The 144,179-nt window shown below is 43.4% G+C and overlaps 6 protein-coding genes, 2 long non-coding RNA genes, 5 other non-coding genes and 3 pseudogenes across 13 annotated transcripts; 7 read left to right on the top strand and 9 right to left on the bottom strand.

The window, feature by feature from the left end:
• The first annotated feature begins 629 nt into the window (after positions 1-629).
• Positions 630-2,685, top strand: LOC139832326 (uncharacterized; annotated as a pseudogene).
• A 32,686-nt stretch (positions 2,686-35,371) lies between these two features.
• Positions 35,372-39,088, bottom strand: LOC127308516 (uncharacterized). The gene is made up of 3 exons (XR_011746586.1): positions 38,689-39,088; positions 38,364-38,592; positions 35,372-37,372 (listed from the first exon to the last, which is right to left on the bottom strand). It is a non-coding gene; the product is annotated as an uncharacterized lncRNA (long non-coding RNA).
• Positions 39,089-41,439: 2,351 nt separating this feature from the next.
• Positions 41,440-44,397, bottom strand: LOC139830081 (uncharacterized). Its single transcript, XM_071821233.1, has 4 exons — positions 44,001-44,397; positions 43,676-43,904; positions 42,621-42,684; positions 41,440-41,654 (listed from the first exon to the last, which is right to left on the bottom strand). Exons 1-4 carry the CDS (start codon positions 44,317-44,319, stop codon positions 41,646-41,648), a joined length of 621 nt encoding a protein of 206 aa, XP_071677334.1. The 5' UTR covers positions 44,320-44,397; the 3' UTR covers positions 41,440-41,645.
• Positions 44,398-66,797: 22,400 nt separating this feature from the next.
• LOC127311013 (small nucleolar RNA snoR1) lies at positions 66,798-66,888 on the top strand. The gene has a single exon (XR_007857507.1). It is a non-coding gene; the product is annotated as a small nucleolar RNA snoR1 (small nucleolar RNA).
• A 63-nt stretch (positions 66,889-66,951) lies between these two features.
• On the top strand, positions 66,952-67,040 carry LOC127311011 (small nucleolar RNA snoR1). The gene has a single exon (XR_007857505.1). It is a non-coding gene; the product is annotated as a small nucleolar RNA snoR1 (small nucleolar RNA).
• A 159-nt stretch (positions 67,041-67,199) lies between these two features.
• On the top strand, positions 67,200-67,286 carry LOC127311012 (small nucleolar RNA snoR1). The gene has a single exon (XR_007857506.1). It is a non-coding gene; the product is annotated as a small nucleolar RNA snoR1 (small nucleolar RNA).
• Positions 67,287-67,430: 144 nt separating this feature from the next.
• Positions 67,431-67,517, top strand: LOC127311068 (small nucleolar RNA SNOR75). The gene has a single exon (XR_007857559.1). It is a non-coding gene; the product is annotated as a small nucleolar RNA SNOR75 (small nucleolar RNA).
• Positions 67,518-77,368: 9,851 nt separating this feature from the next.
• LOC127311069 (small nucleolar RNA SNOR75) lies at positions 77,369-77,455 on the top strand. The gene has a single exon (XR_007857560.1). It is a non-coding gene; the product is annotated as a small nucleolar RNA SNOR75 (small nucleolar RNA).
• Positions 77,456-82,491: 5,036 nt separating this feature from the next.
• On the bottom strand, positions 82,492-83,845 carry LOC139832073 (uncharacterized). The gene is made up of 2 exons (XM_071821503.1): positions 82,842-83,845; positions 82,492-82,644 (listed from the first exon to the last, which is right to left on the bottom strand). Exons 1-2 carry the CDS (start codon positions 83,172-83,174, stop codon positions 82,519-82,521), a joined length of 459 nt encoding a protein of 152 aa, XP_071677604.1. The 5' UTR covers positions 83,175-83,845; the 3' UTR covers positions 82,492-82,518.
• Positions 83,846-84,193: 348 nt separating this feature from the next.
• LOC127308517 (uncharacterized) lies at positions 84,194-85,215 on the bottom strand. Its single transcript, XR_011746585.1, has 2 exons — positions 85,040-85,215; positions 84,194-84,915 (listed from the first exon to the last, which is right to left on the bottom strand). It is a non-coding gene; the product is annotated as an uncharacterized lncRNA (long non-coding RNA).
• A 256-nt stretch (positions 85,216-85,471) lies between these two features.
• Positions 85,472-87,081, bottom strand: LOC139832072 (protein ALP1-like; annotated as a pseudogene).
• Positions 87,082-99,577: 12,496 nt separating this feature from the next.
• LOC127310658 (BTB/POZ and MATH domain-containing protein 1-like) lies at positions 99,578-112,969 on the bottom strand. Its single transcript, XM_071822060.1, has 3 exons — positions 112,286-112,969; positions 100,349-100,352; positions 99,578-100,167 (listed from the first exon to the last, which is right to left on the bottom strand). The coding sequence occupies exons 1-3, from the start codon at positions 112,967-112,969 to the stop codon at positions 99,578-99,580; spliced, it is 1,278 nt and encodes a 425-aa protein (XP_071678161.1).
• Positions 112,970-118,007: 5,038 nt separating this feature from the next.
• LOC127311070 (small nucleolar RNA SNOR75) lies at positions 118,008-118,100 on the top strand (annotated as a pseudogene).
• A 430-nt stretch (positions 118,101-118,530) lies between these two features.
• Positions 118,531-121,350, bottom strand: LOC127308520 (phosphopantetheine adenylyltransferase). The gene is made up of 6 exons (XM_051339362.2): positions 121,012-121,350; positions 120,717-120,788; positions 119,865-119,924; positions 119,561-119,655; positions 118,956-119,025; positions 118,531-118,850 (listed from the first exon to the last, which is right to left on the bottom strand). The coding sequence occupies exons 1-6, from the start codon at positions 121,249-121,251 to the stop codon at positions 118,689-118,691; spliced, it is 699 nt and encodes a 232-aa protein (XP_051195322.1). The 5' UTR covers positions 121,252-121,350; the 3' UTR covers positions 118,531-118,688.
• A 1,463-nt stretch (positions 121,351-122,813) lies between these two features.
• Positions 122,814-126,497, bottom strand: LOC127308518 (uncharacterized). Its single transcript, XM_051339360.2, has 4 exons — positions 125,876-126,497; positions 124,647-124,749; positions 124,192-124,406; positions 122,814-123,358 (listed from the first exon to the last, which is right to left on the bottom strand). The coding sequence occupies exons 1-4, from the start codon at positions 126,451-126,453 to the stop codon at positions 123,100-123,102; spliced, it is 1,155 nt and encodes a 384-aa protein (XP_051195320.1). The 5' UTR covers positions 126,454-126,497; the 3' UTR covers positions 122,814-123,099.
• Positions 126,498-128,868: 2,371 nt separating this feature from the next.
• Positions 128,869-133,189, bottom strand: LOC127308519 (proteasome subunit alpha type-1). The gene is made up of 2 exons (XM_051339361.2): positions 132,759-133,189; positions 128,869-129,558 (listed from the first exon to the last, which is right to left on the bottom strand). Exons 1-2 carry the CDS (start codon positions 133,107-133,109, stop codon positions 129,067-129,069), a joined length of 843 nt encoding a protein of 280 aa, XP_051195321.1. The 5' UTR covers positions 133,110-133,189; the 3' UTR covers positions 128,869-129,066.
• Between the last annotated feature and the right edge of the window lie 10,990 nt (positions 133,190-144,179).

The raw sequence follows: 144,179 nt of genomic DNA, 5'->3' as shown, positions 1-144,179 counted from the left end.
TCTAGCGCGTGCCGACGGGAAGCTCTGCCACCGCCGCCACCGCACGCTCACGCCACCGACGTCGCCACCATGTCGACGTCCGACGGTTCATCCTCCAAGGGAGAAGGTAACCATCTGTGTACTCTCGATCCCTCTCCATCTCTCTCAGTACATAGTCAAATCCTTTACAGAGATAGTAGTACCTGCATTAGATCTACCCTAGATGATCCTAGCACATTATCATTGGTATCAGAGCAGTACTAGTGTGTAGATCTCATGTTTTTCGGGTTGAAAAGAAACAGGAAAAGAAACCCCAATCCTCCCTCTGACCAAAGTAAAGTGCAACCGGCCGAGGCCCATCTCGCCGGCAAAGTTCGCGCCGCCGCAAGGCCGCGCCGCCCCTCTCGATCTCGATGCGCATCGGCAAGCCGAGGCATCGGGAAGAAGGGCTACTCCCACTTGCTATGCAGGCCGGGGGCAAAGAAAAGTGAAAGAAAACCTACCGTGCTTACCGTGCTGTCGTTCACGGTCGCCGGCAAAGAAAAGGGAACCCCTCTGCGCCTTTTGATGGTGGTGCGCTCACCCTAGGGTGCACGTGCCGCCGGCAAAGGGGACAGGGAGGCTCTGCTGCTGCTGTAACTCCACTCGCCATGGCCGTCGGTTTTTGGTGGTGGAAGCAGCAAGGTACAAAGAAAAGGAGAGGCAGGGAGCTTGTCCCCGGCCATCTACTGCGGGCTCAAGGGAGCGCCGCCAGAGAGGATGGTCGAGGGAGCCACGCCATGCGGTGGCCAGCGGGAACGCTCAGCCGTCGCCGGCAAGCAGCCAAGCCGCGCGCGCGGGCGGGAGGTGAGCCTCCGCGCCGCCGCCGGAGTCTACAGAGAGTGGACAGAGAGAGGCCTCGGGGGAAAATGACCCTAGGGTTAGGGTTTGAGCGGTTGGACGCGGTTTTATACCGAGCGAAACAGTAGGCCAGCCGTCGGATCGATCCGATGGCCAGGAGCGTGCCGCGAAGCCTCTCCGCGTGGGCTCCGTGGCCGGGCCGCGTCGGCGCCGTGGGCGGGCCGCGTGGGCTCCGGCGGCCAGGCCGCGGGCAGGGCCGGCAGGCCGCGTTGGCAGGCCCAGAGTGGGCGACGCTGGCCGCATAGCGTGGGCACCGCGTAGGCTGCGCGTCGCACGCCGCGTGGGCCGCGGGCCGCGCTGTAAAGTAACAGTCAGTTTTTACAGTTTTGCACAGTTTTATTAATTACAGAGGCATATTTAGGCAGTTTTGGGACATTTTTTGGCTAAAATTTTGTCTAGTTTTTTTCTGAATAAATAGGACCAACGAAATATTTTTTCAGAAATAAAAAAGTAAAGGAAATGCCTCTGAAAAGTTCAAAGTTTAAAGTTTAAATTCACAATTTCCGCTGCAAATAGTAAAAAGAAGTATTTTTAAATGCAAAATGAAAAGTAGTTATTGTGACAATTATGGTTCTGTTATTTTTTGACCAACATTATTAATGACATGACCATGTTTTGTTGCAATGATATGTGCATTTATCTCTATTTCTGTCCAACGGTGATATAGTTTTATTTGCATTAACAGTTGCATGTTTTAATTCGGACCAACGTTGGATTATAATTTGCAATTGTAATGTTCTCACTTCTTTGTGGTTTTCAGGAGGGTTCTACTTGATGAGATGCATCAAGGATGTTCCCACCCTTAGAGGGGATAACTACACAGAATGGATTAAGAAGGTGGAACTCGCTTTCGTCTGTGCTGAGGTGGACTGGGTGGTTACCACACCGCAGCCCATCAAGCCTGCTGACCCTGTCAGAGCTGACACGGATACTGATGATGAATGGGCTAAAAAGAAAAGGGACCATGCTCCTGTGGAGATGTCCTACACCGTGGATAACATAAAGTGGCAGACTGCCAACAAAAAGTGCATTGCATTTATAAAGAATACAATTGAGAACGCCATCGTGGGCTCAATTACAGAGTGTACTTCTGCTAGGGAGTACTTACAAAAGATAAAGAACCAGTTCACTGGTTCTTCAAATACATATACAACCCAGCTGTTAAAGCAGCTGGTGACAGAAAAGTACAGTGGAGGTGCACATGGCATCAGGGAGCACATCCTCAGGATGAGCTACATGGCAGCAAAGCTGAAGCCCATGGATGCTGACCTGGAGCTGAAGCCTGCACTTCTGGTTCACTTGGTGATGGCTTCATTGCCACAATAGTTTGACAACTTTGTTGTCAATTACAACATGAACCCTGAGAAATGGGATGTTGAAAAGACCATTGCCATGTGTGTGCAAGAGGAGGACAGACTCAAGGCACAGAATGGAGGTACCATCAATTGTGAAGGACAATAAGAAAAGGCCCTTCACACCAAGCAACAATGGTTCTCCTTCAAAGCAATATGGTAAAGCCCCAATGCAGCATCAGCAGAAGTTCCAGCACATGCCATTGCCAGTGAACAAAGATCAGTGTCTTCACTGTCAGAAGACTGGGCACTACAAGAAAGACTGCCCTGCTTTTCTGAAAGAACTAATGGTAAAGAAAGGTAACAATTTAGTTTCCTTTGTAAATGAATCCCTGTATACACAGTTTTCGAAATCTACTTGGTGGATTGATTCAGGTGCAACTGTTCATGTTGCAAATTCTTTACAGGGATTCCATTCGATGAGGACTACGAAAAGAGGCGAAGGATGCGTTGAAGTCGCGAATGGAATTCAAGCAGAAGTTGAAGCTGTTGGCGACGTCCTCTTGGAGCTAGCTGATGGCTTGACTATTCTGCTTAGAGATGTCTTATTTGTTCCTTCCATACATAGAAATTTAATAAGTGTATCGCGCTTAGATAAAGACAGTTATCAATGTTATTTTGGACATGGCAAATGTGCCATATGGTGTAATAATTCTTATGTTGGGGTTGCTATACTCCATGATGAGCTTTATTTATTGTCCTTGCGTGAAAAAGTATTGTCTGTGTGTAAAGTGAATGAACAAATACCCTCGTCGGAAAAAGAAGGAAAGAAAAGAAAAAGAACTGATGAATCATCGAAATTATGGCACTGTCGCCTAGGCCATATTTCGAGGGGGAGAATAGAAAGACTCGTTAAAAATGATATTCTTCCTCCATTAGAATTCTCAGACATAGAACAGTGCATCGATTGCATTAAAGGAAAATTTGTAAAGCAAATTAAAAAGGGTGCAAATCGAAGCACATCAACACTAGAAATAATTCACACCGATATATGTGGACCATTTCCTGTGAAAAGTGTGGATGGCTATGATTCGTTCATAACATTCACGGATGATTACTCCCGATATGGTTATATTTATCCAATAAAAGAAAGAACAGAAGCGTTGGATAAATTCAAAATATTCAAAGCTGAAGTTGAAAATCAGCATGATAAAAGAATAAAGATAGTCAGGTCTGATCGTGGAGGGGAGTACTACGGTCGACATACTCCATATGGCCAAGTCCCTGGACCTTTTGCAAGGTTCCTACAGGAGACTGGAATAGTCGCCCAGTACTCGATGCCGGGTGAACCTCAGCAGAATGGGGTAGCTGAAAGGCGCAACTGTACCCTTATGGATATGGTATGCAGTATGATGAGCTATTCCACCCTACCATTGGGATTGTGGATTGAGGCGTTAAAAACCGCTATTCACATTCTAAACAGAGTACCAAGCAAATCGGTGCCCAAAACACCGTATGAGCTATGGACAGGGAGAGTGCCTTCTCTAAACCACCTGAAAGTGTGGGGGAGCCCTGCTGAGGCCAAAGTATTCAATCCAAATATCGCAAAGTTAGATACCAAAACAGTCAGCTGTCATTTTATTGGCTATCCTGAAAAGTCAAAAGGTTATCGTTTCTACTGTCCAGAGAAATACACAAAGTTTGTGGAAACGAGTGATGACCCACTGACATGCGTACAGCACGCGACCGTTGGGAACCCCAAGTGGAAGGTGTGATGCGTACAGCAGTAAGTTTCCCTCAGTTAGAAACCAAGGTTTATCGAACCAGTAGGAGTCAAGAAGCACGTTGAAGGTTGATGGCGGCGAGATGTAGTGCGGCGCAACACCAGGGATTCCGGCGCCAACGTGGAACCTGCACAACACAAACCAAGTACTTTGCCCCAACGAAATAGCGAGGTTGTCAATCTCACCGGCTTGCTGTAACAAAGGATTAGATGTATAGTGTGGATGATGATTGTTTGCAGAAAACAGTAGAACAGTATTGCAGTTGATTGTATTTCAGTAAAGAGAATTGGACCGGGGTCCACAGTTCACTAGAGGTGTCTCACCCATAAGATAAACAGCATGTTGGGTGAACAAATTACAGTTGGGCAATTGACAAATAAAGAGGGCATGACCATGCACATACATATTATGATGAGTATAGTGAGATTTAATTGGGCATTACGACAAAGTACATAGACCGCTATCCAGCATGCATCTATGCCTAAAAAGTCCACCTTCAGGTTATCATCCGAACCCCCTCCAGTATTAAGTTGCTAACAACAGACAATTGCATTAAGTATTGCGCGTAATGTAATCAGCAACTACATCCTCGAACATAGCACCAATGTTTTATCCCTAGTGGCAACAGCACATCCATAATCTTAGAGATTTCTGTCACTTCCCCAGATTCACGGAGACATGAACCCACTATCGAGCATAAATACTCCCTCTTGGAGTTAATAGCAAAAACTTGGCCAGAGCCTCTACTAATAACGGAGAGCATGCAAGATCATAAACAACACATAGATATAAATTTGATAATCAACATAACAAGTATTCTCTATTCATCGGATCCCAACAAACACAACATATAGAATTACAGATAGATGATCTTGATCATGTTCGGCAGCTCACAAGACCCGACAATTAAGCATAATGGGGAGAAGACAACCATCTAGCTACTGCTATGGACCCATAGTCCAGGGGTAGACTACTCACTCATCACTCCGGAGGCGACCTGATCTCATCCAATCCCTACCATCTCATCCAATCCCTACCATCCCCTTCGGCCTACAGCGGGGGAATTACTCACTCATGGATGGGGGAAACATGGCTGGTTGATGAAGAGGCGTCGGTGGTGATGATGGCGATGATCTCCTCCAATTCCCCGTCCCGGCGGAGTGCCAGAACGGAGACTTCTGGCTCCCGAGATGGAGTTTCGCGATGTGGCGGCGTTCTGGAGGGTTTCTCGCGACTTCGACTTCTCTCCGTGCGTTTTTAGGTCGAAGGCAATAAGTAGTCCGAAGGAGGGCGTCGGGGGCCGACCGAGGCCGCCACACACTAGGGCCGCGCGGGCCCCTCCTGGGCCGCGCCGGCCTAGTGTGTGGGGCCCTCGGGCCCCCACCTGGCTTGCCCTTCTGGCTCCGCCAATATTCTGGGAAAATAGGACCTTCTGCATAAATTCCGAGGATTTTCCTGAAAGTTGGATTTCTGCACAAAAACGAGACACCAGAACAGTTCTGCTGAAAACAGCGTTAGTCCGTGTTAGTTGCATCCAAAATACACAAATTAGAGGCAAAACAATAGCAAAAGTGTTCGGGAAAGTAGATACGTTTTGGACGTATCAACTCCCCCCAAGCTTAGCTTATTGCTTGTCCTCAAGCAATTCAGTTAACAACTGAGCGATAAAAGAACTTTCACGAACACATTTGTTCATATGATGTATATATTCTCATAATATGGCTAACACTTAGGCAGTTCATAATGAGATGCATACAAATAATATCATCTAATAGCTATGTCAATCATGGAGAGGTACCAACAATTAATAATAAGCATCATGAATCATGTCTATAAGCAGGATTGCAATGTTCATAAGAGAGTATGATAAAGTGGTATCTCGCTTGCCCATGTTTGATCAGCAAAACATAAATGCTCAGGCACCTCTGAAGTTCATAGAAAGACTAGAAGTAGTGATTGTCAAAGATAAAAGCATCAAAGTTATACCACAATCAATCATATTTTGAGACAAGCATATTATACTAAGAATGATAGTTGTGCTCTCAAGATAGTGCTCAAAGAAAGAATGGAGACACAACACAAAAGTAAAAGATTAACCCTTCGCAGAGGGAAGCAGGGATTAACATGCGCTATAGCTTTTCATTTCTAAAACAGGAGTAAAATTATTTTGAGAGGTGTTTGTTGTTGTCAACGAATGGTAATGGGTACACCAACTACCTCGCCAACCGGACTTCCAAGAGCGGCTCCCATGAATTATTTTTATGTTTAGGTGGCACTCCTTCCAACCTTTCTTTCACAAACCATGGCTAACCGAATCCTCATACCCTGAAGGAGTGCCTTTTTATTTTAGTTTTATTATGATGACACTCCCCCCAACCTTTGCTTACACAAGCCATGGCTAACCGAATCCTTCGGGTGCCGTCCAACAATCACATACCATGGAGGAGTGTCTATTTAGGTTAATTAATTTGGGACTGGGAATCCCATTGCCAGCTCTTTTTGCAAAATTATCGGATAAGCGGATGTGCCACTAGTCCATAATGAAAGTCCGTCAAGAGTAAATGACAAGGTTGAAAGTTAAACACCACATACTTCCTCATGAGCTATGAAACATTAACACAAATTGAGAAGCATTTTGAAGGTTTTAAAGGTAGCGCATGAGAATTTACTCGGAATGGTTTGAAATGCCATGCATAGGTATTTATGGTGGACACTTTGGAACAACTTGGTTTTCAGGTGTTTGGAAGCACGAGCAGCGTTCCCGCTCAGTACAAGTGAAGGCTAGCAATAGACTGGGGAGCGACAAATCAAGAGAGCAGTAACTGTCATAATCATGCTTGCGGCAAAATAAATTAACGGAGGCATAAAAGTGATACAAGAACTCTGAAGCAATGTAAATCATCGAGGCTTAATTGACTTTTATTCAGTCATATGCATGCGTGAGCATGTTCCAAGTCGATATAAATGAATAATTCAGAGGAGGATACCACAATGCCATACCTACTTATGAATAAAACAATGCAAGCAAACATCCATGACATGCTACTCATATTAATAAATTGGAGCTAAACATGAGAGATCATGAACTACTAGACTTTCTCAAATGACATATACCTCACATGAACCAACTAAGCATGCTCACATGGATGAGTATATGTACAAAAATGAAAACAAATAGAGTTCATACCAGCCTCTCACCACAATCCAATTGTCGTAGATCGTCATTATTGCCTTTCACTTGTGTAGCTTGGATAATATGAAATGAAAACCACGCTCCAGCCACCGAAGACCATTGAACTCATGATGAACTTTACAAACGAAAGAAGAACAGCAAATATTTTTGGTGTTTTCGAATTGGAAACAAGAACAAGAGGGAACAAGCAAATAAAGCAAAATCTTTTTGGATTTTCTTATAGAAAACCAACGATAGCAAATAAAGCAAAATAAATGCAAGAAACCAAAACAAACAAATGGTGAAAAGAAACAACAGAAATATTTTTGGTCTTTTTGTGTTTTAGGAAAGAAGCAAAGCGAAAACTAGAAAATGGAAACTAGAAAACTCACATAAACACAAAGCAGCAGAAATTCGTCAAACTTGACAGCAGTACAGTACTCGATTTTTAAGAAATTTTTCCACTGCTCAAATCGAAAAGTGTTCAACTAATGAAAGTTAGATAACAACCTGAGGAACATGCACAAAAATTGGCTTCGCAAAATACCGTTCTGGCTATTTTTGAGAAATTTTTCGGTAACAGTCCAGAATCTATTTTCAGGCAGCACTTCCCCAAATATCATCTCCCTCTCATTAGAAAACCACTCAAACAAACTAAACAAGTATATACAAGTATCCAGCAACCATAATATGCAAAGAATGAGTGATGCCGGTATACCTCCCCCCAAGCTTAGGCTTTTGGCCTAAGTGGAGTTCAATCCCATCGTGCCCATGAAGTAGCATCTCCGTAGTACGACAAAGATGGATCATATTCCGGGTATGTGCTAGAAGAAGCACCCGGATACGTGACGGTGTAGTCGTAGGAGGGCTCGGCGTCCTCGGAGTCATGCTGCTGGTGGAAGTCTTGTATCTTCATCTTTTCCTCCACCTCCTCCTTAGAGCGCGACCATGGTTCAAATCTGGCCGGGGCAAAGGAATTTCCTTCTCATCCCCGTCAGCAAACAACATTCTATAGACCAAATTATCTGGAGTGGAATCAGCGGTAACAAAATGATGGCTCTTCATAGCAGCAATATCAAGCCTCCTAGGAGTTAATGGCACATCATTAGAATCAAGAGGAAGTCTTAAATGTGCTAAAATGCGCGATGCAATGGTTCCTCCAAAAATAGGCCCCCTGTTAGACAAGCGGCGAGCAATAAGAGAACCTAGATGATAAGGTGTCCCTCCAGTAAGTGCAGCAATTAAGAAAGCAAGATGGTAGCTAGAAATATTGCTAGTGTTCTCCCTACCAAGAATGCTAGTAGCAATGTAATAGGCAAAATACTTAATGGCGGGGAGTTGGATGTTTCTTATCTTGCCACGCTGAATGGTGCGACAATCATCATTGGCGATCCCTCGATAGAGCTCCAATAAGACCCGGGGGTTGTCCTCAATCCTCCTTGATGTACCTACAGGGGCAATATCCAATGCAACACAAAATTCTTCCAATTCCATAGTAATAGGATTACCATAAATCTTGAATGCAACTGTCGGCCCATAGTGCTTGTTGTGGAACTTGAAGCTCTCGACGAAGATTTTGGTGAGCATGTAGTATTGCTCCCTTTCATCTCCCACGTAGGCGGCTAAACCCGCCCTGTTGACGAGGGTGAAGAAATCATCCAACAACCCTGCATTACTCAGAAAATCATAACATGGGAAAGATGAAGCATTAGGAGCCCCATTGTCTTCTTCGGGCGCGAAGCTTGGCGCGATGACATCCTCATTGTAGGATCGCCTGAATCGGGTGGCGGTCCTAGAGGGCCTTCCGGTGCTGGTTGTGTCTCTCTGAAACACTTCTCCAAAGTTGAAATTATCCATCTTCCTTCTCTGAAATTTTTCAACAAACGATATAAAATTTGATTTGGTGACATATAATCAAGGGGAACTACTATAGGAACTTGCTAGAGTACTAATCATGCATCAAAACTAGTTTATACAACTTATAACAAGCATGCAAGCTCACTAAACATGTTACCTACTACAGCAAAATATTCAAGATATACTCAACCAAACAAAATTCTACTTGGATAATCGGAGGAGTCACATACCGGAGAGCAAATGTGCCAAATTTCAGACAGAAATCTGGGCTGAGCAAAGAGATCAAAAAATCCTGAGCTCTTGAGCAAAAACGCGAGTGAGAGAAAGCTGGTGTCGATTTTTTCGGGAGAGAGAAGAGTCTGGGAGGAAGAGATGCTAAAGTGGGGCAAAGGGGGACCCACACGCCAGGGTGGCGCGCCCCCCTTGCTGGCCGCGCCAGCCTGTGGGGTGCCACCCTGGGGTGCCCCACTGATCATCCCCAGGTGCTCCCGGGTGCATTTTCGAAAAATAGGACCAACGGTATAATTTTTGTGAATTTTTGAAAACTTTGAAAAATGCACATTTCTGGGTATTAAGTTTATTATTACTGGCCAGGAAAAATTTTGAAATCTCTAATTAACTAAGGAACTTTGCAAATCAAAAGTGCTACAGCAATTAAGACAAGTGGAAGAAGAAAGAGATGTTGTTTACCTCCTCTATGCATATAAAAAGTATTTGTTAATAAGGTTGATCAAGTCTTGCCACCAAATAAATTTTACATAGGATATGAAGAAATAAACCTCAAATCAATCATGTTACCTTGAATTGTATTGATATGGATCCAATCATAAGATTTTGATAACCTTCTTTAGGCTCATATATAGGACAATCGATAGTTCCAATTTTGATAGTTCTCACATTAGAAATAGTATTAACTCCACATACTTTATCAATCCTCTTGGGGAAATAGACGGTATGCTCCTTATCATCAACATTGAAAGTAACCTTTCTTTTATTGCAATCAATAACAGCCCCTGCGGTGTTAAGAAAAGGTCTCCCAAGAATGATAGACATATTATCATCTTCAGGCATTTCCAACACAACAAAATCAGTTAATATCAAGCAGTTATTAGTAACTTGAACAGGAACATCCTCACATATACCAACAGGAATGGCAGTAGATTTATCAGCCATTTGTAAAGATATATCAGTAGGTATCAACTTGTCTAAGTAAAGTCTCTTATAAAGAGAAAAAGGCATAACACTAACACCGGCTCCCAAGTCACATAGAGCAGTTTTAACATAATTATTCTTAATAAAACAAGGAATAGTAGGTATACCTGGGTCGCCCAACTTCTTTGGAACTTTCCCATTGAAAGAGTAATTAGCAAGCATAGTGGAAATCTCCTCATTGGGGATTTTTCTTTTGTTAGTAACAATATCTTTCATATACTTTGAATAAGGAGGCAATTTAATAGCATCAGTCAAAGGGATTTGCAAGAATAAAGGTTTCATCCAATCACAAAATTTATTATAGTGTTCTTCTTCCTTTGATTTTAGTTTCTTAGCAGGAAAAGGCATCTGCTTTTGTACCCAAGGTTCTCTTTCATTACCATATTTCTTAGCAATAAAATCTTCTTTAGTATACTTTTTATTTTTAGCATGCTTTTCAGGTTCATATTCAACCTCTTCTTTATCAGAAGCATCATTCTTATCATTATCATTATCATTATCATGTTCATTTCCACTTTCAGTTTCAGCATCGGAAATAGAAATACTATTAGGATCATTAACAGGTTCAGAGGATTCTACAACATTTTTATGTTTCTTCTTCTTCTTTTTCTTAGAAGGAGCACTAGGTTCAATTCGTTGAGAATCTTGTTCAATTCTTTTGGGGTGCCCTTCAGGATATAGAGGATCCTGGGTAGAGACACCACCTCTAGTTGTTACTTCATAAGCATGTTTCTCTTTAGAATTATTTTTTAGCAAGTCACTTTGCACTTTAGTGAGTTGATCAATTTGAGTTTGAACCATTTGAAAATGTTTAACAAGCATCTTAACATCATTGGAGGCTCTCTCCACAATATCATGCTGTTGACCACCAAAACCCACTGGCGAGTAGCGACGGGCAACACGTAGAGCCGGGAGGCTCCCAGGACTGCTGGTGGGCCCTGGTCCCTCGGGCGACGGCCCGCAATGCTCCGGTGCGCACGTCCGATGCTGGTGCAAGGGCGTGCCACCTGACCTATACCTGGTCAGGAGGTGATGGATTGCTTCGACTAGTTTCCTGCATGGCATACACGTAAACATTAAATACGAGCCTCGATCGGCTCTCAGGTTGTCCCGTGAATCGGCTCAAGGAGCCGATCCACCCATGATTCGTATGAGATCTACGATAACATGGTGGTCCTGCTTGATCAATATTAAGTAAAAACGATCTACGACGATTTAGGGTTTTCACCACATAACCGGAACATCCTACACGTAATTGAGCCTGGCAGACACGAAAGATGATAATAAACCAACCCTAGACAAGGCCTAAAAACCAACGTGGAGTTGATTCCCGGAACATCCTCTCTAGGATTAGCAAACTATACCTTACGTGCTACTGGACCATTCAACCCATTTGCAAGGCCTAACTATGTAGATATCAAACTAATCCTTGAAGAACAAGGAGCAATCATAACGGATCGAATCTACTAAACGAAGACTAAGCAGGGTGCCACCCTTGCACCTAAGATAGGTACAAGGGCGGCTAGATATCCAAGAGTAGCATGACTAATCGAATACATCAAGAAAGTACCGATGCTAACCCTAACATATCCATGATAACGGTGTTGCTCGCCATCAAAAAGGCTTCAGTACGAGCAACACATAAACAACGAATAAACAAGATACTGCCTAGATCGCAAGATGCGATCTAGGCAGCATTGCGCTTACTCGGAAGAAACCCTCGAAACAAGGGGTGGCGATGCGCCTAGATTGGTTTGTTGTGAACGTGATCGTCCTCCTTTCTCAATAACCCTAGATACATATTTATAGTCCGTAGACTTTCTAACTTGGGAATAAATCTAACCGTGTACGAGCTAAACTCTATCTTTTCATCCTAACCGACACGTATCCTACTATAATTTACAGATACACGGGCAATTTGGCCCAAACTCTTTATACAAGGTCGATTCATGAATAATTTCCATGCATATTCTCTAAGCCCATCTCAATCACGGCCCACTTCTGATTTGGTTAAAATCTGGTGATAACACATGCCCCCCTGGTTTTGGTAATGATAATTCCAAAACCACTATGCTTTTTCTTCGTCGGGTCATGTCGTGGCAGAGCAGAACCGTCACAGTATCCTTCATCATGATGCCTTGCCTTCTCAACTTCTCTGCAAGATTTGACAGTTTTTTTGGCATCACTTCCTCGGAAACCGTTGTGGCATTAAATCTCCACTATATCCCCTTTATTTAACCGCGCCGAACAGTTCGCCTCTTCATCCCCTTGCTCTGTTCTAGCCATCGGCACAAAAACCCTCTTCCTTTGTAACAATGTCTTCCTCTTCCTCCTCCTCCGCCTCGTCGGGTCTCTCCTTCCAATCCTCCTCTTCCAGCGAGCCGATACCAGAGCAGGACCTAATGGCGCAATACGAGAAGGAGGCTCCTGAACACTGGGACGACGAAGAGTGGGACTTCACCGTCAGGGTGAACGATGACCTACCCCTGGCCGCCGTCGGGTCAGACGACGACCTGTCCCTGACCGACGGGGAGGCGGACCTCCGGTTCCTCGTCGACGGGGAATTGGAGGGAGAGAGCGAGGACGACCTCTACTCCTGGGCGAGCTTTACCTCCTACGACGAGGAGGAGGAAGAGGAGGAGGACGACTCCTCCTCCGACGAGTACCCGCCGGCAAAGCGCTTCAGCGCTTGGTCGGAGGACGATGACGACGATGATGATGAGGATGAAGAAGCCCCGGCCGAGGGCTGGGGCAGCAGCGACGAGGAGTTCACCGGAAGCAGCACCGACGGCAGTTACGACGCCGACGACGAGGCCAGCGACGGCCCTTAGAATAGGAACTACTAGTATAGGACTAGTAGTAGTTTTTGAGCAATCGGCTCTTCTTTTGTTCTTCCTTCCTTGAGCAATCGGCTCTTCATTGTAAAAGACCCCTTTCATTAATGAAGAAGTGTTTCCAATTAATCTTGCCGATAGTCAAAGTCGGTCAACTCCCAAAGAGCCGATGGCATCGCATCGGCCTTTACCATAAAACGCGAGTAAGGCCAAATTAGTTATCTCTTCAAACGGTAACCTGCAACCTTCGTCTGAGAGAGTAAACTCAGATCCCCAAATCGCGGCTCGAACAGATCCAACTCACGGCCACACGAATCTCAGATCTCGACCGCGCCAAACCAACTCCACAGCGCATCCAATGGCGGAATCATCCAACGCCAATGCTATGGTCTCCGGTCTGAAGGTAATCCTTACCCGCTCCTCGCCATCCGAGTAAATGTTAGGATTAACAGCAAACACCTGAATTAATGTCCTATTTCGTTATTAATTTTAGGTTTCAGACATCCTGCTGTCGCACCCTTCTCTCCCAAATTCTCTGTGTCTTGGCCCCCGTTCTTCCGAGAGTCCCGCTCATTTAATTTCATGCGAGGCCAATAGAATTCCCTTCGTAAACCAGAATTTAGATCTGACTTCTTGGGCCGACTTCCTACGAGCCTGGCCTAATCCTCCTGAGGGTTGGGTGGCATGGTACAGTAGAGTGTCCAAAATTCACCATGCCACATGGGAAACTATAGGGATAGCCGATGCTTTGTCATTATCATTGTCTCCCCTTGAGAAGCACGAAAACCTTCTGAAAACCATCGGCTACTTCTGGTCTGATGCACTGAATTGCTTCATGTTTGGCCATGGTCCCATGACACCAACTCTGCTGGACGTGGCCATGATCACAGGTCTAGACATTGCATCCCGAAGCCCCTCTGCTTTTATGCTGCCAAAGGTTCCTTTCACCCTCTCCTCCAAAACAGAGTGTACCAGCTGGGGTGCCTACCTTAGGCGTTACATGAAAACCAAAGGGCCTGTGACAGAGAAAGAACACACAGCCTTCCTGAACTTCTGGTTGGAACACTTCATATTCTGTGGCCCTTCACTCGCCCCAACCAAGAATTACCTTTCCCTGGCCTATGAACTTGCCAAAGGTACTCAGCTTGGCATCGGCAAACTATTCCTTGGAGAGGTCTATCGATCCCTCCAACTAATGTCTGTCAAACTGTTTTCCCAAAAGACAGTTAAAACAGGAGGCCCCTGGTGGTTTATTCAGCTATGGGCTCAACTGTACTTCCGAAACCAGATCCCAAACTCCCCACCTCTGGCCACTTGCACCTTCCCAGATGCTAATGAGAAGCAGATCCGATGCACTAGCTACGGCCAAGCTCTATATAGCCTTCCAGGCAGCAGGCTGATCCCTAAGGAAGCATCAGAGTGGTTCAGAATTTTCTTCCAAGGCCTGGACAGTCCCCTGTTCTTTCCTTACACTGAATCTGAAAACTTTGAGAATCCAGTTTCCTTTAGGCTGGACAGTTTTGCCGATGACCCCAGCACTCGCCACTTGTACTCCATCATGATCCGTCCTTGCTTCCTCCCAGTTGGCATGAGTACCTCAAACAGGATCATCAAACCTGGTTATGAATCTTATCAGCCGGTGGTAGTGGCCCGGCAGTTTGGTCTCGGGCAAGTGTCTCCACACTTCTTCCTTCACCACTTGACAGAAAGCAGAGCTGAGCTGCCTGATGTCCTCAATGGCCAGAGGTGTTATTCCTTCTTTGATGCTCTAGCCATTCCAATCCCTCACAACCTTCGTTTCACCACCACTACCGATGGTTTTGAGACTTGGTGGTCAATGTGGAAGACCCATGCCTTCAGGAGAGCTCTAGGACCGTTGCTGAAGCAACTTGATGCTGAATACGACATTCCTGCAGAACAGGTACCACTACTCAAAAATTTCTTGCAATGGCTCACAATGATTGTTTGTAACCTGGCTCTATTTCCTTGCAGCAACAAGATGGTCCAGAACCTGTGCAGGCTGACGGCTCCTCCTTCAAATTCCTTCCACCAGCTCCAGTGGTTCTCTTCTGCAAGAGCTCACCACCCCTGAAGAAGGTTATGATGCAGAGCCAGCCGATTTCACCGAAATCGGCTCCCAAGAGCAAAGCATCCTCGGGGCCAGCTGCCCCCTGAGCCTCAATCTAGGCGAGGAAAGCAGTGAGGAAAGTAGCTACCAGGAAGACCTTGAAGCGCCAAACCCCTACTCCCGCTCAAGAAAGCTTGCACGTAAGCTGATCTATGCCTTGGCTAATTTCATCTGTCCTTCTAGGCTTCTGCAACATGCTTGTATTTCTTTTACAGACCTCCACCGAGGAGAACTCCAGCGAGGAAACATAGTCCAGCCGAAGGGACTCGAGCTCAGGCAACTCTGGGAGAACCACTACACAGAGCCAGACAGACTTGCCAACGTCGGCTTCCAAGAAAAGGTCAGCTCCCGAACCTGCTGCTTTCCAAGCTCCGATCAGAGTAGGGCTACGCACGAAGAGTCGATGCGTCAAGAGGGCTCGCAAAGAACCGCGAGCTTCTTCACCAAGCCAGGAGGTTTCAAATGTAATTACTCCCCTGGTTCATATTTCATACTATCCCATCGCTACTCGGATCGGCTAACCATTTCCTTTGTAGACTGATGACACCTCTAGCGGGGACGTCGAAGAGATACTGATGCCATCCGCCACGCTGGATCTAGCAACTTCAAAGAGTGCGGCTGACAAGGTGGCCAACCTAGCCAAGCCCACAGAAAAGCCGATCACCACAACATCGGCTGTCCCTCCGGTCTTAGGAGAGGTACCCTCCATTCCCTTGGCTCTACCCTTTTCTTTTGCTGCATACTGACGCTGTTCTTGTTTGTCTTGTCAGGGTTATGACCTCTCAAGCTTGCTGACGTTCGACCCTGAATGCATGGAACCAACTACTTCCAGGGCAGGTGAAGAGCCAAGACCTAGCACAACCCATGGTCAACTCCAGCGTCTCAAGGCTTTGCTCTCCTCCTCAATTGAGACATTGGTTGAAAACCCCGAGGAAGTAAAGGGCATTCTTGAAGACATTCAGCCCCATCTCCCGGTGACACTGCAGGTGAAACTTTGGCCAGTTGTGACCCTGTCAGCCTTCAGGTCAAGGGTGCAGTTGGCTCGTCAGAGAATTGACCTTCGCCACGCCCAGCTACCGTTGAAAGCCGATATTGCAGACAAGTGTCAACGGCTTAATGAGAAAAAGGCTGCCTTGGACGCCAAAACTGACACCTCTGTCAGCAGTGCCGAACTCGAGACCCTACGTAAGGAGCTGGAGAACCTTGAAGAGAGGGTCAGGGTGACCAAGCAGCTTATCCAAGATAAGGAAGCTCTTATTGCCCGCTCTCAAGAGGAAGCAAAAGGCCTCACAGCTGAACTGAAGACTGATCTGGCTGAAATACGTGCCCTGAACAGTCAGCTGGTGACGGGCAAGGACGAGGATGACACGGCTGAGATCGCCGAGGTGGATCGTATCCGTGCTGACGCCCTCCATGCCCTCAACGTATTCCTTCAGTAGAGCCTCTCTGTGTAAACTGATAAATGCTTCATTGAACTTGTACCTCTAGAGTCGATGGCTATGCATCGGCTTTTTTATTCTAAAGTCGATGTCTGTGCATCGGCTGTACTTGTATACTGTTGTCTTGCATATTTTCTCAAGTCGATGTTTGTACATCGGCTGTGATTTGTATGTACATTTTTTTTATTTTTTTTACTGGCCGATTTTTTATGCATCGGCCCCTATATTTCACTGTTCATGGGTTAGGTGCCCCCCGAGCCGAATCTTTCAAGTAATTGAAGATATCGGCTCTCCAGTCATCCTGTCTGTATGGCTTGATGAACCCGGCATCCAACACTTCCTTGATTTCTTCCAGAATTTCGGCCTTTGGCTGACGTGCTCGTTGCTGGACCGGCCGAAATTCTTCCTTGAGAGGGAGCCGATGCTCAATGATGCTCCTGTCTAACCCAGGCATCTCTGTGTAATCCCATGCAAAGCAATCTGGGTATTCTTTTAACAGAGCTATCTTCTGGCTCCTGAGATGTGGATCTAGCTTTTTGCTGATAAAAGTTGGTCGTGGCTTATCCCCAGGACCAATATCACCCTCTTCTAGCTCATCAGCCGATGTAAACCCATACCCTAGCTTTCCGTCGCCTGCTAGATCGATGCTAAACACAGGCAAAACGTATGGCGAGGATAGTATGGGCCGATTGCTGGAATCGGCCCCCATTTTTTATTGCATTGCTCAATGAAGGTTTACATCTTGCTCATGCTTTACTACGACTACGTGGCATGCTTGAGACGAGATCATCCCTTTTTATTTTTTGGGGCCGATCGCAGGGATCGGCCTTGCCACGTATGTCCATTGCTTTTGCTCTGGCTATGCTGTCAGGCCGGCGGATAAGACCAGCATCACCCCGTTTTTTGTCACTTCGATGCACTCACAGCCGTCCAAACTGATTCCGGAGAGTGGCTCTTGGTCTTCCGCTTCCCAAATGTTCATGCCAGCCATTGAGATTTCGGCTGAATCATCTGCATGGATGACCTCCACTTCATCTCCATCCCACTGTATCAAGCATTGGTGCATCGTGGATGGAATGCAGCAGTTAGCGTGGATCCAATCTCTCCCTAGCAGGACAGCGTAGGTGCCTTTGCTGTCGGCGATGAAGAATGACGTAGGGATGGTGTTTCGGCCTACAGTTAAATCCACGTTCAGAACGCCTTGCGCCTCTGATGCTTGGCCGTTAAGTCGTTCAATGTGACGTTGATTTTGATCAGATCTGCGCTAGAGTGTCCCAAGCGACGTAGCATGGAGTATGGCATTATATTGACTGCCGCTCCCGTGTCGACCAGCATCTTATTGACAGGCTGCCCGTTGATATAACCTCTCAAGTACAGGGCCTTCAGATGCCTGTAGCTCCTTTCTCGTGGCTTCTCAAAGATAACTGGCCGTGGGCCGCAGTCGAGCTGTGCTATAGGTGCCTCTTCTGCTCCTGGAGCACAAAACTCCGACGGAAGAATGAACACCATGTTTGTGCCAGCCGATGTCTTATCATCGGCTTTCTTTTGTTTGGGGCGCCACTCTTTCTTCTGTGGATGACCCTCCTCGTCCAGAGTTTGCTGAATTTTCGCGGCCAGATCAGGCCGCGCTTTCCTTAACGCGTGTAGGTATCGTCTCTCGGCTTCCTCTACGCTACGTAGTCGCTGAACCCTACGCTTTTGAGAATGACTGAGTCCATCAGGGCACCACCTTGGCCGGTGGTATCTATCTTCTTCTTCTTCATCTTCATCTTCTAACTCCTCGAGATCTTCCACCCGAGAGGACTCAGCTTGCTTGTTCCGAGACGGGAGAGGCCCTAGACGCTTGAACGCTGACACGTCTCATGTGTCCCTCTTTTTCTGTCTACACTCTGGGCAGTTGCCGATTGTAGGCAATCGGCTCATCCCTGAATCCCAGCAATGCTTGAAGAAAGGACAATCCCAGTGTCTGTCCACGTCGTCCTGCTCTCTTGACTTTTCCTTGGCACGGCGCTCATATCTTTCGTCGTCTCGATCATACCGACGATATTTCCTGTTATCCACACTAGACCGACGATCTCTTTCATCGTCGCCGTTGTATCGCCGGTGTTGGTCGTACTGACGCTCATATTTGTTGAGGAGGTGCTCGGAGAGAGGTCGCTGGTATCGCACATTCCTCACTTGTTCCTCCGTGATGTAGCGCTTGTCATCGCGTCGGGGCCGGTCGCGTGGGACGGCCTCCTCTTTTTCTTTGTCACGATGGTGACTGCTCTCGCCTTTGTCCTTACCAGGGTGGTACACAGGTCCTACCATGTTGATGCTGAACGAGAAACCTGGCTGGCACCTCCCGGGGTAAGTGCACTCCACCATGTTAACGGCAGGGAAAGGGTGCGTGTCAACTTCGTACTGGTTGAAAATTAGACGGCCTTGTTCTATCACCATTTGGATCTGCTGACGCCACACTCTGCAGTCGCTGGTGGTATGGGTAAACGAGTTATGCCACTTGCAGTATGGCCTTCCGTTCATCTCTTGCACCGTAGGGATTTTATGGCTTTCGGGTAACTTGCGGTGACCCAGCATACCACTGCATGTTGTAGTATACAAGTCGTTGATATGATCTTTGCGAAGGGACTTCTTCACAATTTGCCATATCCCTCAGAGTGGTACAACAGAAACATTGCAGGTCATAACACTCCATACTTTATTACAATCATTGTCTTAACAAGTTGGTATTCTCACAGGTCCTATGAGAACACCCTAAGATACTACTTAAGTACGATTACAACTCATAACAAATATAAAGAGCTCAACAACTTATTTAGGTAAGTTCTACGTTGCTCGGCTCTATGATGCTAGGATATGTCACTCCTCCTCCACCTCCGTGTCATCTGGTCCGTAGACTATCCCATAGTCTACGCCTTCCACTCCGCCGGTAAGATCAGGTTCTTCGTAGACCAGCTCGTAACTTCCTTCTGGTGCTCCATCGTTGATGGCCTCCACTTCCGGATCACAGTCTAGCAAGGGTGTCGAAAGAAAGTGAGTACAGGGGTACTCAGCAAGTTCTAAAAGAATAAAAAGGTGTTTGATGCACTAGCTACGACCATTGATCAGGAAATCGCAGGTCAATGCATGTTTTGAAATCATTTCTTCAAAAGGTTGCTTTTATTATGAAAACTATGCCCGTCAGTCTTCACAGGTTGACTAGAACTTCGTGGAGTTCCTTTCCTGCTGCGTTCGCAGTTCCCTTCCTGGAACAAGGAGTGACAGCCACAATTTGATACACTCTGCAGAGGTGCGTTACTTTTCCCACAAGAGATCTCACCCTTTTTGCCATCCGCAGGGACTTGCCCCCGTTCACACTTCCTTTGGTGTGAGGCCAGGTATAAAGATCTAAGCCCACACCGCCTTCTCCGCGACTGCAAACCCACCCTTTTGTCCAACCGTACACCTCCAGTAGACTTCCCCCGATAATACGGCTTTACTCATGGTGTACTCCGGACAATCCTTCATAGATCGTAGAGCCATCATCACTAATGGATGGGGATTTAAAAGGCTATCCCAACCTACGGCAGTGCCTCCAACACCCCGCCGGCTCTACCAATCCGTTGGCGTGCAGAAGGGAAAAGATACGACTGGCTTCCCCAGAGCCATTATAGATCTCATGGTCAACGTGATTTGTACGGCGCTAGAATCACTGGACGGCATTGGTAATTAATCCTAGGGTGATATAACCCATTGCAATGGAACCTCCACCATATCAACACATACCATGGTTCCATTGCTAGCCACATAGTCATATTCATAGTTGGAAAGTAACATTTCATTTGCGATGCAGGAATGATAAGTATATAGCTTTGCATTAAACTAGTAGAAAATACTCAAGTTGACATGAGCAAGGGTGAACTTGCCTGTGTACTGCGAGATAGTGCAGTTCAATGCAGTTGATGGAACCTGGACCTCGGGTTCTGTAAGAAGCATCATTGTCCGGTAAGGATAATGTTATAAAATCCAAATAATGCAATCATGGATGTATTATTTTATGTTGCATCCCTTTACCCCGCTGAGTCATATCAATTTAGGGTTGCGTTTAAGATTTATGTCTTTGACAGTAATTTACAATTGATTTAAAAGTATAAACCATTTTTAATTCACACAAAGTACAACAATTCAAAGTAAAACTATTTACTTGTTGATTCCCTTAATCATTCCAAAAATAATTGAAAATTATAGAGTTACCTCTATAGTTTTTGGAATAAAAAGGAGTATAGTATTTTTCTGGGGAAAATACCCTTTTTCAAAAGAAATGACTTGGAATAATAGAATCTCATTTTGAAATGTTTGAAAATAAGTATTTGAACTTATTTGAGATCTTTCCTTGAATTTTAAATACAAGTAAATAATAATTTTAAATTCCAAGTTATTATTTGAATTCTTAAAATTCATAATTTTGAATTTGTTTCATAAATTCCATTTCATATTTTATTCTTGTTAAGATTTATTTTTCATTCATTAATCCAATTTTTAATGGATTTTTTAGAGTTGTATTTGATTTATTAAAATTTGGTAAAGTTCTGGCCTTTTATTAAATGTTAAAAGACCAAAATACCCCCTGGACCCATATTGGGCCCAGCCCATTTACCTTAACCCAGGGACAGCCCAATAAGGCTAATCCCTTTTGGGTTTGGTGGCGCCGAACGGCCCACCTCTCTCACTCACTCGGCCCTCTCTCGCTTTTCGTCTCTAACCCTAGCTTCTCTCTCGCGACGCCCTGGCGATGGCGTCGCCGCCATGGCCGCCGCCTCGCTCCGGCCATCGCCGAGCTTCCCCGTCGTAGCCACCTACCGATTCGGAACCACCGCGTGCAGATCTATCGATCTGTCCGCGTGGTTTTCCCCTTCTCTTCCTCTCCTGGCGAATCGCCTCCGATCTGGATCTCGGGAAGAATTGCCTCGACGAACTCCGGCGAGCGCTCGTCCTCGCCGACGATGGGTGCGCTCCTGGGGTTGACCTGGCGCGGGTGCTGCTCGCAGTACTCGTGTCATCTCCTCAGGTGCTCGCTACGGTGGTGTTGGTTCGTGTCTGGGTTCGCCGGCGTAATGTCGGCGCCTACCCTGGACTTGCAGCTGTTAGGGCCGCGCGAGCACTGCCTCGCCATGCCCTATCTTCTGCTTCCAGGCGCAAGTAAGTGTTGCATCTCCTCCTTCTCTTCTGTGCGCCTCCCCTTGTTACTGTTCTTCTTCCTCCTCATGCTCTGTTGCTCTCAAGTGATCCTGTGATCACGCAGAGCCATGCTATTGCTGTGCAATTTGCCTGTGCTTCTGTTTACTGCAAGCTCATGGCCTAATTACCAGTTACTGGTACTGGCACATGTCGATTTGCTTGCTATTCATGCTGTGCTTGCTTGTCTGCTGCTCCTAGCATGCTCTATACTTGCCATGCTCTACTGTACTTTGCTCAAAAGCTTGCTATGCCATGCTATGCTTGGTTATGTCTTGCTTGTGCTTACTGGCATATCATGCTTGCTTGTCTAGGTGTGCTTGTGATGCATCAGTGACACTTGTGTGTGTGCCAGTGGTGTCTGTGATCTGCTTCAGTGCTATCTATGCAAGCCAATGATCCATTGGATCATTCCTTGCTTGTTGGCTAACTTCCCTGTGTAGCTTGGCTTGCTATAATTGATCCATTTGATCAATTCAATGTCAGTGATGGCTTACTGATTAAGACGGTGGCTACGTGATTCACTTTCCTTGTGATCTTGATGCTCAAGCATCACTATGTCGTTGTTCATTCAAGCTCTTTGGACTTGCTCGATGGTTGCAGTGCGATGATTAAATTGTGTTGCTTAATAGTATGCTATCACGCTGCTTAGCATGGATCTGTGATAAATTCATGCTTGTATTAATTAAATTATGATGAACTGCTTATGCAGTAATGATTTAAATGACTTGCTTGCAAATGATTTGGCTATTCATGAGTGTTTAGCAAGCAATTGAATCTGAATCCATTCCTGGATAATGATGTGCTATGTTTGGCTTCCTTTTAATTGATGCTAAGTGTGATGTGACCTCAGTAGCTTTGATACTGATTGGTTGCTCACCTATTTAGTTGGATCTTGTGGCTACTCAACCTTTGCTTGCATATTTGGGAATCATACTTAATATGAATGCCAATATGTTTGCCTGATGAAAATCTAGGGTTACTGATGGTTCATAGCTTAGGATTTACTGTGTAGTCTTAGCTGCTAATCCTTGCAATTCATCTACTGGTGCTATCTGTGCATGTGATCTGGCTATGGTGTGCATCTGTGCATGTGTGCTAGTTTCAGTGTCCACGATCTCTACCTAGATGCTTTCAATTGTTAGTAGCTTTTGGTGGCAAGAATCCTTGGTGAAAACCAAGTGATGATCTACCCATATGAGCATCTGCTCATCCCACGCTTATTTCATGCATATGTGATGGATCAGATCCATTGGATCTGTCCAGGTATTTGGTATACCTTGTTCCAGCTCCTAGTGTGAAATATTTGGTTGATGCAGACTTGGGGTTTCTGTTGTGCACAGCCCTTTACCTCCAGTGTCTGGTTGATCTTCTCAGGTCACCATGATTACTGGTGGCTAAGTTGGTTGTGTTGGTTTCTGTTCTTGAGTATGAACTGGATGAACTGTTGCTTGTTCTTGCTTCACCCTTACCTGGTGATTTGCAAATGTGGTCGACTGTCATGGTTCTAGGGTTTGTGTGCTATTTATATGGCCTCTACTTCTTCCCTGGCCATGACACACAAGCTCATTTGCTTTATGACTCACCCCTTGCATTGCCTTGCTGTTGCTTGCCTAGCAACAGCCTTCATATGGTGAAACTTGAGCCCCGTGGCTTGCTCTGCTGGTCTGCCTATGTTTATCTGGTGCTGTCCAGGATTTTGGACAAGCACAAGTGTGCTGTGACAGTTTCACTGTCCAAACTGAACTTTGTGTTATTTTGCTAACTGTCCAAACTGAACCTTGTGTTAACACTTATATTCTGGCTAGTTCTTGTTCTCTGTTTTGTTTTGCAGGTTTGAATGATGCTATGGCAAGAAGATCATCCTCAAGCCACTTAGTTTAGGTTTAGTTTAGAATTAAACTTGTAATTTTCCTTTTTTCCTTTATATTGATAATTATGTCTCAATTCTTGTATCAAGAATATTGTAAAGACCTTGTATATGTGTTGTATATGAATAAAGCTCAAGTTTTGGGTTATGAGCTTTGTATTATGTAATGTTTAAATTCTTGGTTAAATATTGTATTTGATATTCACTTTGAATTTCAAAGTGATTTGAATTTATATCTTGTGTTTGAATTTTAAATTCATTGTTATATTGTGTGATGTTTATCTTTAATTGTTTAACACTTAGCAAATGCAATCATTCCCCAAAGTAACAAGTTACAAAAGATATCATGTCGAAATTTTCCTAACTCACATTGCCTAACCCTAAGTGCAAAATGAGAGAGAACCTCGATCCCTCTTAGGTTTAGTTGCAATAAGGCGCGAAAATTTCCCCCGTTTTGCGATGAAATGCACATCCCATTTCTAAATCTACCCTTCGTTGTTCCTATGTTCAGGGTTATTACAGCCTCTCCCCCTTAACAGAAACTTCGTCCCGAAGTTAAGATTGGTACCTGAACATCTCGGGGTACGACTTCCTCAATTCTTCTTCCGTCTCCCAAGTTGCTTCTCGCTCAGGATGATGTTGCCATTGAACTTTGCAGTATTTGATTGCTCTGTTTCTTAATTTCTTCCATTGTACTTCTAAGATCTTTTCCGGTCTTTCCACATAAGTTAGGTCAGATTGCAATTCTATTTCTTCATATGTAATGGGATCATCTGGTGCCTTCAAACACTTTCTGAGTTGTGAAACATGAAACACATTATGAACTTGACTTAGTTGTGCCGGTAACTCCAACTCAAAAGCTGTTCCTCGATTCTGACTGAGTATCTTAAATGGTCCAATATATCGAGGACTTAACTTTCCTTTCACTCCGAACCTCTTAAGTCCTTTCATTGGGCTAACCTTTAAATAAACCATGTCTCCCACTTTCGGTTCCCAATCTCTTCTCTTTAAGTCGGCGTAACTCTTCTGAAGACTCTGAGCTATTTTGAGTCTATCCCGGATCACCTCGATGACTTCTTGTCTCTCATTGATGTAGTCCGGTGTAAACTCCTTGTTTTCTCCGGTTTCAAACCAACAAATTGGTGATCGACACTTTCTTCCGTACAATGCTTCGTACGGTGCCATCTGGATGCTACTCTGATAACTGTTGTTATATGAGAACTCCGCTAAAGGTAAATGGTCCTCCCATGAGCCTCCAAAGTTCAGAGCACAAGCTCTAAGCATGTCTTCAAGTATCTGATTGGTTCTTTCGGTTTGTCCTCCGGTTTGTGGATGATATCTTTGTCTTGAAATACAACTTGGATCCCAAAGCTTCTTGTAGTCGTTTCCAGAATGCTGATGTGAAAATTGAACCTCTATCTGAAACTATCTTCTTTGGTACTCCATGCTTACTCACAATCTCTTTCACATATATATCCACAAGCTTTTCTGCAGTATCCTTTGTGTTTACGGCTATGAAATGAGCACTCTTGGTAAGTCTGTCCACTATTACCCAAATCATATCCTTCTTCTTACTAGTCATTGGTAAACCAGTAACAAAATCCATTCCGATTTCATCCCATTTCCATTTCGGTATCTCTAGTGGTTTGAGTAATCCCGCAGGACTTTGATGTTCTGCCTTCACTCGTTGACATGTATGACATTCCGAGACATATTGTGCTATTTCTCTTTTCATGTTGTTCCACCAGAACATCTCCTTCAAATCCATATACATCTTAGTACTTCCCAGATGTATTGAATAAGGGGTTTCATGTGCTTCCTTTAATATGATTGACTTCACTTCTGGATCATCTGGTACACAGATTCTTTTCTGGAAGTATAATGAATCAAAATCCCCTAGATGAAATTCCGATGTTCTTCCTTCTCCAATCCTCTTGATTTCCTCTTGGATGAACAAATCATCCGCTTGCTTTCGGATAATCTCATACTTCAAATCTGAATACATCTCATCCATAATCCTCATGGTTGCTATACTTCCCTTATCATCACCTTGAATAAATAAAATCTGAGCCTCCTCTAGCTCTTTCCGAAGTTCCTTTGGAATCTCCCATTCCGTAGGTTGATTCTCGGTACTCTTCCTACTTAGGGCATCTGCTACTACATTAGCTTTGCCTGGTGTATAGTTGATCTTAAGGTCGTAATCCTTAATCAACTCTAACCATCTCTTCTGCCTCATGTTTAATTCCTTCTGGGTGAAGAAATATTTCAAACTTTTGTGATCGGTGTATAACTCACACTTGGATCCATATAGAAATTGTCTCCAACTCTTCAGAGCATACACAACTGCCGCTAACTCTAGATCATGTACTGGGTAGTTGTGTTCATGTGGTTTCAACTGCCTTGATCCATAAGCTATTACCTTCCGATCTTGCATAAGAACACATCCAAGTCCATTCTTGGAAGCATCACAATACACCGTGTAATCCTTTCCTGGTTCAGGAATTGCTAACACCGGTGCTGTGGTTAACTTATCTTTGAGTGTTTGGAAGCTGGCTTCACACTCATCTGTCCACACAAATGGAGTATTTTTCTTGAGTAACTTGGTCATTGGTCCTGCAATCTTCGAAAATCCCTCTATGAATCTCCGATAATAGCCTGCCATACCAAGAAATCCTCGTATCTCCTTAGCATTTTTAGGTGATTTCCATTCCAATACGGACTGAACCTTGCTTGGATTCACCGCTATGCCTTCTTTGGTTATGACATGTCCAAGAAATTCAACACTATCTAACCAAAATTTGCACTTGCTAAACTTCGCATATAGCTGATGTTCCCTCAAAGTTTGCAGAACTATCTTCAAATGCTTGGCATGTTCTTCTTTATCTTTGGAATAGATTAGAATATCATCTATGAACACTATCACAAACTTGTCCAAGTACTTCATGAATATCTTGTTCATCAAATTCATGAAAATTGCTGGTGCATTTGTTAGTCCAAATGGTACAACCAAGTATTCATGGTGTCCATACCTTGATACGAATGCTGTTTTTGGTACATCCTCCTTCTTGATCTTGATTTGATGGTATCCTGACCTTAAATCTATCTTCGAGAAGACTCCTGCTCCTTGAACTTGATCAAAAAGGTCTTGGATTCTAGGTAAAGGATACTTGTTCTTGATAGTTACATTGTTCAAATTTCTGTAATCTCCACACATTCTCTTTCCTCCATCTCTTTTATCCACAAAAATCACTGGTGTACCCCATGGTGACACACTTTTTTGAATGAATCCCTTCTGTTCTAACTCATCAATCTGAGCTTTCAGTTCCACTAATTCCTTTGGCCCCATCTTATATGGTGGTTGTGCTATTGGTGCTGTGCCTGGAATCAGATCGATTGTGAATTCTATCTCTCTATCGGGTGGCATTCCCGGTAGTTTTTTAGGAAATACATCCTTAAACTCATTCACTACAGGAATATCTTCAATATTTACCTCCTTCAGACTATTGAGTTCCAATCCAATCTCCAACTCACTGTACTTATCTCCTTGGAACACTATTCGGGCTCTGATGGAGTTGCGAAGTGATACTGTTTTGTCTCCACAGTTAATCACCGCTCCATTTTCTGTCAACCAATCCATACCTAGGATGACTGATATGTCCTTCATGGGTATGATGAATAGGTCCGCGAAATACACACAGTCACATATGGTTAGGACTTGTGCTTCTTTCACGTGGGTTACTAAGATCGTCCCCCCCGCGGATAGAACAGTTATAGGGGTTTCTAACTTAGAACATCTAAGCCCGAATCTTTCCACAAACTCCAATGCAAGAAATGATGTGGTTGCTCCAGTATCAAATAATACTTTGCCAGGATGAGTAAGAATGCTTAGCGTACCTAAGACTGTTTGATCCGACTCTTCCGCTTGTTCCAAAGATGTGCAATTCAGCTTTCCATAAGGCTTTCCCCTCTTGTTGTTGTAGTTGTAGTTGCGGTTGTTGTTGTTGTTGTTGTTGCGGTTGTTGTTGTTGTTGTTGTTGTTGTTGTTTCCACCTCGTCCTCCAGAGCTCTGTCCGCTCCAAGACGCCTTGTTTGGACACTCCGGCTTGATGTGTCCTTCCTTCCCACAACCATAACAAATGATTCTGGGTTTCTGACAATCCTTCTGCAAATGACCCTTTAGGCCACAATTGTTGCAGATGATTTGGCTGATTGGATTCTGATTCTGACCTCCCCGGTTGTATTGATTACCAGTAGTAGGTCTGTATCGGGGTTTGAAACTCCGATCAGGTGTTGGTTTACTGATTGGGTACTTCCTTGGCTCTATACGAGCCCTCTTCCTTCTGTCCTCCTGGACTTGCCTATAATCATCCTCGAAAGTGATTGCCGAGTCAATCAGTTCCTGGAATTCGGCAGTCCGTGCCAACCTCAGTTGCATCTTCATGTATGGATTCATGCCTTTCATGAACCGCTTCTTCCTCTTCTCCTCTGTATCTACATCCTCAGGTGCATACCTGGATAACCTGTTGAAATCCCGAACATACTGCATGATGGGTGCAGTATTCTGTCTTAGTTCTTCAAACTCCCTCTTCTTCAGCTCCACCACGCTGTCCGGAACATGAGCATCCCGAAACTTCTTCTTGAACTCCTCCCAGGTGAATACCTTATCTGGAGGGTGTACTGCTACAAGGTTCTCCCAACATGACGCTGCTGGTCCTGACAACAGATAAGTGGTATATCTGATCTTCTCCTCATCGTTGCAACCAACGGTCTTCAGCTTCCGTTCCGTGTCCATAAGCCAATCTTCAGCGTCCATTGGTTCTGGAGCTGATGTAAATGATAGTGGTCTTGCATTTTGGAAGTCCGATAGTGTTACTCCCTTGCCTTCATTACCCCTATCATTGATGACGTGGGTAAAGAAATCTTGCATGTTCTTGCTCTGGCTTTCCTGGTAACGCCTTCTATCTTCCTCCATTGACCTCATATACTGTTGGAAGTCTGGGTGCATCATTGGGTGTGGTGGTGGTGGTGGTGCGTTCTCTGCTCTAGCTGCTGCATCTGCCTCCTCTTTCTCTCTTGCTTCCCGCTCTCTGCGAGCCTCTTCGGTTTCTACTAACGCCATTTCCCCCTAGTCCTGTAACAAAGAGCGATTACTCATAATTACACCATGCAAATGCTTTCTGAGCTCAACTCAATGCCCAGAACTAGTCACACAATGAAATCAAGAAGCAAATACAAAACAAACATTTATTATGCATATACTTTGTATAATACATAACACACTCACAAACTTATATTACATGTGGTACATATAAACCACTTATTTGGCTCAAAGCCCAAGCCAACGGGAATTTTAAATACGCTCTATTACAATACCACCTAGATTACTTTATTCTTCCTCGGAGCTCTACTCCTCGTCATCATAGCTCGCCTCCGCGTACATCCCTGGGGTCCATCCGGTACAGCGGTTTGTCCTCCGAACACCGTCCGGAATGAAGGTTCTTCCCGTAGGTATGTAGTCTGAATCGGATGAAGTGCCGAGACAGAGATCTATCATGCCAAAGTAACTAGATAAAGACTCATATATATCCCCAGTGGGATACATCTCATCTTCTCCTGTCATCCATGGAGGATTCCTATTCACTTGACCCCTCATCTTCTTCTTCTTCTTCTTTTTCTTGGTTCCAGAACTCTCACCTATGACGTACTGGGATGTTTTGGGCAACCCCATCTCCAAATCTAAAGAAATGGAGTTGGTGTCTTTCTCTTCGTGCCCAAAGCTTTGGTTAATATTCTGGTTAACCGCGCCTCCTTCATCCTCTGACTCTGTAGCGACCTCACCTTTTAAGGTGCAGATCTCTGTGCATATCTGTGCTAGTCCCTGGATCAATCGCTAGCACACACAGTACAAGATGTAATACCAAGAAACAAAGGTCTTTATTACATCGTATGATCCAAAATTTACATAAAGGAATACAAATTGCATAGCACAAGGCTAGCATATCATCAGAGTTTCACAACGAACAAACATAGACAGCATGGAGTCCTTCGTCTTCATGTGCCACAGGTGAGCATGTTGAGGATAGACTCGTAACCCTAAACTTCGTAACTCACTTGTCTTTCAAAACATCTGCAACATGAAAAGTTACAGCCACGAATGGTCAATACTTTGAATGTATTGGCAAGATGACACTATAGTGGACTCAAATGGCAACCTAACACTTAAGTGTACATTTCGCTGGTAGAGCTCAGGCATAATTTGCATAAAGCCAGTTTTCTCCTATCATTTGTCAAATCATTTTCTTCCTTTCTATTTAGGTGGTACCATTTGTTTAGAACTGAAGAGATTGAGAGAATCAAGTGTCATTCATTGATCAAAGAGATGGGGTATATATACCCATTGTACAGACGCATATAGCGTAAGATTTACAAGCGCCTGTTCGACTTAGCGTTTGGCCAACGCAGTTATTCTAACTGCTAATAGTTAGCCTAATAAGAAAGCTAACTTACTACTTAGCCTAGATGTAAAGCTAACTATTCCTAACACTCCCCCTTGGACAACGCTATCCTATGTTGATTTCATCATGTTGAAATTCTTCATATATACTTGAGTGCTAGAAAGTCCATGTATGATCTTGACAGTTCTTGATCTTGATATCTTTAGAATCTCTCCTCCAAAAACCCTGTGGGAAAAATATGAGGAGAGTAGTATTTGATATGTTGTTAAAACTCCTTTAAACCCTATGGGAAAAATAAGGAGAAAATGATACAACATATAAAGATTATTATCTCCATGATAACTCATATGAGAAAAACCTTGATAAGGAAAAATCTCATTAGTGAGTTTAGAGATCAATAATATGCCTTATATACTTCCCTTAAAAACCCCAATGGGAAAAATAGGAGGTACGCCATATATCTTGTGTAAATAGTGCAAAGAGTGCAATATGATGTGCCACTGAAAACTCTTTTAAAACCCATTGGGAAAAATGTAAGGAGAAAGCGATGTGGCATATCTAAACACTTGTATTTATAACGTCTTATTAAAAACCTTTTATGAGAAATCATTAGGAAAAACTCATTAAGGAAAAAAAGAGTACAATATATATGATCTGATGATCATCAATGGGTTATAAGTTGGGAGTTTACTCCCCCTGGAATGTGCAAATATTAAAGTTGTCAAATACCAACTCCACGTGAAGTCGATAAAGACACTATGAAGAAATCTGTTAGATTTTCATGAGATATATTCACAAATTGTTTATCCCTACTTAGGAAAATATTATTTAATGAGAAAATTTCTTTGCAATATTGCTCTGTATATAACCCGTATGCATTTAAGCAATACAAGTGGTATTATCTAGATAGATAATGGTAGGTGATTCTGTTGAATCTTAACCACATTATCTTGAACGTGGTCAATCATTATATGAAGCCATTAGAGTCTATTTTGTAGACTTACTTTAGAAGGCTCCTTCTAGTTGAATTCATTCTATGGTATGGCTTATTTTGGGATCGGGTAATTATAGCCAATGTAGATTACACATTGGTCAAATCTTGATGTTCCTAAGGGAATTAGTCAAGATCGTTTGTGCCTCACTTTAAAGAAGTTGACAACAAAACATTCTTATTCAGGATGTAGTTTGTACTGAGATATGGAACAAGAGGTTCGATATCACTTCGTCACTACTACAATGTATGAATGAATTTGTATCCCTGTTAGGGATAGTGTGACCATATGTATCTGTGATTTGATTTATCCATATTTAATTTCTCCAAATTTTATGGACAATGTACAGACTGATAGATATGTATTCCGAAGGAATATACTCAAGTTATAAACTTGGTTAATACTTGGTTCAATCCAAATCTCCGTCTTGATATGATTGCAAGTACCTTTCATGTATATTATAAACTCCGATGATAAAAGCATCGATATATACAAAGGTCATGTAGAATCCAATTAGGGATTTTGTTTATGACTACATATAAGCAATCATCATTGTACGAGTAATCCTTTATAAGAAGGAGCTCTTATAGTCAATTGTACCACACAATTTGTGTTTGACTATTTTCAGTCATAGAGTGACTTTTGTATTATTACACATATGTTGCGATTTAATTTTGGATTTGGATTTACAAGTCTTAAGGACTTTAATATAGATATCCAAATTGAGTGACCCATATGATTATGTAATCACTACATCCATCAGCTACATGGATAGTTTATTTATAACTGCCATTAATATTAGTATCGAAACGCAATTCCACTTATACCAATAGGGTATGTTACATCATATATAATTGATGTTGGGTCTCTGCGTGAATCCTTGTGCTACAAGCCTCACCTTTTCACCACCTCATTGTTTTTCTTTTTGTTGTTAACAAAAAGTCGTTTGTCTTCCAGAGGGAAGGTGCTTATGAGGAGTAGGTATTTCGATGTAAATACCTCTCTTATTGAGCGAGTGCTATTCTTATTCAATTGCCTCCTTCTAGTTGAACCAATATATGAGTGCATTAGGCACTCTGCCATGGACTTTGGTTCAGGGCCCTAAAGGTTTTAGCAATTTTAAGAATAAATATATTTGTCGACAAAATGTAGTCTTTGTTGTATGATTCTGTTGAATCAATAATATTTGTGGAAATATGGTTAAATATTTGAACTCCTCATGATTTCCCATAACAATGGAGTCAAGGTGTTTCGATGTCCCAACACTTAAAATTATGTGCACATTTGTGCTGGGTTTGGATGATGAGCATCCACTATGTGTTATTCAACTTGAGGTTGAACTACATTTACTTGTTGAGGATATAATTTCCTCTGTTCCGCGGAAGCATGTGAGAATTTATATCTCATGTGGCCAATTTTCTCCCCCTTTTGCTCTCATTTTGGAGGAAAGTGGTTACATTAGGTACCTTCACTCTTTTGGCACATTGGTTGCATGCATAATATGATTTTGTGGCATTTTTGTCACGAGTAAATGTATGTGGCAGATTTGCAATGTGTTGCAAATTTATGACTGAACTTATCGTTCAGATTTTCAAGTACGTGAATATAAGGACTGAAAGTCTATGAAATTTATTATTTATTTATCGGCATTCTTTGTGGTACTAATCTCCCCCTAATGCCGAAAAATATTCTTATTGCAAATGCAATCAGCGTACGGGCTATCAATAACTCCCTTGTTAGGGTTTTAAGGTATTTGACGGATATTAGAAAATTATACCTTAGTTATTTATCACATAGATCCCAAATTGATGTGAGGGCCCATGATGTACGCTGGGGTGGTGATATCAGTATATAACCAAATTATCGCAGATGGGAAATACTTGTTTGATTTTCATGTACTTACTGCAAGGGAAAGCAGTATTATAAGCAACTGTTGTGATCTAGATTAGATCTACGGCGTGTAATACCGTATGTGTCCAACAAGATGTTGGCATGTTAAAAATCTGTCAAAGTGGTCACTGGTTAGTTTGATTCTTTTGATAAAGAATTTAGATACATAGTTCTGTGTATGTACAAGAGGTACTTAGTAAAATCACAAATGCTTGTGAAAATGACAGTTGTATTAGTTTATCCAATATGTTATGATATTTTGCTCTTAATTTGATAATTTGAGCAATTAGTTTAGTAAAAGCATGGGTTTGTGGAGATTAGAGATCCACATAAGACCATCAACTAGATGTGTCTATGAATACCATGGAATAATTGTATGACCCAGATAGTTGTTGAATAGTCCACATGTATCTTCTTGAATAAGTTCAAGAAACTTTAGCGGAGTGTGAGAGACTTATAAAGAAAATTTTCATGACACATTAGGTGCTCATAAAATCTGATGATAGATTTTTGCAACTTTTTAGTTGTGACCAACAAAATTTTCACTATTTTGTTTTTTTTTTCCGCATTATTCCAATAATGGGTGACCAAGGCGATTATGAAAAATCGCATATGGTAGTGTAAATATGGGCTTATGGGGATAGGTATGATACTAAACAAGGTCTTCAAAATGTCTTGGGAATTTCGTTCCACAAGAAAACTATTGTTGCAAAGGAGTGTATCTCCAACCGGATTAGACCTATGTTTTCTTCATGATGAAGATTATAAGTACAATCCGGAACAAGATTATAGTACGGTGTTTCTTGAAGTGAGCTTCAAAATTACCCGTTTAACTTGTAGATGATCAACTTGTGGAATAACCCAACCAAAAGGCTTGGGAATTGGGATTTCATATGTACAATGATTCATACAATAACATCTTTGATAAACTTAAGGGTTATCTTATCCCTTTAATATATCCATTATGTTTATGCTTGTCATTTTACCTCCAGTTTACATTGATTTCTCGTGGTTCTTTTCAAGACCATTGAGATTAATAGTACTATGAGTACCATTTGAATTTCAGGTAGTGGTATATATCACCCGTAGGGTGTATCTAATTATTCTTTATGAGAAGACATCATATGTCCTGAAATTGAAAGGATAATGCTTTTTTTTTGCATTACCATCAAAAAAGGATGTAAAGTGCATGAAGGGTTTTTAATCAGATCTACATTAAAATTGTCAGCTGACAAAATATCAACTTGCAGTTTATTTTATAGACAAGATAATTAAAAAAATCACAATGGGATAGAATCCTCAAAAGTGGATGAGGAACTATTCACAGTGTAACATATATCTTCATGATGAAGATTTAGAGGGAAATGGATATTTATCCTTCTCTCATCTAGTGTGTTGATGGAAATTCCAGCCATATCCGAGAGATGATCATGCAACTCATTTACTGTGATAGTAAACTGAAATTGATGAAAAATGCTCTGAATGAGCATGGTCAAGGTGATTTCTTAATGACCATAGTTAGAATTTAATGTTGATACATCAAATGATACTTATATCAATGATTTGAACTTCATTCCCAAAGTGATGGGTGATGTTACATTTTGTCACCAAAACATATATATATATACTTTTGACATTGTTTATTCGTGGTGAATATGGTTGTCACCACATGATGTAGAAATTTTAGTAGTTTATGAGAAATTTCTATTTATCATGGATTTTCTTGATAGACATTGCATCCATGTACAATGATAGATTCCACATCTTACCAACATAATAGAAGCATGCAATAATCATGCATCAAATTTTTTTTTTACTATGGTAGTAAAATTTATTTTGGTAAACACAAATATTCTCTAGAGGAATTATTTGAATATTAAGCTGATGCTTTTATGCCATATATGTGTGTGTTGATCTCAAATAGTAAGTTAACACATTGTAGATTTTCTCCATATTTATGGAGTACATCTCTCATTAAAATTGGTGGATAATAAAATATTAAATTTGAGGTAGTCACATATTTTATTGGCAATTGTATCTCATATTTTCAATGAGAATTTCACAAGAAAATTTGATTTAAATTGCAAAATATAATTGTTATATCAAATTGCATGTTATACAAAATGCTAGAGGCAAATGTATACAACACTATATATTTCAGGAATATGCGAAATTTGAGTAAAATATTCTTGCCCACTATGTGAAAGTTTGAGAACTTGACGTGGTACTTTTACATGATGTAAAATCGTACAGAATTAAAATTATTTCATGCAATTTAGCAAGACCATACGGTCTAGCACGTATAGTAGTTGTAATTAAAGCTAAAGGCTTAAATGTAAACAACAATAACCAGTTGGTTGAAAACAATATTGTAAATATGCAAAGTCTCATGAACATGATATCTAATTTGTAACATACTACAAAAACTAGAGAGTTAAATTATAAATATCAGTTCAGCCTGGGGTGTGAACCAGAAACTATAGAGACATTTGCATAAATTACTAAATCTGACAGAGGGAATGAAAACAGCCAAGAGATAAGGTTTGACAATTTCTCTCCCGTGTACTTATTGGGGAAAATTTTGCTTGGCCATCTTCTAGAACCCATCGTCCCCAAATCGCAAGGGATAAGAAATCCCCAATTTTTCTCCCGTGTGGATACGGCAGGGATGAGCAGAGCGCCGGCCGTTAGCCGTCGGTTGTCGGGGAGGTTCTCCGCCTCCACCAGTACTCGCGCTGCGGATGCGGACCGCCAAGAGCGGCAGCGACATGCTAGGAGGAGCAGCGACGGGCGTGGACCTTCGCGCCATTTGGGAGTCGGCTCTGGGGGCGCCGCGGCGCGTCAGAGGACGCTGCTGCGAGTGCCGGCAGTGGCCCATCGTCGTTCCCACGCGTCAGAGGACGCTGCTGCGAGTGTCGGCAGTGGTCCATCGTCGTTCCCGCGCGCCGGAGGAGGCTGCTGCGAGTGCCGGCTGTGGCCATCGTCGTTCCCGCACGTCGGAGGACGCTGCTGCGAGTGCCGGCCGTGGCCATCGTCGCCACCGCCGTTCGCGAAACGAGGCTGCGTCTGTTGGTTCTCCGTGCTGCAGGGAGCAGGCACGCCATCGGCCGTCGGGCTGTGGCCGCGTCGGGACCGACGGCTTCCGCCGGGAGCAGCCGGAAAGCGCAATAACGGTCGATGCCGTGGTGGAAGGTGAGGTCGCTCGAACGCCGACGTCAAAGGGTGTCCTTCCATGATTCTTAACTCTCTTTCTGCGATGTGGCCTTGTTGCTCTTGGCAGAGTCCAAGTGCTGATAACGTGTTTAGAACTGAAGAGATTCAGAGAATCAAGTGTCATTCATTGATCAAAGAGATGGGGTATATATACCCATTGTACAGACGCATATAGCGTAAGATTTACAAGCGCCTGTTCGACTTAGCGTTTGGCCAACGCAGTTATTCTAACTGCTAATAGTTAGCCTAATAAGAAAGCTAACTTACTACTTAGCCTAGATGTAAAGCTAACTATTCCTAACACCATTGATAGAAATCAATGAACCTGGAATACCACCGATGGAAACCAGTGAATTCCTCCTACCCTTGTTCACCCATCAAAATTTTAATTTAAGAAGTTGGGGTGAGGAGACTTTCGAACATGTGCCTTGTCAGTTCGCTCAAATTGTCCGTAACCGGGGACGCGGCTAAGTACTTAGATTTAACACTCTGCAGAGGTTGTACAATTTACCCACATGACCTAGCCTGTTCTTCTTCCATGATGCACATTTTGCTCAAATGGACAGATGTCGACTAGGACGAGATTTTTCTGAAGTGATCCCCCAGACCATCCTCTACGGACCCGTACCGACCTACATTCCCCTACATCATCTGTCACGTAGGGCCCGGGTTCTCACAACATACTCCGTCAAGCCAGAGCCCATATAGCATGTGGTTGTACGGTAAGCTAATGAGCAAGGTTGTCTACAATCTCTTTATTCCTGGGTGACTTTCCGCAAATGTGTACTCACACCAGGGTATCGCCGTTGACAGGGCCCCCCTGATGCAGCCACCCGCTCCAAAGCTCCACCATTCACCCAGGTAGTTCATTAAACTTAGTTGTTTTTCTTTAACCACTAGCAAAACATTTTCATAGCATAGCTAAGCATCAACTAAATTTAATGGCGACAAAATATGGTCAGGTGGAAGTAGCTATCTACTGGGATTACAAAAGCAAAGCATATCCCTAGACTTACTACAAAAATCACTACGGTGCATGAATAAAATCTAGGACATTTGTGAGGGTGTGTCACTTGCCTTTTTGGTAGTCGAAGATCGTTCCCCTTTTCTCTCAAACAAAACACGTGGCTCTCCGCAGAAACTATAAGATAAAAAATAGCACAACATAAACACATAATTCATAACAACATAATACAATCAAGACAATCAATTTGGAAAAACGCTCTATGGTACTAAGGTGTGGCATGAGGTTTGGCTTGCAAGATATGGTTTGATAGATTAGAAGGGTCATGTAGGTCATGTACTTTGAAAGAAGAAGATTATCCAAGTCAAATGCTTAGGAGGAAAAGATTGACAAGGCATATGATCAAGGGTTGTTTGCTACACCGGAATGAATAATTGGAATGATCCATGTGACAGAATCATATGAGTCTCATATGGCGTAAAGCAACATACCATTATGGAGAGTGTGACAACACTCACCAATGGCACAAGGAGAAAGATTAGATAGGAACTAGTGATATGAAAATTTACTCAAATAACTCAATTTCTATTTGAATAATATGGATTAGGATAATATGTTGTGGAGAGATGTGATCATGGAACATGGTGAATGTGTCTAATTGATTTGTATAGTGGAAGAACTATATTGCGACCATAGAAATACCGCGAAAACAAAGCGTGCAAATTCGACATGCAAAATGTCTAGAATGATCTAGGCATTTTACTGATTCCAACGGTATAAAGTTTGTCGAAAATCGACATGTAGAACTTAGGATATGAATTTTTACAATTCGCGGTTAAAATTCTAATGGTGTTCGAAAGGTTGTCCGAGGAAGTTTCTCGGATGGAAAAACTATCTACATGAGTGTTGTAGAGAATTTAATCATGATCTCAGCGTCAGAGAAATCATCTAAAACGAAGCTATAGATCGGAAGATACCAAATTTTGAAGTTTAATAACAGGAGGTAGCTAGCACAGCCAGGCTTATCGATCGGTTGGTTCTGGTTCCTATGCGTGTGAAGAAAAAGGAGAATAGGTCGTGTGGCAACTATAATTGGCTGATCGGTTCAGTATTGATCTAATCATGGTCACCTGTTACAGATCGAATAGCGTGGCTGTTAGTGCCATACCAGCGGTAGAAGGCGACCGTGCTAGGAAGACGATTATGGCAGACTCGGTCGTGGTGTTTCTCAGCGCTCCGGTGGTCTTGCGCAACTGGGAAGAAGTCGAAGGAGTGCAGCTCGAGGCGGGCAAGACGAGGGAGCGGATGACGTGCGGCAGGCGACGGCAGTCTCGGGGGCGTCCTTGGCGCTCTCCAGATGATCGTGACGTTCGTCCCTGAACACGGCGACGGCATGGCTTCGGCGGCAACGCAGAATCAAAATAGCGCAAAATCATGTCTTAGGGGTAGACGAAGGTAAGAGGAGTTCACGAAAACAATGGAATAGAGCTTACCGGTCGGATGAATTCCGATGACGTCGTGGCCAACAGCGACAACATCATGCCCGACCATGTCCTGGAGGTAGCCCTCGACGAGGAACGTCTTCTGGTGCAAGGATTTGACGAGATGATCACCGAGAGCGCCTTAACCTAGCGATGAACTCGAGTTTGTGGCTGATGTTGGCATGGTCGGTGCGTGTTGTACAGGGCATCTCAGTACGAACTTTCTGAAGCGAAGTGGTGGAGGAGGATAAGGGGCACACAGAGGACATCTCGGTTTGTGTTGGTATGAGTTGTGGGGGCAGATCGGGAGAGGTATGCCACAGATTGGCATTCGGTGCACCTGGGCCGTTTGGGAGTTTAAGGCAATAAAGTGGGGAAATAATTGCCTGAATGGAACGCTCGTCTAAATAGGAGTAACTTTCGTATTGAACTCGAGAAGAAACGGTCGCTAGAATTGATGAGGGGAGGAAGGGAAGTATACTGCCATGGAGACGTTACACGTTTTTTTTTTTTTTTTGAGCTTAAGACGTTACACGTTCTGTACGTGAACGAGAGGAGAGGAGGAAGACGAGCGCTCCCTCACAGCTGGGTGGTTCGGCCACATGGGCCAAAAAGAAGATGCGGCCCAAGGAAAATAGAAGGAAGAAAAAAAAGGATGTTACTGTGGGCTGATTCACGTGGGCTGCTTCATTTTTTTCTTTTGATTTTCTTTTTCTGATTTCTTTCATAAATTTTGTTTAGGTCTCCAAATGATTTCAAATTTGTTTCTAAATTTTCTTTTTTGTAAAATTCAAAATAGTATTTTAGGACAAAAGGGGTCTACTTAATACTCATTTGTAGAAAATAAAATAATAATTAAGAAAAATAATGCATGCATGCACATTAGCCTTTATGGCTACTTAGGCATTATTTTGCAAATAGAGTTTTCTTGGTTTTTGTTTTCTCAAAAACAAATCCATTAAAGATTTGAAGATCTTGAAAGATGTGTTTGATTTTGAAAATAATTTGAAACCAAAAGTTTTTGAAAACACCATTTTGGAAAATACTTGTAAATAACTTTAAAAGTTTTAAATCTTTGTGAATTTTCAATCAAGTTCAAACAATCAAGGATTAAATTTATTTTTATTTTACATTCCGAAATTTATAAAATTTCGGGATGTGACAGACTACCACCCTTAAAAGGAATCTCGTCCCCGAGATTCGGGAAAGGCTAGAAAGAAAGATGTATTTGGATTTATGTCTAGCTGGGCTACCGCCCTTAAAAGAAAATTTTGTTGGTAGCCTTGGACTCGGGTTGGTACTTAGCTCAACTAGGAAGTAACTTGGCATTGGGTCATCTTTTGGAACATCTATGGCTTCTGACTTTATATTCAATAAGGGTTGTTTATTCACAAATAGTGAACAACATATCTCTTCAAGGTGGCTTGATCGAGTAGGTTTCCTCATAGTTGGGCTTCTAATCCATATGGATTGGTGGTTGAACTACTTTTGATAATGAGAGGTCACTTTGGGTCAAACGGAAGACCAACGTGAGAGTACTTCTTGACATTCCCCATCTTTTGCTTGTTGGTGTCTTCGGCAACCTTGCACCACTCTTCAACTAGTGGCGGATCTTCAAACTCACCGTAGTCCTACGTTTGGTACCACTTGCCTACTATAAGGGTATAATATCTACTCACCCTATGGATCTGGCTTCTCAGCGACACCTCTCTTATAGGTATGTCTCTCTAGATTTACCATTCCTCATAACAAGAGAAAACAATATGAGTAGTCGTCATGGGGGCCAATTCCATGCCGCACCCAATCATTACCTTGTTTTCAGTTTGGTATATCTCGTATTCTAACTCTTGGTCAATCTCACAAGTTTTTGGCAAAATTTTCATGGAAACTTGAATCAATGTTTCAATCTCCATTATTGAACTGTTTTGAAAATATTCCTATCGATCCTTATCTATGGTTTTGTGTATCTCACACTCTTCATTTCTTCATCTTGATAAGGAACGTCAAGATTGGTTTTGCTAAGGTTGTATTCATGGCGAGTTGCCGAGAAAACATTTTCTGGGTTGGTATAGATGAGAATAGATAGAAAGGTTCTAAAGAAGTTTCCTACCCAAACATGGCAGATCAAGCAATTCAGCAAACAACAATCATCTAACAAGCATCAAGAAATACTAATTCAAACACAATCAATCTAGTATGGTCATACCACAATTTGGTATGATCAATGTGTTATTACTATATCGTTGGTCCGATGAAATATAACTAATGGTGGTCTGGTCTATTTCTGTTTTGGATGTTTTAAGTTTCTATTCTACTCCTTCGGTGTATCTTCGTGTGTTGTGAATTCTGCATCGAAGTCTTTCTTCATGTTCTTCATTGGTCTTCTTTGCAAAACATTGATTCTTACGGAGTCGGAGAATATCATCTGAAGCATCAATCTCTCACTTCAGTCACAGGGTCATCTTCTCTACTTCCTTGATGGTTTTCATGAGGTAGGTCATCTAAAGCAAAAGAGAATCTTTTGAAGATGGAGTAGATGAGAATACAAGAGGTTCAAAAAGCAAACATCATTTAAAAAAAACTAAAGTAGATAGGTTTTCATTCTAAGGTCTTCCTATTTCTAATCCAAACCTAGGGTCACGAACCTACGGTCAACACAATGCTCTGATACCATCTGTAGCGACCTCACCTTTTAAGGTGCAGATCTCTGTGCATATCTGTGCTAGTCCCTGGATCAATCGCTAGCACACACAGTACAAGATGTAATACCAAGAAACAAAGGTCTTTATTACATCGTATGATCCAAAATTTACATAAAGGAATACAAATTGCATAGCACAAGGCTAGCATATCATCAGAGTTTCACAACGAACAAACATAGACAGCATGGAGTCCTTCGTCTTCATGTGCCACAGGCGAGCATGTTGAGGATAGACTCGTAACCCTAAACTTCGTAACTCACTCGTCTTTCAAAACATCTGCAACATGAAAAGTTACAGCCACGAATGGTCAATACTTTGAATGTATTGGCAAGATGACACTATAGTGGACTCAAATGGCAACCTAACACTTAAGTGTACATTTGGCTGGTAGAGCTCAGGCATAATTTGCATAAAGCCAGTTTTCTCCTATCATTTGTCAAATCATTTTCTTCCTTTCTATTTAGGTGGTACCATTGATAGAAATCAATGAACCTGGAATACCACCGATGGAAACCAGTGAATTCCTCCTACCCTTGTTCACCCATCAAAATTTTAATTTAAGAAGTTGGGGTGAGGAGACTTTCGAACATGTGCCTTGTCAGTTCGCTCAAATTGTCCGTAACTGGGGACGCGGCTAAGTACTTAGATTTAACACTCTGCAGAGGTTGTACAATTTACCCACCTGACCTAGCCTGTTCTTCTTCCATGATGCACATTTTGCTCAAATGGACAGATGTCGACTAGGACGAGATTTTTACAAGTGATCCCCGGACCATCCTCTACGGACCCGTACCGACCTACATTCCCCTACATCATCTGTCACGTAGGGCCCGGGTTCTCACAACATACTCCGTCAAGCCAGAGCCCATATAGCATGTGGTTGTACGGTAAGCTAATGAGCAAGGTTGTCTACAATCTCTTTATTCCTGGGTGACTTTCCGCAAATGTGTACTCACACCAGGGTATCGCCGTTGACAGGGCCCCCCTGATGCAGCCACCCGCTCCAAAGCTCCACCATTCACCCAGGTAGTTCATTAAACTTAGTTGTTTTTCTTTAACCACTAGCAAAACATTTTCATAGCATAGCTAAGCATCAACTAAATTTAATGGCGACAAAATATGGTCAGGTGGAAGTAGCTATCTACTGGGATTACAAAAGCAAAGCATATCCCTAGACTTACTACAAAAATCACTACGGTGCATGAATAAAATCTAGGACATTTGTGAGGGTGTGTCACTTGCCTTTTTGGTAGTCGAAGATCGTTCCCCTTTTCTCTCAAACAAAACACGTGGCTCTCCGCAGAAACTATAAGATAAAAAATAGCACAACATAAACACATAATTCATAACAACATAATACAATCAAGACAATCAATTTGGAAAAACGCTCTATGGTACTAAGGTGTGGCATGAGGTTTGGCTTGCAAGATATGGTTTGATAGATTAGAAGGGTCATGTAGGTCATGTACTTTGAAAGAAGAAGATTATCCAAGTCAAATGCTTAGGAGGAAAAGATTGACAAGGCATATGATCAAGGGTTGTTTGCTACACCGGAATGAATAATTGGAATGATCCATGTGACAGAATCATATGAGTCTCATATGGCGTAAAGCAACATACCATTATGGAGAGTGTGACAACACTCACCAATGGCACAAGGAGAAAGATTAGATAGGAACTAGTGATATGAAAATTTACTCAAATAACTCAATTTCTATTTGAATAATATGGATTAGGATAATATGTTGTGGAGAGATGTGATCATGGAACATGGTGAATGTGTCTAATTGATTTGTATAGTGGAAGAACTATATTGCGACCATAGAAATACCGCGAAAACAAAGCGTGCAAATTCGACATGCAAAATGTCTAGAATGATCTAGGCATTTTACTGATTCCAACGGTATAAAGTTTGTCGAAAATCGACATGTAGAACTTAGGATATGAATTTTTACAATTCACGGTTAAAATTCTAATGGTGTTCGAAAGGTTGTCCGAGGAAGTTTCTCGGATGGAAAAACTATCTACATGAGTGTTGTAGAGAATTTAATCACGATCTCAGCGTCAGAGAAATCATCTAAAACGAAGCTATAGATCGGAAGATACCAAATTTTGAAGTTTAATAACAGGAGGTAGCTAGCACAGCCAGGCTTATCGATCGGTTGGTTCTGGTTCCTATGCGTGTGAAGAAAAAGGAGAATAGGTCGTGTGGCAACTATAATTGGCTGATCGGTTCAGTATTGATCTAATCATGGTCACCTGTTACAGATCGAATAGCGTGGCTGTTAGTGCCATACCAGCGGTAGAAGGCGACCGTGCTAGGAAGACGATTATGGCAGACTCGGTCGTGGTGTTTCTCAGCGCTCCGGTGGTCTTGCGCAACTGGGAAGAAGTCGAAGGAGTGCAGCTCGAGGCGGGCAAGACGAGGGAGCGGATGACGTGCGGCAGGCGACGGCAGTCTCGGGGGCGTCCTTGGCGCTCTCCAGATGATCGTGACGTTCGTCCCTGAACACGGCGACGGCATGGCTTCGGCGGCAACGCAGAATCAAAATAGCGCAAAATCATGTCTTAGGGGTAGACGAAGGTAAGAGGAGTTCACGAAAACAATGGAATAGAGCTTACCGGTCGGATGAATTCCGATGACGTCGTGGCCAACAGCGACAACATCATGCCCGACCATGTCCTGGAGGTAGCCCTCGACGAGGAACGTCTTCTGGTGCAAGGATTTGACGAGATGATCACCGAGAGCGCCGTAACCTAGCGATGAACTCGAGTTTGTGGCTGATGTTGGCATGGTCGGTGCGTGTTGTACAGGGCATCTCAGTACGAACTTTCTGAAGCGAAGTGGTGGAGGAGGATAAGGGGCACACAGAGGACATCTCGGTTTGTGTTGGTATGAGTTGTGGGGGCAGATCGGGAGAGGTATGCCACAGATTGGCATTCGGTGCACCTGGGCCGTTTGGGAGTTTAAGGCAATAAAGTGGGGAAATAATTGCCTGAATGGAACGCTCGTCTAAATAGGAGTAACTTTCGTATTGAACTCGAGAAGAAACGGTCGCTAGAATTGATGAGGGGAGGAAGGGAAGTATACTGCCATGGAGACGTTACACGTTTTTTTTTTTTTTTTTTGAGCTTAAGACGTTACACGTTCTGTACGTGAACGAGAGGAGAGGAGGAAGACGAGCGCTCCCTCACAGCTGGGTGGTTCGGCCACATGGGCCAAAAGAAGATGCGGCCCAAGGAAAATAGAAGGAAGAAAAAAAAGGATGTTACTGTGGGCTGATTCACGTGGGCTGCTTCAGTTTTTCTTTTGATTTTCTTTTTCTGATTTCTTTCATAAATTTTGTTTAGGTCTCCAAATGATTTCAAATTTGTTTCTAAATTTTCTTTTTTGTAAAATTCAAAATAGTATTTTAGGACAAAAGGGGTCTACTTAATACTCATTTGTAGAAAATAAAATAATAATTAAGAAAAATAATGCATGCATGCACATTAGCCTTTATGGCTACTTAGGCATTATTTTGCAAATAGAGTTTTCTTGGTTTTTGTTTTCTCAAAAACAAATCCATTAAAGATTTGAAGATCTTGAAAGATGTGTTTGATTTTGAAAATAATTTGAAACCAAAAGTCTTTGAAAACACCATTTTGGAAAATACTTGTAAATAACTTTAAAAGTTTTAAATCTTTGTGAATTTTCAATCAAGTTCAAACAATCAAGGATTAAATTTATTTTTATTTTACATTCCGAAATTTATAAAATTTCGGGATGTGACAGACTCACAAGTGATGGGTTCTCCTTCATCTCCAAATGGTTCCCCGAAACGCCAACCAGTCGAATTCTCGATTGGTGACTCCGAGCAGTTTAGGTTCCTGGAATCATCTCTCCCATATCCAGACTCATATGATGCTGACACATGTGGATAGTGTGGAACAAAGTTGGGTGTAAGTGGATCTTTATGGGATAACTGGTCACTCAAATCTACATAGCTGTCTAGGCTAAAGAAAGGTGTAGTATGTTGTGGTTGTGCCCTCAAATCACGCATCCGAGTTTGGACTTTATCAGGGTCCGTGAACTCAGCTAGCATGTGGTCAATCTCAGCTCTCATCTTCATGTGTAAAAGGTACATCGTGGTCAATAAAGACTTACAGCTATCCATGTGATGTGCTGCAGCTTCAGGACTTCTGTGTGCTAACACCAAATGATTCAGAGTGGGATCCTCATCTTCCTCGGCATGAGGTATATGAGAAACTCTGAACATAGCAGTTCTACTGACTTGTGCTGCCTTATCTCAAGGATTGCCTTGAATAGGCCCATGTGGTAGGCTGTGGTGATAGTTTTGGCTTCTCCGTATGGCATTATACGACTCATCAGCAGTTTTTCCGGTAGTTGGACCGATACTCTGCACTTGGCTAGGATTTCCCCATCATAGTAGGTATACTTGATAACAGGTATCCGTGGATCACAATGAAGTTCCTTCAGCATCCCACACAGGAGAGCTGTTATTGGTCCATCATAATCACCGAGCCATCCCTCAACCTTCCTCAAAGTCCTCTTAGGAAAAGTGTTCGCCATTATGGCTGTATACAAAAGCAGAATATTAGTAGTGATAATGCATCATAATAGCTATAATAAAGAATTATCGCACTAAAATATATGGTTTTGCTATTCTCAAGTGAATAATCACCATATTTCTAGAGAATCCTTTACTATTTCTACTAGACTCCTACAGGTTTCTTCCCTATACTAGGTTTTTCCAACCTAAGGTCGCAACATTTGCTCTGATACCAACTGCGGTGACCCAGCATACCACTGCATGTTGTAGTATACAAGTCGTTGATATGATCTTTGCGAAGGGACTTCTTCACAATTTGCCATATCCCTCAGAGTGGTACAACAGAAACATTGCAGGTCATAACACTCCATACTTTATTACAATCATTGTCTTAACAAGTTGGTATTCTCACAGGTCCTATGAGAACACCCTAAGATACTACTTAAGTACGATTACAACTCATAACAAATATAAAGAGCTCAACAACTTATTTAGGTAAGTTCTACGTTGCTCGGCTCTATGATGCTAGGATATGTCACTACTCCTCCACCTTCGTGTCATCTGATCCGTAGACTATCCCATTGTCTACGCCTTCCACTCCGCCGATAAGATCAGGTTCTTCGTAGACCAGCTCGTAACTTCCTTCTGGTGCTCCATCGTTGATGGCCTCCACTTCCGGATCACAGTCTAGCAAGGGTGTCGAAAGAAAGTGAGTACAGGGGTACTCAAAGAAGTTCTAAAAGAATAAAAAGGTGTTTGATGCACTAGCTACGACCATTGATCAGAAATCGCAGGTCAATGCATGTTTTGAAATCATTTCTTCAAAAGGTTGCTTTTATTATGAAAACTATGCCCGTCGGTCTTCACAAAGTTGACTAGAACTTCGTGGAGTTCCTTTCTCGCTGCGTTCGCATTCCCTTCCCGGAACAAGGAGTGACAGCCACAATTTGATACACTCTGCAGAGGTGCGTTACTTTTCCCACAAGAGATCTCACCCTTTTTGCCATCCGCAGGGACTTGCCCCCGTTCACACTTCCTTTGGTGTGAGGCCAGGTATAAAGATCTAAGCCCACACCGCCTTCTCCGCGACTGCAAACCCACCCTTTTGTCCAACCGTACACCTCCAGTAGACTTCCCCCGATAATACGGCTTTACTCATGGTGTACTCCGGACAATCCTTCATAGATCGTAGAGCCATCATCACTAATGGATGGGGATTTAAAAGGCTATCCCAACCTACGGCAGTGCCTCCAACACCCCGCCGGCTCTACCAATCCGTTGGCGTGCAGAAGGGAAAAGATACGACCGCTTCCCAGAGCCATTATAGATCTCATGGTCAACGCGATTTGTACGGCGCTAGAATCACTGGACGGCATTGGTAATTAATCCTAGGGTGATATAACCCATTGCAATGGAACCTCCACCATATCAACACATACCATGGTTCCATTGCCAGCCACATAGTCATATTCATAGTTGGAAAGTAACATTTCATTTGCGATGCAGGAATGATAAGTATATAGCTTTGCATTAAAGTAGTAGAAAATACTCAAGTTGACATGAGCAAGGGTGAACTTGCCTGTGGACTGCGAGATAGTGCAGTTCAATGCAGTTGATGGAACCTGGACCTCGGGTTCTCAGAAGAAGCATCATTGTCCCAGTAAGGACAATGTTATAAAATCCAAATAATGCAATCATGGATGTATTATTTTATGTTGTATCCCTTTACCCCGCCGAGTCATATCAATTTAGGGTTGCGTTTAAGATTTATGTCTTTGATGTAATTTACAATTGATTTAAAAGTATAAACCATTTTTAATTCACACAAAGTACAACAATTCAAAGTAAAACTATTTACTTGTTGATTCCCTTAATCATTCCAAAAATAATTGAAAATCATAGAGTTACCTCTATAGTTTTTGGAATAAAAAGGAGTATAGTATTTTTCTGGGAAAAATACCCTTTTTTCAAAAGAAATGACTTGGAATAATAGAATCTCATTTTGAAATGTTTGAAAATAAGTATTTGAACTTATTTGAGATCTTTCCTTGAATTTTAAATACAAGTAAATAATAATTTTAAATTTCAAGTTATTATTTGAATTCTTAAATTCATAATTTTGAATTTGTTTCATAAATTCCATTTCATATTTTATTCTTGTTTAGATTTATTTTTCATTCATTAATCCAATTTTTAATGGATTTTTTAGAGTTGTATTTGATTTATTAAAATTTGGTAAAGTTCTGGCCTTTTATTAAATGTTAAAAGACCAAAATACCCCCTGGACCCATATTGGGCCCAGCCCATTTACCTAAACCCAGGGACAGCCCAATAAGGCTAATCCCTTTTGGGTTTGGTGGCGCCGAACGGCCCACCTCTCTCACTCACTCGGCCCTCTCTCGCTTTTCGTCTCTAACCCTAGCTTCTCTCTCGCGACGCCCTGGCGATGGCGTCGCCGCCATGGCCGCCGCCTCGCTCCGGCCATCGCCGAGCTTCCCCGCCGTAGCCACCTACCGATTCGGAACCGCCGCGTGCAGATCTATCGATCTGTCCGCGTGGTTTTCCCCTTCTCTTCCTCTCCTGGCGAATCGCCTCCGATCTGGATCTCGGGAAGAATTGCCTCGACGAACTCCGGCGAGCGCTCGTCCTCGCCGACGATGGGTGCGCTCCTGGGGTTGACCTGGCGCGGGTGCTGCTCACAGTACTCGTGCCGTCGCCTCAGGTGCTCGCTACGGTGGTGTTGGTTCGTGTCTGGGTTCGCCGGCGTAACGTCGGCGCCTACCCTGGACTTGCAGCTGTTAGGGCCGCGCGAGCACCGCCTCGCCATGCCCTAGCTTCGCCTGTGCGCAAGTAAGTGTTGCATCTCCTCCTTCTCTTCTGTGCGCCTCCCCTTGTTACTGTTCTTCTTCCTCCTCATGCTCTGTTGCTCTCTGGTGATCCTGTGATCACGCAGAGCCATGCTATTGCTGTGCAATTTGCCTGTGCTTCTGTTTACTGCAAGCTCATGGCCTAATTACCAGTTACTGGTACTGGCACATGTCGATTTGCTTGCTATTCATGCTGTGCTTGCTTCTCTGCTGCTCCTAGCATGCTCTATACTTGCCATGCTCTACTGTACTTTGCTCAAAAGCTTGCTATGCCATGCTATGCTTGGTTATGTCTTGCTTGTGCTTACTGGCATATCATGCTTGCTTGTCTAGGTGTGCTTGTGATGCATCAGTGACACTTGTGTGTGTGCCAGTGGTGTCTGGGATCTGCTTCAGTGCTATCTATGCAAGCCAATGATCCATTGGATCATTCCTTGCTTGTTGGCTAACTTCCCTGTGTAGCTTGGCTTGCTATAATTGATCCATTTGATCAATTCAATGTCAGTGATGGATTACTGATTAATACTGTGGCTAAGTGATTCAATTTCCTTGTGATGCTGATGCTCAAGCATCACTATGCTGTTGTTCATTCAAGCTACTGGACTTGCTCCAGTGGTTCTGGTGCAGTGATTAAATTGTGTTGCTTAATAGTATGCTACTGTCAGTGCTTAGCATGGATCTGTGATAAATTCATGCTTGTATTAATTAAATTATGATGAACTGCTTATGCAGTAATGATTTAAATGACTTGCTTGCAAATGATTTGGCTATTCATGAGTGTTTAGCAAGCAATTGAATCTGAATCCATTCCTGGATAATGATGTGCTATGTTTGGCTTCCTTTTAATTGATGCTAAGTGTGATGTGACCTCAGTAGCTTTGCTACTGATTGGTTGCTCACCTATTTAGTTGGATCTTGTGGCTACTCAACCTTTGCTTGCATATTTGGGAATCATACTTAATATGAATGCCAATATGTTTGCCTGATGAAAATCTAGGGTTACTGATGGTTCATAGCTTAGGATTTACTGTGTAGTCTTAGCTGCTAATCCTTGCAATTCATCTACTGGTGCTATCTGTGCATGTGATCTGGCTATGGTGTGCATCTGTGCATGTGTGCTAGTTTCAGTGTACAAGATCTGTACCTAGATGCTTTCTATTTTTAGTAGCTTTTGGTGGCGGTAATCCTTGGTGAAAACCAAGTGATGATCTACCCATATGAGCATCTCGCTCATCCCATGCTTATTTCATGCATATGTGATGGATCAGATCCATTGGATCCGTCTGTATTTGGTATACCTTGTTCCGGCTCCTAGTGTGAAATATTTGGTTGATGCAGACTTGGGGTTTTACGTTGTACAGCCCTTTACCTCCGATGTCCGGTTGATCTTCTCGTGTCACCATGATTACCGGTGGCTAAGTTGGTTGTGTTGGTTTCTCGTTCTTGAGTATGAACCGGATGAATCGTTGCTTGTTCTTGCTTCACCCTTACCTGGTGATTTGCAAATGTGGTCGACTGTCATGGTTCTAGGGTTTGTGTGCTATTTATATGGCCTCTACTTCTTCCCTGGCCATGACACACAAGCTCATTTGCTTTATGACTCACCCCTTGCATTGCCTTGCTGTTGCTTGCCTAGCAACAGCCTTCATATGGTGAAACTTGAGCCCCTGTGGCTTGCTCAGTGCTGGTCTGCCTATGTTTATCTGGTGCTGTCCAGGATTTTGGACAAGCACAAGTGTCTGTGGATGCTTTCACTGTCCAAACTGAACTTTGTGTTATTTTGCTAACTGTCCAAACTGAACCTTGTGTTAACACTTATATTCTGGCCAGTTCTTGTTCTCTGTTTTGTTTTGCAGGTTTGAATGATGCTATGGCAAGAAGATCATCCTCAAGCCACTTAGTTTAGGTTTAGTTTAGAATTAAACTTGTAATTTTCCTTTTTCCTTTATATTGATAATTATGTCTCAATTCTTGTATCAAGAATATTGTAAAGACCTTGTATATGTGTTGTATATCAATAAAGCTCAAGTTTTGGGTTATGAGCTTTGTATTATGTAATGTTTAAATTCTTGGTTAAATATTGTATTTGATATTCACTTTGAATTTCAAAGTGATTTGAATTTATATCTTGTGTTTGAATTTTAAATTCATTGTTATATTGTGTGATGTTTATCTTTAATTGTTTAACACTTATCAAATGCAATCATTCCCCAAAGTAACAAGTTACAAAAGAGATCATGTCGAAATTTCCCTAACTCACATTGCCTAACCCTAAGTGCAAAATGAGAGAGAACCTCGATCCCTCTTAGGTTTAGTTGCAATAAGGCGCGAAAATTTCCCCCGTTTTGCGATGAAATGCACATCCCATTTCTAACTCTACCCTTCGTTGTTCCTATGTTCTGGGTTATTACATAACTTCAGCTGCTTCTCCTTGAGTAAGAGGTCGAAAATCTGCTCAGCTTTGCTTACGTCGAAGTCAAACCCTTTTGCAGGACCTTGTGGTTTAACCAATTTGCAGGACACGGGGTTTGCCCCCCGAGTCCATTCAGCCACGGCTACCTCCTGATCTCCTGCAGAGTCTTCATCTTCTTCTGTCTCAACCAGGACTACCGAGCGCTTGAACTTGTCCTGGTACAACTCTGGGTGGCGCTATTCATATAATGATAGCTTCTGAACCATATGCGCCAGTGAAGTGTACTCTGCCTAGGAAGCCATATCCTTGATCGGCGACGCGAGACCCACCACTGCCAGATCGACCGCTTCTTTTTCATTCATACGAGCCGAATAGCATCGGTTCCTGACGGTCCTGAAGCGCTGAATGTATTCCGATACCGTTTCTCCGCGCTTCTGTCGTACTTGTGCCAGATCGGCAATGCCAGCCTCGGAAGCTTCTGAGTGATATTGCATGTGGAACTGCTCTTCCATCTGCTTCCAAGTCCGGATTGAATCTGGTGGCAACGAGGTGTACCACCCGAAAGCAGATCCTGTGAGAGATTGCGCGAAAAACCTCACACGTAATGGGTCTGATGCTGAGATCATGCCCAACTGCGCCAAATATCGGCTCACATGCTCAACTGAACTAGAGCCTTCTGATCCACTAAACTTGGAGAATTCAGGGAGCCGATATTTGGGTGGTAGTGGGATCAAATCATACTCGTTGGGGTACGGCTTGGAATAGCTGATTGCCCTCCTCTTAGGCACCATGCCGAACTGGTCCCTTAAGATTGCACTGATCTGATCCACGGTACTAGCTGCAAGAGTTGAGCTTTGATGATTCATTGGAGTGGCATATTTAGCTAGCCACGCCTGCTTCTCGGGATCCGATCCAGAAACCCCTCCTGCGGTCCCAGAAATCCCTCCTACTGCAACCTGGTTCGTGCGTGCCCAGTTATTGCAGTCTGGCACATATGTGCACATGTATCGGTGTGGGATCTCCTTAGGCGGTTCATACAAGAACTGGTAATCACTAGGATCGCCACCGATCTTGTAGACGACGTATGCCGGTGAACTCGGCAGTTCTGGTGCTGCTAGCGCGAATGGCAGCTGTGGTCTAGTCTGGAACGGTATCTCTCCTTGGTGAGTCCCTAGAGTAGATCCTGACGGAGAGTACTGATGCTTCATGATTTCCTGGACCACGCGAAGCGCGACACGCTCCAAAGCGTTCACCAGGCTCTCAGAATGGCGGTGTAGCGAATGAGCTACCATGTGATTAATCTCCTGACGTAGAGACCTGATGCGTTCTTCTGAAGGAGTAGACAGATCCACTCCATCGAGAGCGCCTTCAGCTGAGAACCCTTTCCACCTGATGCCGTGTGAGCGGGTCCTCTGGAAAGAGCCGATGAGGTCGGCTTCGAAGAGAGCTTTGATCTCGTCATACTTCTTCTTGTACTCCTCAATCAGATCTTCGTACGTGACTGGATCTTCCGCCATCTCTCATGCGGATGTTGATGCAGTTGATGTAGAAGACTGTCCCACCGGGCGTGCCAGAATGTGTTGACCACCAAAACCCACCAGCGAGTAGCGACGGGCAACACGTAGAGCCGGGAGGCTCCCAGGACTGCTGGTGGGCCCTGGTCCCTCGGGCGACGGCCCGCAATGCTCCGGCACGCATGTCCGATGCTGGTGCAAGGGCGTGCCACCTGACCTATACCTGGTCAGGAAGGTGATGGATTGCTTCGACTAGTTTCCTGCATGGCATACACGTAAACATTAAATACGAGCCTCGATCGGCTCTCAGGTTGTCCCGTGAATCGGCTCAAGGAGCCGATCCACCCATGATTCGTATGAGATCTACGATAACATGGTGGTCCTGCTTGATCAATATTAAGTTAAAACGATCTACGACAATTTAGGGTTTTCACCACATAACCGGAACATCCTACACGTAATTGAGCCTGGCAGACACGAAAGATGATAATAAACCAACCCTAGACAAGGCCTAAAAACCAACGTGGAGTTGATTCCCGGAACATCCTCTCTAGGATTAGCAAACTATACCTTACGTGCTACTGGACCATTCAACCCATTTGCAAGGCCTAACTCTGTAGATATCAAACTAATCCTTGAAGAACAAGGAGCAATCATAACGGATCGAATCTACTAAACAAAGACTAAGCAGGGTGCCACCCTTGCACCTAAGATAGGTACAAGGGCGGCTAGATATCCAAGAGTAGCATGACTAATCGAATACATCAAGAAAGTACCGATGCTAACCCTAACATATCCATGATAACGGTGTTGCTCGCCATCAAAAAGGCTTCAGTACGAGCAACACATAAACAACGAATAAACAAGATACTGCCTAGATCGCAAGATGCGATCTAGGCAGCATTGCGCTTACCCGGAAGAAACCCTCGAAACAAGGGGTGGCGATGCGCCTAGATTGGTTTGTTGTGAACGTGATCGTCCTCCTTTCTCAATAACCCTAGATACATATTTATAGTCCGTAGACTTTCTAACTTGGGAATAAATCTAACCGTGTACGAGCTAAACTCTATCTTTTCATCCTAACCGACACGTATCCTACTATAATTTACAGATACACGAGCAATTTGGCCCAAACTCTTTATACAAGGCCGATTCATGAATAATATCCATGCATATTCTCTAAGCCCATCTCAATCACGGCCCACTTCTGATTTGGTTAAAATCTGGTGATAACACATGCAAATTGCTAATAGCTTGAGAATTTTCCATTAGATGATTCTCTACTCTCATATTAAAATTTTCTTACTTAATAATATAATTATCAAACTCATCTAAGCATTGCGCAGGAGGTTTCGAATATGGAATATCTTCCCTAGTAAAGCGTTGAAGGGAGTTTACCTCAATCATGGATGAAGGGGGAATTATCTCACATATATCTTCTATGGGAGGTAGATTCTTCACATCTTCGGATTTAATACCTTTCTCCTTGAGAGACTTCTTAGCTTCCCTCATATCTTCATCATTCAATTCAATTAAACCCCTCTTCTTCAATATTGGCGTTGGAATTGGTTCAGGTGTATTCCAATCATCATGATTCCGGCTTATTTTAGCTAATAATTCTTCAGCTTCGTCTGGAGTTCTTTTCCTGAAAACACAACCAGCACAACTATCCAAATATGCTCTAGACTCAATGGTTAGTCCACTATAAAATATATCAAGTAGATCATTTTTTTCTAAATCATGTCCAGGTCGAGCTCTGATAAGAGAACAAAATCTTGCCCAAGCCTCAGGCAATTTCTCTTCATCTCCCTGGTCAAATCTATAAATTTTCTGTAAAGAAATATGTTGAGCACTAGCAGGAAAGTACTTTCGAAAGAAAACATCACGCAGCTCAGTTGGACTTTTAATAGAACCAGGAGGCAAATTATTATACCAAGTTTTAGCATCATCCTTTAATGAGAAAGGAAAAATTTTAGCGACAAAGTAAGTACGCATCTTGACATCATCAGAAAAGAAGCTACTCATAGAAGAAAGTTCAATCATGTGTTCTACAGCACTTTCTTTTTCAATACCACAAAAGGGTGTTTTCTCTACAATAGCTATATGAGATAGATCAAGAGAAAAATCATAATCTTTATCCTTAATGCATATAGGAGATGTGGCAAATTCAGGATCAGGAGATAGCTTATGTCTAACAGTATATTGTGCGAGAAACTTTTTAATTTTTCTTGCATCAGCAGTAGCATTGCATCTATTAATAAAATCATCGTTAAGCTCCACATAATCCTCATCAGGATCATCACTAGAATAATCAAGTTCAGGTGAATTAACAGGTGTAGTAGCATTTTCATTAGGAGTTTCAGCATTTTCAATTTATCTAGACCTAGCAATTGTAGCATCTAGAAAGGATCCCAATGAACCACTATCATCAAGCACAGCAGAAACATTATCAATATTATGAGAATTTTCAGATTCAACAGAAGTACCAGCAAATGAAGCTTGCGGCGGTGAAACAAGTTGACTTATCACAGATGGTGAATCAAGTGTAGCAGAGGTACTCAGAGTTGTACCTTTTCTTGTAGTGGATGGTAATATGGCGACTTTAGGATCGCGAGTTTTACCCATGATGGAGAATTTGCAGCGAACAATATCAATCCAAGTGAACTTCCAAATAAAGCTATGCTCCCCGGCAACGGCGCCAGAAAACAGTCTTGATGACCCACAAGTATAGGGGATCGCAGCAGTCTTCGGGTAGTAAAACCCAATTTATTGATTCGACACAAGGGAAGACAAAGAATACTTGAAAGCCTTAACAGCGGAGTTGTCAATTCAGCTGCACTGAAACAGACTTGCTCGCAAGAGTTTATCGAGTAATAGTTTTATAGCAAAGAATAGTGAAATAACAGCAGCAGAGTAACAGAGATAGCAGTAGTGATTATAGTAAACAGCAGGATTAAAATACTGTAGGCACGGGGACGGATAACGGGCGTTGCATGGATGAGAGAAACTCATGTAACAATCATAGCAGGGCATTTGCAGATAATAATAAAACGGTGTCCAAGTACAAAGCAATCAATACGCATGTGTTCCATATATAGTCGTACGTGCTCGCAATGAGAAACTTGCTCAACATCTTTTGTCCTACCAGCCGGTGGCAGCCGGGCCTCAAGGGAATCTACTGGATATTAAGGTACTCCTTTTAATAGAGCACCGGAGCAAAGCATTAACACTCCGTGAACACATGTGATCCTCACATCACTACCATCCCCTCCGGTTGTCCCGATTTTTGTCACTTCGGGGCCATTGGTTCCGGACAGCGACATGTGTATACAACTTGCAGGTAAGATCATAAAACAATGAATATCATGATGAAACAATAACATGTTCAGATCTGAGATCATGGCACTCGGGCCCTAGTGACAAGCATTAAGCATAGCAAGTTGCAACAATATCATCAAAGTACCAATTACGGACACTAGGCACTATGCCCTAACAATCTTATGCTATTACATGACCAATCTCATCCAATCCCTACCATCCCCTTCGGCCTACAGCGGGGGAATTACTCACTCATGGATGGGGGAAACATGGCTGGTTGATGAAGAGGCGTCGGTGGTGATGATGGCGATGATCTCCTCCAATTCCCCGTCCCGGCGGAGTGCCAGAACGGAGACTTCTGGCTCCCGAGACGGAGTTTCGCGATGTGGCGGCGTTCTGGAGGGTTTCTCGCGACTTCGACTTCTCTCCGTGCGTTTTTAGGTCGAAGGCAATAAGTAGTCCGAAGGAGGGTGTCGGGGGCCGACCGAGGCCGCCACACACTAGGGCCGCGCAGGCCCCTCCTGGGCCGCGCCGGCCTAGTGTGTGGGGCCCTCGGGCCCCCACCTGGCTTGCCCTTCTGGCTCCGCCAATATTCTGGAAAAATAGGACCTTCTGCATAAATTCTGAGGATTTTCCTGAAAGTTGGATTTCTGCACAAAAACGAGACACCAGAACAGTTCTGCTGAAAACAGCGTTAGTCCGTGTTAGTTGCATCCAAAATACACAAATTAGAGGCAAAACAATAGCAAAAGTGTTCGGGAAAGTAGATACGTTTTGGACGTATCAACGAGACATGCTGTCTTCTTAGAAGACGAAATGATGAGGGGGAGCATGGTAGCTCGGAAAATTGATCTTGAGTAGAAGAGGGTGCATGCACCTAATCCGATGACTCAGGAGCCATTTTTTGCGCTACCATGTGCACCTGTACCGACGATCCATGCGATTGTGGTGCAAGCGCCTGTTGTGACTTCACCCATGACAACGATGAGTGAAAATTCGGAACCTGTCCGTCAGGAGCCGAATGAACCATTTGTTGAGCATGAAAGGGAGCAACAACAGCCACCTCCAGAAGCTGAGCCACAAGTTGAGGAACAGAATGCTCAAGAGAATGTGCCCCCTAGAAGGTCTACAAGAGCTAGAAAATCAGCCATTTCGACTGATTACAAAGTTTACAACACAGAAAGAGTTCATATATATGGAAGGTGATCCCACTTCATATGAAGAAGCCATGAGAAGCCCAGATTCATCAAAGTGGGTGGAGGCCATGGAAGACGAAATGAGATCGATGAGTGCCAACCATGTTTGGGACTTAGAGAATATTCCTAAAGGAGCCAAAACAGTAGGCTGCAAATGGGTCTACAAAATAAAATATGACTCCAATGGGAATGTTGAAAAGTATAAAGCACGACTTGTGGCAAAAGGATTTACACAGAGAGAAGGGATAGATTACAATGAGACATTTTCTCCGGTCTCATGTAAGGATTCCTTCAGAATCATCATAGCACTAGTTGCACATTTTGATTTAGAGTTGCATCAAATGGATGTAAAGACGACATTTCTAAACGGGGATTTAGAAGAAAATGTCTACATGAAACAACCCAAGGGTTTTATCATGGAAGGCAAGGAAGAAATGGGATGCCGCCTAAAGAAATCCATTTATGGATTAAAGCAAGCCTCCAGATAGTGGTATCTAAAGTTCAATGAGACAATTAAGAGATTTGGATTTAAAGAAAATATTGAGGACAATTGCGTTTATGCAAAGTTTAAAAGTGGGAAATATATTTTCCTAATCTTGTATGTGGATGATATTCTGCTTGCCAGCAGTGATGTTAGTCTACTGCAAGAGACAAAGAAGTTCTTGTCCTCAAATTTTGATATGAAAGATCTTGGTGAAGCGTCATATGTTTTGGGCATAGAAATTCACCGAGATAGAAACAATGGAGTATTAGGACTATCGCAAAAGGCTTATTTAGAAAAGATTCTAAGTAAGTATAATATGCGTAAGTGCAGTGTCACACCTGCCCCTATAGTCAAGGGCGATAGTTTTGGGAAACACCAAAGTCCCCAATCAATACGAGCTCGATCAAATGAAAGCGGTTCCATATGCTTCGGCCATTGGAAGCCTACAGTATGCACAAGTGTGCACTCGCCCTGACTTAGCATTTATCACCGGAGTACTCGGTAGATATCAAGAAAATCCAGGTTTTGAACACTGGAAAATGGTAAAGAAGGCATTGCGTTATGTGAAAGGCACAAAGAGTTACATGCTAACATACAGAAGATCTGATTCCCTAGAAATAAGAGGGTATTCAGATGCAGATTTTGCGGGGGATAAAGATGATAGAAAATCCACATCTGGATATGTATTCACCCTCGCAGGGGGAGCTATTTCGTGGAGAAGCTCCAAACAGACGATAGTTGCATCATCCACGGTGTATGCAGAATTTATAGCATGTTATGAAGCCACGGGGCAGGCATTATGGTTAAAGAAATTTATACCCGACTTGAAAGTGGTAGATTATATTGACAAACCACTAAAGATGTACTGCGACAATGAGCCTGCAGTATTTTATGCTCACAACAACAAGTCGAGTAATGCTACGAAACCGATTGAGGTTAAGTATTATGTTGTGAAACACAAGGTCCAGGATCAAACAATAAGTCTCGAGCATATAAGGACAAAAGATATGCTTGCGGATCCGCTAACGAAAGGCTTACCACCCAGCGTGTTCAAGGAGCACATAGCCGGCATGGGTTTAAAGGAAAGTCTTACCTATCCTGGATCATAAGAGGCCCAAAAGTAAAAGAATTTGTTTCAAAATAGAGAAGTGCATTGTGGCTGTCTGATTCTATCGGCAATAGAGTTGTGACGATGAAACATGCCCTATGTACTGATCACAAATGAAATGAATAAAATGAAAGTATAAAGTTAAAAGAAAAGTTGAGATCAAGGGGGAGAATGTTAGGATGATCTCCTCGCGTCCGAGCCCAACGGCTCGAACTCGGACCCTTGACCTCGTCCGCGCCCTGATCGGGGGCGCCCAACCGCATCTGGTTGGTGGGCCCCTGTCGCCTGTGCTATATATACAGTGGTGGGGGCGGTGGCACATGTTACGAGGTTCGACCGACGCGCTGCTCGCCCCACCGATATCCCTATCGATCTAGGGTTCTAGCGCGTGCCGACGGGAAGCTCTGCCACCGCCGCCACCGCACGCTCACGCCACCGACGTCGCCACCATGTCGACGTCCGACGGTTCATCCTCCAAGGGAGAAGGTAACCATCTGTGTACTCTCGATCCCTCTCCATCTCTCTCAGTACATAGTCAAATCCTTTACAGAGATAGTAGTACCCGCATTAGATCTACCCTAGATGATCCTAGCACATTATCAGACAGAACCTGTTAAAAAAACAAAAGATAAAAAAAGGAGTAGCTAGTTAGCTACACCCTACAAGAAGCACCATCAGATACTGATTAGAGGTGACACTAAGCCTCCTTATAAAACCACTGGACATCGATGCACCACACCTACCAAGCCGTCACTGAGAGAACCACCTGCCATCTTGCTCCGGTTCGTGGAGCACCGATCCTGCCAGGGGACAGTGAGGATAATCCGCGCGTAATTTATGTGATATTTTCAGTATTTTTCAATACCCATAAATAATGTTTGTTGGGATGACACCATATCCAAAATCCCAAAGGAGAAAAGAAGGGAAGCAAGTGGGGCAATCATGTACTTGATCTAGGGAGTTCGGAAGGAACGGAACTGGAGGGTGTTCCAAAACACACCCTTGCAACATGATGTTGTTGCCGCTGGTGCGGGAGGAGATCACGCATCGGGCCTATGCCCACACACATGACCTAGTAGACGGCTAGTCTTTTTCTCTTTTTGTTTTCCGGTGTTCTTGTCAACCGGGTCTGTCATGGGTAAGAACTGAGGCGACGTCTTGTACATAAACATGTTTCTTTCTATCTATTCGAATGGCTGGTCGACTACTTTTCCCTCAAAAAAAAAAAAAACCCAGCACGAACCAACCCAACTCTAAAATAGGAGGAAAAATCAGTTAGGCAAGCAAACTTTTAAAATTCACCTCAATGTCTAATTCCACCTGATACTAGTTCACCGTCATGTGTAAAAGATACTTATATATTTTCAATGTCAAAGCCCATATTGTGTACTACCGTGTATCCTTGTCATGGCATGCTCACTCCTTTATCATTCGAACATCATTACACGTTATCCATGCATAATTTATGTCTGACTAAGGAAAATTGTGTCTTCTGTTGAAGTTTTCATAATTTATGCTCCGGTTCAAAGTTATTGATTTGACCGTTTGAGTCGAAGGTTGTAGACTTGTATTTTTTCCCCTTGCAGTTGCAAAGAAGACGCAGATGTGTACACATATATACGCATTACGCAATCACGTCACTAAGTCAGATGTCGTAGTTTGAAGTGAATCAGTGGATCACGGATAATATCTCAACGCGCCCAGCTATGTGTAAATGTGAGCACCCCGCCTTTTTTTGCTCAACTTGGAAGTTGTCGAGCAGGTGCGAGAGATGAATAATCCCACAGCAGTAAAAATGAAGTTGGACCAACATTGTTAAAATATAGTAAATCTGAACTTTCTTGGTCGGAACCAGCTATGTATGAATGGATCATTCAAGGTCAAATGCGTTGAGTCTGAGGAGATTTTCTCAGGTTGCACGAGGGGAATTCAGAGGGAGCTGACACGGCTACCAGACGTCGTATCTCTGTAACTGTGTTGAGAAGAAGCTTCGATGGATTAGGTTCACATACACGCCTACCCTTTTTCTAGAGGTGTACGCGTGCCGGCGTGTTCTTTCCGTTGGCGTACACGAGCCAAATTCAACTTCGTTCTCAACGTGTGCTGCTTCTTTCTAAAACGGTCTTGAGGAGGACGGAAAGACCGTATGTTTACGCCGTCATTTGATCGAGCCTTTTCTTCTGGAATATATGATGACCGAGACCGGAAGTAGCTTCGATTCTCTTCCAAGCAAACACGCCCCTCTACCTCAAAGTTAACATTTCAACGTATCGCTTGCAGCCAACGGTGCACCTACTAAGAGCATCCCCACTCGTTGGCGCTCCCCACGTTCAAATCCGGCGAAATTTTCGTCCGGATTGGAGAAAGATTTGGCCTGGGGAGCGCCGAAGTTCCAGTCTTCCCCCCGGCAGAAAACCCCCAACCTCGACCATTTGACATATTTTAAACAAATTTAACATAAAATTTAACAAGTTCGGCGACCAAGAGTACGAAAATTGCTGAAACAAATTCGGCGATAATCAGTACAATGTTTAACAAGTGCTGAAACAAATGAAGCACACAATTTCACAATTTTCAAACAAATTAAGACAGACTAGTTGGCGTCGGCGTTGGCGTTGCCTCGGAGCCTCCATATGTGCTCCACCAGATCATCTTGCAGCAGCTGATGAAATGTAGAGTCTCGAATCTCCTAGCGCATAGCAATGAATGCGGCCCATGATGAAGGCACCTGGTGATTAGGCTGTGCAAGAGGACCCTCTCTCTCATATGGTGCTTCTTGCTCAGCCAGAGGAATTGGATGCTTTCGCTCATTTTCAATAACCATATTGTGTAGGCACACACAGCAGTTCATCACCTCCCACATCTGATCTTTGGACCAAGTCATAGCGGGGAACCGGACGACAGCAAATCTCTGCTGGAGGACACCAAATGCACGCTCGACGTCTTTTCGGCAAGCTTCTTGTTTCTTGACAAACTCGCAAAGTTTGGGGTGCTAGGGTTCGAGATAGTCTTTACAAATGTTGCCCACTTTGGATAGATACCGTCTGCAAGGTAGTATCCTTTGTTGTAGTGCCGACCATTGATCACATAGTCCACCGGGGGAGCATGACCCTCAACAAGCTTGGAAAAGACCGGGGAGCAGTTTAGGACGTTGATGTCATTGTTGGATCCAGGCATACCAAAGAAAGAGTGCCAAATCCAGAGATCATGGGTAGCCACTGCTTCAAGTATCACAGTGCAGCTTTTTTTGTGACCCTTGTACATTCTCTGCCACGCAAACGGACAGTTCTTCCATTGCCAATGCATGCAGTCAATGCTTCCAAGCATCTCTGGAAAACCCCTAGCTTCATTTGTTGTAAGGATCCTCTGAGTGTCTTCGACAGTGGGTGATCTCAAGTAATAGTCCCCGAACACTGCTATGACGGCCCTGCAGAACCGGTAGAAACAATCAAGGGCGGTGGACTCCGCCATCCGAAGATAGTCATCTGCACTATCACCGGGAGCTCCATACGCCAGCATCCTCATAGCCACTGTGCACTTCTGCAGTGACGAAAATCCAACCAAACTAGTGCAATCCGCCTTGCATCAGAAGTAGGGATCAAAGTCTCGGATGACATACACAATTTGCAGAAATAGCTTTCTGCTCATCCTGAAACGACGCCGGAAAACACTCTGACCGTGCAATGGATTGTCGGCGAAGTAGTCGGCGTACAACATGCAGTAGCCCTCCATTCGCTGTCTCGGCTTGCACTTCCGGCGACCTGGTGCCGACCCACCACGTCGACCAGTTGCCAGTCCGGCGTACATGCTTGCCAAGCAACCGAGGATCATCATGTGCTCGTCGTCTTGGGCGGCTGCTGCCATCTCTTCTTGCATAAGCTCGACGAACATCTGCTCCTCCTCTTCGTCCGAGTCCATGGCCGGCGAGGCAAATGGACGAACACCTAACGGGCGTGGTCGAGGCAACCCGAGCCGCGAGCGACGAGGAGCAGGCCAAAGTCGGAAAACAGGCCGGCGGAAGAGCAGCCAGATAGGCCGTCATCGAAAGACGACGGAATATACGCAGGTGAGGAAGGAGGGACGGCGGAATCTGGGCAACAAGCCGGCGGGGTGGTGCCGGCGGCGAGAGAGATACGAGGGGTGGGGGAGATTTTGAGCGAGGTGGCGGTGGGGTTCGTCTGTCGAGTCACCGACAGATCGGGCCCTTCCCCGCTTTTCACTCGTCCGGAGTCCCTGATAGGTCCCCGGGGGGCCGGGGATGGCGTGGGCTCGCCGGATGGATGAAGGGCCAAATCCGGACGAAAACGAGAAACCGGGGGCGCGACTAGGCCGAATTTCGCCGTCCGAATGGAAAAAACGTCGCTCGGGGGGCCTCGTCGGGGGGACGAGTGGAGATGCTCTAAGCTCGACTGAAGTTGACAAAAGCACAACAAGATTACAACATCAGAGAGGTCCGCACACACAAACGAAAGAGAGCTCAATCTCAATGATTTCTAATACTGTACATACGAGTTGCGCTATAGTTGTATTGCAATTACGCGGTAAGTTAAGTGTTGGAGTCAAACTTTTTTTTTTTTGAAAGGGAGGCACGTTTCAGCCTCTGCATTGATCGATGTATGCGATCTTTGTCACCTTATTATAAAAAACATGTTTACAATAGATTACATCAGTTTGCGAAAAAAAAACATAATAGATTACATCATGAATATATACAAAATAGAGAAAACATGAAATGACTCTACACTAACATATTATAGTAAGAATGAAACGTCAACTGCGTTGACTATATATATCCCGTGAATCCTTCTCTAGCCGGTTGCACCGAGTAACCAAACCCTTGCGCTTCTTTGTTAATCGTAAGAAGGATCACAAACGGATCCAATGTGTAACCAACAGAACTACCTGCATAAAACATGTTGATTTGCATTGTTAAAGATATAATGATTTCTAATATTTCATATGGCCCAAAGTAAAGCACAGTCACAAACTTGGATTTGCACTTTACATTTTTTCCAACCCCCGCTAGCCAGTTCTCAAACAGATTTATTATATTAATGAACGGGATAATATTAAATGCTAGATGAACAATTCATCAGCTAAAGGACATTCAATGAACATGTGTTGTATTGACTCATGATCACAAAAACAAAGCACCTTTTACTTCCATACAGATTTTGTTTAGCTAGATTATCTTCTGTAAGCAAAAAAATTTGCCGTAAAAACAACGTAAAAATTCTTATCTTAAGTGGTACTTTCATTTCCAAATATATTTACAAAAGATACAATGATTCGACCATAAAAGTACAGGATGGTGTTAACTTTCAACGAAAAACATCCATCTGTGTGGACAAACAAATATGCATCAAACTAGAGCATAAGTGGATCCCTATTACCCACAAGCATATGCCTAAAACCTATGTTCTCGAAGGCACCTGAGACATAACATTAGAAACAAAAAGTGGTTTTATGTGGACTATGTTATATAAAGATGAATATTGTTGGGAAAGAGCCATGTCTCCTAGCCACGTATATTCCAAAAAGACCAGTGTTCTCACCACTGCCTAAGATGAAAACACCTCTTTAGAAAAACTCTTCTTTAATTTTCATAATACCTTTTCAAAAGGGGGAGCCCGAAGACTTCACCTCCACTTGAAACAAGGATTTAGAATAAAGATATTTATTATGCCATTTATGCATTTACTCATGTCAGGCCCCTTGTTCCGTCAAGAGTTTATTAAGTCAATTTCTCAATAAACACTTCTTTTTTATATCTAAAACTTCCACTCCAAGTTCCTTTGGTTCTTTGGTCTACAAATGATGTTCCATGGAGTTAGTTTATACTTTCTCTTATGTCCACCACTTTAACAAAAAAAACGCGATCTAAAATAATATAGTTTTTCCTTACCTTTTCAGGTAATTTAAAGAAAGATAGCATATAACATATATAGGCACCGTGCTTAGCGAAAACAAGTTATAGGTTAGACACAAGATTGAGTTTTCGGGGACGGTCTGGCGCCTGTAGCAGGGTGCTACACCGACATGACGTTTTTTTATATCTGATGTGTGCTTACATCTCGATGGGCTTGTCGTTGATGATACTATGGTAGTACTTGGGGAGGAGCGCCGATTAAGCATGCCACACATGAGGGTTAGCCCCCCCCCCCCCCCCCCCCCCCGCCGCTCGTTGTCTTAAGTGCGATGAGTTGAACCTATCTATTATCTATCACAGTAGGAGAACAACATGAATTGTAGATCTAAAAATACTCACGGTAACAAATTCAATCATAAAATAAGATAAATCTTGGACAAGCAAAATGTTATAATCCACCTCAATGTGAAATGCCACCTAATGTTTCACTATCATGTCAAAGAAAGTCGATGTCAAAGTCCATTGAGTGCTTTGTATCTTCTTATCATGACCTAGTCACTTTTCTATCATTCCCATACATGTCAGGTTCTATGTGTGAGTTTACCGACTAAGGAGAATGTCTTATTTTATCCATGGTTTCCATATGAATGGTATGAAGTCTGGGTTTAAGTTGAAAGTTGTGGTCTTTTCTTCTGTTTGCAATTACAACGAGTATACACCTATATGATCACATCTTTAATGGGTCTTTGTAGCAGTTGACATGGTCCGGGGATAAGTTGGTGAACATACATTTATATTGGATGCATCGACCTATGTCCAATTGTGATCACATTGTTTTGAGCTCAAAACAATACGAAAAGTTGTCGAAACAAATGCTAGTGTTGATTTTATTTATTCTTCAATGTTATCTGTTTGGAGATATTAATATTGGTCATCGCTGAGAAACGAACAAAGAATGAAGAATGAATCACCGTTGAATTGAAAACAAACAAGGAAATATTAACAGGAGGAAGGGCTGAAAATCGTCCGCTGCTCTGAGTTCAAAGTTTTTTTTTTTGAGAATTCTGAGTCTAACGCACGGGAACTGCTATACGCCGACCTGGTCGGCGCGTGCGGGGTGCCGCACACCTCCAGCGACCAGGTCGGGTGGTTTGGGCCACGGCCCATTAGCTCAGGTTCGATTTTTTTTCTTTTTTTTCTTCTTCTATTTCTTCTGTTTTTTTTCTGTTATTAATATTTTTCTTTTTCAAAATCTATTTTTTTTATGAAATTAGTTTTCAAGATTTTTTAAAAATATGAACATTTTTAAGTTCAACAGTTTTAAAATTTGAACGATTTAATATTTTGAATATTTTTTAAAAATTAATTTTTTAAAAATTTGAACATTTTTCACGTTTGAACGGTTTTTAAATTTGAACATTTTTCATGTTTGAAAAATTTTCAAGTTTGAACGATTTTTAAATTTGAACGGTTTTTAAATTTGAACATTTTTCACGTTTGAACGATTTTAAATTTGAACGGTTTTCAGATTTTGAACGATTTTCTACATTTGAACATTTTTTAAATTTAATTTTTTTAAAATATTTCTTTTTTCGAATCTGAAAAATAAAAGTAAAAAAAGGAAACAGAAAAAACGAAAACAAAAAGTAGAAAACAGAAAAAAAAAGAAACAAAAAAAAAAGAAAAATTGCAAAAAAAGGCAGCCCGCACCTAACTGAGCCGGGCCGTACCGCGTGTGGGGGTGTGCAGCGCGCGGTACGCGCCGATCTGATCGGTGTATAGGGTTTGACTAACGCACACGCGCATCTTTGTGGATTATGCCCAAACTCACGATAACAATCATGCCGGGCTTTTTGCAGGCCCATGAGGCCAAAGGCCCGTTTAAATCTTGACCCATCTCCTACTCGTCTATATAACTCGACCAGGCGCATTGCCGTCAAATCAGCACCTTGCTAGGGTTTAGAACCAACGCCGCCGCCCGTCAGCCCCTGCCCAGGGACGCGCTAATGGCGCCGCCTTCTACGTTTTGTGTCTTCTTGCTAGGTTGTCGCTGATTTTTCTGTCCTCGTCGTCTTGATCTTGTTGCCGTGTTGATTGTGCCGTGATGATTGCTTACTTCTGACACCTCTTGTACGAGAGGCGCCTCGATGCGCTTCGCTGAGCAGATTGCAGCTATAATGTCTGAGCACAATCACACGCTAATTTTCTTTATCTATGTATTTGCAAGAACTTCTGTGCTTGTTAGATCTGTTGCCGTGATGAGCACCGCTTACTTCTGACACCTCTTGTATGAGAAGGGACTCGTCCCTTCCATGAGCAGATCAAGCAACCCTCTGAGCTCCAGCTCTTCTTGCTGTTAATGTTCCTATGTTGTTAAATTTGTGATGTCTTCCCTGACATAATGGGTAACCCAACATGGTCTCTGCTTTTATGCTTGGATTGATCCCCTTTTAAAAAGTGAATTGGTGTTTGTATTGAAATCTGGTTTGAATAATTAGCAGCTATGATGATCATCGCTTCTTCTGACACCTCTTGTACGAGAAGTGTGCGCACTTCGTTGAGCAGAGTATAGCAAACGTCTGAGCTGCGCCTTATCGTTGCCTATTTCCCCAATCTACATTTGTTACATAGGGCTCCAGCTTGCAGCTTTCATTTGGTAACCTATTACATTCGTCATGAAGTTCATTGCTCATAATTTGGTCTTGTTTTGCGTCTTACCTTCGTTCGTGTTCTCTGTGATGATGAAAACAGATGACGAGTCTGATGTAATCCATTCTATTACACCATGTGGACAAACGAGGCATTTGTCTGAGAGAACGCTGACTGTTTAGTCTTTACATTGCTAGTTTTTCACGGCAGTTTGAATTTAATTTTGTGTTTTTGGCTTAACGAGTAAAGAAATGTTTTTTCAGAAACGAGTAAAAAAACTGTTGTATACCCATACATATTTCAATACCCAGCCAATCTCGATTGCAAAAGGGCAAATCTTATAGCATGTTGTATGATAAGTTGGAAAATCCTTGTCAGCTACAGGAAATGTGAAACATCTAGTCCATTTACTTGCAGCAGTGCATGTCTGCTAATTCTGTTATGCTGTACTTATGGCTAGATTTTAGAATTTTGTAGTAATTCTTCCGATAGTGTAAGCTTTGTAGCAAGTTTACAGGAGTCAAAGCAGAGTTCTTCTGTTATATTTGTATGTAAATTGAATATATATAATGCATCTTCTGCAATATATTTATTCTGCAGATTAACTTGAGATGTTTATCAGGGCATTTGGCTATGTCCTGCAGTTCAACTGAGAAGTTTTTCCTGTAATCTTTCTGTAGTTTATACGCAACCATTGTTACACGAGTCTGGGAGCAGTGCCAGCACTTTGCTGTGCTTTGTATGTTGTATGTAAAAGTTGACTGTATAGCAAACAAAGTTTTGAAATTAATATATTCCCTTTATTGAAAAAATAGCACACAATTTGCAATACATTGTTCTTCAGCTTAGAACTGCTGTTTGTTGTTGCTCCTGCTGATTCAGCTTTTGCTCCTCCAGTTCCGTCAACTCAATGGCTATACACCACTTGAAGATCCACTTGGTGATTATTCAGACACAAATGCAACCGGTGAAAACAACTACCCTTCCAACTACACTCGTCGTATAAACTGTCCACGGGGCAACCCTAAGAATCTCAAATATTCACTTTGAGCATAATTTCCGTGAAGCAAATTCTCTGGCTCACGAAATTGCTAGGAATGCCCGGAATATTGATCAGCAAGGTGTGGCTTGAGGAGCCAATTGATTTTATTTTACCGTTTTTAGTTAAAGATGTAACTTTGGTTTTGAATGAATAAAGAGAGGTTTTACTGTAAAAAAAAACTAAGAAGCAGCAAAGTACCAAGATGAGTGTCAATGATGAAATCACAGCTACGATGATATCACTTTGGGACACTTGTTGCCACGGCTCCTCCTCATATATCGTGGCAGCGACTAGAGAATATCCCATTGACATCTTATCAAAGAATTATCTTTGGTGAGGAATATCCCATTGACACCTTATCAAAGAATTATCTTTGGTGAGCATTTATCTTCTAAGGAGAATGAAACTTAGCTAGCTGGTTGTGCAATGCAAGTGGTGGTACTTTGCATGCGTGGTTCTTCAAGTTCTTAGGGCATCTCCAGCGGCGCGACGCATTTCGGACGTCCAAACGGACGCGTCGTGTCTGTTTGCGTCGGGCGAAATGGTCGAAAGTGTCCGGGTGTCCGTTTGCGTCGGGGGTGGCTCCAGCGGCACGACCCATAATTTTTTTTTCATTCATACGCCATAATTTACATGATAATAAAAAGGACATAAAAAAGCCAGAAATGGGTTGGGTGCTAAAATAGGCGCTGTCTACTGGTCGTCGTCGCTGACGAGGTCAATCAGCTGCGGCGTCGGCCATGAAAGCGCGTACGCCGGCGGTGGAGGAGGTACCGCCGCACGGGCAGGAGGCTGTGGCCAGGGATCCCACGCTGGAGCAGCAGGCGGAGCGCGGACGTTGGAACGCGTCAGCGTGGCCGGAGGAGTCGCCGGCCTCCCCTGCGCGAGCGCCGACTCGCGTGAGCCGGGATTGCGAGCCCGTCCCACAAAGCGAGCTCGTTGAGCTCGTCCTGCTCGCTGTTGGCGAGTGCCATGGCAATGGCCCCCTCCTCCGAAATGTCCGGCGGCTGGTTCTCCGGATCCCACGCCGGTCCGCCGTCGTCGTGGTCGTACTGCGGCATGGTCACGTCGCCGTCCTCGTCCTCGTCGCCGTCCTCGTCCGCGTCCTCGTGGTCGTTCTCTTCTTCTTCGGCGGCGATCTCGCGCTCGAAGTAGTCTACGTCGGCGAGGTAGGCAGCGCGGCGCCGCGCATCGAACTCCCACGCCCCGAAGGAAATCCAGTTGTAGGAGTTTAGCGCGTACGCCGGATCCTCCCGCAGATCCGGCGGCAACACCGCGCGGCGGCGCCGCACCTCGTCGCACCGCTCTCGACCCGAGCGCGGCACGGGGGGACCGGCACGCGCCGGGAGTTCAGGTACCAGCCCCCTCCCGGCAAGTTCGCGTCCGGCCATGGTACCGGCCGGTTTTCCTCCCATAGCTGCCAAGCGAGGTCAACGCGGACGTACCGGCCGACCCGTGCTTTCTTGCCGGAACGCGAGCCGCTAGTCTCCTGGTCGTTCTTCGTCTTCCGGAACGGCCAGCATTTCTTCCCCATGGCGTCAGTGTGGTGGCTACTGTGGGATTTTGCCAATGGTTTTGGTCGGGGAAAGGGGCGCCGGCAGCATCCCTTTAAGGCTCCGACGCCATCTCGCCTTCAATGGCCTGCCAGTGCAACGTCTACTAGCTGCGCACGCTCGCGGAAGCCGAGGCACGCCATTAACGCGGCCCCTGCAAAGGCTGCAGCGCGCCGCCCAGAAGTAATACCGCGGAAGACGAAGCAGTTGTGCCGCTGCCAGGCGGGCCCGGTGGGGAAGCGAGCGGACACTTTGCGCGTCCGCCGAGACGCAAACCTGGCGCATATTTGGGCCAGGTTTGCGTCTCCGCGGACAGCCCGGTCATTTTGCGTCGCCCCGCTGGAACATGCCCCATACGCATTTCCGGTCACGGCGGACGAAAACGGTCGCTCAACGACCGTTTGCGTCGCGCCGCTGGAGATGCCCTTATGAGAGAAGGAAGGCTTAGAGCATTTCCAGAGTGCTCCAAAGCGTCTCCTATCCTTCGTGCCGCGTTTGGCGGACGTCGTTCCCAGCTACGTCCCCAAACATGCCCTCAAAATTTTAAAATATTGTATTTTTATTTTAATAGATAGAAGAAATTTGTAGCTACGGTGAGAACCAACCTGAGGTTGGGTGGTTAGGAGGGTGGTTGTACCCTCAGCCCACCAGAGTTCAAATCCCAGATTTGACATCTGTGTGTCTCATTAAGGCGGAATATTCATTCAGTGGGAGGCGACGTTCCCGTCGACAGCGAGGCGCCTGTGGTGACTTCGTCAATTTCAAGATCCAATCCGCCGACTCAGTCTTTCGGAGGTGCTCATAGGGGTAGGGTGTGCGTGTGTGCGTTCATAGGGGTGAGTGTATGCGCGTGTATGTGAGCGTCTACGGTTGTACTGTGTTTCTCAAAAAAAAAATTTGTAGCTACGGTGTAGATAACGCTGTACTAATTCAAAGCGTTGCAACATAAACAAATTACATATAATTTTTTTGAAAACACATAAACAAATTACATATACAAATTACATATACAAATTTTGAATTTTTTTAACTACTTCTTTGATGGCCCGCCTCGTCGTCCTCACGGTGGCGCTTCCTGCTCGTCACCTCTTCCGAAGAGGCGGTGTCATTCGACGCGTCGAAGAAACTTGTGTCCTTCTCGTCGTCGACGGTGCTCGCCGGCTACGCCTTCGCCTTCGCCCGGGCCGCAGCCGCCTCCTCAGCCTCTTCCTCCTCCTCCTCGGCCTCCCATTCCTCCTCGCTGTCCGGCGGCGGGGAACCATCGCTGCTAGGCGTTTGTAACACCCCAAATTTCAAAACAAAGTGAAAATGAATTTCCTTTTTCCAAAAATGAGAACCAACAAAAACTTTTCTTAAATAGAGTGCTATGCATAGTGCTCATACCTATTACTTGTGTTTTTGCCATGATGAGTGTTATTATGCTTATGTGATAAACCCTAAAATCCTAAAGTGATCAAGTGAAGATCACAAACCAAATGAAATTAAAAGAGAAAGAAATCAAATAAGAAAAAACCCTAAACCCTAACCTTCTCAAAAATCATTTGGATCTATTTTGAGAAACCTAAATTAAAGAAAAAAGCCATATGTGGGCCTATAGCCTTAATATGTAAATCTTGAACCCTACCTTTTCTTACTTTGCTAAATAATGGTGAACCATTGCAAAAACTTACTAAACCCTAAACCTCATCCCTCTTGTCATCACTCTTTGAAAAATAAAATAAAAAGAAAAGATCTTATTCAAGAAAAAGGCATATGCAAGCCTATGACTACTGTTTGAAATGATGAGCCTTGCTTTGTCTACCTTGAGTAGATGAATTGAAATACCTCAACCCACTCAACAAAGCACCTACCAATCAATTCAAGTGAGAATCAAAATAAAATCCAACATATGCATATAGGCATATGTGGCACTTAGCCAAATTATCAAATCTTGACCTAGCCATTTCCATTGCCTCAAAATGGTTTTAACCTTTCACCTAACTCAATCTAATACCAAATAAACCTCACTCTTGTCAAAATGAAGCAAAGAAAAATAAAAGAATAAAAGTTGGAAATTCACAAAACCCTCACATATGGCTTATGCCATTTTTATAAATTTTGACCCTAGGCCAATATGGTCTTCACCATTAGTTGAACAATGTTACTAAACACTTATTACAACTTTTGGAATCAAAGAAACACAAATCAAATGAATTTCAAACTCAAATTTGGCTCACATATGATAATTGTCAAATCTGCCATTTTTAGTCTGATCACTACTTTGAGCCCTTGCAATTCAAAATTTTCAAACTAAACTCTCTCAACTCTTTGAACCTCATCCAAGACAACATCAAGGTGAACACTTTTTGTAAAGATCACCATGCCAAATTCCTTTTAGATCAAATACTATGCTCATCCAAAGTTGCAACATTTTATTAAGTGGAACAATCTCCCCTTAGTCATTTTTGCAAATCTTTGAATTAAACTTTTCCACCACCACACCTCAACTCCTCTGGTCATTTCTAACTCAACCAAACACACATTTTTCAAATTGGGCAACCTTGTGAATTCACTCAAAAATTGGACAAATTGGCAATTTTCAAACATGACACTATTTGACACTATTTCAAATAGTGTCCTATCTAACCCTAATCTACCCCAAACTACCCTACTTGGTTCCCCTGTCCCCTCTCTCCCTACACCAGCACAACCACCCTAGGAAACCAACCCTAGCGTGCATGTGCATGGCCATGCCGGCCATGTTCTTCCTCCTCTTCTCCCTCTCTTCCTCAGCTCTGGCCCCCTTGTCAAATGAGACCACCTCGACCTACTGCAACCCCCTATGCCCACCATGGCCGGAGAGGAACCTCACACGCGTCAGGCAACGCGCGCCCAGAGCGGCCCAGGCAATGCCGATCACGGCGTGGGCACGCCCCAGAGCACGCCACGGGCAGCTCAGAGCACCACCTGCCGCCGTCAACCCAGGCCCCCTCTCGCTCTCTCCCTTCACCAAATCGCTCCACTGGACGACCAGCGCCCGCCAGACATGCTCCATGCCCCGCGCAAGCACCCTTGCCGATGACCAGCTCGCCGATATTCCGCGTCCGTGCCGCCAGACCCTGACATCGCGCTCGCTCACCAGGTCGTCCCCCACCTAGCTAGCACACGCCCTAGCATCGCCTAGATGCCGTCTACCTAGCGCGCATGTCGCCTTGCCCCTTCGAGCCCCAGAGCGGCCGCTCCATGCTCGAGCTCGCCGCACCTCCGCGGACCTCCTCGCCTCCATAAATAGAGCACCCCCTGAGCCGAATTCCACACACTCCTCGCTTCCCCTCTTCCTCCTGAGCATCCTCCACTCCTCCCCCATCCACATTGGCCGCCGGAGCAAGCCAATTCGTCGCCGGAGCCCCGCCAGAACACCTGCACGCCGCCGTCGATTGCGACCACCCCAGACGCTCCCAGGACCACCACTGGAACCGCCGTCATCGACAACCTCGAACACCGTCGACGCCCTGCCTCGCCGACCGCCGGAGACCTCGCTAGCATCAAACCCTCGCCGCCAGTATCTCCCCTCTCGTCGACGTAGACGACGCATGTGAGCCGTCGATCCTTGTTCTAATCGTGTGTCTGAGAGTGATCGGTACCGTTTCGGGTTTTATGACCCGCTGACAGGCGTGCCCCACTTGTCAAGCGGCCTGCCGCGCGAGATGCGCTGTTGGGCCAGCCCAACTCCCTCTCGCCCGTTTCGGCCCGTTATTTTTCCCGCGCAGCCCATTTATTTCAAATCTAAAATTCTGTTTTAAATTCAAATAGCTCACAGATGCTTTGTTTAAATTTAAATAGTTTCAAATCTACTGCACCAAATTCAACAAATTTTATATTGTTGGAAAGCTTATGAAATTATCTAACCAACCCCACTGGTCCCACTTCAAAATCTTGTGTAGAATTAATGTGACAAAAATAACAAGTCAGGGACTTTTGCACATTCAAATAAATCTTAAAAATCAACCAATTTGAATGTTGAAGTAAATCCAATTGCTATAATTCACATTTCACTTACACTAATTGTTTATGCAAAAATATGGTATGGTTACCTTGAGTGATCATGGCCCAAATTTAAATAAAGGACTATATGGCTATTTTAGTTAAGTGATATTGTCCAAAACTATTATGCAAATCATATGAAGTGTTTCACCTCATTTAAATCTTGTCCCAAGTACTTTCATATGAAGTTTGAACCCCTGGTCAAATACTCTCACATGAAATACTTGGAGATTTTAAATCATAAAAGGCATTATTAAATGGTATGAGGTATTCTACCTCATTTAAATCATTTTCTCAAATAATGATGATGAATGGTTGACTTAGGTCAACATGATTTCATGTATGATTGTTTGAGGAAGTTAAATCTTAAGAAGATTAATTGAGAGGAAATTATTCCTCAAAAACTAAATGGAAACTATCATTTACATATGTAATGAGAGGAAATTATTTCTCTAACCCTAAGTAAGAAAATCATAGATTAATTCTTGGTAGCAATGCTAAGTGATGATGCTAGATCATTTGGAGTGAGCCATTAAGGCTAATTAAGGCTACTTAAGTATTGTCTGGTGATGGTATCCTCGTATTCGTGTATAGACGCTAGTACCGGAGAATACCAGGAAGAGGAAGGCTTCTACCCAGAAGAAGAAGAGAACTTTGATCACCTCAACAACCAAGGCAAGCTAACACCAATGCAAGCTAGACTATTGCAAGTTAAAATGTTGCAAGCTAATATTCTTGCAAAGTGCAAAGCCCTTTGGGACAAGGCACCATGAGTCTTATCTTTTCTTACATAAGCCTATCCCAAGTTTATACATTACAAGCTTTTACTTGTTTTCTCAAGAGTTTGTTTTTATAGTTAACTTTGGTCAAAGTAAGGAAGTTTACTAGAGTAGTAAAGTTAGTCTCAATCAAGCAAAGCAAGGTAGCACCCCTCATGATTTAGAGCTAGTGCTAATGAAATAAAACTTGACTACTCTAGATGGAAACAATGTGACTTGAACTGAATTTGAAACCTTGGAATGATGAAGCATTCCATTGAATGATTTTTGAAGGTGAATATGACCAAGAGAAGATGGTGATTTTTGATAAAAATGATATTGGTTTGAATGCGATACCTTTCCAATAGTAAGTACCCCCACAATACATGATTATGGGTAGAGCTTAACTGGAAGTTTATGCATCTTAGTATGGGTTCCCTCTGAACACACATCATAGGGGTTATGCTTGAGGCTGCCTCTGTTGTTGAGAAAAGATGTGAATTGAGGTGAATTGTACGGCCAAGCCCTGTGCAGTTCCCAGGTTGACAGTTGGTCTTCACTGGGAGGCCAAGCTCATGGGGAGAGGTGCTCATACTAGGATTTGTAAGTGAAAGGTTATGATTGATGATCCGCGTACTGTGTTACGATGATTCGGGGTAATCCCGACAGATGAAATCAAATGTTGTGGCACAATTGTGCAACCTCTGCAGAGTGTAAACCTATTCGAATAGCCGCGTCCACGGTTACGGACGGTTGGAAAGGCCATACAGTTTCCGATGTCATATTTTTGAAAAATGATGTTGAAAGAAGATGGTGAAATGAATGGTGGTGAATTGAATTGAAATCACCACTTGAATGGTGGGAATGACACTAATGTTCCCACTTGAGTTAGTTAGCACTTGAATAAGTCTTTTCTCAAAAACTTGTGAACTAAAATTGGCTTTATGCAAAATAAACTAGAGCTTAGCACCCCCCTTACTAGAATTATTAGTACTTACATTAGTATTAATTTGTGAGTACTTTAAAGTACTCACGGCTGTGTCCCTGACTATTCAAATGGCCAGACTATGAAGAAGAGCAGCAGTACCAGGAGGACGGACAGCAAGACGCCTACGACAACTAGGGAATCTTCTGACGTCAGACGTTGGCCTGTGGACTAGAAAGCCTTGTATCTTACGCTTCCGCTATGAACTTGTGTTTGTTCATTGATCAATAGATCAACTATTCGTGTAATATGGATGATGTGATTCCAATTGTAAGACGACTATGGTATGTAATGAATGATGACTATGATATTCAACTGTTATGTCTCGCAACAACAATATTCCTGGGATTGCGATGTATGGCATAATAGGTATCTGGACTTAAAAATCCGGGTGTTGACAGCGTTGCAACTTTGTTCCACCAAGGGCGCCATCCCGACGGCTTACCCTCGCTGTCGGTTTATGATGGCAACTGAGAGAGGTCACTCATTGTGAGAGAGGAGAGGAGAGATGAATGGCGCCAGCCGGTTGTAGATCGGAAAGCGCATACGTAGGGATCTTATTGAGCGCGGATGAATGGCGGCGCAAATATCGAAGAGAGCGGCGATTGCTCTTCCGCGGAGTTCGCGCTCCATTTCGGCGGTTCGCGCGTCGACCGATGTGGTTGCCACTGCGACGGTTCACCTTCCTGGCAACTGCACCGTCGCTAGGTAGGCGGCGGTTGAGCGTCCGTTCGTGAGTCGCTGACGCGTCAGGCCCGCGTCTCCTGCCCTCGCATTTCGTTGTGTCTGGTGTGCCCGAAGCGTCCACTACGTTGCGGGGATAGGCTCGGGGCACCGGACACCGTATGGACCACGCCAGACGGAAAGAGTCTTTGGGACACGCGGCTGGGAACGAAATTTTATCTAGCGCGCCACAAATCACTTGGGGGCCGCTTTGTAGGACGCGGCTGGAGATGCTCTTAAATCTGTGAACACTACAAGTTTGTTGCAACCTCGTTTTGTCTTTGTGTGGTACTCACATAACGACTAGAACTTGTTTAGTTAGAATGCTACTTTTGTTGCTTATCAATGTTTGCTGAATAGAGCTTGATAACTGAATGCTCTAAGTTCTGTAATGAAATTTGAACTACTGATAATCTGTTTAGCATATTTTTGGTTCAACTATTATCTGTAATGGCTGTGTAACTCATTTATTTGTCAAACTTTTGGCGACAGTCCAGACGTTTGTGGCAGCAAACCAAACAACTGCTACTGTTTTTTTTTTTTTTTGCCAAACTTTGGTCACCAATCAAATGGAGTAATTTTGCCACAAAATATGGCTTGCCACAAGTGTGGCTACTACCAAACTTTGGCCGGGAACCAAATAGTCCCTTGATCTTTCTGAATGCTGTAGAGATGATCTTGTTTCCTATAGGTTTCTCTGCCACTAGCTCCACCATTTCAACCTACAAGGAATGAGAATAAAACAATTAATGGTCTTCCATCGCTCCTCTGATGGTACTTTGTGAGCTAAAGAAAGTAAATAGTTAGTGATCTCGCAAGCAAACCTTCAGTTGTGCTAGTCCTCTCTCTACCCTCTTCCAGCATGCCCTCCTGGTAGTGTCTCCTTGCAGCTCTCAAGAATTGATCTTGTTTTGCTGTCTTCCCTTCCTTCACGTTCTCTGTTATGATGAAAACGGATGATGAGTCTGATGTAATCCATTCTATTACACCATGTGGACAAAGGAGACATTTGTCTGAGAGAACAGGTATTGTTAAGTTTGTTTTCCGCAGCAGTTTCAAGTTTAATATTGTGTTGTTGGCATAACAATTAAATAAAAAAAATTGTATGCTACATTTCATGACATCTTATAGCATGTTGAATGATAAACTTGGAAAATCCTTCTCAGCAACAGGAAATGTGAAACATTTAGTAATATTTACTTGCAGAAGTGCATGTTAACTATACTATAATACTTGTGGCTAGATTTGAGAATTTTGTAATTCGTACCATATTCACAGGACTCGAAACAGAGCTCCGATCATCTATTGTAAGCTTGTATGTAAATTAAAATATATGATGCATCTTCTGCAACATATTCTGCAGTTTAACTTGAGATTCACATCAGGGGTTTGGCTAACGTACTGCAGGTCAACCGAGAAATTTTTCTGTAATCCTTCTGTAGTTTATATTTGGCAAAAAATGTTACAGGAGTCTCGGAGCATTTTACTCTTTGCTGTGCTTTGTATATACTTGTATGTAAAGTAGACTGTATAGCACACAATTTGCAATACATTGTTCTTCAGCTTAAGACTGTTTTGCAGCTCTCAAAAAATAAGAATTTTTTGCACTCCAACTGAAACGTTTGTTGCTCCTGCTGATTCTGCTTTTGCTCCTCCAGTTCCTTGCCAGCTTCCATCTTTCTGAATGCTGTAGAGCTGATCTTGTTTTCTGTAGATTTCTCTGGCTCTAGTTCCACCACTTCAATCTAAGGAATGAAATAAAAACAGTTGATAATCTTCCTACACTCCAGCGTGTACTTTTGTGAACTAAAGAAAATAAATAGTCAGTGATCTAGCAAGCAAACCTTCAGTTGTGTGAGTCCTCTCTCTGCCCTTTTCCTGTTGACAGCATGCCCTCCTATCAACGGCTCCTTGCTACGGCTCCTTGCTGCCCTCAAGAATTGAATGGAGCGGAGAGGCTAGAAATTAGGTCTATAAGAAATTATGGAGAATCAGTAGAGCTTTGACTAGAGAAGCATTAGTTTTGCTAGGTGCGAAGCTTTTTTTCGATAAATGCTGCTTTATTATTTAAAAATTTAAGCATTACACCCAGCATCTGCATAACTAAGATGCACACAACCGTTTAAGTATCAATATCCTTTAACATGGTACTCATAGAAGAAAAAACAAAAAAGAAACGGATACGGCTAAGCTTCGTTGGCCTCAATACGCCTATCATGCAGTCACCCATATTGGGAAATAAACTTCTTGGCCGTATTCTTCAACCGTGTAGACAACTCCGTAAAGAGGTCACGATCCTCCACACGTTGGAGCGGCGACCATGAATGGAGGAAAGCCGTAGCGCGCTAAACAACCTGCAAAAGAGACGAATTTTTATCATTAAAAACCTTGTCATTTCTACATAGCCAAAGCGACCAAACGACAACAATCGCTCCCACCCTGATAAGCGTTTTATACCTAGACTCGACCCAATTTAGCCAATTGCCAAAAATATTTGCAATGTTGCGATGTGGATATAAGGTAGAACCTATCTGAATGATTGACCATATAGACCTTGCAAGACCTTCCAACCCGACAGCTGAAGAAAAGGTGTTTTATTGTCTATTGTTCATGACAGAAAACACATGTCGTACAACCATGCCAGTTGCGTTTGGCAAGGTCATCTTTCGTTAGAATAACGCCCCGACGAAGATACCATACAAAGACCTTTATTTTAAGAGGTATCTTCATCTTTCAAATGGATTTATTGCTGACCGAGAATTTACCATTATTGGTAAGACTCCAACGAAAGTCATCGACTCCCTGAACCAGCTAGATTGAAGCTAACCTCTGTAGCAATTCAGTCCATGAAGCTAGTCTGGGACCAATAAGATCACGTCTGAACGACATAGAGGGTGGAGAAGTTTCCATCACCTTCTGCAAGGTATTGCCCTTATGCCAAACAATATTGTACAAAGCCGGATATTTTTCTCGAATAGTAGTTGTACCCAACCATCTATCCTCCAAGAATCTTATCTCAGGCCCATTCCTAATGGAGAAGGAACCAAATGGGAAAAAGCGCTTCTTAATTAGTAGCCATACTGCCAACCCAAAAGTGTGAATCTCCTGGTTTCAAAAGAACCTAAGATAAAGATTTTGATCCCACATACTTTTTTTCCGCAATAGTTGCTGCAATCGGCCATCCTCAGTTAACAACCTGGCCAATCATTTTCCTAACAAGGCCATGTTTTTAACTTCAATATCATTAACTCCTAGTCTACCTTAATCTTTTGGACGGCAAACAACACTCCATTTCGTTAACCGATATTTTTTCTTCTCATTATCCCCTTGCCAGAAGAATCTTGATCGGAAATAATTTAATCCATGCAAGACTCCTTTGGGCAACTAGAAGAAAGATATCATGTACAATACCATATTTGTAAGGACTGAATTTATGAGAACTAATCTTCCCCCGAGGGATAATAATTTTCCTTTCCAACTACTCAGACGTTTTTGGAGTCTTTCCTCAATAATTTTCCATTCAGTTTTTAATGACTCTTAAAATAGTTGACTAATGAATTCCAAAGGATTTAGGTCGCGTGCTTAATTACCTGCTAACCCTAGAAAGCTGATCATTTGCATCAGCATGTCTTTCTTTTGCCAAAACGCAGGGCCTCGGTTTGCTGCGTGGACTGTCTATGCATTTCCTACAGAGTGTAATGGAACCCAGCTCAGCTCCGCCGAGCAACGTTAGTCTTCGATAATGAATCAGAATGCCTAGATAGCTAATTGGAAAACTCCCAAGCGCACATCAGAATAACTCGGCATACAGGCTAGCATCGTCTTTGACTTCACCGAAACAGAACAATTCACTTTTATGAAAATTAATCTTAAGACCTGACAATTTCTCGAACGCTAAGAGAATTAACTTCAGATTTCTTGCTTTGTCCAAGTCATGGTCCATAAATAGAATTGTTTCATCGGCGTATTGAAGGATAGATAAGCCCCCATCAACCAAATGAGGAACTATCCCTTCAATCTAGTCATCAACTTTAGCCCGCTCAATTATAATACCAAGCATATCCGCCACAATGTTGAACAACATTGGGGATAATGGATCGCCTTGCCTCAAACCTTTTTTGTTTGGAAATATATACCAATGTAATCATTGACCTTTATGGCAACACTTTCTCCAAAAACAAAGTTATTAATTGGAGCGTACCACTCTTCAGAAAAAACCTTTCACCATGAGTGTTTGTTGAAGAAACGACTACTTAACCTTATCGTAGGCTTTTTCAAAGTCGATTTTGAGTATTACCCCATTCAAATTTTGCGGTGCATCTCATGAATTGTTTCATGAAAAGTGACAATGCCATCTAGGATGTATCTACCTCGCATGAAAGCAGTCTAGGATGGAAGCACCACATGATCGGCCACCGAATTTAGTCTAATAGTCGCCACTTTGGTAAAAAAATATAAAGCAAACATTAAGAAGACAAATTGGTATGTATTGTCCGATCCGTTCCGCATCTACCACTTTTGGTAAAAGAATGTTTTCACCAAAATTAATATGGAACAGCTCAAGTTGCTCCTTATGGATTTGACTAAACAGTTCCAATAAATCTTCTTTAATTATGTTCCAGAAGGTATGATAAAACTCAATTGCAAAATCATCCGGGCCTGGTGCCTTATTCTGTTCCATTTGGAAAAACGATTTCCTTATCTCTTCCTCTGAATAAGGAGAGGTCAGAATCACGTTTTCTTCTGAAGACGCTTGATGTATATCATCAATCCTGGACTCGTCCGTAGATATATCAGATTCCTCAGGAGCGCCAAACAGACATTTATAATACGATGTAATATAGGACTTGAGCTGCTCATGACCTTCAATCAAGCCCTTTTCCGGACTAGAGAGTGAATGAGTTTCTTTCTGTGCCTACTATTGATCACACTATGAAATTATCTCGTATCGAATCTCCTTCCAACATGAATTGGATCTTAGATCTTTGGTACCACTTGAGTTCCTACTCCTGTAGTAGACCAGCTAACGTTGCATTGTATTTACTTTTAAGTTCAATCTCATGCATTGTCAATGGTCGTACATCGGCGAGTGCCTCTAGACCATCTATTTTTGATGATAGGCTGAGTTTCTCCCTTTTGAGTTGCCCAGTCATGTGCTTAGACCACCCCTCAAGATATCTGCGCGTAGCGCGTAGCCTATTATTCCATCTTTGGATTGGGGTGTTCCCAACAACCGGTGTGTCCCATATAAATTTAATCATATCCGTGAAACCCTCTCTTTGTAACCATCTAAGTTCAAATTTGAACGGACGTCTACGCTGTGAAGAAGGTGTCCCGGTTGTAAGTAAAATAGGAGCATGATCCGACAAAACTTCTATGTGAGACAGGACTCGTACCGAGCCTAGAGGAAACTTAAGTTCCCAATCTAAGTCCATCAGTACCCGGTCAAGTTTCTCGTAAGTAGGCTCTGGGAGACTATTAGCCCAAGTAAATTATCTCCCAACCATTGGAACCTCCCTTAAATCCAAGTTATCAATGACAATATTGAATAAGAAAGTCTAATGGGTATCGAACATGCCCCTGCTCTTCTCCTCAGGGTATCTTAGCAAATTTAACCCCCCCCCCCCCCAATAATGATAGGGTGCGGATTGCTTTTGCTAGATTAACCATCTCACGAAGGAAAGCAAGTTTAGCAGCAACCTAGGCAGCCCCGTAGACAGAAACCAAACTTGATATGAAGTTATCAGATTTATTCCAGATGTTAAGGTGTGAAGCTTATCTATGTGCTAAACAAGCTAGTATTGATAGAAGGAGATGCCTGTGGATTTACTATAACCTAGGTTTTCTCGCTTCTTCGGAGATGCTGATACTCTTCGATGATGCCTATGCAAAATAGTAAGCTCTAAATTTGCCAAAAAAAAAAAAAACACTTGTGCATTAGTTTGTTCGGGTCCATTTAAAAAAAAAGTTATTTTGCGCGGGAGTAATAAATACTTTGAGTCTGGAATAGAGAGAAGCCTGCCTAACCTGAGGATGATTGCCTCAAAAGCTTTGTTAGGAATTAATTAATCATGTAATTAATTAGTTAAATCTTTGCTTGTAACCACATGTGGGAAACCCCCACGATGTGGAACCGACGCGTCGTTCCTGGAGCGTCGCCTCCAGGAACCGCCTTCCGAACCATCGCCTCGTTTGGCGACGACTGTTCCCCCTGTATATAAGTGCTAAATCATCAATGAAAAGACTCACTTGATTCATTCTATTCGTTGTCTCTCTCGATTACTCTCGATTACTTACAACACGTTATCAGCACGCTCTACATCTGAGCGATTCGAGATCGAGAAGAACAGGAGGAGAAGAACAGGGGAAAAGGTAAGAATCGGAACCATGCCTCGAGTTCCGATGTACCTGCTTCTTCGCCTCCTTCGCGCCGACGGCCGTGGTCGTCGCTTCGTCGCTCGCCACTGCCGCCATGGTGTGGGAGGAATCCGGCGCTTCCAGCGCCATGTGCGCGACGACCTCCGCCGCTTCCGGCGTGGAGGTTGGAACCGCCAGGACTTCCGTCGCCATCACCGGAACGGCGCGGGGCTCTCGAACCAGCCGGTGCTGCCGCCGGCGCCCCTCCAGCCCGTCGTGCCCGACTGGCTTCTCGCCGGTCCGGCTGCACCAAGCCTTGACGCCGACGAGAACATCGACCGGGCGCTGGCTGCTCCGCTGCCGCCGTTCTGGTGCCCGGTGCATGGCTGGGTAGTATGCCCCCTGCACCAGTACGACTTCGCCATCCACGACGCACCGCTGCAGCCTCCGACCCGAGCGGTTGTTGAAGCAGAAGCCGGCGCGCCGCTCACGAGGTCGCCGACGGTGGCACGCGCACCGGACGCGCCCCTCGTGCAGGTTCGCGACGGCGACGCGCTCGCCTTCGTCTCCGCACCAACCGGGGCCTCCGTCTTCGCCTTCGGCTCCGTCGTGAACGGCTCCTCCAACCACGCGGTTGTCGATGTCGACGCCGTCGCGCCGCGCCTGCCGTCCCCGACGCCGGCCACGCCACCTCCTTCACCGTGCGCAGGCGCTCGACGCCGGCTTCTGGCTCTCGGCCTCCCGCTGGCCAGCCCGTCGGCGGACTCGCCCACTTGCAGCCGCGCCCACAGCGCCGGCACCTGGAGCCCGGCCGCGCTCGGGCTCGCAGATGGCGCCTCCAACGACGTCGCCCCGGGGACCCTGCTCCCTGGAAGATCCTCCAACGAGGAAGAGGGCGGTGGGAGCACCCTTCGGCCAGCCTCGTGCTCTCCGCTCCGTTCGGTCGAGGCTGTGGGGAATTGGGGATTGAGTTGGGGATTTCTTTTCCTGGTCTCTCCCTTATCCTTTTGCTTTGACCGATGTACTGTAGTCTGGAGAGTGCATACGGCTGAGAGTCTGAGACACTGAGGGTGTGTTTGGTAGACTGACTCACCTTGCCAGCCATATCTCTCCTCATACAAGCTCACCTTAGCTTAGCTGAGCAGAGATATTGATACTGTGTTTGGTAGCCTGTGTCTGTTCAACCAAGCTGAGGTGACATGTTGTTTGGTAGAGTGTGGCTATGTAACTAGGCTGAGCTGAGATTTGTTTGTTTGGTAGACTGTGTCTGATTATGTCTCCATCTTGACAAACGCCATGACAATTTATGAAACATTTCAGCAAAGACATCAAATTTATGAAACATTTAAGTAGAATATTTGAAAAACAACATCATAAATAATATTTGAACACATATTGCAAGATTTAAAATACGTCGATGTTCCAAAATAACTTTATATCACCAAGTCTGCATGCATACATGCTACCTACTGATCCATATTGCATAAAATAGATATCCATAAGTTATAATTACCATTACAGCATAGATAGTTTTTCTAGTCGCATGAACATCAAGTCAAACAAGATCGGGATTTTTGGCTATGATACGCTTGAACGCAGCTTGACGAACTTCAGCTTCCATCTTGACGAAATTAAGACCTTGACCCTTATGCTCCGTCAAATAATCCAGAACAGCCAACTTTTGATCCATATCACAACCAGTAAGGTCCATAACAGCCTGATACAGATCTGGATGTGTTTCGGTATGGCATGTGTTATTGATAGCCACAGCCACATGACGCAATGCATCAGACATGTTGTTTACCTGAATTTTATCTTCCTCACACAAAACAGAGGTCCTCTTCCTCTTCTTATTTGAGCTAGAAGGTGGTGAAGGAGTAGTTGTCCCAACGCCTTGAACACCAGATTGAAAGTTGGCTTGACCTCCCACAAAACCTTCACCACTTGTGTCTTGGCCCTCCAAATCGATAGTATTCTCTGGACACTCTACCTCGACGGGTTTCCCCAAAGGCTCATTTGACCCCATTGCAAACTTTCCTGTTGCTAGCTTATCGGCAAAGCAAGCTTCCATATAATCGAAGTTGACAAGTGGTGTGTTCAGAAATTCAGCATCCTTAGGAGTGTCCTACTGAACATGTTTCCAACACATTTCAGCAACAATGTACAACAACAGAACTATGATATTTCAGCCATGTGTAATAAGCAACTATGATATTTCAGCCATGTGTAATAAGCTACAGAGGTAATACCTGAGTGTGGCCCAAATAATGTTGCTCGTCTAGAAGAATCATTTTTTTATCATCATCCCAAAGTGCTCCGCTTAATACTCTCAACTTTTCAATTCGTTGATACCTTATCTTCCACTTGCGTAGATGATTGGTCACTTGGGTGGTAGTCACTTCGTAACCGACAAGTTGAGTCAAAGCTTTTGCAGCTTGAGTAATATGTATCTCTTTGAATCCTTTGTCTGTCTTCACACCTTTAGCCGCTATGCCGGCTAGACATCGCATCATGCATGCTGACATAGGAGGGGTCCAAGTCATCACCTTCACGGTCTTCTTGGCTTTAGCACCAACATCCGGAACTTCCTCCACAGATTCAGCCATCTACACCAAACAAATTACATCATTATATAGCAATTTTCAGCAAAAATAACATATTCCAGCAACATAAACACATATTCCAGCAACATAATAACATATTCCAGCAGTAAATATGATATTCCAGCAACATAATAACATATTCCAGCAACATAATGGCATATTCCAGCAGTAAATATGACATTCCAGCAACAAAATAACATATTCCAGCAACATAAACACATATTCCAGCAACAAAATAACATATTCCAGCAACATAAACACATATTCCAGCAACAAAATAACATATTCCAGCAACAAAATGCAATTATTACATCAAGTCACAACACGATACATCAAGTGACAACACGATACATCAAGTCAAATCTGTGCTGCCCCCCTATTCGCCCACATCGCTTGTGCAAATTCGTCTCTCTTTTGTTTCCAAGTAGCGTCATTGTGCTCCACATTCTCCTCCTCATCGTCTTCCTCCGGTTCCCATGTTTCCTCTGGTGGGAAATATTCATCCTCTCCAAATTGAAGTACCCAATTATGGAGAATGGCACAAGCTATCACTACTTTGACTTGGGTCTTGTAAGGATGGAATGGCTTATTGTAAACAAATTTCCAACGATTCTTGTACGCAGCAAAAGCCCTCTCAATTGTTATCCTTAGAGAAGAGTGTCTTAAGTTGAACAACTCTTTATAATTTTCTGGATTATTCCCTCCACCATACTCCTTCAAGTGGTACCTTGTTTTACGGTACGGTGGAAGGAAACCCGGTTTCACACCATACCCAGCATCAACGAGGTAGAATTTTCCTATTAAATTGCAACTATCAGCTACAACAAGAACTAGTGATAAAAATATTACTAATAGGTTGAAATTATTACCTGGAGGAAGAGACAACCCATCATCCCTCTCCACAGCATCCGCAAGTACAAGGGCATCATGGGCTGATCCCTCCCAACCAGCAAGCACATAGGTAAACTTTAAATCAAAGTCTACCGCAGCCATAACATTTTGTGTAGTGCCTTCTTTTCTACCCCTAAATGCGGCTGAGATATTTTTGGGACTCTAGCAAGCACATGTGTCCCATCAATTGCTCCAATACAGTCCTAATTTGTAAATACAAGTATTTGTTATCCATGAGTCTTTTCAAAATAACAAGATTTACATTTTTGAAGTGACAAAACAGTTTACCTTGAAGTAAGGATTGAAGCGGTTGTTTTCTTGAATTTTAGGGTGGATTTGAGTGGAGGGAGGACGGATCATCTCATCTCGCAACTCTCCAACAGCATATAGCACCGCCTTAAAATACCTACTAATAACTTCAATAGATCTTCTGAAAGTTGGCTGTAGAGCTCTAAACCTTGTGTTGTGCCCAACTACTAGGAGAAACATGGCTACTTGTTCCTCGATAGAAGTATGGATACTATCTTTCAATAATGACCTCTCTCTAAACAAGGTGCACAAGCGAAAAACGGAGTTCTTTTCATCCTTAGCTGATTTAAACAATTTGTGTCACTCGAATGATAGATATATCTCAGATTTGATTCCCTAGCTATATCCATGTCAATCCTACGGCCTATGGATATCATCGGTGTTTTCCTAGCTCTCCTTGAGATAAAAACCATGTATGCACCCATTACCGCTGCAAGACCGGCTGCCTTGACAATCAATTGGCGTTGCTTTCTTGCCAAATCATCCATCTAAACAATACAAACAATAATTTCTTCCTTCATACATGCACATGGAATAACATGCACTGCCCACAGCAACAAAAAATACACACATACAACATGCAAATAAAGGCATAGGATGTGGTCATACCTCGGATGCAGGCTGTTGCCGGTGGTGGGCGATGTGGATGAACTAGGGTTTGGAGAAGCTAGGCGCACGTGCTGGAGAGAGGTCGGCGTCGGCAGTCGTCGGTCGTCGGTGAAGGCCGCCTCGCGAGGTAGAGGGAGGAGCCGCGCTCAGCCTGTACCGACCAGGGAGCTCCCGACCTCCATGGGGGCGATTGGGATTTGGTGGTGCCGGGCGGCCTGGACGGGAAGCGGGGGAGCTGCAGGGTGGAGGGCGGCCGGCTGCGGGTGAGAGGGAGCGGGAGCCTGGCCGGAGAAGAGGAGCGGCGGGCCGGCGGGAAGATGGGCGACGAAGATGGCGATGCGGAGGACCGCTTCCGTGACGAGGGAGTGGAAGCGGGGGAGCTGCAGGGTGGAGGGCGGCCGGCTGCGGGTGAGAGGGAGCGGGGAGCCTGGCCGGAGAAGAGGAGCGGCGGGCCGGCGGGAAGATGGGCGACGAAGATGGCGATGCGGAGGAGCGCTTGCGTGACGAGGGAGTGGGGGCGACGGGGCGACGGGGTTGCGGGTCGAGGCGGATGCGATGCGGAGGAGCGATGGGTGGGGATTCGTTCGGGATGGGTGGGGATATTTTCTGGGATGAGTTCGGCCGAGCCCGGGTGTGAAGCTGGATTTTCCCTTCCCAACTCGGCCTGGCTCACAGCCCGTATTTGCATGAGGTGGGCATAGCCCAGAGGCCTCACCCGACCTGCCAAACACCCAAAATTCGGCTGGGTTGTGAAAATCTGGGTTCACCCGGCCTAACAAACACACCCTGAGTACTGACCATGTGCATGCTGCCCTTGGGGAACTAGTAGACTTGTTTAGTGTTTGCTGTTTATTTCAGTACACTACTCGTACTTATTTGTTTATTGCTGTAGCAGTGCACTAGTCTAGCATTTTAACAGATTAGTCATCCAGCAGTAGTTCCAGCAGTATTTTTATATTACAGTATTTAAATTTTAGTACTGTAAATCTGTAGAGTACTTTGTATTCCAGATGTGTGTGATGTAATATACTTCCATGTTTATCACATGTTGAGATTAATTACATCCATTGCAATTGAGATTTTAAATTTCTTGCAAAATAAGAAATCAATTCATCGTATTAATTGAGATTTTGTCTTAATACGAGCACGAATTGATATGCAAAATTTGAAGTGATTTCCTCAAATTGATGTTTTGGGATCACAAGGTGGTGTATAGATCTACTGCATTGCAGATTATCTACCACTACTAATTAAGCCTACATTTTGTCATGATTGACATTTTGATTGCTTAAAGTGCTCTCCCATACATTTTATTAAGTTATGACATAAGGTACTAGAAATATGAGTATCTACTGATTTTATCAGATTATACTCTCTAGTGCTGTGAGATGGACCCTGAAATTTTCTTTGGGGAGTATCTACAACGTGTCATACTTAACAATTTGAAGTTCACACTAATGGTTTCAAGCCCACGGCTTGAAATATCATTAATTTTGCATAGTTCATTCCAACATCACCATGATGGATTTCAATATTCTCTGGTGCGGTGTTGCAATAGAACATAAGTATTGTTGTCAGTTATATTGCATCAACACTTTAATATAATAGAGATTGTATACTATATATTCAAATAAGGTTTTCTCACTGAAAATTCTTCATTTTTTTATATATAGTTCTCTACGGGAACAATCCGATGGAAGAGGAATTATGCCTTGTGGACAGTGCTACCACAAACTCCATACTGAGGGAGTTGAAATATTTCCAAACTCTGAAAAAGATGAATGGTGATATTTTGACAATCGCTGGACGCGATACGGTAATTGTTGGCACTGGACGTGCCATATTTACCCTCCCAAACGGTACACAAGTGATACTTGAGGATGCCTTGTTGTATCCCGATTCTTCACGTACCTTAATCAGTTATCGAGATATTCGTAAGAATGGATTTCACATCGAAACCCATGAAGACAACAAAGAGGAGTATCTACTCTTCACAAAAGATTACGGATATGGCAAGCAAGTACTTGAAAAAATTCCTTCACTGTCGTCCGGATTGTACTATACGTACATCAAGCCCGTAGAACATGTTGCTTACAAGGTAATTTTCCAGAATGTTGACGCATTTCAAACCTGGCATGATCGCCTAGGCCATCCCGGTATCGGGATGATGAGGAAGATTACTAGCAATTCCATTGGTCATAATTTGCATGAGTCAAAATTCCCTCAGTCATCCGACTTTGTGTGCACATCATGCGCCACAGGGAAGCTAATTTTGAGGCCTTCGCATCTCAAGATACAAGCTGAACCACTTCAATTCCTTGAACGTATTCAAGGAGACATTTGTGGTCCCATCCAACCATTATCTGGACCATTTCGGTATTTCATGGTTTTGATTGACGCATCTACACGATGGTCACATGTGTGCCTTCTGTCCACGCGAAACCATGCATTTGCCAAGATAATGAGGGAAGTAATTAAGTTACAGGCCTATTATCCAGAAAGTCGAATTAAATCAATTCGCATGGACAATGCTGCAGAATTCTCCTCACGTGCTTTCAATGACTATTGCATGGCCCTGGGGATTGAAGTTCAGCACTCTGTTCCATACGTCCACACTCAAAATGGTTTGGCTGAATCCCTTATTAAGAGGATCAAACTCATTGCTAGACCTTTGTTAATGAATTGCAGCTTGCCAACCTCGTGTTGGGGTCACGCAGTTTTACACGCTGCTGACTTAATACAATTGCGACCATCGCATATCACATGCATTTCCCTCTGCAATTGGTACGTGGAAATCCACCTAGCATTTCCCATCTGCGTAAGTTCGGATGTGCTTCATACATCCCGATCTCACCACCTCAGCGGACATCCATGGGCCCACATAGGAAACTGGGGATCTATGTGGGGTACAAATCGCCGTCGATTATTAAGTACCTGGAACCTCTTACTGGGGATCTATTCACAGCCCGTCACGCTGACTGCATATTTGACGAGGAACACTTTCCGGCATTAGGGGGAGATTTCAAGTACCAGAAAGAAAGCCCGGAAATTGATTGGAATGCTATCGCCATTTCAGCCTCTGATCCACGTACCCAAGAGACTGAACTACAAGTTCGGAAAATCATAAATTTGCAACATCTTGCAAATAATCTGCCAGATTCATTTACTGATTTAAAAGGTGTCACAAAATCCTTGAATCCGGCCAGAAATGCGCCCGAAAGAGTGGAGGTACCAACTAAAACCACTCAACTACCCGTTCCCAAAAAGAGGGGGAGTAGTACGGCCTCTGATCAGGATCCTGCTTCTCGCAAGCAGCAAAGGAGAGTGAGGAGAAACTCCTCAAAGTTAGTAGATGCAAGTCAACTCAACGTTGACAAACACCTTATGGGTAGTATACACCCAGTGGAAGGGCAACCTCCACAACCCAGCTCCAGCTTGCACACACTGGCTGGGACTTCGGAACACCTAGACTCACGCGTATTGGGAAATCACGAAGAGTTATCAACGGTGCACGAGATATCCATCAACTATATCGATTCTGGAGAATCATTTAACCGTAAGTCTACGATTGTCGACACTTATTTTTCTGCTACAATTGCAAATACCCTTCTTAATGATCATGATCCAAGGACTATCGTTGAGTGTGAAAAACGCTCCGACTGGCCTCAATGGAAGGATGCAATACAAGCAGAATTAGCCTCGCTTAATAAAAGGAAGGTATTCACAGAAGCAATACCGACACCTCCCAGTGTTTTCCCTGTGGGATTCAAATGGGTTTTCCTCCGGAAACGGAATGAGAACAATGAGGTGGTGAGATACAAGGCAAGGCTCGTAGCACAGGGTTTCACGCAGAGACCCGGCATTGATTTCAATGAGACATATTCTCCAGTTATGAGTGGTATCACTTTCCGATATCTAATATCTTTGGCAGTGCAAAATCGTCTATCTATGCAGTTGATGGATGTCGTGACTGCATATCTTTATGGGTCACTAGATTCGGACATATACATGAAGGTTCCTGACGGAATCTCTGTCCCGAATGCAAGCGCAAAACGCAACATGTATTGTGTAAAACTGAACAAGTCTCTATACGGCTTGAAACAGTCGGGACGGATGTGGTACAACCGACTTAGTGAGTTCCTTCTTCGCAAGGGTTACTCCAATAGTGATGATTGCCCATGTGTCTTCATCAAGAAGTCCTCTTCAGGATTTTGCATCATTTCAGTGTACGTCGATGATCTCAACATCATTGGCAACACACAAGATATTGATGAAGCACGCAATCATCTAAAGACAGAATTTGAGATGAAGGATTTGGGTCAAACCAAATTTTGCTTGGGTCTTCAACTCGAGCACCTTCCCTCAGGAATAATGGTACACCAAGCTGCCTATATCCAGAAAATATTGGAGAAATTCAATATGGACAAATCCTATCCATCTAAAACTCCCATGGTGGTTCGATCTCTAGACGTAGAGAAAGATCCGTTCAGGCCGAGGGATGATGGAGAAGAGATGTTGGGACCCGAGGTTCCATATCTCAGTGCCATTGGAGCGCTTATGTATCTTGCAAATTGTACGAGACCTGACCTCGCATTTGCAGTGAATCTACTTGCTAGACACAGCGCAGCTCCTACCAAACGCCATTGGTCGGGAGTAAAGAATGTCTTTAGATATCTCCAAGGCACAAAGGATCTTGGCCTATTCTTTCAGTTTCAGAGAAATCTGGACACCAATATGATTGGATACACAGATGCTGGCTATTTATCTGATCCCCATAATGCCAGATCACAAACCGGCTTTGTGTTCCTACATGGTGGAACTGCAATATCATGGAAGTCTTCGAAACAGACTCTAGTTGCAACATCCACCAATCATTCTGAAATAATCGTATTATATGAGGCATCACGCGAATGTGTGTGGCTTCGCAGGATGATAAACCACATACAACAATCATGTGGGATTGGTTCTATCGAATCACCTACCATTATCTACGAAGATAATGCAGCTTGTGTTGCACAGATGCAAACAGGATACGTCAAGAGCAATATCACTAAGCATATTGCCCCTAAGTTGTTTTATCCCCATGAACTCCAAAAGAGTGGGGAAATAAACATCTTGCAAGTCAAATCATGCGATAACCTCGCTGATCTATTCACAAAGTCTCTACCAACTTCAACATTCCAGAAATATATTCATGGAATTGGTATGCGACGACTCCGAGATTTGCAAGATTCTGGGGGAGTATCTTCCTGAACTACTCCTGTTCAAAGCATCATATTATACTCTTTTTCCCTTAGTGAGTTTACTTTACAGGTTCTCATAAAGGTTTTTAATGAGGGTTTTTGGAGGACTCCTCACATTTTTCCCACTGGGTTTTTGGAGGAGACTATTTCAAGATGATGAACACTTGCAAGGACAAGCATAGATTAGGGGGAGTGTTAGGAATTAATTAATCATGTAATTAATTAGTTAAATCTTTGCTTGTAACCACATGTGGGAAACCCCCACGATGTGGAACCGACGCGTCGTCGCCTCCAGGAACCGCCTTCCGAACCATCGCCTCGTTTGGCGACGACTGTTCCCCCTGTATATAAGTGCTCAATCATCAATGAAAAGACTCACTTGATTCATTCTATTCGTTGTCTCTCTCGATTACTCTCGATTACTTACAACAAGCTTCATATACAATGGAGGGGCCATAAGGTTCTATGATTGGCTCGCCGTTGTAAATCGAGATACATGTTAAGAACCTCGAGATCAGGCTTGATGGACTGTAAATCGAATCTCAGTTCAGGCCTACTGGCTGAAAATGGTTACGAAGTTGTTTAGGTGGATCCGGAGATATTTGATGACGACTAAAGTATTTTTGTTGACCTACATAAAAAGACAAAATTGCTTCACACACGACAAGTTACATCCGATACAACACCTCCATTGCAAAAGCACAACACTAACTAATTCGTGCGCCCCTTGCCCAGTCCAACAAGGGCCATCTCTGAATTTCATCCGCAGCCAATTTAACTGACACTCAGGACATTTCTAATAGTCCGACGGAAACGGATGCATAATGATCGTTTGTGGTTGGGCGATTAAAATATGCGCCTGCATCCCACTCCAGCGGCCCTACGTGTAGCGATCGGGTTGTCCGCCGAGACACAAACACGGTTCAAATTTGCGTCTCGGATGCGTATGGCCGGACGCTGCTCGGTCGCGCCGTGTGACCGCTGGCTTCTCCTACGGACCCGCCTGGTAATGACCTAATTCGATGCTTGTTTCGAATGCATTGCTTCGGCGGTCTTCGCTTCCGCGTTTGTGCCACAGTCTTCGCCATCAATAGCATCGCCTCGGCCTGTCGGGCGGCGGCTGGCCTGCCACCACCAATGGTGCGCGCGTCCGGCCTTTAAAAGGCGACCAACATCGTCCTTGCCATCGCCCACACCACCGCCACCTCCACTCCCTCAATCGCCATCGCACACCAACGCATCACCATGGGGAAGAAGAAGAACACCTTTGAGGTGTTCGACAGCGGCATGAAGAAGGAGGTGCGGCCGAACAGGGTACCGCTCAGCGTCGACATGGTGCGGCTAATGCACGGCAATCGGTTGCCCTTCGGCAAGCGGACAACTGGCGGGATGTGCACTTGCCGGCGAGGAGATCAACAGGAGGTGCCGCAACCGCTTCCGCCGTGCCTCGGTATGCCACCAACATAATGCCGGCAAGCCTCCCAGAGAATGAGGCCCTCGAACGGGCGCTGCAGAACTCGGCCTCGCACCCGCCGCTGCATCCACCTTCGTCGTTCAATTCGTGGGCTGCTCCACCTCCACCATCGGCAGCACCGGCGTATGCTCCACCGGCTGCCAACTGATTGTGGGCAATCCTGAAATTCGTCGTGATCCACAACGAGGAGGAGGAGTAGACTAGGGTAGTGACGCTACATGGACCTTTTAGTTTTTTATTTTCATTTATTCCCTATGTAAATTATTTTTTTCTCAATAAAAAAATCATTAGAAAGAATTGCGCTGGATCAGTGGGGACACCTCCAACCGCGCGATCAAATTCGAGCATTTATTCACTTGTTTGGTGAAGTCTCAATTAGAAATTAACTGCTCAACCAGATGTAGCAACTTTGGTTGTTAGGAATTTTTGAATAATTTGGGGGCACAAAGAGATATGCCTCTTTGATACCTCTCATGCTGAGGCCTCCACGGCGATCGGTCTTCACTGTCTACCATGAGGGAGCTGAATAACGATGCTCGATGACCTACTTTGGTAGCATTGAGGGTAGGGAGACGACGACGGCATACTTTGTCAACGCGGGGTAAGCTAATCGACTAATTGATCTCTCTCTAAGAATTCTGGTATTACTCAAAGTAAAGAAGTAAAACAAATAATCGTAATTCACATAAGTAATAATTTTATGATTTCGATTTATGTTATTTCAAACTAGTGTAAGCCACGAGGATTGAATTAGAATCGTGGAACTGATGAAACGGAAAGGTCAATCCAATTGCCAGGTTGTTCCAACTGCGGTCGACTTCTACGAAAAAATTGACTGACATGTCTGATATTTGAAAAGAATCTACCACTAGTACAACCCTAAATGAAAGATATTAGATAACAGGAGTTAACTATTTGTATTTTTTTTTATTCTCAGGGAGACATCCTCCCCGGTTTCATTCATGCAAATGAAACCAATGTTTTCAAGTTACAGAGAAAGTAAAAGGCACCCAAAACGCCACTGCTTACAACCAAAGCAGGAAACAAGTTTGAAACACACAGACATCACCTCCCTCCAGGAGCAGCCGAACCAACTTACAGCTCAGCGCAGACAAAAGCACAACCACAAAAACTAACCACCATTTCTAACACCACAGCAAAAGCTCAGCAACATCAAGGAGAAACTACCACATCCTACACCAACATCACTGCATGTCTTGGCGTTTTCACAGCACCACATGCACCGAAGCTTCTTCCTCCGGATGCTCCTTCAGGTATTCCAGCGAGGCTCTCCCTCCATGTGATAGCTTGGAAGCAGGAGCCCAGGAAGCAATCCAGTCGAAGGAAGAACACTTCAGTTTTGTGCAAGCCTCAGTGGAGCCTTGATTTTGCTCACCAAGTGATCCATGAGCAGATCCACTTCCTTCCACACCTGATCCTTGAAAGGAACCTTCCAATTCCTTAGGTAAGACAGGATCACACTCCACACCTGCTTTAAATTCAACCAAGTAAATCTATTGAACACTAAGCTATTCCTAGAATTCCAAATCCCTCAAAGAATAGCAGAGGAAATGAAATTAAATTGCAGAAATTTCTTATTGCAAAGCCATTTACTAGCAATATCTAAGTATTCTTTTACTTCATATCTAAAGACCTCCTCAACCAGACCCCAGATTTGTTTTGCAACAATACAATCAAAAAAGAGATGATGAACACTTTCAAACTCTTTACAGAAAGAGCATTCCATAGGTTTTGGAATACCTCTCTTTCTCAGATTATCCCTAGTCATGATTTTATTTTGTGACAACAACCAAAGGAAAATCTGGATTCTTGGAGGGATTTTTAGTTCCCAAACAGCAGGTAAGTAGATTGGAGTCACTCCCCTAAAATTAACTATAGCATACATAGATTTTGAAGAGTAGACCCCATTAGTTTCATAGGACCATATCAATTGATCCTCATCCTCACTAAGCACTATAGTCTCAGCAATGGCTAGCAATTCTTGCCATTGGGACATCATGTCATCAGAAAAAGTCCTCCTAAAATCACATCTCAAATTTGCACCATCTCATACATCACTAACAGTTTTAGTTTGTTGATTACACACAAAATAAATGTCCCAAAATTGAGTAGCTAGGTTAGAATTACCAAACCAAATGTCTTCCCAAAACCTAACACTCCTACCATTCCCTATTTTCCACTTATATCCAAACCTAACAGCTTCTGCAGCCCCCATTACCCCTTTCCAGAAGGTAGAAGGATGAGCATCATGGCAACAGAGGATGTTTGGATCTCTAGTATTATATTTACTATCAACAATTTTCCTCCACAAAGTTCCTTCCCCTTGTATATACCTCTTAATCCAAGACCCTAGGAGGCATAGGTTTAGATCCTGCAAATTTGGAATACCCATGCCACCAAACTCTTTTCTCATACACACAGAGGACCAATTTGCTAGATGAATTTTATTATTTCCCTCCTCATCATTCCACATACAATTAGCCAATTGTGTATTTATCAGTTTTAGAGCCCATTTAGGGAATTTGAAGAAAGAGAGCAAATAAATGGGAATGCTAGCTAAAACTGACCTAACTAGTTCCCTTTTGGCTGCAGAGGACAAAAGTTTTCCCCTCCAACCTGCTAGTCTACTCAGGAGAGAATCAACTAAGGGTTGTAGATCCTCCCTTTTTAGTTTGTCATAATGCAAAGGAATCCCTAAGTACTTAATTGGGAAAGATCCCAAAACACACCCAAAAGTTTCCAGGAAAGTATTGCATTCTTCTATCTCAACATTGATAGGAATCAGCGCACTCTTATGATAATTGATATGCATCCCGGAGATTTGTTCAAAGCAAGTTAAAATCCACTTCAGATTAGTTGCAATTCTATTGCTCTTTTCTAAGAAAAGTAGAGTATCATCAGCATATTGAAGGCACACAACTCCTCCAGGAACAAATTTAGGGAAAGCCCTCTAACCAGCCCCTCATTGCCCCCTTTGAGGAGCATTTTTGAGAAGACATCCACTACAAAATTAAAAAGACCAGGAGACAAGGGGTCCCCTTGCCTTAAACCTTTGCCAGTAAGGAAAAAATCACTCTCAACCTCATTAATTTTCACACCCACTGATCCACCAGTAGTTAACTGTTTAATCAGCCTAATCCAGAAAGGACTAAAACCTCTAAGATGCAAGACCTCATAAAGGAAATCTAAGTTAACCCTATCATAGACTTTTTCATAGTCAATTTTAAAAACAAACCCCTCTTTTTTCCTCCTATGCACCTCATGCACAATTTCATGTGCAGTGACAACACTCTCTAAAATATATCTACCTTTAATAAAAGCATATTGATTATGGGAGATCAGCCTTCCTATTATCTTAGCCAACCTATTTTTCAAGACTTTACAGAAAATCTTAAAGCTACAGTTCAGTAAAATTATAGGTCTAAACTTCTTCATAGTGCTAGCATCATTTTCTTTTGGTATCAAAGTAATCATAGCAAAATTTAGCCTAAAAATATCTAGATTATCTTCAAACCAAGCATCAAAGAGGTTCATCAGATCTTGAGCAATAATATCCCAATACTTCTGATAAAAGAAGAAAGATAAGCCATCAGGCCCAGGTGCACCATCATCATAAGAGCCAAAAACAGCCTCTTTTACCTCTTCTAAAGTAAAACGACTCCCTAACATATCATTTTCTTCTACAGTCACTTTTTTCTTCAGGAAGGAAAAAATTATCTAGGAGCCTAATGTCAGGTCTCTCTTCAGCACCAAATATATCCTTATAATACTTTTTAGCAATCTCTAACATATCTTTTGATTCAGTAACAGGACCATCAGGACCATCTAACACAGGAATCATTTTCTTCCTTCTTCTTTGATTAGCTAAAGCATGAAAATAAGCAGTATTCCTATCCCCCTCACACACATCTTTATCTCTAGAACGTTGTTTAGCTTTTATTTCCTCAATGAGCCAAAAGGAACTTAGCTCTTCAAGGATTTGTTTAAATCTTTCAGCCTCCTCATCTAAAAGTTCTTGAGTTTCAGCTTTAATATATAACCTATCATATTCCTCCATAAGGTATTTCTTTTTCTTCCTAATCTCAGCATCTATGTTTGCACTCCACCCTTTAGCAGAGCTCCTAAAAGATCTTACTTTGGCTTGCCAAATATCAAGAGGATTGTTACTATAAACCTGGATGGACCAAGCTTTAATAACCACTTCTTGAAAATCTACTCTAGTACTCCACCATTTCTCAAATTTAAAGCTACTTTTCTTAGGAACTACAGTTTCTCCAGAATCCCAGATTATGGGAGTATGATCACTGCCTAATCTAGGTAGAGCTCTTGCATTCCCTAAAGGAAACAGAGCCTCAAAACCAGTATTACAAAAAATCCTATCAATTCTGCTCATAATTCTATTACTCTAGTTATTACTCCATGTAAATGATCTACCAGCCAGACCAATTTCCACTAGAGCCCACAAATCTATCCATGCATTGCATTTATCAGCCCATTTAAAATCTATAACTCCATTGCTTTTATCACACTGGGATCTGACCAGATTGAAGTCACCTCCAATCATAGCAGGTCCATCCCAACTCAAAAAAAGCTCATGTAACTCTGAAATAAAAGCATCTTTACCCTCCTCATAAGGAGAACCATACACTGTGGTAAGTCTAATAACCACACCAAAACTTTTGACCCTAACAACTGTGCTAACAGAAAAAGCTTTAATGTCCCAAGAAATGACCTCAAAGATATCACTATTTACTCCAACTAGGATCCCACCAGCTGAACCAACTGCAGGCCTAAAGTTCCACTCAAAATTCCTATTCCCTAGAATGGTTTTCAGGAAAGACCTAGAGAATTTCTCTTTCTTTGTCTCCTGAAAGCCAATGTAATCAACTTTTAAAGGAATGACAGTATCCTCTAAACACTTCTTCCTACCAGGAGCAGTAATCCCTCTAATATTAAAAAAGGAAATTAACATTGCACTCTCTTCTTAGGGTGCTTGTCCCGTGATTTCCTAATAGCCTCTATCCATTTCTCACCCTCATCCTCATAATCATCTACACCCTGCCTATTATAAGTAACATGAGTTGTCATACACACTTTCTTACTAGAAGCTAAAGGAGATCCATGAGTACTATTCTCCCTAGGGATCTCAAGATCTACTGCCACACTCATATTAGGAACCACATTGCTCACATGACACCTAGACTGAGCAACATGATTTTCCTATTTTTCACTACTAACACTAACAGCAGATATATCAACACCTACATTTCTAGCCAAAGACTCAAGATAATCAACATCTAAAGACTGAAAAGCATTAGAATGCATTATACCTTTCATCTTCTTGTTTGGCTCCTCCAGGTTGTTCTTCTTCTTGTACTCAATAGCCTTCTTCATCACATTCATAGATCTGTCCACCCTGGAGCTCTGTCTTGTAGCCTGAACAGGACCCCATGCCTTTTTATTCCTTGTTTTCCTTTGTTGATCAGTGTCCACCACTCCTTCTTTGTCAGTCTTCTCAAAGCTAGGAAGAATGTCTTCTGGTATAGTAAGCTCCAGATCACCGTCACTCACCTCCATATTGTCCAGATCAATCCCATGTTTGCAAGCCAGACTCTCTTGATCCTCCAATAGAAAGTTCTAAATTTCTTCACTCACATCCTCACCAAACCTGCTAGGACCACTTCTCCAGATGAATCTGCCCTCCTCATCTACATCTCCATTCTTGAGAAGCAAATCATAAACCTCTTCACCACTAACATACTCCTTAACCTCTCCACCATCAGTAACAAGCCTTCTCCCTACAGATCCAGAGCTAGTTGCACCAGGGGTCACCACCACAGAGCTTGCAGAAGCATTCCCTGCTGCACTGCCTCTGTCAGTATCCATCCCATCCTGCCTTTCAAAGCTATCACCCGCCGTTATCTCTTTCAAATTAGCAGGAGTTTTGATGAACTCAAGGCAGACCTCCTTCAATCCACAACAGTTGTACCGCTCAGCTAGAGTAAACATATCCCTCGCCGAGCTCACGTCGATGTGTTCACACAATTTTTCTTCACATAGTACTTTCAGCCTTTGAAGATCGTATCTGTCCGCTGATGCAAGCAAATGTTGTAGCCACAGTGCTTCCTGACCTTCCCCTTCCTCTACTATGTCATTCTCCATTTCGGGTAGTGAATTGGTGTAAATAAAGCTTATCAAGCCCTTAAACACTATTGCTTCCATGTCTTCTACGTGGATGACACTTTTTTTCCACACGATCCACCACGGGGATCGAATTTTCATTACCATAGAGATAACGAAAATACATCAGTGTTTCCAGCAAAGAAAGAAAAAGCAAGGGGGGGAATCGCCGCCTAATGCTAACGTTTTGAGGAGTTTTAGATTATAGATACGGAACAACCACAACACCAACCTCCAGCGCACAACAAAGGAGGTTAAAAAACAGCAGGCTAAGCAACAAAAGCTCTCGGAGCAGCAGAGTCCTTTTTCCCATCTTTTGTAACTTCTATCTTTTTTGCAGCAACAGAAGCTTGATTCATCAGGAGATATCCCCATCAATAGAATCTTCAGGTTTCTTGTCTTCCAGGCACGGTAGATCACGTCCAGCATTCCCAAAGGACGAAGTTTCAGCACCAGCTGCAGCTAAGCGCATGAGACCATCAGCTCCAGCGCGGATGTTAGCTGAGTCAGTTTCACCGTGAAGACCTGCCCAATAATTCATAAAGACAACAGCATAGCTGATCAGATCAAAAGGAGAGCTAATGAGTTTTTTCTCAAAACATGCTATGTTTCTGAGCTTCCAAATAGCCCAACAAACAGCTGCCAACCCAGCAATCTGGGTGTTGCGGCTTGCAGGAATAAAATGGGGAAACCATCGGAAAAAATTGTGAAAATCTCCCAGGGCAAGTGGGAGAATTAATCACAGTTGCAACAGCACTCCAAACGAATTTAGCAGCCACACAACCAAAGAATAAGTGGCTGATAGTCTCCCGATCATTACAGAATCGGCAGAGGACATTCCCAGACCAATTGCGCTTAATCAAATTTTCCTTAGTAGCAATGGCATTATGCCATATTAACCAAAGCCAAACTTTAATCTTGAGGGGAAGTTTTCTTTTCCACAAGTGTTTAAAGGATCTGTCCACCCCATTCCTGCATAAATGCTTATAAACTAACTCTACAGTGAATAATCCATTTTGGACCATTTTCACCGTGGGATATCTTTTTCTTGGGTCAGTCTCACTTGGTTCATCAACTGGAGTATCCCAGCTTCTTGGATAATAAGATCAGGTGTTAACCACCTCCTGTAAGAAAATCTCCACCGCATAGCAGCTGCCTCAGCAACAGTAATCTTTTGGTCATTGCAGATATCAAAAAGGACAGGAAACATATCTTTCAGAGGACTAATGCTACACCAAGAATCACCCCAGAAACTAGTAAGGGTCCCACTCCCAATTTTCATCCTTCTCCCACAAAGATAAATATCTCTGACTTGCATCATGTCAGCCCATAAGGGGGAGTCTCCAGGTCTATGTCTTGAATAGTAGATCCCTTTATCTGTGAGGTATTTTTTCTTCATGAAATCTTGCCAAGGACCAGTGTCATGTTCCAGTTTCCACCACCACTTACACATCAAACTAATATTAAATTTGAGCAGGTCCTTAACACCTAGACCACCTTTCTGTTTTGGTTTACAGATCCATTTCCATTTGACAAAGTGGTACTTCCTTTTATCAGCACTACCAGCCCAAAAGAAGGATCTGATAGGTTTATCCATTTGCTCAATATTTGTTTTACGCAACAGCCTCAGGGACATCTGGTACACAGCTGTGCTGGAGAGACAAGCATCAATTTTGACCAATCTTCCACCAATGGACATGGAGTTTCCTATCCAACCACTCATCTTCTTCTTTGTTTTTTGATGTCTACGCACGCTTCTATTCCTGTAGACAGTGTTGGGCCTCCAAGAGCAGAGGTTTGTAGAACAGTAGCAAGTTTCCCTTAAGTGAATCACCCAAGGTTTATCGAACTCAGGGAGGTAGAGGTCAAAGATATCCCTCTCAAGCAACCCTGCAATTATGATACAAGAAGTCTCTTGTGTCCCCAACACACCTAATACACTTGTCATATGTATAGGTGCACTAGTTCGGCGAAGAGATAGTAAGATGCAAGTGATATGGATGAATATGAGTGGTAATAACAATCTGAAATAAATATAGCAGCAAATAAACGTGCAGTAGAACAGTAAATAAACGGTGATTCGATATTTGGAAGCAAGGCCTAGGGATCCTACTTTCACTAGTGGACACTCTCAACAATGATCACATAATAAAACTACTCTACACTCTCTTGTTGGATAACAAACACCATTCATTGTGTAGGGCTATAAAAGCACACCTCAAGGCGGAGTAAACAAGCTCCACAACATCCGGAGTTCATATTTAAGTAACCTCTAGAGTGCATAATAGACTGTTGCAATTTAGACCGAGTACTAACATAACATACACACTGTCAACAATAGCTATGAAAGGGGGAATAGATCGCATCAATACTATCATAGTAATAGTTAACTTCATAATCTACAAGAGATTACAATCATAACCTACGCCAAGTACTACATGATGCACACACTGTCAACATTACATCATGGAGGAGGAATAGACTACTTTAATAACATCACTAGAGTAGCACATAGATTAATAGTGATACAAAGCTCATGATCACATAAAGATCACATGGGAGAGAGATGAACCACATAGCTACCGGTAGAGCCCTCAGCCTCGGGGGAGAACTACTCCCTCCTCATCATAGGAGACAACAACGACGATGAAGATGGCGGTGGTGTCGATGGAGATGACTCCGGGGGCAATTCCCTGTCCCGGCGGCATGCCGAAACGGAGACTTCTGTCCCCCGAAACGGAGTTTCGCGATGGCGGCGGCACCCCTGGAGTCTTTCTGGAGTTCCGTCAATTGGTATCGCGTTTTTATGTCACGAGGGGTTAAATAGGCGAAGAGGCGGAGTCGGAAGGGCGCCAGGGCTCCCTCACCACATGGCGGCGCGGCCAGGGTGGGACCCGCGCCCCCCTATGGTGTGGGTCCCCCTTGGCCCTCCTCCGGCTCTCCTTCGGTGTTCTGGAACTTTCCAGGGAAAATAAGGCCTTGGGCTTTCGTTTCGTCGAATTCCGAGAATGTTGCCTGAACAGCCTTTCTGGAACCAAAAACAACAGAAAACAGGAACTGGCACTGTGGCATCTTGTTAATAGGTTAGTTCCGGAAAATGCATCAAAATGATATAAAGTATGAATAAAACATGTAGGTATTGTCATAAAACTAGCATGGAACATAAGAAATTATAGATACGTTTGAGACGTATCAAGCATCCCCAAGCTTAGTTCCTACTCGCTCTCGAGTAGGTAAACGATAAAAAGGATAATTTCTGAAGTGACATGCTATCATAATCTTGATCAATACTATTGTAAAGCATATGAGGTGAATGAAGTGATTCGAAGCAATGGTAAAGACAATGATTAAACAACTGAATCATATAGTAAAGACTTTTCATGAATAGTACTTTCAAGACAAGCATCAATAAGACTTGCATAGGAGTTAACTCATAAAGCAATAGATTCTTAGTAGAAAGTTTTGAAGCAACACAAAGGAAGATATAAGTTCCAGCAGTTGCTTTCAACTTCAACATGTTTATCTCATGGATAATTGTCAACACAAAGTAATATGATGAATACAAATAAGCAAGTATGTAGGAATCAATGCACACAGTTGACACAAGTGTTTGCTTCTAAGATAGAAAGAAGTAGGTAAACTGACTCAACATAAAGTAAAAGAAAGGCCCTTCGCAGAGGGAAGCATGGATTGCTATTTTTGTGCTAGAGCTTTTATTTTGAAAACATAGAAACAATTTTGTCAACGGTAGTAATAATTCATATGTGTTATGCATAAGACATCCTATAAGTTGCAAGCCTCATGCATAGAATACCAATAGTGCTTGCACCTTGTCCTAATTAGCTTGGATTTACATGGATTATCATTGCATAACATATGTTTCAACCAAGTGTCACAAAGGGGTACATCTATGCCGCCTGTACAAAGGTCCAAGGAGATAAATCGCTTTTGATTTCTCGTTTTTGATACATCTCAACTTAGGACATCCATACCGGGACAACATAGAAAACAGATAATGGACTCCTCTTTAATGCATAAGCATTCAACAACAGATAATATTCTCATAAGAGATTGAGGATTGATGTCCAAACTGAAACTTCCACCATGATTCATGGCTTTAGTTAGTGGCCCAATGTTCTTCTCTAACAATATGCATACTCAAACCATTTGATCATGATAAATCACCCTTACTTCAGACAAGACGAACATGCATAGCAACTCACATGATATTCAACAAAGGTGTAATAGTTGATGGCGTCCCCAGAAACATGGTTACCGCTCAACAAGCAACTTATAAGAAATAAGATACATAAGCGATATATTCTTTACCACAATAGTTTTAAAGCTATTTTCCCATGAGCTATATATTGCAAAGACAAAGGAATGAAATTTTAAATGTAGCACTCAAGCAATTTACTTTGGAATGGCAGAGAAATACCATGTAGTAGGTAGGTATGGTGGACACAATTGGCATAGTTTTTGGCTCAAGGATTTGGATGCACGAGAAGTATTCCCTCTCAATACAAGGCTTTGGGCTAGCAAGGTTGTTTGAAGCAAACACAAGTATGAACCGGTACAGCAAAACTTACATAAGAACATATTGCAAGCATTATAAGACTCTACAGTGTCTTCCTTGTTGTTCAAACACCTCACCATAAAATATCTAGACTTTAGAGAGACCAATCATGCAAACCAAACTTCAACAAGCTCTACAGTAGTTCTTCATTAATAGGTGCAAAGTACATGATGCAAGAGCTTAAACATGATCTATTTAAGCACAACAATTGCCAAGTATCAAATTATTCAAGACAATATACCAATTACCACATGAAGCATTTTCTGTTTCCAACCAAATAACAATGAACGAAGCAGTTTCACCCTTCGCCATGAACATTAAAAGTAAAGCTAAGAACACCAGTGTTCATATGAACGAGCGGAGCGTGTCTCTCTCCCACATAAGCATGAATTTATTCAGAGAATGAAAATAACAAAACGAAAATAAAAGCACACAGACGCTCCAAGTAAAGTACATAAGATGTGATGGAATAAAAATATAGTTTCACTAGAGGTGACCTGATAAGTTGTCGATGAAGAAGGGGATGCCTTGGGCATCCCCAAGCTTAGATGCTTGAGTCTTCTTGAAATATGCAGGGATGAACCACAGGGGCATCGCCAAAGCTAGACTTTTCACTCTTCTTGATCATATTGTATCATCCTCCTCTCTTGGCCCTTGAAAACTTCCTCCACACCAAACTCAAAACAAACTCATTAGAGGGTTAGTGCATAATCGAAAATTCACATATTCAGAGGTGACATAATCATTCTTAACACTTCTGGACATTGCACAAAGCTACTGAAAGTTAATGGAACAAAGAAATCCATCCAACATAGCAAAAGAGGCAATGCGAAATAAAAGGCAGAATCTGTCAAAACAGAATAGTCCGTAAAGACGAATTTTTTAGAGGCACTTAACTTGCTCAGATGAAAATGCTCAAATTTAATGAAAGTTGCGTACATATCTGAGGATCACTCACGTAAATTGGCAGATTTTTCTGAGTTACCTACAGAGAGGCCTACTCAAATTCGTGACAGCAAGAAATCTGTTTCTGCGCAGTAATCCAAATCTAGTATCAACCTTACTATCAAAGACTTTACTTGGCAGAACAATGCAATAAAATAAATATAAGGAGAGGTTGCTACAGTAGTAACAACTTCCAAGACACAACAAAATAGTAGCAAAATAAAAACATGGGTTATCTCCCAAGAAGTGCTTTCTTTATAGCCATTAAGATGGGCTCGGTAATTTTAATGATGCTCTCTCAAGAAATAAGAGTTGAAGCAAAAGAGACCATCAAAAGCAAATAAGAAACACTTTTAAGTCTAACCCATTTCCTATGAAAAGGAATCTTGTAAATAAACAAGTCATGTAAGCATAATGCAACAAGCATAGAAAGGCAACACAAGCGCAACTTCAAGATTCTCAACATAAAGAGGGGAAACTTAATATTATTAAGATGTATATAACCATGTTTCCCTCTCTCATAATAACTTTCAGTAGCATCATTGATGAAATCCACAATATAACCATCACTTAAAACATTCTTATCATGGTTCATATGCATAAAAGTATCATTAATTTTGGCATAAGAAGAACTCTTCTCATTAATAGTAATTGGAGCAGGATCATTATCAAGAATTTGAACATGGTAAACAAGTTGCATACTAAGGGAATTTTTTTTGGCAATCCCATCATAACTATGACAAGTTTCATAAGGATAATTATAACCTATGTCATAGCATTCTTTATAATAATTATCAAAGATTGGAGGCATAGTGTCATCATAAGAAATAGAATAGTTATCTTCCACAGTGTGTTCATCTGTAATCATACCATCATTGTTACTAGAAGGAGATGTATCAAACATATAATCATCAGTAGCAAAAGGATTTTCAAACACCTCATCCCCAAGCTTAGAGCTTTCTATATCATTATGGGAAGAAGCATGTATAGTACTAATACTATGGCAATTATTAACATCATCATTTTCAGAATTAGTTTCCTAGAGATTTTCAATATCAAAAGTAGTGTGCTCTTCTAAATCATGATCACTAATGTAGGTAAAGAGCATAGGAAGATCATTGTACTCAGATTCATTATCATAATAATCATTAGGAGCAACATACTTACGGTTACCTATCGTTATCTCATACACGCGGGGATATGCCGTTACCTCTTTCTTTTTATTTCCCCTCTTCTTCTTCTTCGTTCCCTTCTTCTTCTTCTTCTTCTTCTTCTTCTTCTTCTTCTTCTTTTCCTTCTCCTCGTTCCCTTCTTTAGAAGGAAGAGGCTTGAAGGGAGGCTTCTCCACATAACCTGATTTATTTCCAGAAACAATAGAAGAAACTTGGGAGGGTTCCTCCTTTTCATTAATAAGTTTAAAACACACAACGGTCCTATCATATTTTGGCAAAGTGTCATCTTCTAAAATATTTTGTATGTAAGTATTTGTATGGCAATTATCAATGCAATAAGAAAGACACCCATGCAGGACACTATTAATATCAAGATCACTCATATCTAACAAAGAAAATTTTCTTGATAACTCTTCACACCCCAAAAATAAAGTAAGTTCATCATGCTGATTAGGAAGGATTTCATCATCACAATACAAATTTGCATCACTCATGGGGTTCAAATTATCATTGGAGGAGCATTGAAAATTAAAATGACCCACTCTATGGCAAAGTTCACAAATAAAAGGATAGAGGGCACAAACTTTTTCACCAAGATCATCTAGAGCCCTAAACCCCTTTCTAGTTTTTTCATTCCTATGATGGATACAATATTCATCTTCGATTTGATTAATTCCACAAGGTCTATGCATTCCACAAAAATTAACATGCTTATAAGAAATAGTATTTTCAGAAGTTTGGGCATGTTTATTGCAATCATTAACAACAATTTCATTTTCCATGCAAGTGTCTTTGAAAGGTTCATGATACACGTACCAATTTTCTTTAGGAACATTAATATGAGAAGCAAAGGTTCTATAGCAATCGACCATAATTTGAGGATCAAGACCATATTTAGCACTAAGCTCTTGAAAATCAACAGTTTCAATGAAAGACTTAATGCATTCATATTCATAGTTTATACCTGTGTCTTTACCTTTGTCGTTCTCCCAATCTTCAGCGTTCTCCTGAATCCGATCAAGAAGGTCCCTTTTAAACTCTTCTTTCTTGCGCGTGAATGATCCAGAACAAGTAGTATCCAGCAAGGTTTTATCTTGAAAGGAAAGTCTTGCATAGAAATTATCAATGATGGTATTACCAGGAAGCTCATGAATGGGGCATTTGAGCATTAAAGACTTCAATCTCCCCCATGCTTGGGCAATACTCTCTCCATCATGAGACCAGAAATTATATATGCGGTTTCGGTCTTTGTGAATTTCACTTGGAGGATAGAATTTAGAATAAAATAGAGGCATAATATCCTCCCAATCAAGAGAAAGCTTATTCTTCAGCAATTTATACCAATGCGCCGCTTTACCGGACAGCGACATAGTGAATAGTTTCTTCCTCACTTCATCCATAGAGATACCTGCACACTTGAATAACCCGCATAATTCATGCAAAAAACAGTAAATGATCTCCAGGATGGACAGTTCCATCCCCTTCATAGCGGTTATCCATAACACGTTCAATAATTTTCATGGGTATCTTGAAAGGAATACTTTCAGTAGGTGGATTTAAAATATCACAAGCATCATTAGAGTCATCGCATATGGGAGATAAAGTATTATCAGAGCAAATTTTCTCCCCTAAAGATGGGAAGCTAAAAAGATCATAAAAACTAGCTTCCCCAAGCTTAGACTTCTCCATAGCATTAGCAGTAATTGCGTTCATACTAATAACATTGCTACTAGCATGCAAATAAGGTTCCATAGGTTTTTTAATTTTCGCATCACACAATTCATGTCTTATTTCAGGAAATAGATTAAAAAGCTCACTGTTGTTCTCCATTATGCCTAACTAGTGAAATAAAAACAAGAAACAAAAAGATGCAATTGCAGGATCTAAAGAAAATAACTTCGAGCACTCACACACCGGCAACAGTGCTAGGAAATAGCTTAGTAGTCTGAGGATGTGAATACCTTTTACCTTACCTCCCCGGCAACGGCGTCAGAAAATAGCTTGATGTCTACGCACGCTTCTATTCCTGTAGACAGTGTTGGGCCTCCAAGAGCAGAGGTTTGTAGAACAGTAGCAAGTTTCCCTTAAGTGAATCACCCAAGGTTTATCAAACTCAGGGAGGTAGAGGTCAAAGATATCTCTCTCAAGCAACCCTGCAATTACGATACAAGAAGTCTCTTGTGTCCCCAACACACCTAATACATTTGTCAGATGTATAGGTGCACTAGTTCGGCGAAGAGATAGTAAGATGCAAGTGATATGGATGAATATGAGTGATAATAACAATCTGAAATAAATATGGCAGCAAATAAACATGCAGTAGAACAGTAAATAAATGGTGATTCGATATTTGGAAGCAAGGCCTAGGGATCCTACTTTCACTAGTGGACACTCTCAACAATGATCACATAATAAAACTACTCTACACTCTCTTGTTGGATAACAAACACCATGTGTAGGGCTATAAAAGCACACCTCAAGCCGGAGTAAACAAGCTCCACAACATCCGGAGTTCATATTTAAGTAACCTCTAGAGTGCATAATAGACCGTTGCAATTTAGACCGAGTACTAACATAGCATACACACTGTCAACAATAGCTATGAAAGGGGAAATAGATCGCATCAATACTATCATAGTAATAGTTAACTTCATAATCTACAAGAGATTACAATCATAACCTACGCTAAGTACTATATGATGCACACACTGTCAACATTACATCATGGAGGAGGAATAGACTACTTTAATAACATCACTAGAGTAGCACATAGATTAATAGTGATACAAAGCTCATGATCACATAAAGATCACATGGGAGAGAGAGAGATGAACCACATAGCTACCGGTAGAGCCCTCAGCCTCGGGGGAGAACTACTCCCTCCTCATCATAGGAGATAGCAACGACGATGAAGATGGCGGTGGTGTCGATGGAGATGACTCCGGGGGCAATTCCCCGTCCCGGCGGCGTGCCGGAATAGAGACTTCTATCCCCCGAAACGGAGTTTTGCGATGGCGGCGGCGCCCCTGGAGTCTTTCTGGAGTTTCGTCAATTAGTATCGCGTTTTTAGGTCACGAGGGGTTAAATAGGCGAAGAGGCGGAGTCGGAAGGGCGCGAGGGCTCCCTCACCACATGGCGGTGCGGCCAGGGTGGGACCCGCGCCCCCCTATGGTGTGGGTCCCCCTTGGCCCTCCTCCGGCTCTCCTTCGGTGTTCTGGAACTTTCCGGGGAAAATAAGGCCTTGGGCTTTCGTTTCGTCGAATTCCGAGAATGTTGCCTGAACAGCCTTTCTGGAACCAAAAACAACAGAAAACAGGAACTGGCACTGTGGCATCTTGTTAATAGGTTAGTTCCGGAAAATGCATCAAAACGATATAAAGTATGAATAAAACATGTAGGTATTGTCATAAAACTAGCATGGAACATAAGAAATTATAGATACGTTTGAGACGTATCATTTTTTTCACCCAGGAAGCCCATCTATGAAACAGTGGTTCTCCTAGCGCAAACAGGGGTCCCTAGATATTTGATGGGCCAACTACCTCTCTGGCAATTGAACAGGTCAGCAAAATAATTCTGTTTGGTATCATCATCAAGAATCATCAGCACCTCACTTTTCTCAAAACTGATTTTCAAACCAGACATGGATTCAAAGATATACAACAGTAACTTCAAATTGACAGCCTGCTGAGCATCATCTTAAATTAACAAAATGGTATCATCAGCATATTGAAGTACAGCAACACCATGTTGGACCATGTTATCAGCCAGCCCTTTGATTGATCCATTCCTTTGAGCCAAATGTATCATTTTTGCTAGGCTGTTTGCTGTCATGTTAAAAAGGAAGGGGGCAAAGGGATCACCTTGCCTCACACCCTTATGGCTGGTAAAATATGGGCCACTTTGTCATTGACTTTGACACTAAGGGTCCCACCAGTAACCACTCCTCTAATCCAGGTTAACCAACTGTCACTGAAGCCTTTTTGCCTGCACCAATCAAACAGAAAGCCCCAATTCACCTTGTCATATGCCTTTTCAAAATCAATCTTCAGGATCACTCCTTGTTGTTTCCTGAATTTACAATCTCTCAAAATTTCCTGAAGTAACATCACTCCATCAGTGATGTATCTGCCTTTGATGAAAGCAGTCTGGCAAGGAAGCAAAAGCTTGTTCATCACAGGGTTTGTTCTGACAGTCAAAGCTTTAGTTACAATCTTAAAAAAGACTTGTAACAAACAAATGGGTCTAAATTTCTAAATGATGTCAGCATCATCAGACTTTGGGACTAAGGTAATGATTCCATAATTAATTCTGTCAAGGATGATTCTGTGTTCATGTAAATCATCAAAGACCTGCATAATATCAAACTTGATAATATCCCAACAGTGCTGATAGAATTCAATGGGAAAACCATCAGGCCCTGCTGCTTTATTTTTCTCCATGTGATCCACAACTTCCTTGATTTCTTCTAAGGAAAATCTTCTGTCCATATCCACAATGTCAAAATTATTGAGTTTTTCATCCTCTAACCAAATATCATCCCTTAATCTAATCCCTGTATCATCAATAGGACCAAATAAATCTTTGTAGAAGGAGGTAGCATGCTCAAACAGAGCAGCATCACCATGAATGATAGAATCACCTTTTTTCAATGAGAAAATAGTTCTTTTTCTCCTGCAACCATTGGAGGCTCTATGAAAGAAAGCAGAATTGCTATCTCCCTGTAGCAGCCAGTTTTCTCTAGATCTCTGTCTCCAAAAGGATTCTTCATTATCAAGGATTTTCAGCATTTCCTGTTGTAGCATGATTTTCCTTTTTCTTTGAGTTGGGGACAAAGGACCAGTTTCTTCCAATCCCTCAAGATCTTTCAATTCTGAGCTGATAGTTCTTTTCTTCTTAATGTCAGCACCCCGCCCCTTCAGGGCCATTTTAACATTTTTCAGTTTCTTCTGCAGTCTTTCCAGGCTATTAGAAGCAAACACTTGTTGAGACCAACATCTCCTGATTCTGTCTAAGAAATTCTCCTCACCGAGCCATCTTTTTTCAAATCTAAATTCCCTGCTCTTCTCCCTAATTTCCAAGGTGTCCAAAATCAGAGGATTATGATCAGAGACCTCTCTCACAAGTTTGTGGACAGTTACCAGAGGGAATAAATCTTCCCAGGAACTACTCATGATGAATCTGTCCAACTTCTCCAAGGTGGGATCATCATGATTATTGGACCAAGTATATTGTCCACCAGCCATGTGAATTTCTCTCAAAGCACAAGTATTAATGATAGCATAAAAAATGTCAGACCATTTGTTAAGAGCCATAGGTTTATTTTTTTTCTGTGGTAAACCTAAGCAGATTAAAGTCTCCCCCTACCAAAAGTGGTAGAGTTTGATCACTGCAAACATTGCCCAGCTCCACAAGGAACTCTTCCTTATCACCACTCTGAGCAGCTCCATAAACAATAACCAGCCCCCCTACGTGGATGACACTTGCTATCGTGCCCTCCTTCATGGGGCCAAATAGGTCTGCCTTGAAGACTGCGGACCGAGATGCAAGGACGCACCTGTGGGCAGCAAACATGTCATCACCAACCTTGAATGTCACGTCGGTTCCCTCCTTAGACTGCAGGAGATTGCTGATTTGTTGTTGCAGACAAAAAGCCGGTACCTTGATGAAGAGGTCCATGGTGGTGACAACGGCGAGGTCACATCGGACGGTGAAACAATCGTTCTTTAGATGCTTTGATTTTTCAAGGGCTTTGCTTTTCATAAAATTCTTGAAACCCCAAGTTGGATGACTGCTCGAAAAGTTGTTTGGCTGGCCTGCACGAATATATGTCGAATTTTGTTTCTCAAGTTGGTCGAAGAAACTAAATTCGTGCTGCACCTTCAAGGCCTCTGCAACATTTTCATCAACAAGGCGGAGATAGAGAGATACAGAGTTGGCACACTCTATGATACCATTAGGATAGCAGTCGATACACCAATGGTGACCTCCGACCATGAAAGTGAGAGATTGGATTCTCTTTCTATTAGGTGTAGTGGCTTTGGAATGCAAGTAGCGGTTAACCACGAGCAGGTGGTACCCACTGGCCGTGGAGACATTGATGGCATGTCCCACAACCTCACCGTCGCCAATGATAGATACGCCGGCGAACGCCATTGCAGATGAGGGTGAATTCGTGAGTACTGCCGCTCGTCTACCTCGATGCTGCTTTCAAGTTGGGGAAACTCGATTGCTGAAGTTCACCAGCGCGATCAGAATTTGGCTCAGATTTTTTGTTTCTTATTTTCTCCCCTCTATAGTTAATACACATCCCTCTGTGTATATATAGTCGCACGAACTGCAGGCAATCCCTCAACCCAATCGCACTCTAACTTGAAGACGAGACGGACAAGAACTACTACTTTTTTTGAAAAGGGAAAAACCCGGCTTCTGCATCGTGGTGATGCACACGGACTTTTATTGAGAAAACAGTAATCTTTGTTCACTACTTATTACATCTCAAGGATCGCGTAAAGTCGATACAAGAATCAACCAGCGAAAAAAGGAGAACAGCATGAATCGACTAAGCATCCTCTAGTCGACTAATATGCTGCCAGCCAGCCCGGCATAAGATATCCTGAGCGACCATCTGGAGCCGTGTGCATCCAGAAGCCATGACATCCCGCTGCTCTGGTGGTGATAGGAGAGCCCAAAGTTGGATCCAATGCACCATGGAAAAGATAACCTGTAAAAAATTGAAATTTTTCTTGTTGTTAAAGATTATGTCATTGCGGCATCTCCATATTGACCAACATAAGGCTGTTACACCAATGTGAATTAAAGCCTTGGATTGTTTGTCAACTCCATTTAACCAATTTCCAAACATATTTGTAATGGTTGGCGGAGGGAGATTATGAGTAAAATTAACAGTTCTCCAAATTAATTTAGCAAAAGGGCATGTTAAGAATAAGTGTTCTACCGTCTCTTGCTCTCCACAAAAAACACATTTAGTACACCCAATCCATTGTCTCTTTGCTAAATTATCTTTTGTCAAAAGCACCTTATTACTCACAGAAACCACATAAAAATTTTGATTTTTAGGGGGATTTTCATTTTCCAAAGATATTTCCGCAAGTATGGTGTATGATCATTCATAAGATCCTCATACATAGATTTGACTGTAAACAACCCACCAGTTGTTAGTTTCCACATAAAACAGGCTGGTTCATCATTTAAATTTACCATCATTAATGTTTGGCATAAGTGTAACCATGATGTCCACTTATTTCCAGATAGCACCCGTCTGAAGCCAATGTTCAGTGGTGTTTGTGCTAATACATGAGCCACTAACACATTTTTATGGTTCACGATATTATATAAGGATGGGTATTGAGTAGCTAAAGAGGATTCTCCTAACCAAATATCTTCCCAAAATCTTGTCGTTGCACCGTTTCCAATTTTAAAATATCCTTTTTGAAAAAATCATCTTTTACCCGCATGAGTCCCTTCCAAAAGGGGGAATCAGTCGGTTTTGCCTGCACCTCAGCAAGGGTTTTTGACTTAGGTATTTATTCTGTAGCAACTCTTGCCACACTCCTTCCTCATTTAGTATTTTAAAGAGCCACTTACTCAATAAACATCTATTTTTGAGCTCAAGAACCTCAATACCTAAACCTCCTTGATCTTTTGGTCGGCAAATTATGTTCCATTTTGAGAGTCTATATTTTCTCTTAGCTTCATCTGATTGCCAGAAGAATCTAGACCTATAAAAATCCAGACGCTTCCTGACCCCAACGGGTATTTCCAGGAACGATAACATGAACATTGGAAGACTTGTTAAAACAGAATTGATAAGTACTAATCTATCACCATACGATAGCAATTTGCCTTTCCAGCATCCCAATTTACCTTCAAACTGGGTCTCCACTGGATACCAATCTGAATTTTTAAGCTTCCTAAAATGAATAGGAATTCCTAAATATTTAAAAACGTAGTTCCCCTATATCACATCCAAAAATTTGTTTGTAGTGTTGCTCTTCCTCCTTAGCCTTTTCGAAACAGAATAACTCACTCTTATGAAAATTAATCTTGAGGCCCGATAATTCTTCAAACGAACATAAGATTAGTTTCATGTTTACCGCCTTTTGCAAGTCATGTTCTAAAAACAAAATTGTATCATCAGCATATTGTAGGATAGAGAGTCCTCCCTCGACAAGATGAGGAATAAGACCACCCACTTGACCATCCTCCTTTGCTCTTTCGATTAGAATAGCAAGCATGTCTCCTATAATATTAAACAACATTGGAGATAATGGGTCACCCTGTCTGACCCCTTTTTTTGTTTGAAAATAACGACCAATGTCGTCATTCACTTTAACACCAACACTTCCTCCTTGCATAAAAGATTCAATTAACTTACACCATCCACTAGCAAAACCTTTCATTCGCATGGACTGTTGCAAGAAAGACCACTTGACCTTGTCATATGCCTTCTCAAAATCAATTTTCAAAAGAACACCATCCATTTTCTTATTATGTAATTCATGGATTGTTTCATGCAAAATCACCACCCCCTCTAGAATGTTACGACCCGGCATAAATGTCGACTGAGTAGGTTTTATCACTTTTGGGGCAATCCCCGTAATGCGATTCGTCGCTACCTTTGTGAAAATTTTGAAGCAAACATTTAGAAGACAAATAGGCCTATATTGTTGAATCTGGGATGCGTCCTGTATTTTTGGAAGTAAAGTGATAACACCAAAATTCAGTTTGTACAGGGCAAATCCCCTGAAACGAGCTGATCAAATAGTGCCATAATATCACCTTTAATTACTCCCCAGAACATTTGATAAAACTCGGCCGGAAAACCATCCGGCCCAGGAGCTTTATTGTGTACCATCTCTGAAATTGCATCACATACCTCCTTCTCAGTGAAAGGGGATGTTAGGATCACATTTTCCTCAGCAGATAATTGTGGAATATCATGCACAAAATCCTCCCTCAAGGATACATTAGTCGATTCCGGAGGTCCGAATAATCTTTTGTAGAACTCAGTAATATATAATTTTAGGTTTTTCTGACCAACAATGGTTCCTTCTTGTTGCTCCAATTGAAAAAAATTCTTTTTCCTATGCTTTCCATTAGCAATTAGGTGAAAATATCTAGTATTGTTCCCCCCTTCTTGAATATGTTTTACTTTAGCTCTTTGGGCCCATTTTGTTTCCTCATCTCTTCGTAATTTCCTAATACTATCATTAGCCTTGTTAAGAGCCTCTCGTTCAACAACATTAAGAGGTTGATTTTCAGCTTTTAAATCTAGACTATCAATTATAGAGAGCAACCTCTCTTTTTCCTTTTTATATTTTCCGCTCAAGTTTTTTCCCACCCTTTCAAGAATCGCCTAATATGACGCAATTTATTTAGCCATCTATCCATTGGAGAAGTTCCAGTCATTACCGAGTTCCATTCTTTCTCGATCATCTCATAGAAACCTTCTTGTCGTAACCAATACAACTCAAAGGAAAATTGAGCCTGATTTCCCAAATGTGCCTTCACACCCGAGTTAATAAGGATCGGAGTATGATCAGATTCAGCTCTAGATAGGGCTCTAACAGTAACCAAGGGAAACTTTTGTTCCCAAGAAGTACTCGCAAGAACTCTATCTAGTTTCTCATATGTAGGCGTATCTCTACGATTAGCCCAAGTGAATTGTCTCCCCGAGAGATCAATCTCTCTCAAATTGAAATGCTCAATGATAGCATTAAAAACAAAGGGCCAGCGGGCATTGAAATTATCATTATTTTTTTCCTCTTTTTTCCTAATAATATTGAAATCCCCCCTACCAACATAGGGAGTGGTTCATGGTCACATGTTCGAACCAATTCAGCCAGAAAATCCGACTTGTGCATCTCTTGGGCAGCCCCATGGACAGGCACAAAAATCCATTCGAAACCATCATTCTTACATTTAATATGCAATTTGACACAATAGTCACCATTGCTCACTTTCAGCACCTGCAGTGTATCTGAATTTACACCCACTAGTATACCTCCAGATCGACCATGGGGTGGTAAACAGAACCAATTAAAATTAAATCCAGCGGCTAACTGGTTTAAAAAGGGTATAGAGAAATTGGATCGCCCTGTCTCCAATAAGGCAATGAAATCCAATTTGTGTTCTCGAATAGCCTCTTTAACAAATAAGTGTTTAGCTGTGTCTTTAAAACCCTCACTATTCCAATTTAAGCCTTTTAAATTTTGCATTATGAGTATTGTTTTTTGATAATTGTCCTTGTACTCTTGCGGACATTGGAGAGATCATAAACCTTCCTTCTCCTCTGATTCTTTTCTTTTTTAATCGGTACTGTCTGTTTGAAGTGATCTACCAAGTTTTTTTTTTTTTTTTTTTTTTTTTTGCGACCAAGTGATCTACCAAGTTTGCATGAGTATCTTCATCATCTAGAAGATCCTCACACAAATTGGATGCTCTTGAAACAATGAGGGAGGTGGAACCTTCATTTGAAATTTCATCAGCATTTTTTTGCATTATTAGTAAAGTTCGTTCACACGCGCGAACACAAACAACTACTACTATTATATGCAAACTAACCAGCCGTCCACGATACGGAGTATGATTGTAGGAAACAAAGCTGCGTCTGCTTTGGTCTCCCTCTGTTCTAGAGAGCTGTAACTGGGGTTATCACTTATCAAGTTAATATACTTTCACCGGGATGAACAAATGACATTCTTTTTTTGGATTGAGATGCGTCGAGCTCCAGCGTGGTTACCTAATTTGAATGGGCCAAGCCTCTCAAAAACGTGTGCGAAATCCGGTAGTACATTCTAATGTGCACCAACTCAAATTTTCCTCGTGTAAATAATCGAATGGACAATCATGGTTGGTGATCGGCACCGAAACAATAGAAGTGTCTGCTACCTCCTGCTAGAACAGTCCGCCCAAGCAGCAAAAGAGTATAAGGCGAAGTAAAAAAGAATAATATTTGTCAGGCGGGGTCTACCGAAGTCTCAGCCCAGCCCAAACCCAAACTGCGTTTGCCTCTAGTTGCCTCGCAGGAGAAGATTCATAGCTACCTAGAATCGTACGAGTATTGTACATAACTCGTCGTGTGTATAGCAGGACTCATAAAAAAATCTAAGCAGGATCTGTTTATTGCTCACGATTTGATCTTGTTTTGGGTCGATCCCTTCGTTCGCGTTCTCTGTGATGATGAAAACATATGACGAGATTGATGTAATCCATTCTATTACACCATGTCCATGTGGGCAAACAAGGCATTTGTCTGAGAGAACAGTGTTTGTTTAGCATTTACCTTGCTAGTTTTTCGCAGCAGTTTGAAGTTTATTTTTTTCTTCTCATACCGAGCAAAAAAAATGGTGTATGCTCTTTCATGACCCGTACATAGTTCTCAATACCCACCCAATCTCGATTGCAAAAGGGACAAATATTATGCATGTTGAATGATAAATCCAAAAACCCCTTTCAGCGATAGGAAATGTGAAAACATTTGTCCTGTTTACTTGCAGCAGTGCATGTTAACTAATTCTGAAATACTTGTGGCTTGATTTGAGAATTTTGTAATTCTTCTGTAGTTTAAGCTTTGTAGCAAATTTACAGGAGTGGAAGCAGAGCTCTTCTGTTATACGTGTATGCTTGTATGCAAATTAAAATATATAATGCATCTTCTCCAGTGTAGAATGCATCTTCTGTTAAACGTCTCCTGCAGTTCAACTTAGATTTTTTTTCTGTAATACTTCTGTAGTTTATACTTGGAAACAAGTGTTACATGAGTCTCGGAGCAGTTCCCTTTTTCTGTGCTTTTTTATATACTTGTATGTAAAGCAGACTGTATAGCACACAACTTGCAATACGTTGTTCTTCAGCTTAAGACTGTTTTGCACTCCAACTGAACCGTTTGTTGTTGCTCCTGCTGATTCAGCTTTTGCTCCTCCAGTTCCTTGTCAGCTTCCATCTTTCTGAATGCTGTAGAGCTGATCTTGTTTCCTGTTGATGTTTCTGGCACTAGTTCCACCACTTCAATCTACAAGGAATGAAAAAAAAACAGTTAACGATCTACCTACACTCCTCAAGTAGATACATTTTTTGAACTAAAGAAAATAAATAGTTAGTGATCTCGCAAGCAAACCTTCAGTTGTGTGAGTCCTCTCTCTGCCCTCTTCCTGTTGACAGCATGCCCTCCTGGCAGTGTCTCCTTGCTGCCCTCAAAAAGTGCAGGCAAATAACATTAGAATCTCTGCGGAGAGAGGCTATAAACAGGTGATCATAGAGACTCTCGATTTTTCTGTGAACCTATGTAGTGCGAATGATGATAACTGCTCAGAAATTAGGACTTATTTGCCTAGAAATTAGGGAGATCAGTAGAGCTTTGACTAGTGTTAGCATTGCTTTTGCTGGACGTGAAGCAAACATGGCTGCCCATCCCATCTATGTGCTAACAAGCTAGCATTGATAGGAGGAGATGCCTTTGGGGTGATCCTAATTCGTTAATCAATAAAGCTCTACGAATTTGTAAAAAAAATTACACTTATAGTAATAAGGAAAACAGTATAATCGATCACATAACTGGAAAATGCAATCACAAGCATTTTTCCGTGTCTAGCAGGACTCTAGCCAGTCCTTGAAATTACATTTGCAAAAGCGCATTACTCTGTTCGAGTTTTTTTTTACTCTGCTAGGTTCCATTTAAAAAAATAATACTTTGAGCCTGAAATAAAGAGAAGCCTGCCTAACCTGACGAGGATTGCCTCCAAAGCTTCATCAACAATGGAGGGGCCATAAGGGTCGATGATTGGCTCGACATGAACCTCGAGATCAGGCTTGATGGACTGTAAATGTAGATACATGTCAAGAATCTTTTTTTTAGGACAAGGCAATCGATATAGTTTATAAGGACATGTCAAGAATCTCAATCCGGGCCCACTAGCTGAAAATTGTCGCAAAGTTGTTGACTTGGACCAGGAGATATTTCATGGAAACTAATGTATTTTGTTGATCTACATATATAAAAGCTTTGCAGGATCTGTTGGGAGTATACCTTGATATAACCCTTGACATTTTCCATTCGCATCTCGATTGGTTGTATAAGGTAGGCATACTGCAACACAAGCCACCAGAAAAACAAAGATGCCCTTCAGATAATTTGATTAGGTCAAAGTGTAGATGCCAAAGCTACATTGCCATGGCCATAGCCAGCTCACACTTTTGACATGTTTTGAAGAGAACCTGTGCAGTTCAACCAATAATTGATGCTTTGAAGGTGGATGCAATTCAACTAATAATTCATTAATTAAACCCTGCACAGAGCATGTCCCCTGTCAGGTCAGGTGCCCATGGTGTTTTGAACCCTCTGTCTACATTCATTGAACTTGTGTAGTTGCGTGGTTGTATTCATACATATAGGAAAAAGATTGCTTGCTAACGATACTGCACACCTACTTACCAATATCCATGACAATGACGTGTCTAGAATACGATACTTACATGGGTCTTCCTAGCATTCGTTCTATATCGATTATCAGTTACACAGAAGCCACTATCAGGACCATCGTTTTTCTTTCCATTCTTCTAACAAGAGAGCATTCGTCTCGGTATGGGTTTTGTTAATAAAACATGGGGTACGAGTTACAATATAGTAGATGTCTAGCAGCATCGCTAGTAATTGCATGCGAGTTGAGACGTCCCGTGTCTCAAACTTAATTCAAAATCGATGCCGCAGCGGTAACGCGTTGGTACATGGTACTGTCTAATGTTTATTGTCAGAGCAGAAAGTGTTTGCAAAATTGATTGGTCCGGACGTATCAGGAGGAGGACAAAGGAGGCGATCGGCGGGTTAAACATTGTAATTAGAGCATTAGGTGACAAGATAGGAGGAAGGTGTTTGACGAACCTTTTTCTTGGCAAGCATCGGGCCGTCGCAGACGCCGATCACGATCCGCTCCCTCGCCAGCTCCGCCGCCGCCTGCCGTCACGCACATGACGCCCAGTTTAGTTTTGGTGGATCGGAGTTACTTAGTTCACGGGATGACAGTGACTTGTTTTGTCCCATCCCTCCCAGAAAATTTCAGGATGAGGAAGAGGAATCATTTGAAAACCAGCGGGCGGCTGATCTCGGACGAACCGAATCAGCCCCGATGCTGAATCACGAGCGGCGGCGCGATCGACGAGAGGAGAGGACAACGGACCTGGAGGAAGAGGTGGTGGCCGCGGTGCAGCCGGTCGAAGGTGCCGCCGATGACGACGGCCGCGTAATTACCAGACGGCTGCGGCGGTGGCGTCGCGGCGGAGCCGGAACCATCGCCGTCGCTCTGGGCTGAGCCCGGCACGGCTTGGCCCGCTGGGGCGGCCGCGTCCACGGGGGAGATGGCGACGGCGGCTTCTTCGGCTCCTCCTTTGGATGCTTGCTCCGCAATCATGGCCACCATGGCGGTAGCGACGCGCGTGGAGTAGCGTTGAATGGAAGGGGAGAGAGCCGGAGAGGGGAGTTGGTTCGCGTGTGCCGGTGTGCGGCGTGGGAGGGAGCAGCGCCGCTTTTTATATGTCGTTTGACTCAACTGGCTGACTGACCACCACCACCAATTCTGGGTGGGTGGGTGCTAGTGCTGCAGCATTCGAATTTTATTTTTCAAAATTCTCCAATATACTTATTTCTCTACCAACACGACTAACTCCCGCTGGATCTAGAACTAAGTTTTCCAATTTATTATACAAGTGTAACTTTTTTTTTTTTTGAGGAAGGATCCGACGCATATATTAGGAAGCTCCACACACTTTACAAGCAGGTCCAAAAGAGAAAAGAAAAATACAAAGAGGACCACGAAAAGTGCAAAAAGCACCCCAAGCCACCAGAAGAAACGCAATCGGATCCACGCCGAACCCCAAGCTCCTAGACCACGCCGGAGTTGCCGTACCGCCTGCCGCCGGGAAGGAAGCGCCTCCACGCCTTGTAGAAGACCGCTGAGCCGTCCGCCGCCGCGCGACGGAAACCGAAACCGATGAACGAACACGGCCACAACGCTTGCTCCCCGCTTCCACCGAACAACCAGCCAACTCGCCGTCGCCCAGGCCAGCCACCACCAGCACCCAACCAGCTCCAGACGCCCACTCCCCTCGCCACCACGGCCGTGAGCAGTAGACGCAGAGAAGACCAAAGACGAGCACCAGCACCAAAAACGGATCGAGCACCACCATCTCCTCCTCCCCTCGCCACCATGGCCGGCCGGAGAAGCAAGGACAGCAGAACTCACCCGACAAAGAACCTTCACGACCTCCCCGGCACGAAGGCCAGAACGGGGAACGGAGGGAAGGACCACGCCCAACTCGCGGACGCCATCGCCGCCGTCTTCGATGTCGCCGGGGGCACTCACACCTAGATAAACCTATGTACACGCACGACCGATTACCAGAGCTCCCCCCCACCTCCCGGTGCCAAAACGGCGACCCGGAGGCGGAGGGGAGCGGCGGAATCGCCGGCGAGACCTGGACCTCCCGAGTCGCCTTTTCCTCCGCCTCTCTCTACTGTAGCAGGGGAGGGGAGGGGAGCGGCGGAATCATTATACAAGTGTAACTGTCGAAACAGAAGTGTAATTGCACACCCATATGCAATTCTAATTTCCACGAATCACAAATTCACAATACAAATCTAACACTTCTAGAGTTGATCTAGTATAATTGACTTAATTCTCGGTTGATGTAGAACTAGAAAAAAAAAAGGGTTTCCCTTTTCAGCGATCCATCGATCGGAAACTCAACACTCTAGGACGTGTGTACACAATTGTTACTCGCCCAAAGTAAATCTTCTTAACCTTTCACATAATTTTGAGGTCAAGCGTTTTACAATCAGGACATTATTTGATCTTCTCACTCTTAGACTGATTAATATTTCTACTCGGCATCATCTTTGAGAGAATGATGAAAATCTCATTAGACATATCTCTAGGCTGTAGCCAAACAAAACAAAGATCCTTGCAACGGAGAATAGGTAAGGTGAGTAGTAACATCAATGCTCAACTAGACAGCCATGCTTAACATACAAGCTTACACATATAACTAGCTCAGGAATAGGCATAGAATAGAATCCCCTAAAAAGAATAGACAATACAACCGCCCGGTACCTGCAAGGAGTTGCTTGGATTTAGAGCAGAAGCAGCTCACATGCTGACATGCTTGGGCGCCCTCTTTCAACAACCCATGTAGAACCATCTTACAGTGCACAATACATACACTCGAAAGCACAAAATCAATTGAATCTGTACCGGGATCTACAGTGCATATCATACTCTAGCCGGGGAACAGATCTTGAGGAACTCGTCTATCTTGGCCGAGTACAGGTGAGGGAAGCTCCGGTAGTGGTCCACATGGGGCGACGAGACGAAATTGTGGGCGGACACGCTCAGCCCCAATGATCTCTGCGTGCTCATGAAGCTCTCTACGCACTCGGCGGGTATTACCCTGTCGGCTGTGCTGTACAGGTAGAACTGGGGGCAGGACGGTTGCTTCTCCGAGAGAACGGCGAGAACCTTGCGTAGTCTCCTGAATGATCAGCAGGAGGCAGAAAAATGTCAGGAAATGAGAATCTGTTGAAAGCGTTTCTATAAAAAACATACGAGAAAAAGGATTTGAAATCAATCAATGATGCCTGAAAGAAAATGAATTATGCTCGTTCACTAATTTACCAAATTATGTGGCGAGGATGAAAACGAGAGGACTAACACGCTGGTGCTAGTTGTGATTTGAGATATCAGTTACATAGTAGGTGTTTCACATGTTGGGGGCATGGGTATTATGTGGCAGAACAGGTAAAGAAGAAACAATAAACCAGCAACATATCATGCTCGCAACATACGTAATGGTACAGCACAGAAGTTTCTATTACAAATTACAACAATAAGTTCTTCAATCCCATCCTCCACCTCTCCAAGCCAGGTGGAAGTAAGAAGCAAATAGCATAACTCCAAAATGATGTAGGCATTTTTTAATGACGAATGCATGTAGACACTAGAATAGAAGGGTCGGCAGGCCGTGTGGGCCCATTAATGAAATATAAAAAATATTGCAAATATGTATCTGGCAATCTAGATAGCTTAATTTTGCAGATGCATGTTGAAATTATTCGTAAGGGAAAACCATATATCCTTAGCTTCGTCACACTGAAATACTGAATACATTACAACATTTTCTTTACAATTTTTAGGTAGCACTATGATATAGAGTAGTTAAAAAGCATAAAACCACCACCAAAAATATAGCCACACTGTATATCTTGTTTCAACGCATACACTTTGGCTGATTTTAACACGGCAAAGATGTGAGCTGTCAATACCATGAAACCAGGGCAATAATTATTAATGGTGAAAGGACTTAACTGATTTACATCAGGTACGTGAAGGACAATCTCAAAGAACTTGTGAAGAGTTGACAGAAGAAAAGTTTCACCCCATGATGGTTTCGTCAAATCGGAGACAGAATTAACTTTGTTCAATGCACCATTCAAAGTAGACCCATCAGGAGAGTCAGCTGCAGGTCCTGTCAAAGTACTGCTTTTCTTCAGCATGGCAGCGGAGAAACCAGCAGCCCAGACCTGAGTTAAGGGTACATATGAGAAACTCCAAGTATACAAGTTTGTCCTCATGGGAGAACTACGTTCAAACCATTGTAGGTGCAATAATAGATTACTATAGTGAAATGTTGCATAAATGCAAGTATCCCACTGGCTAAACTGGAAGAAGGCAATTGCAGCATTTACCATTACCAGTTGAAAGCTTAATTCTAGTGTATCGAGATTCAAGTGTTCAGTAAAAGACTAGTAAGATATACAGACCTCCGGTCTTATCTCTAGAACAGGTGCAGAGTCCACAATGCATCCCCTTATCCTCTCAATTATATCAGCCCTTGATTGTAGATTCTCAAGTACTGCACCATAACTGAAAAGAAATTAAAAGCAATAGTCTTATATACACAGCAAATTTCAAACCATGGACATCAGGTTAAAGACACTGACAAACCAAATCTCCACTTCCAGTTGGGATTTTAGTAAGATGCACATTTAATATTTACAAGTATCCTTATCTATATGCAACGATCACTTGAAACTATTGGACAAACTTGGGTTTCTACCGGAGAAAAAAAGTACAGAGAATCGAAGGAATGTAACTCCAAGGAATTATTTGACATGCAACGATCACTTGAAATTATCGGACATTGAAGATACCCAATCAACCATACAAACATGAGTGTAGTTCACTATCATATATCAGTAAGATGGTAACCACAGCACTGCAACTCCAGGTCTAATCCCTGTATGTAAACCAATGTGACTCAACAAACAATGCAGCTATCCGTTCCTCACTTTGCTTTATTCAACCTACTGATCCAAAGATCTACCAAAAGCATAGGATGAGGCGTTAATAATTGGACAATAACAGTAGGATAGGATCACTCCTACTGCGAGATCAAATACAAGGAAAGAAAAAAGACGTTAAATTAAGAAATCAACAAAACTATCTAAATTCAATTATTCATGTTCACTTTCCTCACTTCTCCTATATGCAGACCACTAGGTGGCGTGAAAGCATGAGACGTAGAGCCACAGAGATAATCAACTAGACACGAAACCTACGCAGCAAAGCAGAGTTTGTCCAGTGTAAGCTGGCACAACACAACACAACCCCCTGGTTTCCATCATCAACAAGTAACGGCTCTTGTGGCGTACAAACAATTTGTTTGTGCGCCTCCCCTAATTTGGGATCTCCTTGATAATAGCACGTGCAGTGAATCAATCAAGCAAGCAGGTTTTATCCACCAACCAACCTCATGTAGCAAATCAAACTGTCACAACAAAAACATGGTGGGCACCAAGCGCAAGTGCCCCCATGTCAATGTGGGATCAGCAAACCATGCAGAGGTTGCCTAACTACACTTGGTCATCAACCTGTTATATCCGAGATTCCGAATTCAATTGTAAACACTCGGGCTTCTACCGGAGAAAAAAAGTGCAGAGAATGGAAGGAATGTGTTTAGAAAGGGAGGAGGAATTTGTGTTTCCCGTACGCGAGCCAGCCGGTGTTGCTGAAGGTGTGGAAGAGGAGCGTGCGTCGGCGGTCGGCGTCGCACCAGGCGGCGATCTCGGCGGCGAGGTCGGCGACCCTGAGCTCGACGCGGCGGCCGAGGTCGAGGCCGACGAGCTCGCGGACGGGGACGACGAAGCGCACGGACCCGACCCCGCGGTCGCGGTAGAGGTCGGCGTACCTGCGCAGGTGCTTCTGGCGCGCGCCCAGCCACCCGAGCAGCACCACCAGCGCGGGCCCCTCGTCGTCGCCGCCGCGGCTGGGCCCGAACGGCGAGGCGGACGAGGCGTCCTGCGGGGGCGGCGGGTCCCACTGGATGAAGGGCTCGGCGTCCGGCGGGAGGAGGCTGAAGGGCGCGTGGTGGGCGGCCGCGGAGGAGGAGGGGAGGGAGATGGAGGAGAAGAGGCTGGCGCGGCCGCGGAAGGAGGGCCCGGGCCCGCCGCGCGGGAACGAGAGGGAGCACGCGACGGGGTGCCGCGCGTGGCGGTACACTACGCTCGGGTGGCGGTGCGCGGCGGCGGCGGCGGCGAGGAGGCGGGCGGAGCAGGCCGCCATCGCCATGGCCTCTGCTCTGCTGCGGCAGTGGCGATGGGGAAGAATAGAAGACGACGAGCGGACGATTTATTAATGGCACGCGCATGCTCGGGCAGGAGGCGCGGCCGGCGGTGGGGCCGGCCTGTCATGGACAGTGGTTTCCGTCGTGGGATCTGCTGATGGGCTGGGTGGGCAGTGAGGTGATGGGGCTGCACGTGGGCCTTGGCTGTGCCGGCGCCGTAGGCAGTAAATTGCGCCATAAACCATCCTTCGTCCAACACTGTACATCCACGCGCCTATGCTATGCAACGTGACATGTTTGTCTCGAAACTAAGTGGTGTGTCTCCGTGACACGATCGACTAAATTTGTACTGTAATTTTTCCCACTCAGACGAAATGTATTTCTACTCCGTAGATTTTTTTTCCTAAATCAAATTTTCAAAAGTTTAACAAATATCATAGAAAAAGGTAGCAACATATATAATATTAAATTAGTCGTTGTTGCAGAGAGTGGGTGTAATTGATATCTTCGTGATATTAGTATATATTTTTCACAAAAAATAATATTAAATTAGTACATTATGATACAACATTTTATAAAAATCTAATTATACTAATTTAGTGTCATAAGGTACTAATTTTTCTATAAAATTAGTCAAACTTTATCAAATTTAAAGTACTGTTGTTTGGAGTACATATTTATCTTGTCTAGATGCTATATTTTCTTCTACTTTGTTGATATGCATGTTTAGTTTACCCGTTGTTTATGTATTGATGATTTATCAATTATTTATTTGAATTATCCTATGTTAATTTGCTTATATATTCAACATAAACTAGCAATATTGCTCTCTTGTGACGGTCTTCCAACATTGTCAAGCCATACTTTCCTTTTCAACACAGTAATTGCTACAATATACCCTGCATTTTGGAAATCATACCATCTATCGACAATTTTCATGACAGTAAATTCACTAGAGTAGTTTATAGCATCTATCAATAATTCATTTTGGAAATAATATGGCACAAAAGATGGAAATATTTTTCTTTTCTTCAAGCCTCACTAAGTTTGAACCATTATCGAGGCAAGGAAAAAAATTGAAATAAACCCTTGTTGTTTATTTATACCAAACTATTTTAGTTTGTCATAACTTATCTTGACACATGCATTTAAGTTTTTGTTGATACATCTTTCAATACGATATCTTAAATATTATTTTTAGATATAGCTAGTAGAATCAACAATGTAATCATGATCATATATATTAAGGTACATCCGCCATACAATTCTATTATATACCATTACAAATATATTTCCCGTGCTAATATGATTTTTTCAGAATTTTTTTTTCCTTAAAACGAACTTCACTGTAATGTATAAAGTGCATATGTAGTTGTATGCCCATAATATCTTTAAATATCTACAAGACCTAGTAGAGCATTGTAGAGCAAATGAATCTAACAAAAAACTTGACAAGCTTTACTAAAAGTTGTTTTCTTAGTATTGTAGAACTGCATGCTTTAACCAATGCAACCAAAATATCGATCTGATGAAAGAAGCTAGCCAATACATTTATACTTCAACACTCCCCCTCACGTGTGGCTGCCTCAAGCCAAAACATGGATCAAAAGTGGGCTGCAATATTTTTATTTTTTATTGCGTCGGTTTGTTCTTGAACTCAAGACCTCTTAGCTCCGATAACATATAGAATTGCATGATCTAGCCACTTAAGTAAAAGACCGATATGGTGTAAGAGACAGGGCTACATTTATACTTCAGCAAGTATAATACTATGAACTTTAGGTGTGTGTGAGGCTTCGACGAGTATTTTGTCCTCCAATATTTACTTCTCAAACCGTAGAAGTGGTGAATGGCCTAATTCTCCTAGAAAGGGTGGCAAAGGGATAAGTGAGAAATAATCTTAGGCTCCGATTATGATAAGGCCATATGTTTAACTACCTTTTCTTGTTTTAATATTTGAATAATTTTGTTTTGTATCTACCAAAAAAAATTGTTTTGTGGGTGATATTACAGTAGAGAAACAGCTGCGATAAATTTCTAATTCTTCAATGAGCTTGCGACGAGACATTATGAATACAAATCGCGCATCCAAACGCCACACCGATGAATGAATTGTCCGCCTCGTTTCTACTTTGCTTGATTCGCAGCATCCTGCATGATTCTCCGTACGGTGTGCAACTGTGCAAGATAGGCATCCATGGACAGACACAGTACATGGGATCCATGCTAGGCTGCTAGCCCACGACGCTGACAGTACTCGCACGAGCGGCAAATCACCACAAGAAAAACAATGTACTGCCTCTGTTTACATTCAACATCTTTTTATGGATGGGGGAGTAGCGCAGTTGTTTGATTTCTTGTACTTTCTACGTTTTCACAGCAGTCTCCTAAATCATAAACGATCGGAGGGCAAAAAGATCTGATGATAAAACATATTCAGAAGGATTATGTTCGCACCGTGACATGATAAATATAATCGGTCCAAACACAAGCATCGCAAAGCTGTAGTCGCACGGAAGCAAAGAGTACACAAGGGGTGGCAACCTTTCTAAAACAACAGTCTAGTCTTTGGGAAACACTGAATGCGGTGTGAGAAGGAGATGGCATGTATCAGACAACTAGATGTCCATTGGTGCAGCGTCCGCCGCAGGGGCATCTGCTGGGGGTGCATCCGCTGGGGGTGCATCACCCCCTTCCTCCTGCATCGGCACATCAGCCGGTGGTGCCTCATCGGCCGCCTCCATGGAGTCGATTATTTCCTGGATCCTCTGGGAGTCAATCATGGAGAATGGCTCGACGGTGCCGTCCTCCTTTGTGCCCACAATAGCAATGGTGCAGTTGGAGCTGGTCAGCTTCTCACCTTGGAGAGTCTCCTTTATGGCCGAGAGGGCATCTCTGATGAGCTGGTCTGGGGTGTAGTCATTGAATTTCTCGAATCTGCGCTCGAGGTAAGTCTTCGCTGCCTGAGAGCGGGAGCCAATGGCAAATGCCTGGTACTCAAAGTAGTTGCCACTGGGGCAGTTGTAGTAGAGATGGGCTCCAGACTCATCTAGACCAGCAACAAGGAGGCCAACACCATAGGGCCTCTTCCATGAACGCTGTGTGCAAACCTGCAACGTTAGAATACAATGTTAATATATTATACGCAATAAGATGGGAAGAGAGATACAATGGTTTAAAACATGTCGATTTTCAGATACTGTTCTTATATACAAGTAATCAAGAGGCTGGGTTTAATAAAATTATTTCGCTACAACTACAAGACTAGAATCACAAAATGGAATCAATAACTGAATGACCTTGAGCAAATACATGCTGAACTTCTCCACAAAACAGAAACATACATCCCCATATGCTAATCAAGAAGTGTCTACTCAACTATGAGAATTTTTTGGCAACATGAGCCCATATTCTAGAAAGCTAGATCCGCCCATCTCAAGCACGAACTCAACCCAGGGGGTAGATGCACATAAGCACGAGCAGAACTAAATAAAAAACTGAGACTATCCATTCCCCTATGAAAGGCAGATATATCATGGTGCCATGAAGTGCAGATATATCATGGTGCCATGAAGTGCAGATATATCATGGTGCCATGAAGTGCAGATATATCATGGTGACTTGAAGTGCAGATATATCATGGTGCCTTGAAGTGCAGATATATCACTGGGCACAACTTAACCTTCCAGTAGTCAAAACAAAATGCATACCAAACCCCATAGTCCACATTAATGATGTGTTTATGTATTAAAGATCACTGTTAGTTTTTACATCTTATTGTTTTGTCTTCGAGGGGAGGAGGCAAATAGGGACATGGAGACAGAAGTAAGTTCGCAAAAGAACAGAAGAATAAAATTGAAATTTATTGGCCAGCGCCATTCAATGAAAAAAAGGCCTATGCGAATCATTACTCTTCAAAGCTAGACGAGGAGACACTTCTAGAGACGTCTTTAAGCTAAAACAGGGAAACAATCAAAGATGAGCAGGAAAAGAATAAAACATGATAAGAGGCAGTGAGCTTGTCAGGGAATAGAGATCCCTACTCATAGATAATAGCAACAAATTTACTAAGCAAACAAGATACGGTTTCTCGCTCCGGGAAAAGGGGATCGCACGAGGCGACCCAGGAGGCGAACGGGGGCTCCCTTGCGTGCCGCCGGCGGCGCCGCCGGTTGCCTCTCTCTCCGTCGGCCGCTCCGGCGGCGGGAGGGAGGGGGAACCTCGGGTCTATTTGTTTGGCGGGTGCGTGGTAGGGTCAGTGTTGTGGGAGACGCTGCCGAGGCCGTTGCGGTGGTGTCGCGTCCAAATAAACTCCTCCGGGCTCCGTTCGCGGTCAGGCGAGGCCTCTGCCTTCGTCTAGGAGCCAGCAGGGTGGGGGATCCCCGGATCTCATCGAGGTCGCGGGCTATGGGGGCTGGAGGTCCATCGGCACCGGCCGGTTGGGTCCTCAGATGGGCGATGGTTCCATGGAGACGAAGACTCTTCTTCCTCCTTGTCGGTATGATTTGCTGCTGCTGTTCTTCTTCTTCCTCTGCGCTGATGCTGGAGGGAGACCCTGGTATGCCCGGGCGGATGGCCCGGCCGCGGTGCTGGACCGGTCGGTTGACTCGAGTTTCCTTCCTTCCGGAAGGGACACTTTTCGCGGTACTCAAAGCCAAATATGGCGACGGCTGCTGCAGGTGTGTTGGATTGGTGTCCATGCCTTCTCGGCGCTGGTGTCAAGGAAGGAGGAAGCAGCGTGGTGGCAATTGTACCGTGGTCGAAGATGATGACCTGCTTGCGCTTAGTTGCAGTTTTTTCCGCCGCAGGCGTCTTCTCTCAAGTTTCTGGGATGATGACACAGGGCTCCGGAGATCCTTATGGGTTATGGTTGTCTTAGGGTGTTTTAGGTGTTCTTGGTCCTTTGTGTTTGTGTTACTGAGTGCTTGTAAGGGTCTACAACTTTTGTATTTTTTCGTGATATGAATGCAGACAAACTAAAAAAAACAAATTTACTAAGCGATTTGCCGGTATCAGGTTTTTTCCGTCTTAAGAGCATACATCTATGCAGTCATCACACGCTTCTAGAAATGTGAATGTCTGATATTAAAGAAACAGAGGCACAGTCTCGATGTGTGGCACAATACAAATTACACATGTAAGCTAAGTTAATTTGTTGAAGCAACAGCTTCTTGGCAGCTTATTATTTCACTTACGGATACAGTAACTAAGGTGCAAAGCACACGAACATATGGTAAATAAAACATGGTTATTATCGTTCTGATTATCAATTATGCACCAATTAGTAGTATTGGATGTACCGTAAATCGCACATTATTTGAGAGTCAGGAGTTGACACAGGATACATAACTAAAAACTGTACAATCTTGAACACAAGCTAACCTACAGAAGTTACCAGACAAAATTGTCAATAAGTGGTGCTGTGATGGTATAGGAAATGAAATAACGATACAAATAAAACTCTTGATTGGTTAAACCAAACCAGAACTAAGCCTTCCAAGGTTCTTTAATTTGAAATCATATCAAGCTTATGTTGTGATTTTCCCTTGTTGAGTTATAAAAAATTATCTGTTGCAAGAACTGGATCGAAAAACAGTCCACGAAATATTTGGTCCAGTGGGACTCCAATCATATGTTGACAGTATGTGTATATCGAAATTTCTTATCACCCTAACTAAATGCCCCAACACACGCGCAGCGGAATAGAGCTGATTCTGCAAACTTCAGGAGCAAAGCCTGATACTACTACGCACATTAACATATATAGGTACATGCTTATCAAGCCCGAGTACACATAGGACCATATTCACACAACAGCAAAACAGAAAATGACAACAGCATAGGTGAAGATGGGGAAAACTCTAGTAGACCTTAAGACTGTATTTCAGTAATATTGCGAGGACCCTTCAGAGGGAAGCTCTGATACTGCTATAGGTGTCAGTTGCTGCACAATTCTACAACCCGACATAAGAAATCTAACAGCACGATAGTCCACGCATGTCTAAATTAACTTATATATGCACAAATCAGAGCAATAGGCTCCAAATTAAGGTTGGATCCTGGCTCCAAATCAGAGCAATAGGCTCCAAATCAAATCCTATATATTTTCTACTAATGGTACGCGCTTCCCGTGAATAATCAAAACCCTAATTACCAAGGAAAATCGAAGACGAGATTATCACACGGTAAGCACGAAACCATAGGTCCCACTCCAGATCTGATTCATCCGCCACGGGAACGTGACGGCACGGGCAGATCGAGGCGAAGGCAGCAGAAATAATAGAAGGGGATCGGGCGGAGGAGGACGGACCTGCGCCTTGTCGGCGAGACGGAGCGCGAGCCTGGAGATGGGGAGGGGCGCGTCGTAGACGAAGGCGTGGTTGATGCACTCGTTGCGGAGGAAGCGGGAGAGGACGCGGCCGTCGGCGGTGAGCCCCGCGAGCGCGACCCCCGCGTGGTCGGCGACGCGGAAGACCTTGCGCTGGTGCGAGGAGAGCTCGTTGTTGGCCTTGTTGGCGGCGGCGAGGACGGCGTGCGTGGCGGAGCGGAGGCCGACGCAGGCGGAGCCCTGCTTGACGGCCTCCATGGCGTACTCCACCTGGAACAGCCGCCCCGCCGGGCTCCACGTCGTCACGTCCGTGTCGTACTGGTTCCGAAACATCTTCGAAGCTCGTCGAGTTCTCGATCCGGGGCTGGAGGTGTGCGAGTGTGTGTGTGCTGTAGGGTTTGGATGTGCGAGGAGACGGAGACCCTTTTGTTGGATTGGAGTTCTTCTTGGGCTTCAAGACCAACAAGGGAGGCGGAAGGAAGAGGAATCAGGGCGGGGCCCGCCGTCAGTGACAAAGGAGGGCAAGTGGGCCCCACGTACTATTTAATTTTTTCTTTCGTATAAGAAGGGAAATCGGCTGGGCCGGACTCAACTGGGCTTATAGTTGTGGGCTATATGGCCGCGTGTCGACGTTGGTACATTTTTTTTCTTTTGAAAAAGACTACTCGCGAGTATACCAATAAAAAAAAGAAAAATCCTCAACAACAACGAAAAAATCTGATTGGAAACAAATCCTCGACTCAATGGGTCTCCCATTATGTTTGTGAAGATGGTATGTTCACAGTCGCGGAAGCTTTGTCAACAATGTTTGTTCTGACTTTGATTTTTGATTTGATTTTTGTCAACAATGTGTATTTGAATGTGCCCTCTAGCTATCTTCCAAACATATATGTCGATGAAACGACCCTAAAATAAGAGGGGGTAATGAGTGCCATGAACGTACCTCACTAGGCCGGCATTTCTTTATCAAGTTGATAAGAGTTCAGGTCAGTCATAAATGTAGATGATGAGGTTGAGATTAGTTAATGTGTTGAACAAACTTACCGGCATGCTCTCAAGGTATCATATCAAAGGAGTCGTTAGCTTTTGTATCTAATCACACAAGGGAGACATTGCATAAAAATGAACTTGATAAGCCAAATTGGTACATCTGCTCTGATTACATAATGAGATAGGTAAAAAAGTTCATGGGCTGGGGGCGCCCCCCCCCCCCCCCCCCTCCCTTGAAAATTATTGTAAGACAAAAATGTTCTGTTAGGAAAAAATCATGTTATCAAATGATTAGTATTAGACTATAGTTTTATGAGAGGGCATCATATAAGCCAATCCACAAGGTTATGTGGTCGAACAACAATATTGAGCAGAGGATGCCAGGTCCCCAATGGCGACATAGGTGCAGCCAAGCTTCTCGGGGGACTCGTATGAGTGCTTGCCAAACAGCGGCGACTCCCCGTAGTATCGATGCTGCACAAATTCAAGAATCCCTCAACTACAAGTTGCGATCATATCACGATTAGGGGAACCAAGTGTCAGATCCTCAAATAAACCTTGATGAAGACGAGGAACGCGTCAAACTTGGGCGCGATGTCAAACATGAAGCATGTGTTGTCGATGAACAAATCTATTGAGCTTTCGTTCCCGATGTACACGAATATCGGTCCGAACGCTTTACCGTCGACGTGGCTTCTTGCCCAGAAGCTATCGTTGACGAGGTACCTCTGGTAGAAGACGGTCGACGAGGCAGGGGTGAAGCTGAAGTGATCCAACTCTTGCGGAAGTACTGTGTAGTGAACCCATACGCCGATGTGCCTTCCAACAGTGCCACAAACAGCAGAGCCAACATTACAGCAAAGGGAGCTCGGCAGCGACCTACTCAGACAGTTCAGCGATCACTCATCAGGAAGCTCTACATGAACATCTCATTTAGTAGTAATGAAAAGCATTTAAAAAAAAGAAGGTAATGGAAGCAATCATGGGCTGGTTCCTTTACGCGAGAGTGGTGAGGTCTGTGCGGGCCTTTTGCATGTCTACATCTCGGGCTTTAATCATGGGCTGGGCTTCTTGAATTTTTGGGACTTTCTAGCTAAATGCAACTGGATTGACACATGAATTACAAGATCCTATCATGTAAATATAACCGGATCTACACCTAAATTACTCCTACTTTTTTCATGTTTACGTAAATAAAACTAGATATACACATAAATTACTTTTCAAGTTTCCTATTTATGTAACCCATTGAGTCGTTTCCCAAACTATTTTGATCTTAGAATTATTTTTGTGCCTATGTTTACCTTTCCTGGCGACAAGGGAGATGATGATACATGATATGTTGTTCGCCACCTTGATTCCAATAGCAAAGAAAACCCATTATGATTTAGTATAGAAAAATGTTATTAAAAAGGCTGAAATTGTATTTACATGAATGGTCAGTTGGTGAAATCATTTCACCCTACCCACCTCGACTCAATGGGTCTCCCATTATGTTTCGTGAAGTGATATGTTCACGGTCGCGAAAGCTTTGTCAACAGTGCTGCTCCGCGTTGAAATAGTTGACATAGATTTTGATTGGTTAGTATAACATGGAAGTGTATTTGAATGTGTCCTCTAGCTATCTTCCAAACATATCACTCGATGAGACCCTAAAATAAGAGGGGGAATGAGTTCCATGAACGTACATCACTAGGCCAACATTGTTTTATCAAGTTGATATGAGTTCAAATCGGTCATAAATGTTGATGATAATTAAGGTTGAGACTAGTTAATGTGGTGAACAAACTTACCGGCATGCTCTCAAGGTATCATATCAAAGGAGTCGTTAGCTTTTATATCTAATCACACAAGGGAGACATTGGTCTGATACTCTGATTACATAATGAGATATGTAAAAAGTTCATGGGCTGGGGGCGCCCCCCCCCCCCCCCCCCGATTGAATATTATTCTAAGACAAAATGTTCTGCTACGGAAAAATCGTGTTATCAAATGAGTAGTATTACACTACATGGTATACCATATAGTCTCAAGATTGGGCAGAGGATGCCAGCTCCGTCGAACACGACGACGGGGGATTCCACCGCGGATAAATTTTGCTTCAGGCTGTTGATGAGGAGAGCATAGTGTGCAAGTGTCTACGTAGACGTTAGGTATCCAAGCTTCTCCAGGGACTCATAGGAGTCCCTGCCAAACGCAGGGACTCCCCGCAGTATCGGTGCTGCACAAATTCAAGAATCCCTCAGCTACAAGTTGCAATCATATCACGATTAGGGGAACCAAGTGTTGTCAGATCCTCGAATAAACCTCGATGAAGACGAGGAGCGTGACAAACTTGGGTGCAATGTCAAACATGAAGCATGTGTTGTTGACTAACAAATTCACTGGGCTCTCGTTGCCGGTGCACACGAATATCAACATGTGTCAACGTCCGATAGCCCATCCTCTCTTTATGATCATATGAGTGGTTTCCGAATGGCAACGACTCCCTGTAGAAACGATGCTAAACAAATCTTTTTTTCGAGTCAAGAATCCATGAAAACTAATCAAGATTAGGTGTAACCAAGGCTCAAGCCTCAAACCTCGATGAAGAAGAGCAGCGCGCTAGAGCATCACCTACAATTTTGAATAATGATCCATAGGAAGACGTACACAGGGCATCAGGCGTGACAACACCCCTCCGAGATAGTGGCTAAAGGACAAAAATAAAACTTCGTTGACTGGGATCTAGGGGTTTTAGGTTGTTGTACGTATACATAACATGTGTATTTTTGTATTGCTTCATGACACATGTGATCGACATTGATGGCAACAAACTACATACGGAGTATGAGTACTATTTATGTGACATGGATCAATTAATTGGTGGCATATCACTAGTAGAAAAAGGGGTCTTTCGTCCAACCCTTTAGTACCGGTTTCCTTACGAACCGGTACTAAAGGGTGCATTAGTACCGGTTGCACTGCACAGGCCTTTAATACCGGTTCGTGACAGGAACCGGTACTAAAGGTACCCTTTAGTACCGGTTCGTGTCACGAACCGGTACTAAAGGTTTTTCCTGCTCCGCACGCACCTCCACCACCCCCCCCCCCCCCTGTGGATCGCCTTTTTTTGCTTTGTAAAATACAAATGAAAATGATAGAAAATTCAAAAAAATAAAATATTTTCAGATTCTTGTATGTTATGCAACCTAGTATTGGGGAAAATTAACAAATTTGAATTTTCACTTTTTTTGCAAAAAAGTTTTGGAAAATGGTAAAACCGCAAGAACTTTTGCGTACGACGTCGAAAAAAAACGTATAATATATCAAAATCATCGTGGGAAAAAGTTACATCCGAATTCACAAGGGTTTACCCGGTTAGCCAATTTTTAGATTCTCAAAATTCCAAATCAAAATACGAAAGCAGGAAGATTTTAGGTTTTTTCCAAAACTTTAGAATTTTATATATTTTTTATTTTTTAAAAATTAAAATTAATAATTATAAGATTTTTTGATTCCCAGAATAACTATTACTTTTATCAAATTATAAGATTTTCAAATTTTCAGGTTTAAAGTTTGGCAAAAAAATATTAAAAGTTTAAAAAATATATAAAAATAATACAAATTAAAAAGTTAATTTTATTTATTTATTCAACATTATTATTACATCATTACTTTTGTTTATTAAAGAAATTATTTGCAATACAAATAATAAAGAAGTGTCACATTGACCAACATGTTAATAGGATTGATATGATACTACTATCAACAACATGTGCGCGAAGCACTTGGAAGTGGGACGGAAAGGAACCCGGAAGTTAAGCGTGCTAGTGTTGGAGTAGTGTGAGGATGGGTGACCGACCGGGAAGTTTGACCAAGGGTAAGTAATTGACTAGAGATTAAGTGTAGTTAGAGACTAACGGAAATATTAGAAATTATGAAAAAAAGGGAGTGAAAATAATTAGAAAAAAATGGATAAAAAAAATTAAACGAAATAGCCTTTTTGTGAAAAAAAAATAAAAATAAAGATCTCCAGCCCCGCGGGCACCTTTAGTACCGGTTCGTAAGGAACCGGTACTAAAGGATGGAGGCCTTTAGTGCCGGATCTTTAGTACCGGTTCCAAAACCGGTACTAAAGGCCCTTTCAAACCGGTACAAAAGGGGGGTTTCTCTACTAGTGTATAAACATTGAGTGGCTCTATGGTCTGGACGTACGCAAAAGTCCAGTAGCCACCGGTCGGGATCTTGGCAACCAACGTTCCATGATCCTTGTGCCCGATCTGTATCACGCCACCCCATAGTAGGTTCGATGAGCTCTTGGGCCAGTGTCCGTAGAACGCTAAATTGTCACGCTTTATGAGGACACAATCCACGTAGACGAAATACGGCCACGGGATGCCTTCTTGGAGCTTGTACCGGTGGCTCCAACCCCGCCTCCCCTTCTCCAGAACCCACACGTCAGGCAAGCTGACGAAGCCCAGCCTCCCGTGCACCTCAGTTAGGTGGTAGCCGCCATGTTTGGCGGACAGCCGGGGCAAGGACATGGCTGCTGAGGCGAAACACTCGGCGTCAAGATCGAACGAGACGATCCTTGTGTCGCCACCCACCTTCACCCAGTGCGTCACACCGTCGATGCTGACGATGCCGGCGGATAATCTGCACCTCGCGCCGGTGGCGGGGGGCGACACGTCCCGCCACGTCGTCTCCCCGAGGGTGAGCAACTGCACAGTTTCAAAGTCGTAACACCGGCTGTAGCTGCATGGGACGTGCACCATCTTGTACTTCCCTGTCGTCGGGTGGTAGGCAAAGTTGTAAGCGGTGTGCCAACCCAACGAGCGCCCAAGGTCGCCGCACGGCATTGGTGGGACGGGCAACGTCTCGCCGGTGGCTGGGTTGACCACCGTGAGGGAGCCGCCGGATTGCTTCTCGTTGGGAAAAGGCTGGGGATCACCCGGGGGATTAGCGATCAAATCGTCCGGTTCCAGCCACTCACGCGCTGCCTCCCTTTGTCGTGGTCCACGCACACACATGGGTGGGTCCCACCGAACCAAGACAGAAAAATCCCCATCTTCTTCTCCACCGCTGTTCCGTGCGAGCAGGCCACTCCGCACGGGCCGCGCCGCCATCCGCACACGCCGCCGTGGCTCAACGCCACAGCAGGCGCCGCCGTCGCCGCCTCCGCCTCGCCTGCTCCGCCGCCCCGCCTAGTCGCTCCACCGAGCGGATCCTCCTCCGCGAACGCCGCCGCTTTCCCCGTGCATCCATGGAGGCGCGGCCGGAATCGTGGCCGGTTTTCCGCGCCGCCGCCTATCTCCATCGCGCGCCACCGGATTTGCACCGCCGTGCGCCACCGGAGTTCGGCCGCCGCTCCTTGATTCTCACCGCCCGCGCCACCGGAGTCCGGCCTCCGCGCTTCGATTCTCACCGCGCGCGCGCCACCGGAGTCCGGCCGCCGCGGGGCGCCACTGGAGTCCGGCCGCCGCGCCCTGGATTCGCACCGCCGCGCGCCGCTGGAGTCCTGCCGCCGCGCCATGGAGCTCCATCCCCGAGCTTCCCCCTCATCAGCTCGCGCCTCCGCCAGCTACATACCAATATTTTTTGTTGCTACTTTGGTTTTGTGGTTTCGCTACAATATTCTGTTTTTTTGCTACAATCTCTCCGGTGAGAATCCATTGAAACTAGGTTTTGCTACATTTGTTATAGGTGTTTGCTACAATAGTATATTTTTCTGCTACAAATTCTCCGGCGAGGTCTCCGGCGAGTCTCCGACGATGTTGGTTTTGCTACTATAGCAAAAAAAGGTTGCTACAATTTTTGTGTGTTTCTGCTACTATAGCATATTTTTTTTGCTACTAAGTCTCCGGTGAGGTTACCTGTGGGTCTCCGGCGACATCTCCGGCGAGTCTCCGGCGACATCTCCGGCGAGTATCCGGCGAGTCTCCGGCGAGTCTTCGGCGGGTCTCCGGCGAGGTCTGTGTTATTAGGTGAAAATAGAGTTTGCTACAATTAAACTGTTTTTTGCTACTTTGGTGCATTATGGTAGCAAAAGTGGGAGAGAGAGCTGGTTGGTTTGATCGGACGGCCGGAAACATTCCAGATCTGTTGATCGGACGGTTGGGGACCAGGGGGATTAGAATTCTAATCCCCCGGGGGACGCCCAGCACTCCCCTTCTCGTTGTCACAAAGACATAGCAGTCCGTTGCATGTGCCAACGAGTTGGTGTCTCAACATGTTTGTCCTCCACACCTCTTCCAAGGACCCCGTAGAATCCGGCGAGAGGTCAGCTACGACGTAGGCGACATGGCCGTTCCAGATGAGGGGCCTAGGACGGCTCTGCATCTCTGTGGTGCGCTTGTTGACGACGTCGCGCCAGCGCCGACAGACAAGACGAGCCCGGCGCAGGCTGCTCGGCGGCAGACGCAGTAGGATCTCCACCAAGGTGTCGGTCGGGATGTAGCGCTCCATTGTCATGGCTAGCTGATCTACCGTTTCTTCTTCTTTTCTTTGTTTCCCACCGTGAATTCTCGATCGTCTCCTTTTTAACAGGTTGGGATAAGAGTCCGACTTGGTTGCCAAGTTAGGTTCCGTTTTTGAACTGAACGTAGCTGTCAAGTTTTTTACGATTATTATCGTGTATACTCGGCATGCTATGTACGGCGCGCACCACAAAAGGACCCAGCGACACCAGCTAGGCGCTACAGAAAAAACAGACACGCACGCGTGCAGTAAAAGAGATTGGATCAGTTCCTAAAAAAAGGAAACTGCTGGGCGTCCCCCGGGATCTGATTCCCAGTCCCGGGTTTACTAGCCGTCGGATCGGTCATCTTGGACGGCCAGATTTGCTTTTACTGAATTTAGCAAAAAAAACACTTCCCGGGAGCAAAAAAAAATAACCCGCTTTTGAACATTGTAGCAAAAACCGGTTCAATCATGAAAATCAAATAAAAGGCTGAACTCGCCGGAGATCTCGCCGGAGAGCTTGTAGCAAAAAGATTATGCTATTGCAGCAGAAAAATGTTAATGTAGCAACTGCATGTAGCAAAAAAGGGTTTCCCCATGAAATAAAAGAAAAAGTCTGAGCTCGCCGGAGTTTCGCCGGAGACCTCGTCGAAGACCCCCGTAGCAAACATATGGTACAATTGAAGTAAAAAACACAGAAAAATTGTATCAAAAAAATATGAGAATGTAGCAAAATCGTAGAATATGTATAGAAAAAAATGATATTGTATCAAAAATACGTAACGTTGGTAGCAAACTAGTAGCTTCGCCCTGCAGAGACAATGAAGGAGACCTCACCTGCAGCAGCGCTGCCAAAAGTTGCAGCAACTTCGTGTACCTAAGGTAGCAACGCCCAAAACCATTGGTAGCAACGTCGAACACCTAAGGTAGCAAATCCACCCTCCGCTGGTATCACTGCAAGATGCCAAAGGTAGCAACGCTGGCCTCCGCTGGTAGCAACAATAGGCGCCCAAGGTAGCACTCTCGACTGTGGTTGGTAGCATCGCCAGATGTTGCCCAAGATAGCACCCCTTTGCCAGCAGCAGCTTCCTGGCGGAGCCTCGCCTTGGTGCCCCTGCGCTCCTCAACGGCCAGCGCTGCTCGCGACCACGGTGCAGCAGGAATGGGTGATCCCGTCGATGCAGGACGGACGAGGGCGCCGCACGAAGGTCGGAGCCGGAGTAGGAATGGTTGTTGGCCGCCCTTGGCCGCGGCACCAACGCCGGGCGAGTGCGCATGTCTAGTCCACGAGTTGAGCGGGCAGGAAACGGAGCACCTGCTGGAGAAGCCACACCGAGGGATGGAGATGAGGTGCGGAGCCGCTCGGCCGGAGTGGGCGCAGACAACGCGGCGGGTGTTGTCGGGTCGAGCAGAGACGGAGCTTTGGCGCAGCGACGAGCTCCGGGACGAGCAGGGAGAGGCGCGCCCGCAGGCTCCTCGGGTCGCGATTTGCGCTGGCAAGGTGGGCGACGCTGGTCACGGCGGCCGGCCATGGGTCACGGCGCGCGGCGCCCGGTGGCCAACCAGTGTGGTCGGTAGGACGGAGCAGCGGTGGCGACATGGGTTCCAGGTGGCGGCGGTCGGCCAGTCTCGCCATGAGAACTAGTGGAGGAGGAAGAAGACGTGGGGATAAGAAGTACCGGTGGGCCCCACTACTTGGACGGGGACACGCGTCGTGCAATCAAGGAGGAGGCTGTGGACGCTCCATCCCCCAAGGAAGATGAATCATTTTCCCTAAAAAAAAAAGAGATTGGATCAGTAAAAAAGCCCTATTCTGCAACACCGCCATCCCCACCCCCTTCGATCCAATTCATGCCGTACTCCATACCAACAGATCGTGGGCAGCTCGCCCAGCCTTCCATCGCCAACGAAACTAGTACTACCATGGGCGCCTTTGGTGGTGAACCCTGTACACCGACCCTTTTTTTAGGACAATACTGCCAGGCTTTATTGATCAATCATAATGTTTACAGGAATGGAATCAGAATAAGGAGTATCTAGCCACAGGTGGCGACTTATTCCTGAAGAAATCATATGCCTAGCAAGATTGTGTGCTTCAAAATTTGAAGCTCGACTTTCGTAAGCGAACTTACAACTCTGGAAAATAATGGAACGATGCTTAATCTCGGATATGACTGAACCATATTTTCCCATTAATCCATCCTCGATATCAGAAATAACTGTCTTGCAATCTGAGACAATGTACGCATGATTCAGGGAGAGATCTTCAGCCAAAGCCAAAGCCTCACGCGCCGCCACGGCCTCCAGAACAGCTGGATCGGAAATTCCTGCAACCACAACAGCAGATGCGCCCAAGTATGCTCCATTGCTATCCCGCCAGAAAGCAGCAGCAACTCCACGGCCCTCGTTTCTGGATACAGCAGCATCAACATTGATCTTCGGTACAGTATAAGGAGGTGGAACCCACCTGGCCTGCCTCACAATAGGGTTACCTACAGACGCCAGTCTCCGGGGCTGTGCCACCGCCTTCAGTTCATCCAGGTAAGAGTTGATGAAGCAATGAGTAGAGAGAGGACTCTGATAGATCTCCTCATGGATTGCTTTACGTCTCACTGTCCAGATCGCCCACAGTGTAACTGTCAGCCTAGTGAATTGCACATGTCATAACGACTCAATAAGCTTGAACAACCAGTTCTTCGCATTAGGTTCACCGATAGCCCTCATATGTTCAACCATTAGATAGTGTCCAAACACTAGCCGCCATGTTGCAATCGATTAAAGAGTGCCTCCAAGAGTCAGCTTCGCCGCACAAAGAACATCGGATCGATTGTGCCATATTACGGTGTTCCAACACATCGGCTGTGGGTAGTGATTGCTGCGCCAAACGCCAGAGAAAAACCCTTATCTTCGAGGGTACTTGCACTTTCCAAACGCCAGAGAAAAACCTGTACACCGACCTGGTCGGCGGGAACAAAGCACCACACACCCTCTTTTCGCCATTTGGGCCGGCCCATAGTCCGCGAATTTTTTTTCCGCCCAGTTTTTGGTCAGTTTTCTGTCTGGTTTTCTTCGGGTTTTTCAGGTTTTCGCTTTTTGTCAGGTTTTTGTTGGTTTTCGTAAACTGTTTGGTTTAAAAAAACGTTCATTTTTTAAAAAATGTTCAATTTTAATTTCTTTAGGTTTTGTTTTTTAAACTATTCAAATATTAAAAATCATTTAAAATTTTAAAATTGTTCAAACTTAAAAACTGTTCAGATTTTGAAACCATTCAAATTTAGGAACAGTTCAAAATTGGAATATATTATTTTGTCAATATATTCTAAAATTTAAAATTGTTTAGTTTCAAAAACTGTTTAGATTTTAAAAAATTCATATTTCGAAAAATCTAGAAAAATGTTTTTTTCTAAAAAAACGTTAGATTTAAAACAAAAATATTAATAAAAAGAAACAGAAAAAAGAACAAAAAGGTAAAGGAATCATACCTGAGCTAATGGGCCACAACCCACGAAAACCTGACCTGATCGCCTGGATGCGGTGCCCCCAAACATACCGACCAGATCGGCGTAGAGCATCCCCGCCCTTGGTTGCTTGGGCCCGATTTGTGTCTCATTGCCCCATTAAGATGGAACGCCGTACGCGTTCCATATGAGGTCTAGGTCAGAAAAGTCATGTTGTCGGGTAGTCCGCGGAGCCATTTTCTGCACCAGATAGGAAAGATAGGCCCTATTATTTGGTTGGTCGCATGTTTTCCTAGCATCACCTATATGACAACATGGTGACCTCTCACCCATCACAAGCAGCACCACGCTGGCAATCACGAAGCCAAACACCACCATGGCACCGACGTTCACGCCGGTCACAAGCAACACGACGTCGTCGTACACCACTATGAAAGCGTCGGTCACGCCGGTCACAAGGATCACCACATGTCGTCGACGACGTCGCCGAACACCACCATCGCCCCGTCGGTCA

This window comes from Lolium perenne, chromosome 6, assembly GCF_019359855.2.
Source record: "Lolium perenne isolate Kyuss_39 chromosome 6, Kyuss_2.0, whole genome shotgun sequence".
NCBI lineage: Eukaryota > Viridiplantae > Streptophyta > Magnoliopsida > Poales > Poaceae > Lolium > Lolium perenne.
This window is presented reverse-complemented; position numbering and strand designations above follow the sequence as displayed.

Bases quoted from the DNA above. Each gene is read 5' to 3' on its own strand.
- LOC139830081 (XM_071821233.1), bottom strand. From the start codon at position 44,319: ATGCCAATCTGTGGCATACCTCTCCCGATCTGCCCCCACAACTCATAC. The intron at 43,905-44,000 runs GTAAGCTCTATT...TTGCCGCCGAAG, and splicing joins CATCGGAATTCATCCGACCG to CCATGCCGTCGCCGTGTTCA. The intron at 42,685-43,675 runs GTATGGCACTAA...TTTATCTTATAG, and splicing joins ACGGTCGCCTTCTACCGCTG to TTTCTGCGGAGAGCCACGTG.
- LOC139832073 (XM_071821503.1), bottom strand. From the start codon at position 83,174: ATGCACCGGGCACCAGAACGGCGGCAGCGGAGCAGCCAGCGCCCGGTC. The intron at 82,645-82,841 runs GTACATCGGAAC...ACTTATATACAG, and splicing joins CGAAGGAGGCGAAGAAGCAG to GGGGAACAGTCGTCGCCAAA.
- LOC127310658 (XM_071822060.1), bottom strand. From the start codon at position 112,969: ATGGCGTTCGCCGGCGTATCTATCATTGGCGACGGTGAGGTTGTGGGA.
- LOC127308520 (XM_051339362.2), bottom strand. From the start codon at position 121,251: ATGGTGGCCATGATTGCGGAGCAAGCATCCAAAGGAGGAGCCGAAGAA. The intron at 120,789-121,011 runs GTCCGTTGTCCT...GCGTGACGGCAG, and splicing joins GCCACCACCTCTTCCTCCAG to GCGGCGGCGGAGCTGGCGAG. The intron at 119,656-119,864 runs GTATACTCCCAA...CTACATTTACAG, and splicing joins ATGTCAAGGGTTATATCAAG to TCCATCAAGCCTGATCTCGA.
- LOC127308518 (XM_051339360.2), bottom strand. From the start codon at position 126,453: ATGGCGATGGCGGCCTGCTCCGCCCGCCTCCTCGCCGCCGCCGCCGCC. The intron at 124,407-124,646 runs GTCTGTATATCT...CCCTTAACTCAG, and splicing joins TTCTAGAGATAAGACCGGAG to GTCTGGGCTGCTGGTTTCTC. The intron at 123,359-124,191 runs GTTAAGTCCTTT...CTGATCATTCAG, and splicing joins CACGTACCTGATGTAAATCA to GAGACTACGCAAGGTTCTCG.
- LOC127308519 (XM_051339361.2), bottom strand. From the start codon at position 133,109: ATGTTTCGGAACCAGTACGACACGGACGTGACGACGTGGAGCCCGGCG. The intron at 129,559-132,758 runs GTCCGTCCTCCT...CTAACGTTGCAG, and splicing joins GTCTCGCCGACAAGGCGCAG to GTTTGCACACAGCGTTCATG.